Source organism: Triticum aestivum, chromosome 2A (assembly GCF_018294505.1).
Source record: "Triticum aestivum cultivar Chinese Spring chromosome 2A, IWGSC CS RefSeq v2.1, whole genome shotgun sequence".
Taxonomy (NCBI): Eukaryota; Viridiplantae; Streptophyta; class Magnoliopsida; order Poales; family Poaceae; genus Triticum; species Triticum aestivum.
The window spans coordinates 148,415,069-148,559,247 of record NC_057797.1 but is presented as its reverse complement, the minus strand read 5'-3'; the positions used below and the strand labels follow the sequence as shown (position 1 = coordinate 148,559,247).

At 45.3% G+C, this 144,179-nt stretch overlaps 1 pseudogene; it reads right to left on the bottom strand.

The window, feature by feature from the left end:
• Positions 1–66,720: 66,720 nt before the first annotated feature.
• Positions 66,721–67,290, bottom strand: LOC123191600 (uncharacterized; annotated as a pseudogene).
• Positions 67,291–144,179: the final 76,889 nt, after the last annotated feature.

The following is a 144,179-nucleotide window of genomic DNA, read 5'->3' as shown; positions in this document are numbered from 1 at the left end:
AAGCCCCAAACATCAAACGGTTCAATAACAAGTGAATAATTCATAGGCATTTCTTGACGTCTACTAATATTACCAATTCTTTGACATTCATCACAAGACAAGACAAACTTACGGGCATCCTTGAAGAGAGTAGGCCAATAAAAACCAGATTGCAATACCTTATGTGCAGTTCTATCTCCAGCGTGGTGTCCTCCATAAGACTCGGAATGACACTTGCGTAGGATCTGTTCCTGTTCATGCTCAGGTACACAACGTCTAATAACACCATCTACTCCTTCTTTATAAAGATGTGGGTCATCCCAAAAGTAATGTCTCAAGTCATAGAAAACCTTTTTCTTTTGCTGGTATGTGAAGCTAGGTGGTATAAACTTAGCAACAATATAATTAGCATAATCAGCATACCATGGAGTACTACGAGAAGTACTTATAACATTTAATTATTCATCAGGAAAGCTATCATTAATAGGTAGTGGGTCATCAAGAACATTCTCTAACCTAGACAAGTTGTCTGCAACGGGGTTCTCAGCTCCCTTTCTATCAACAATATGCAAATCAAATTCTTGTAGCAAGAGAACCCATCTAATAAGTCTAGGTTTAGCATCTTTCTTTTCCATAAGGTATTTAATAGCAGCATGATCAGTTTGAATAGTTACTTTAGAATCAACAATATAAGATCTGAACTTATCACAAGCAAATACAACTGCTAAAAGCTCTTTTTCAGTAGTAGCATAATTTCTTTGAGCATTGTCTAGAGTCTTACTAGCATAATGAATAACATTTAATTTCTTATCAACTCTTTGCCCTAGAACAGCACCTACAGCATAATCACTAGCATCACACATAATTTCAAAGGGTAAATTCCAATCAGGTGGCTGAACAATAGGTGCAGAGACTAATGCTTTCTTAAGTATTTCAAATGCTTCTACACAATCATCATCAAAGACAAATGGTATATCTTTTTGCAATAAATTAGTCAGAGGCCGAGAAATTTTTGAGAAGTCCTTAATGAACCTCCTGTAAAATCCAGCGTGACCAAGGAAACTTCTTATACCTTTGATGTCCTTGGGACATGGCATCTTTTCAATAGCATCAACCTTGGCTTTATCAACTTCAATACCTCTTTCAGAAACTTTGTGCCCCAAGACAATACCTTCATTAACCATAAAGTGGCACTTTTCCCAATTCAAGACAAGATTAGTTTCTTCACATCTCTGCAAAACTCGATCAAGATTGCTCAAGCAATCATCAAAAGAGGAACCATAGACGGAAAAATCGTCCATGAAAACCTCACAAATCTTTTCACAAAAGTCAGAGAATATAGCCATCATGCATCTTTGAAAGGTAGCAGGTGCATTACATAAACCAAAAGGCATACGTCTATAAGCAAAAGTACCAAAAGGGCATGTAAAAGTAGTCTTTGATTGATCTCTAGCCGACACAGGTATTTGAGAGAAACCAGAATAACCATCTAGAAAGCAATAGTGTGTATGTTTGCATAATCTTTCTAGCATTTGATCAATAAAAGGTAAGGGGTAATGATCTTTCTTAGTAGCTTTATTTAATTTGCGGAAATCAATTACCATCCTATAACCTGTGATAATTCTTTGTGGAATCAATTCATCTTTATCATTAGGAACAACAGTAATACCTCCCTTCTTAGGGACACAATGGACAGGACTTACCCACTCACTATCAGCAACGGGATAGATTATACCTGCCTCCAGAAGCTTTAGTATTTCTTTTCTTACCACTTCTTTCATTTTAGGATTCAGACGTCGTTGAGGATCACGAACTGGTTTGGCATCTGCTTCCAAATTTATTTTATGTTGACATAGAGTGGGACTAATGCCCTTAAGATCATCAAGAGTATATCCAATAGCAGCACGATGCTTCTTCAGAGTTTTCAATAATCTTTCTTCTTCATGCTCTGAAAGGTTAGCACTAATAATAACAGGATATATCTTCTTTTCATCAAGATAAGCATATTTAAGATTATCAGGCAAAGGTTTAAGCTCAAACACGGGATCACCCTTGGGTGGAGGTGGATCCCCTAAAATTTCAACAGGCAAATTGTGTTGCAGAATAGGTTCCTGTTTAAAGAATACTTCATCTATTTCCCTTCTTTCATTCATGAACATATCATTTTCATGGTCTAGCAAATAGTGTTCTAAAGGATCACTAGGAGGTACGGCAATAGAAGCAAGACCAATAATTTCATCCTTACTAGGTAATTCTTCCTCATGATGTTGTTTACTAAATTTAGAGAAATTAAACTCATGAACCATATCATCCAAGCCAATAGTAACAACATTCTTTGTGCAATCTATGGTAGCATTGACAGTATTTAAGAAGGGTCTACCAAATATAATGGGACAAAAGCTATCTTGTGGGGAACCAAGAACAAGAAAATCAGCAGGATATTTAGTTTTCCCACACAAGACTTCAACATCTCTAACAATTCCAATTGGTGAAATAGTATCTCTATTGGCAAGTTTAATTGTGACATCAATACCTTCTAACTCAGCAGGTGCAATTTCATTCTTAATTTCTTCGTATAAGTCATAGGTATAACACTAGCACTAGCACCCATATCACATAAGCCATGATAACAATGATCTCCTATTTTAACAGAAATAACAGGCACGCCTACCACAGGTCTATGTTTATCTTTATCACAAGGTTTAGCAATTCTAGCAGTTTCACCTTCGAACTGAATAACATGCCCATCAATATTATCAGACAAGAGATCTTTAACAATAGCAATATTAGGTTCTACTTTAACTTGCTCAGGAGGTGTATAAGTTCTAATATTGCTTTTACGAACAACAGTTGAAGCTTTAGCATGATCCTTTATTCTAACAGGGAAAGGTGGTTTCTCAATATAAGAAGTAGGAACAATAGGATCATTATAAGTGTCAGTCTTTTCTTCAACTTTAATAGGTGTAGCTACTTTTACTTCTATGGGAGGATGATATTTAGACCACTTCTCCTTAGGGAGATCAACATAAGTAGCAAAAGATTCACAGAAAGAAGCTACTATCTCAGAGTCAAGTCCATATTTAGTGCTAAACTTACGGAAAATATCGGTGTCCATAAAAGATTTAACACAATCAAACTTAGGTGTCATACCTGACTCCTTACCTTCGTCGAGGTCCCAATCTTCAGAGTTGCGTTTAATTCTATCCAATAAATTCCATCTGAATTCAATAGTCTTCATCATAAAAGAGCCAGCACAAGAAGTATCGAGCATGGTGCGATTGTTTTCAGAAAGTCGAGCATAAAATTTTGAATAATCATTTCTCTTGAGAGCTCATGATTGGGGCATGAATATAACATTGATTTAAGCCTCCCCCAAGCTTGAGCGATGCTTTCTCCTTCGCGAGGCCAGAAATTATATATATAATTGCGATCACGATGAACAAGATGCATAGGGTAATACTTTTGATGAAATTCCAACTTCAATCTTTTATAGTCCCATGATCTCATATCATCACATAGCCTATACCATATCAATGCGTCTCCCTTCAAAGATAAAGGGAAGACCTTCTTCTTAGCAACATCATCGGGTATACCTGCAAGCTTAAATAATCCACAAACTTCATCCACATATATTAAGTGCTCATCAGGATGCTTTGTTCCATCTCCTGTAAAAGGGTTAGCTAGCAGTTTTTCCATCATACCCGAAGGAAATTCAAAAGGAGTTTCATTTTCAATAGGTTCAGTAGGTTGAGGAGCAACTCTTTGCTCTACTGGACGGGGTGAAGATACCCCGAACAAGCCCCTCAGAGAATTACTTTCCATAGTAACAAGTGACAGTAAATTTCAGCACACTATATAAATTTTTCCTTACCAAATTCCACCTACCAAAGGCGCTACACTCCCCGGCAACGGCGCCAGAAAAGAGTCTTGATGACCCACAAGTATAGGGGATCTATCGTAGTCCTTTCGATAAGTAAGAGTGTCGAACCCAACGAGGAGCAGAAGGAAATGATAAGCGGTTTTCAGCAAGGTATTCTCTGCAAGTACTGAAATAAGTGGTAACAGATAGTTTTGTGATAGATAAATTGTAACGAGCAACAAGTAACAAAAGTAAATAAAGTGCAGCAAGGTGGCCCAATCCTTTTTGTAGCAAAGGACAAGCCGGAACAAACTCTTATAATAGGAAAAGCGCTCCCGAGGACACATGGGAATATCGTCAAGCTAGTTTTCATCACGTTCATATGATTCGCGTTCGATACTTTGATAATTTGATATGTGGGTGGACCGGTGCTTGGGTGCTGTTCTTACTTGAACAAGCATCCCACTTATGATTAACCTCTATTGCAAGCATCCGCAACTACAACAAAAGTATTAAGGTAAACCTAACCATAGCATGAAACATGTGGATCCAAATCAGCCCCTTACGAAGCAACGCATAAACTAGGGTTTAAGCTTCTGTCACTCTAGCAACCCATCATCTACTTATTACTTCCCAATGCCTTCCTCTAGGCCCAAATAATGGTGAAGTGTTATGTAGTCGACGTTCACATAACACCACTAGAGGCTAGACAACATACATCTTATCAAAATATCAAACGAATACCAAATTCACATGACTACTAATAGCAAGACTTCTCCCTTGTCCTCAGGAACGAACGTAATTACTCACAAAGCATATTCATGTTCATAATCAGAGGGGTAATAATATGCATATAGGATCTGAACATATGATCTTCCACCAAATAAACCAACTAGCATCAACTACAAGGAGTAATCAACACTACTAGCAACCTACTAGCACCAATCCCGGACTTTGAGACAAGAATTGGATACAAGAGATGAACTAGGGTTTGGAGATGAGATGGTGCTGGTGAAGATGTTGATGGAGATTGCCCTCTCCCGATGAGAGGAGCGTTGGTGATGACGATGGTGATGATTTCCCCCTCCCGGAGGGAAGTATCCCCGGCAGAACAGCTCTGCCGGAGCTCTAGATTGGATCCGCCAAGGTTCCGCCTCGTGGCGGCGGAGTCTCGTCCCGAAAAGTTCCTTCCTATTTTTTCTCATTGAAAGACTTCATATAGGAGAAGATGGACGCGGAGAGCCACCAGGGGGCCCACGAGGTAGGGGGCACGCCCTAGGGGGGGCGCCCCCACCCTCGTGAGCAGGGTGTGGGCCCCCTGGCCTTCATCTTTGGCGAGGATTTTTCTTCATTTATTTTAAGACGTTCCGTGGAGTTTCAGGAATTTTGGAGTTGCGCAGAATAGGTCTCTAATATTTGCTCCTTTTCCAGCCCAGAATTCCAGCTGCCGGCATTCTCCCTCCTTATGTAAACCTTGTAAAATAAGAGAGAATAGCCATAAGTATTGTGACATAAAGTGAAATAACATCCCATAATGCAATAAATATCGATATAAAAGCATGATGCAAAATGGACGTATAAACTGGCCCAAAAGAGGTGTATCGCGGCCTCTTCGCCCGACGTCGCCGAGGTGGCCGCTGAGGAAGCTGGCAACCATTATTGGCCGCAGGCACTCAATCAACTAGGTAGAGTAAGCGAGTATGTCGCGGAAGCCGGCTATGACATTGGGGTCGTCGACAGCGACGACTTGATGTGGGCTATGTCATAGGTTAAGTGGCCCACTAATCCCCTCGGGTTTAACCGTCGTCAATCTCATCCATGGCCCCGCCACTGATCTCCTCTAGCTCACTGTAAAGAATTTGCCATCCTACATCGCCATCGAGCCCCTTCTGTCATTTCTGAAGGACACATTCTGCGACGCTAGCTTGGGATCCACAACTTCCAAGTCAGACCTCATTGACGACAACCACGAGGAGGGCACTCTCTCCGACTCTTCCAAGGGGAAGAAGTCCGTCCGCGACATCAGGGAGGGCACCCCACAACCATGCTCTTCCAAGGGGAAGGAGCCCATCTGCGACAACATTGAGTGCACCCAGGGTCAGTGCTCTTCCCACGGGAACGAGCCCATCTATGACAAGTGAGGAAACCCATGATTTGTTTTGCCGTGCCTCTTCACAGGGGGAACCCATGATTTGTTTTGCCGAGTTCCTTTTGTAGTGTAGTGAGAATATGTGCAATTTTAAATGCTATCTTTGGTTGTTCATAGTATGCCTTGTTTATTTTAGTTGTTCACAATGTGATCCTCTATATGTGCAACTATTTACTGTGGAGTACATTTTATCAATACCAGTTTTAACATACCGATAGGAATGCATATATTTGCTTGTTGTTAAGCCTGTTATAGCTAGCATATGCCTCTTTCCAAGTTTTTTTGGTTGTTTGGTTGTTTGTAGTTAGCACATGTCCAGTTTCAAATGCTATCTTTGGTTTTTCGTAGTATGCCTTGTTTATGCCAGTTATTCATAACATCACTACAAAAAAAGACACATCCGTGACATTTTGGGCCAAACGAATTTTTTTCTGTCATACATATGACACTTCTATGACGATAATTGTGACAAAACCCGGTATCATCATAGATGTGGTGGGCTCCTACTTCTATGACAAAAAATCATTACAGAAAATGGGCTTTTCGTCCTGGGCGGGCCGGAGATGCAGCTGCATGACATTCTTTGGGCCGTCCATGACGGAAAAAACCGTGGTAGAAGTGAGGGGGAGGAAAATTTTAGGGAGTTCCCGGTTACGGTGGGAGGTCGGGGGCCGAGCGATGCGCGTTTCTCTCGTACATGTACGCGCGTGTGTGCGAGGCATTGGCTCTAACTGAACCTGAGCGAGGCGTTGGGCTCTAACTGAACCCGAGCGATTGCACTGTAGGCTACGCATTACTGAACCCGATCGATGATCGATGGCTGTTAACTGAACCCGATCGAGCGATTCCTTCGCTACTGCTGCTAACTGAAGCCGATTGATGGGATGAACAGGAAGCGTTGCGCGGGGGGGTGGGGGGGTTGGATGAACAGTGAGCGGTGGCGTTGCCTCTAGATGAACAGGACCCCGTGGTGTGGTGGAGGGCTGGATGAACAGTAGACGGTGGAGGGGTGCCCGTGGAGGGGTGGATGAACAGGACCCCGTGGTGTGGAGGGCTGGATGAACAGTAGACGGTGGAGGGGTGGTTGAACAGGACCCCGTGGTGTGGAGGGCTGGATGAATAGTAGATGGTGGAGGGGTGCCCATGGAGGGGTGGTTGAACAGGACCCCGTGGTGTGGAGGGCTGGATGAACAGTAGACAGTGGAGGGTGGTTGAACAGTAGCCGGTGGAGTAGCGCGCGGTGGAGGTTGGATGAACAGGAGCCCGTGGAGGCTGGATGAATAGGAGCCCGTGGAGGCTGGAGGAGGTCGACGGTGGAGATGAACAGTATCCCGTGGAGTCCCGTTTTGCAGTACGCCACACCCCTCCCGATGAACGGGACCCCCGTTTCGACCGTAGCGCTCAAACACAAGTCCGTTTCCTCCGTTTTGCGATACGCCACACCCCTCCCGATCAACAGGACCCCCGTTTCGACCGTAGGAGGTCCGTTTCCTCTGTTTTGCAGTACACCAGACCCCTCCCGATGAACAGGATCCCGTTTTGAATGTGGCCGGTCGAACACAAGGCCGTTTCCTTTGTTCTGCGGTACGCCAGGCCTTGTTTCCATCGCCTGTTCCGTCCAAGCCCTCCCGATGAACACGACGCATTCCGTTGCCTCCCCATGAACACGACGCATTCCGTTGCCTCCCCATGAACATGACGACGACGCTGTTTCTCCGTTCCGACCCAGCCATGTACATGAGCCCTGGCCGTATGTATGCGCGGGTAGGCGTTCGAGACCCCGCCCGTATGTACACATACGTGGCCGTATTTTCTTTCTTGCACCCTGGCCGCTGTACATACATGTAAATGCTACGTGCGCGCCTCTACTACGACACGTGCGCGCCTCTACTACGACACGTGCATGCCTCTACATCGACCAGTATGTACGTACACGTTCGCGACCAGAATGACAACACTATGTATGCTTCGACCAGGTGGGTCCCGACTGTCAGGCACTTCCTTGCCTGCGAAGATGTAGCTGGTCGGTCCCATCAGTCAGGGGGCGAATGGTTTTTTTGCCCGGATGCACTTCCTTGCGTGCGAAGATGTAGCTGGTGGGTCCCAGCAATCAGGGGGAAACGTTTTTTTCACGAAATACGGAGGCCCGTCTGGTGGGTCCCGCTGTCAGGTGGAGAATAATTATTTTGCACGTAATAAGGAGGCACTTCCTTGCTGCGGCCGTGGACCCAGCTGTTAGCCTCTCCACGTACAGTCCACGTCCGATGGAAGCCATTCCTTGACCACATTGACCACGCCGCGCTGAGAGCACCAGGGCGGTGGACGACGGCGAGGCCTAGGAAGGGGATGACGCGGAGCCGGGGAAGACGCGGCAGTGGATGCCCATGCATAGAGGAGTACGAGGGTTCACTGGTTCGCTGTGGTGTGAGGCTGCCGTCGCCGCAGAATAACAGGGGGTGTGGGTGAGTTGTGGGATGGCCTGGCCAGTGGTGGGAGTAGTAGGGGGCGGTGAGGCCTCCGCCGCATCGCAGCCGGCCACGGGAGGTAGGAGCACAAGGCACGACCGGCGCTGGTTTGGGCGGCTGGAGCAAGAAGACCAGAGGTTGAAGAAGCACTACGGCCGTTGGATGGACATCGTACGGTCACTAGAGCTAGAATCGTGCATATTGACTAAGTTGACAAAGCCCTCCGTCCCCGTCAACTTAGTGGGCCCACAAGTCAGCCTCCCACCAAGGTGGGTCCCAGCTAGCAGGGGGGTATTCATTTTTTGAGTGTAATAAGGAGGCACTTCCTTGCGTGCGAAGATATAGCTGGTGGGTCCGAGCTGTCAGTGGCGGTAACATTTTTTTTGCGAAATACAGAGGCCCTTTTGGTGGGTCCCTGATGTCAGGTGGAGGAATCATTATTTTGCGCGTAATAAGGAGGCATTTCCTTGCATGTGGTCGTGGACCCAACGTCGGCCTCTCCACGTACAGTCCACTTCATATGCATGTCGGTCGTTGACCACGTTGACCAGGCCGCGCTGAGAGCACCAGGGCGGTGGACGATGGCGAAGCCTAGGAAGGGAACGACACGGAGGCAGGGAAGACTCGGCAGTTGTTTCCCACGCGGAGGGGAGTACGACTGTATGAGGGTTTACTGGTTCGTCTGCCGTCGTCGGAGAATAACAGCAGGTGTGGGTGAGTAGAGGGGTGGCTAGGCCAGCGATGGGAGTACGATGGGGCGGTGAAGCCTGCACGGCAGCACAGCCGGCCGCGGGGAGGAGGGAGCAGGCAGTCCCGCCGGTGCCTGTTTGAACGGCTGGAGCAGGAAGAGCAGAGATTGAAGAAGCACGACGGCCGTTGGATGGCCATCCAACTGTCACTGCTTGTGCGTCAACCTTTTTTTTAGGAAAGCCTCTAATCTGTGGAAAACAACATACAACCCATCTGCCATTATTTCTAATAATTTACAGCCCATTTGCTAATTATTAATGTTTTTTGAGCCCATATTCTTTTTGTTAGCATTACAGCCCATATTGTGGCCACGGTTAAAAAATTATACGAAATTTTGCATATTTCGGTGCGGTCCGAACTATTTTTAATCCCGAAATTTCGACTCACGTTCAAACTGATTTTAAAAATAAATGTATATCAATATAAAATCCAACAAATTCTCCACGCATAAAAATTAATGTAATTTCAAATCTCGAAATGAAGAAAAGATATTTGAAACTAATTGCCGGTTTGATGTGTTTTAAAAATGTACAGCCCATTTCTCATTACTGATGGGCCATTTTCTCGGCCAGCCGAATAAAAGCTCTCCTCGTCTTGAAAGATTTGCAGCCCAACAAGCCTGACAAAGCGACTTACTTGGCAAATCACAAAAAAACTGGGATGTGGTCGTGGACCCAGCTGTCAGCCTCTCCATGTACAGTACTCTTCCGATGGAATGTCGTTGACCACGTTGACCACGCCACGCCGAGAGCACCAAGGCAGTGGACGACGGCGAGGCCTAGGAAGGGGACAACGCGGAGCCGGGGAAGATGCGGCAGTGGATGCCCACGCGGAGAGGAGTACGAGGGTTCAGTGGTTCGGCTGCGGTGTGAGGCTGCCATCGCCGCAGGGCCTGGCTAGCGGTGGGAGTAGTAGGGGGCGATGAGGCCTCATCGGCAGCACAGCTGGCCACTGGAGGCAGGAGCAGGCGGTCTCCCCGGCGCTGGTTTGGGCGGCTGGTGCAAGAAGAGCAGCGATTGAAGAAGCAGCAGGACCGTTCGATTCAAATCCAACGGTTACTGCTGCTAGAATCGTTTGTTGACTAAGTTGACAACCCCTATATACGCGTCAACTTATTAGGCCCACAGGTCAGCCTCCCAACCGGTGCGCCCCACATGTCAGTGGGAGGAATCATTTTTTTCGTGTAATAAGGAGGCAGTTGATTGCGTGGGGCCAGGCCAGCGGAGGGAGTAGGGTGGGCCGGGGAAGATTGCGCGCATCACAGTGGGCCACAAGAGGAGGGAGCAGGCAGTCCCGTCGGTGCTAGTTTAGGCGGCTAGAGTAGGAAGATTAGAGATTGAAGAAGCACGTCGGTCGTTGGATGGACATCCAACACTAACTGCTGCTAGAATCGTGTGTTCACTGACAAAGCCTTGCGTAAACAAGTCAGCCTTGAAATCTGTGGCATGTACAGCCCATTTACTATTATTCTTATATTTTTTACTCATTTTCTAATTCATATGGAATTTATTGCAGCCCGTTTTCCATTTTTAGAATTGCTGGCCATTTTCTGGTCAGTACCAGGGTCAAAAAATCAACTAAATATGTGGGAATTTTTGAAAATTCATAAATTTTTGCTGGGGAACGAAATATTCTTAATCCAAAAATTAATAGCCATACTAAAACAAATTTAAAAATAAATTAGTACTATGTCGTGTTAAATCCAATGAAATACGTATAAGATATCAGTGAAGAACAAAAACAAAAAAAGAAACTTATATCCCATTTGCTATAATTTTTTTGGAATTTTCAACCCCTTTTGATATTACTTTTAACAGACATTGACCATACTCTTAAGCCAGGCCAGAATGCATCCCTCCTCGTCTTGAAAGATTTGCAGCCCAGTAATTCGGAGAAAACAAATAGGCCTAGCTTGGGTATTCTTCAAAAAGAAATACTGGGCTACCTATTTTCCCAAAGAACTGGTGCATGAGCATTTAGCTCTATTTATTTATTTATTTACTTATTTATATTTAGGGGACCATGAGCATGTACCTAGGCCGGATTCATGTGAGAGCCTCCCTTCCAGTTAATTATGGGCTTCTCTATTGGGCCTTCATCAGTGGGCTGCATGTTATCAACAAGTGGAAAATGTGTTCCGAGTTTCAGAAAAATGTGTTCCGTACGATAAATAGTATGCGCTACGTACGGTACGGGGCACTAAAGGATCGAACCGTGCAACGACTTCCAAAACATTGTGTTTGTCGTTCTAACAACACATTTATTCAACCAACAGACGAAATATACTACTGATTGTACATTCAAAACAGCAGCAACAACAACCAGGGCTGGGGGTGCAACAGAAGTAGTAAGCAGGCCAGAAGAGTGAAGATGCAGCTCTCTCTTCCAAACCAAACATCAGCCATCATTACAAAAGGGCTACCAAAAAAGAACAAGTGTATGCATCAAACTAAATAAAGATCCTACTACACCAAGTGTACGCATCTAACTAACTGGCTCAATTAGACGTTACTATTTATTAAGCTGTGGAGATTGGCTGACGGCTTGAACCAGATGGGTGCCTGACGGGGGAAACTCCAGCCAGCAGGTCGAAGTCTGATACTTGCGACCCTCTCTCCTACTTTGGGCTGCAGAGCGTGGCGGCACATATCAGGGTATGGTGCATGGAGAGACGCATGGTACGCTGTGTACACACAGTTTTGCCTGATGAACGAAACCGTGCTGCCATCATGATCCTTGCCGTCGGTTATCTCCTGGTTAATCGGATAATTCAGTCTGACAAACAAAGAGCGTGTACAAAGGCTACTTACCAGCCTCCAGTCAAAAATTCCGGAAGGCCCAGAGAAACTGGGATCCTGCTCAAAGACCTTGCAGTGACTGTGATTGTATTCCGCGAAACAACACGTCCGGTACGTGCGAACGATCATCAATCTTTCGCCGTCGTCTGATTGAGCCAGGAACCACCTGCAACTTCCATGTCGCTTTTCTTTGAAAGGTTCTGGGATTAGGAAGGGAAGGGACACCAGGCGGCCTACAAAATCATATCAAGTTGGAGTCAAATAAAAAAGGGCTCTTGGTTTAGTCAATCTTAAGAAGAGCATGTTATGAGCATGAATATTTTTTCAGAAAATGTTGACAGTAATATAAGCAAGCCATCATGATATCATAGGAAAGTAACATACTGCAGTAACAGCCGTTTGTAGTGATGACTGGAGTAGGCCAGCAATACGTCCAACCATAGAAGGAGTCGACAGCATAAATGAAGCCCTTGTGTTCAATGGCATCAGAGAACCATGGAGGATGTATGATCCTGCCATGGACGTGCAGATTTATCCTCTTACCGTAGTGACCTGTCTGATAGGCGAGACCGCGGTTGAAGAACGCAATTAGCCTGAAGTCTTTATAATTCGCAGATCTTGTGGGCACTTGGCAGATTACAACCTTGAGCAAATCAAACTTGGTATCATGTTGGCTACTGTAAGATTCTGAGTATTTTGGGCCATGGTGCCAAAGCAGTGCAGTGTTAATCGAAGGAAGGGGGATCAATCGCCGGGTGTAGACCTCCACCAGCATCCAGCTGCCGCGACCGTTGACGAGCACCGTCCAAGACGTGTTCATGCCGACCCAGTACATACCGTTAATGTAGTTGAGGCTGACGGGGATCGGATCGCAGTCAAGGGGGTTGATGCTCGCCACCCTACGATCGTTATGCTGCGTGACGTGCCATTTCTGAAGAACAGGCAACATCAGCAAGCAAGGAGCTGGCTTAAAAAGCTCCGGCCTGAGGGCTTTGAGTAAACGGTACATCCCCGACAAGCACGCGGCGAGCGGCATGGTACTGAGATTGTCCACACGTGAAACAATGAGCTTGATTACCTCTATGGGGAGCGAATTCCAGCCACTCTTTCGGCGAACGATGCTCGGTTCTGCCATTGTTAGTGCTTGGGTTTCGAACGAGGGGGGGAGGCGCCTTACCGGGGATGGAAGATTGGACGAGATTATGTGCGGACAAAGATGGAGAAGCGAATATGTGCTACGGGAAGTGGATAGGTGATGATGAATACAACACACCGCTTGACTTACGAGACACATACCAGCAGCGTAGGGTCATGTCGATGCCAGACAAGTTGCTTGAGTGATCACAGTACTGGTACTCCCTACAATGCTATGCCCTAACTTGCTTGAGTAGAGTACTAGAGTAGGACTCTGCTCTACTACTAGCACCGGAGGAGTAGTATATTCTAATCTAAAATAGTTACAAACTTCAATGCCTGAGCGTGGAACGACTACGAACCATGCTCAAAGACCGTGTCTACGTGGTGTTTGGACATGGGCGACAACCTCAATGCCAACGGTGTAGCTCCCGTTGCACCGTATGTGTTTATGTCCTTCCTGTTCGGAATCGTGGTAAAATTCATGTTTCTACTCTGTATCCTACTACTATGCTAGTCCACAAGATTAGTTGCGAATGATGACTTCTTCCCTGACCTCGGCAACCTCATCCTCGACGACATGGGCGACAACGTCAACACCGGCAACCAGTGAGATACAGGGTGTAGGAAGTGGTTTGGGAATTTGCATGCCTTTCCAACCAGTGAGATACTCCGTACAAAGTACGACACAGAAATAACCACAGAGAAGGAAGCTAAAAGTAAACAATCAAACGAGCATTTTTGCTTTTGTTTTGCATTGAATCATTTCACAAGCTTGACTAGTGTTGTTTTTCTACTTTTACAAAAACCGCATTGTAATGTTAAAACGTGCATTTGCACGTACATAGGTAATAGTAGTACTCCCTCCGTCTAGGTGTATAAGTCTTCCCTCCTTCTTGGTCATGGTGCACAACCGAAGATGACTTTATTGACCTGGACGGAGGGAGTAGCACAGTCTGCAAGCATATATCGAGAGAGACATGTAGTGCGATAGTGGAAAAAAATTACTCGTATATGAGACCAGGTCTCTCGGTTAACAGGTGAGACCCGTCCTGATGGATGACACATGGCTTTTAAGTGGGGGTGGGGGATGCTTTGTGATTTGTGAATGCCACGTGTCATCCATCAGGATGGGTCTCGCGTGAGACCTGGTCTCATAGAAGTCTTTTCCTGCGATAGTATATAGTAAAGCCCTGTTCAAGAATTCATCCGATTAACCAGTTAACTTGCCGATTAATCCCTACTCATAGGGTCCCCGAGTAGCGCCTTAGCGGGGATGGAAGATTGGACGAGATTATGTGCGGACAAAGATGGAGAAGCGAATATGTGCTGCGGGAAGTGGATAGGTGATGATGACTATAGCACACCGCTTGACTTACGAGATACATACCAGCAGCGTAGGGTCATGTCGATGCCAGACAACTTGCTTGAGTGATCACAGTACTGGTACTCCCTACAATGCTATGCCCTAACTTGCTTGAGTAGAGTAGTAGAGTAGGACTCTGCTCTACTACTAGCACCGGAGGAGTAGTATATTCTAATCTAAAATAGTTACAAACTTCAATGCCTGAGCATGGAACGACTACGAACCGTGCTCAAAGACCGTGTCTACGTGGTGTTTGGACATGGGCGACAACCTCAATGCCAACAGGGTAGCTCCCGTTGCACCGTATGTGTTTATGTCCTTCCTGTTCGGAATTGTGGTAAAATTCATGTTTCTACTCTGTATCCTACTACTATGCTAGTCCACATGATTAGTTGCGAATGAAGACTTCTTCCCTGACCTCGGCAACCTCATCCTCGACGACATGGGCGATAACGTCAACATCGGCAACCAGTGAGATACAGGGTGTAGGAAGTGGTTTGGGAATTTGCATGCCTTTCCAACCTGTGAGATACTTCGTACAAAGTATGACACAGAAATAACCACAGATAAGGAAGCTAAAAGTAAACAATCAAACGAGCATTTTTGCTTTTGTTTTGCATTGAATCGTTTCACAAGCTTGACTAGTGTTGTTTTTCTACTTTTACAAAAACCGCATCGTAATGTTAAAACGTGCATTTGCACGTACATAAGTAATAGTAGTACTCCCTCCGTCTAGGTGTATAAGTCTTCCCTCCTTCTTGGTCACGGTGCACAACCGAAGATGACTTTATTGACCTGGACGGAGGGAGTAGCACAGTCTGCAAGCATATATCGAGAGAGACTGTAGTGCGATAGTGGAAAAAAATTACTCGTATATGAGACCAGGTCTCACGGTTAACAGGTGAGACCCGTCCTGATGGATGACACATGGCTTTTAAGTGGGGGTGGGGGATGCTTTGTGATTTGTGAATGCCACGTGTCATCCATCAGGATGGGTCTCGCGTGAGACCTGGTCTCATAGAAGTCTTTTCCTGCGATAGTATATAGTAAAGCCCTATTCAAGAATTCATCCGATTAACCAGTTAACTTGCCGATTAATCCCTACTCATAGGGTCCCCGAGTAGCTGATCACCCGATAAATCGTCCGATTAATTGATTAAATGGCCGATTAACTTGCCGATTAGCCTATTAATTCCTTACTCACCAGCCGACCGAGCAGCTACCAGTTAACGATTTCCTCAACAATGTAGTAAAGTTTGTGCTATATGCATGTACTTGCAAAATGTGTACGAATACACAAGGTTTCCAAACTTTCCCTTTTACATACTTAATTAAGGATGCTAAAAATTCCTGAACGTTCGGGATTTATCATTTGCGTCCCAAAACTAATGAGACCGCCTTACGAAACAAAAATTATACTCCTCCTAAAAGCCACGGCGCGCCACGAGTGCCCTGGTGCGCGGCCGTTTCCCAGCGCGCTGACACAACGCCTCTTCCTCAGCCTCGCAACTCGCGAGGTACTGATTGGCGGCTTGCCAGCGGGCGAGCGCGATCTCACCGGTGTGGTGATCTGGCGCCAACAGGTACTCCTCCTCGCTGGAAGCGTGCACCCGGTCCACGTACCGCCAAGCGTAGATGAGGCACTTGGTCCCGACTACACTCAGGGCGTCGGCACGGGCGTCCTCCGCCACCCTCACGGCCCTCGCATGAGCCCTCTGCCAAAGAGCCAATTGCCTGACTCTCTCGGACGCGACATGGGCCTCCCAGGCAGCTTGTTCTGCGGTGCGCTTCTCTTCCTCGGCCTTCTTCTCCGCCTCTATTTTGGCATGCTCTGCTGGAGGCAAAGCCTCCCACAAGGCGACATCCATTTATTTCCAAAGCTCCTCAAGGATGGGCGGCTCAGCGGGCGGTGCGGTGTTCTCCTCGTAGCGGGGAGCCGACGCGTCCTCCGGCGCGCGTGCTGGCGAGATTGGGAACGCCGATGCGTCCACCTCGACGCGTCGCGGCGAGGAGCGGAACACCGACGCGTCCTCCTCGACTAGTGGCGGCGAGGAACGGAACGGCGACGCATCGCATAGCGGCGAGGAGCGGAACACCGACGCATCCTCCTCGACTAGTGGCGGCGAGGAACGGAACGGCGACGCGTGACCGTCCGCGTGGTGCAGCGAGGGGCTTCTAGGGCTTGGGAGGGGTGATGCCATCGTGGTCGACGTGAGAGGGAGGGGAGGAGATAGCGATGAACGTGAACATGAGGGGGAGGAGATAGCAATGTCATGGGAGGCGCAGAATTTATAGCGAGCAATGGCACACCTACGTAAGATATGGACTGAGCTGCACTGAATTAACTGCCGGTCCAGTTGCGTCACTGACATGTGGGCCAGACCCCTGTTGGGCCCATATGTCAGTGACCGAATGCACCTGCAGTTAAGTAACAGCTACGTGGGCATATTTGTTGGAGTAAATTACGGGGGAGCGAAGGGGTGGAAATATTGCCGGTCACAATGGATTGGACGAGCGTGGGGGGAGGAGAGTCATGCATGCAGATTTTTTCACACGGGGTGGAGCGGTGGGACCGCCAGAGGGATAAGGAGAGTTTGGAAGGCATATTGTTGTTGGAAATATGCCCTAGAGGCAATAATAAATTAGTTATTATTAAATAATATTTCATTGTTCATGATAATCGTTTATTATCCATGCTAGAATTGTATTGATAGGATACTCGGATACATGTGTGGATGAATAGACAACACCATGTCCCTAGTAAGCCTCTAGTTGACTAGCTCGTTGATCAATAGATGGTTACGGTTTCCTGACCATGGACATTAGATGTTGTTGATAACGGGATCACATCATTAGGAGAATGATGTGATGGACAAGACCCAATCCTAAGCCTAGCACAAGATCGTGTAGTTCGTTTGCTAAAGCTTTTCGAATGTCAAGTATCGTTTCCTTAGACCATGAGATTGTGCAACTCCCGGATACCGTAGGAGTGCTTTGGGTGTGCCAAACATCACAACGTAACTGGGTGGCTATAAAGGTTCACTACAGGTATCTCCGAAAGTGTCTGTTGGGTTGGCACGAATCGACACTGGGATTTGTCACTCCGTGTAACGGAGAGGTATCTCTAGGCCCACTCGGTAGGACATCATCATAATGTGCACAATGTGACCAAGGAGTTGATCACGGGATGATTTTTTACGGAACGAGTAAAGAGACTTGTCGGTAACAAGATTGAACAAGGTATCGGGATACCGACGATCGAATCTCGGGCAAGTACAATACCGCTGGACAAAGGGAATTGAATACGGGATTGATTGAATCCTGGACATCGTGGTTCATCCGATGAGATCATCGTGGAACATGTGGGAGCCAACATGGGTATCCAGATCCCGCTGTTGGTTATTGGCCGGAGAGTTGTCTCGGTTATGTCTGCATGGTTCCCGAACCCGTAGGGTCTACACACTTAAGGTTCGATGACGCTAGGGTTATTAGGAAGACTTGTATGTGATTACCGAATGTTGTTCGGAGTCCCGTATGAGATCCCGGACGTCACGAGGAGTTCCGGAATGGTACGGAGGTAAAGATTTATATATGGAAAGTTGTTGTTCGGGTTCCGGGAAAAGTTCGGTTTTTTCCAGTATTGTACCGGGAAGCTTCCGGAAGGTTCCGGAGGATTCCGAAGGGGTCCGGAGGTCCGGAAAATGTTCCACCATGTCCAATACAGCAGCATGGGCTGTAAGGGGGTGCCCTAACCTTAATGGGCCAAGGGCACCAGCCCCCCCAAGGCCCATGCGCATGGGAGAGGGGAAACCCTAAGGGGGAGGGCCTCCACTTGACTTGGGAGGCACTCCTCCCCCCCTTGGCCGCCGCCCCCAACCCTAGATGGGATCTAGGGGGGCCGGCCCCCTCTCTCCCCACCTATAAATAGTGGAGGGGTGGGAGGGCGGCCACACCCTTGAACCTGGCGCAGCCCCTCCCCTCCAATACCTCTCCTCCTCCGCGTGAGCTTGGCGAAGCCCTGCTGGAGAACTGCCACTCCATCACCACCACGCCATCGTGCTGCTGTTGGACTCTCTTCCTCAACCTCTCCCTCCTCCTTGATGGATCAAGGCACGGGAGACGTCTCCGTTCCGTACGTATGTTGAACGCGGAGGTGCCGTCCGTTCGGCGCTAGGATCATCGGTGATTTGGGTCACGACGAGTACGACTCCATCAACCCCGTTCACTTGAACGCTTCCGCTTAGCGATCTACAAGGGTATGTAGATGCACTCTCCTTCCCCTCGTTGCTAGATTACTCCATAGATTGATCTTGGTGATGCGTAGAAAATTTTAAATTTTTGCTACGATCCCCAACAGTGGTATCAGAGCCAGGTCTATGCATAGTTTCTATGCATGAGTAGAACATAAAGCAGTTGTGGGCGTCGATATTGTCAATTTACTTGCCGTTACTAGTCTTATCTTGATTCGGCGGCATTGTGGGATGAAGCGGCCCGGACCGACCTTACACGTACTCTTACGTGAGACTGGTTCCACCGACTGACATGCACTAGTTGCATAAGGTGGCTAGCGGGTGTCTGTCTCTCCCACTTTAGTTGGATCGGATTCGATGAAAAGGGTCCTTATGAAGGATAAATAGAAATTGGCATATCACGTTGTGGTTTTGGCGTAGGTAAGAAACGTTCTTGCTAGAAACCTATAGCAGCCACGTAAAAATTTGCAACAACAATTAGAGGACGTCTAACTTGTTTTTGCAGCATATGCCGTGTGATGTGATATGGCCAAAAGGATGTGATGAATGATATACGTGATGTATGAGATTGATCATGTTCTTGTAATAGGAATCACGACTTGCATGTCGATGAGTATGACAACCGGCATGAGCCATAGGAGTTGTCTTAATTTATTTATGACCTGCGTGTCAACATAAACGTCATGTAATTACTTTACTTTATTGCTAAAGCTTTAGCCATAGTAGTAGAAGTAATAGATGACGAGACAACTTCAAGAAGACACGATCATGGAGATCATGGTGTCATGCCGGTGACAACGATGATCATGGAGCCCCGAAGATGGAGATCAAAAGGAGCAAAATGATATTGGCCATATCATGTCACTATTTGATTGCACGTGATGTTTATCATGTTTTACATCTTATTTTCTTAGAACAACGGTAGCTTAAATAAGATGATCCCTCACTAAAATTTCAAGAAAAGTGTTCCCCTAACTGTGCACCGTTGCGAAGGTTTGTTGTTTCGAAGCACCACGTGATGATCGGGTGTGATAGATTCTAACGTTCGAATACAACGGGTGTTGACAAGCCTAGCATGTACAGACATGGCCTCGGGACACATGCGAAACACTTAGGTTGACTTGACGAGCCTAGCATGTACAGACATGGCCTCGGAACACGAAAGACCGAAAGGTCGAACATGAGTCGTATAGAAGATACGATCAACATGAGATGTTCACCGTTGATGACTAGTCCGTCTCACGTGATGATCGGACATGGCCTACTCGATTCGGATCATGTTTCACTTAGATGACTAGAGGGATGTCTATCTGAGTGGGAGTTCATTAAATAATTTGATTAGATGAACTCAATTATCATGAACATAGTCTAAATTGTCTTTGCAAATATGTTGTAGATAAATAGCTCACGTTGTAGCTCCCTGTTTCAATACGTTCCTAGAGAAAGATTAAGTTGAAAGATATTGTAAGCAATGATGCGGACTGGGTCCGTAGTATGAGGAGTGTCCTCACTGCTACACAGATGGCTTACGTCGCACCGCTCGATGTGCAAACCCCTACAACGTCATCTGTGGATGTTGTAAATACCTAACAGACACATCCTGATGACTACTTGATAGTTTAGTGCACCATACTTTACGGCTTAGAATCAGGTTTCCAATGACGTTTTGAACACCATAGAACATATGAGATGTTCCAAGAGCTGAAATTGGGATTTCAGGCTCATGCCCGTGTTGAGAGGTGTGAGACCTCTGACAAGTTCTTTTGCCAACAATATGGAGGAGAATAGCTCAGCTAGTGAGCATGTGCTCAGAATATCTAGGTGCTACAATCACTTAAATCAAGTGGGAGTTAAACTTCCAGATAAGATAGTGATTGATAGAGTTCTCTAGCCACTATCACTAAGTTACTAGATCTTCGTGATGAACTATGACATGCAAGGGATGGAGTTGATCCCGGAGCTGTTTGCGGTGCTTAAGAACGCAAAAGGTAGAAATCAAGAAGGAGCATCAAGTATTGATGGTTTGACAAGACCACTGGTTTCAAGAAGGGCAAGGGATAGAAGGGAAACTTCATGGATGGCAAACCAGTTGCCGCTCCAGTGAAGGAACCCAAGGTTGAACCCAAACCCGAGACTAAATGCTTCTATAGTAAGGGGAACGGTCACTGGTAGAGGAATTACCCCAAATGCATGGTAGATAAGAAGGCTGGCAACTTCAAAGTATATACGTGTTATTAATGTGTACCTCACTAGTACTCCTGGTAGCACCTGGGTATTGGATACCGGTTCAGTTACTATTATTGGTGACTTGAAGCAAAAGCTACGGACTAAACGGAGACTGGCTAAGGGCGAGGTGACGATGTGTGTTGGAAGTGTTTCCAAAGTTGATGAGATCACCATCGCACGCTTCATCTGCCTTCGGGATTAGTATTGAACCTAGATAAATGTTATCAGGTGTCTACGTTGAGCATGAATATGATTAGATCATGTTCATTGCAATACGATCATTCATTTAAGTTAGAGAATAATGGTTATTCTGTTTACATGGATGATACCTTTCATGGTCATGCACGCAATTCGAATGGTTCATTGAATCTCGGTCGTGGTAATACACATGTTCACGCCAAAAGATGTAGAGTTAACAATGATAGTACCACTTTCTCGTGGCACTGCCGCTTAGGTCATATTGGTGTAAGATGCATGAAGAAACTCCATGTCGATGGATGTTTGGAGTCACTTGATTTTGAATCACTTGACACATGCGAGCCATGCCTCATGGGCAGGATGACTAAGACCCCGTTTTCAGGTACAATGAAACGGGCAAGTGACTTGTTGGAAATCATGCATGCTGATGCGTGTGATCCAATGAGAATTGAAGCGTGCGGTGGATATCGCTATTTTCTCATCTTCACTGACGATTTGGGTAGGTATAGGTATATCTACTTAATGAAGCACAAGTCTGAAACATTTGAAAAGTTCAAGCGATTTCATAGTGAAGTTAAGAATCATCATAACAATAAGATCATGTTCCTACGATCTGATCAAAAGGGGATTTTCTGAGTTATAAGTTTGGCAATCACTTAAGACATTGTGGAATTGTTTCATAGTTGAAGCCACCTGGAACACCACAAGGTAATGGTGTGTCCGGACGTCGTAATTGAACCCTATGAGATATGGTGCGATCTATGATGTCTCTTACCAATCTACCATTTTCATTTTGAGGTTATGCGTTAGAGACAGATGCATTCACTTTAGATAGGACACCATCTAAGTCTGTTGAGACGACATCATATGGACATTGGTTTGGCAATAAACCAAATTTGTTCTTAATGTTTGGGGATGCGATGCTTAGGGCTTCAGCCAGAGAAGCTTGAACCCAAAGCGGACAAACACATCTTCATAGGATACCCAAGGGTGACAGTTGGGTATACCTTCTATCTCAGATCCGAGATTGTTTGTCGCTAAGAACGGGTCCTTTCTCGAGAAGGAGTTCTCTCGAAAGAATTGAGTGGGAGGAAGATAGAACTTGATGAGGTTGTCGAACCTTTATTTCAACCAGAGAGTGATGCAACACAGAAAGATGTTTTCTGTGGCGCCTACGTCTATTGAAGAGGAAGTTAATGATAGTGATCATGAAGCTTTGGATCAAGTTGCTATCGAACCTCATAGGTCGACAAGGATATGTACTACTCCTGAGTGGTACGGTAATCCTGTCTCAGATATCATGTTGTTGGACAACAATGAACCTACGAGCTATGGAGAAGCGATGGTGGGCCCGTATTCCGACAAATGGTTAGAAGCCATGAAATCCGAGATAGGATCCATGTATCAGAACAAAGTATGGACTTTGGTGGACTTGCCTGATGGTCAGCAAGCCATTGAGATAAATGGATCTCTAAGAAGAAGACGGACGTGGGCGGTAATGTTACCGTCTATGAAAATCGACTTGTGGGAAAGAGTCTTTTCACAAGTTCAAGGAGTTGACTACGATGAGAATTTCTCACCCGTAGTGATGCTTAAGTCCGTCGGAATCATGTTAGCATTAGATATATTTTTCGATTATGAAATCTTATAGATGGATGTCAAAACAAGTTTTCTTACCAAGCTTTCGTAAGAAAAGTTGTATGTGATACAATAAAAGGTTTTGTCGATCCTAAGGATGCTAAAAGGTATGCTGGCTCCAGCAATCCTTCTATGGACTAGAGCAAGCATCTCGGAATCGGAATATATGTTTTGATGGAGTGATCAAAGCTTTTAGGTTTATACAATGTTTGCTAGAAACTTGTATTTACAAGAAAGTGAGTGGGAGCACTACAACATTTCTGATAAGTATATGTGGATGACATATTGTTGATTCAAAATGATGTAGAATTTCTGGAAAGCATAAACGGTTGTTTGAAGAGTGATTTTCAAAGGAAGACCTGGACAAAGCTGCTTACATATTGGGCATCAGGATCTATAGAAATAGATCAAGACGCCTGATGATACTTTCAAGGATGCACACCTTGACATGTTTTTGAAAGAGTTCAAAATAGATCAGTCAAAGAAGGGGTTCTTACCTGAGTTGTAAGGTATGAAGTTGAGTAAGACTCGAAGATTGACCACGGCAGAAGAAAGAGGAAGGACGAAGGTCGTCCCCTATGCTCTTGTCATAGGCTCTATACGGTATGCCATGCTGAGTACCGCACCTGATGTGTGCCTTGCCACATGTCTGGCAAGAGGGTACAAAGGTGATCTAGGACTGGATCACCAAATAGCGGTCAAAATTATCCTTAGAGGAATAAGGAAATGTTTCTCGGTTATGGAGATGATAAAGAGTTTGACGTAAAGAGTTACGTCGATGCAAGCTTAACACCTATCCAGATAGCTCTGAGTAGAGATACCGGATACGTGTAATGGAGCAACAATTTGGAATAGCTCCAAGTGGAACGTGGTAGCAACATCTACGATATGACATAAAGTTTTGCGAAATACATAGGGATCTGAATATGGAAAGACCCGTTGACTACAACCTCTCTCACAAGCATAACATGATCAAACCCAGAACTCTTTGAGTGTTTATCACATAGTGATGTGAACTAGATCATTGAGTCTAGTAGAGTCTTGGATGTTGGTCACATGGTGATGTGACCTGTGAGTGCTAATCACATGGCGATGTGAACTAGATTATTGACTCTAGTGCAAGTGGGAGACTGTTGGAAATGTGCCCTAGAGGCAATAACAAAATTAGTTATTATTAAATCATATTTCATTGTTCATGATAATCGTTTATTATCCATGCTAGAATTGTATTGATAGGAAACTCAGATACATGTGTGGATAAATAGACAACACCATGTCCCTAGTAAGCCTCTAGTTGACTAGCTCGTTGATCAATAGATGGTTACGGTTTCCTGACCATGGACATTGGATGTCATTGATAACGGGATCACATCATAAGGAGAATGATGTGATGGACAAGACCCAATCCTAAGCCTAGCACAAGATCATGTAGTTCGTTTGCCAAAGCTTTTCTAATGTCAAGTATCATTTCCTTAGACCATGAGATTGTACAACTCCCAGATACCGTAGGAGTGCTTTGGGTGTGCCAAACGTCACAGTAACTGGGTGGCTATAAAGGTTCACTACAGGTATCTCTGAAAGTGTCTGTTGGGTTGGCACGAATCGAGACTAGGATTTGTCACTCCATGTAACGGAGAGGTATCTCTGGGCCCACTCGGTAGGACATCATCATAATGTGCACAATGTGACCAAGGAGTTGATCACGGGATGATGTGTTACGGAACGAGTAAAGAGACTTGCCGGTAACGAGATTGAACAAGGTATCGGGATACCGATGATCGAATCTCGGGCAAGTACAATACCGCTGGACAAAGGGAATTGAATACGGGATTGATTGAATCCTCGACATCGTGGTTCATCCGATGAGATCATCGTGGAACATGTGGGAGCCAACATGGGTATCCAGATCCCGCTGTTGGTTATTGGCCGGAGAGTTGTCTCGGTTATGTCTGCATGGTTCCCGAACCCGTAGGGTCTACACACTTAAGGTTCGATGACGCTATGGTTATTAGGAAGACTTGGATGTGATTACCGAATGTTGTTCGGAGTCTCGAATGAGATCCCGGATGTCACGAGGAGTTCCAGAATGGTTTGGAGGTAAAGATTTATATATGGAAAGTTGTTGTTCGGGTTCTGGGAAAAGTTCGGTTTTTTCCGGTATTGTACCGGGAAACTTCCGGAAGGTTCCGGAGGATTCCGGAGGGGTCCGGAGGTCCAGAAAATGTTCCACCACGTCCAATACAGCAGCATGGGCTGTAAGGGGGCGCCCTAACCTTAATGGGCCAAGGGCACCAGCCCCCCCCCAAGGCCCATGCGCATGGGAGAGGGGAAACCCTAAGGGGGAGGGCCTCCACTTGACTTGGGAGGCACTCCTCCCCCCTTGTCCGCCTCCCCCAACCCTAGATGGGATCTAGGGGGGCCGGCCCCCTCTCTCCCCACCTATAAATAGTGGAGGGGTGGGAGGGCGGCCACACCCTTGAACCTGGCGCAGCCCCTCCCATCCAATACCTCTCCTCCTCCGCATGAGCTTGGCGAAGACCTGCCGGAGAACTGCCACTCCATCACCACCACGCCTTCATGCAGCTGTTGGACTCTCTTCCTCAACCTCTCCCTGCTCCTTGCTAGATCAAGGCGCGGGAGACGTCTCCGTTCCGTACGTGTGTTGAACGCGGAGGTGCCGTCCGTTTGGCACTAGGATCATCGGTGATTTGGATCACGACGAGTACGACTCCATCAACCCCGTTCACTTGAACGCTTCCGCTTAGCGATCTACAAGGGTATGTAGATGCACTCTCCTTCCTCTCGTTGCTATATTACTCCATAGATTGATCTTGGTGATGCGTAGAAAATTTTAAATTTCTGCTATGATCCCCAACAATTGTTTCACACATGGAGAGGAAAAAATTTGGAGACGAACGGGCTTCCTGCTGGTATGGGGAACGGTGCATAATAAGTCATCTTGCATGCCGGGCTAGGTATAGTCTCAAGTCATTAAAAACAAACACGCCCCACACATGTTCATATTTCAAGGTGCACTAAATTATTGCATGCGATGATTAAGGCAATCCATAATGGTGGTATCTTAGCTGGTATCATGCACACGGGAATAGCAAACATGCTGATGTGGCAAAGAATTAAAGAAGAGAGGGGGGTTAGAGTAACTAGAGTTCATGCATGCATTGGTAAACACATTTTTTGTGGAGAACGATAGCACTAGTTGAGTACTTTTGCAGACTTCAAAAACTATTCCACAATGTGTCAAAATTCACAGTGGCAAATCAATATTTTTACACTCATCATAAAACGTAGTTCTTATACTAGTACTAGTTGAGTACTCATTATAATCAGTACTCCCTCCGTCTAGGTGAGAAAGTCATCTTAGATTTTGCACTGTGACCAAGCAGGAGGGGAAAACGAGAGATCTTAATGTTTATAATCAGTACTCCCTCCGTCTAGGTGAGCAAGTCATCTTAGATTGTGCACTATGACCAAGGAGGAGGGGAAAACGAGAGCTCTTAATGTTTATTTGCTAATTAATAGCATTGCATGCAATGAACTAACCACTGCATGTCGTGTTTGGTAGTCTCAAGTCACTAAAAGCATGCACACCCACATATCTTATTGGTTGATATGTCAAGAAACAAGAAACGAGGTAGAAGTTAATGCACCGTGCCTAAGTGTTTTGGGAGTATTGTAGATATTGATATTTTTCGTATAAATTTGGTTGTGGGGTTTCATTGATGCCTGTCAAAGCGTTGACAGGTCTGCTATGCGTGATCTGAAGATGAAAGCGTTGAGCATCTCGAAGTTGATCAACAATCTTCAATTGTCAAAGATTAGCCGTTCGACCAATAAGGTGGCACACTTAATCTCTAAGTATAGCTTTGACAATAGATTATATGGTATTCTTGTAAATAACGTACTGCCCTGTGTGGTGAATATTGTATCGAATGAGTGTACTGGTGTGGCTGGTTAATTAATATAAGGTGGTGTTAAAAAAGTATAAATTTGGTCAAACACTTTGCAAACGGTTGACGGGAGTAATAAGGACCAGAGGGAGTATCATGCACGCGGAGTAGGCAAAAAAATTGCTTGTCTAAAAAAAGGCAAAAAAATTGCTCATTTAGATCCGGCCGAAGTCTCAAAGGGCGCGACCGCGTGAGGGAGGCGAAGGTCGTGGGAGGCGCGACATTTGACGGAATTAAGTGAAGTTACATTTACGCGCCGGCATGGCGTGCGAACAGGCATAAGCTATACCGTCAGGCCTACGATATGGGTCTAGTAGACATGACATCTAGTGGGTCCCGCATAGTTCTCGAGAACTCTTTGGGGGCTTGCAGCCATTTATCCACCAAGCAATCCAGCAACCCCATGCCGTCCGCACGCCCTACTCGTCCCCGTCTTCTACCTTACAATAGTTCGCTCCCAGTCATCCCGTCCTTTCACATTAGTTCGCTCCTAGTTTTTTTTTGCGGGGTACAACAGTTCAACTTCTCCTAAAGTGAAGGAAATATGCCCTAGAGGCAATAATGAAGTTATTATTTATTTCCTTATTTCATGATAAATGTTTATTATTCATGCTATAATTGTATTAACCGGAAACATAATACATGTGTGAGTACATAGACAAACAGAGTGTCACAAGTATGCCTCTACTTGACTAGCTCGTTAATCAAAGATGGTTATGTTTCCTAACCATGGACAAAGAGTTCTTATTTGATTAACGGGATCACATCATTAGGTGAATGATCTGATTGACTTGACCCATTCCGTTAGCTTAGCACTCGATCGTTTAGTATGTTGCTATTGCTTTCTTCATGACTTACACATGTTCCTATGACTATGAGATTACGCAACTCCCGTTTACCGGAGGAACACTTTGTGTGCTACCAAACGTCACAATGTAACTGGGTGATTATAAAGGAGCTCTACAGGTGTCTCCAAAGGTGAATGTTGGGTTGGCGTATTTCGAGATTAGGATTTGTCACTCCGATTGTCGGAGAGGTATCTCTGGGCCCTCTCGGTAATGCACATCACATAAGCCTTGCAAGCATTGCAACTAATGAGTTAGTTGCGAGATGATGTATTACAGAACGAGTAAAGAGACTTGCCGGTAACGAGATTGAACTGGGTATTGTGATACCGACGATCGAATCTCGGGCAAGTAACATACCAATGACAAAGGGAACAACGTATGTTGTTATGCGGTCTGACCGATAAAGATCTTCGTAGAATATGTAGGAGCCAATATGGGCATCCAGGTCCCGCTATTGGTTATTGACTAGAGAGGTGTCTCGGTCATGTCTACATAGTTCTTGAACCCGTAGGGTCTGCACGCTTAACGTTCGTTGACGATATAGTACTATGTGAGTTATGTATGTTGGTGACCGAATGTTGTTCGGAGTCCGGGATGAGATCACGGACATGACGAGGAACTCCGGAATGGTCCGGAGACAAAGTTTGATATATGGGATAATAGTGTTTGGTCACCGGAAGGGTTCCGGAAATCACCGAAAGGGGTTCCGGATGTTTCCCGAAATGTTTGGGTACAAGAACACTTTATTTGGGCCAAAGGGGAAAGCCCACAAGGTTTTTGGAAAGCACAAAAGGAAGTTTTGCAGAGTCCAGGGGCCAGACGCCAGGGTCCCTGGCATCTGGGTCCAGACGCCGGGAACCCTGGCGTCTGGCCCTGGAGTCTGAGAAGGACTCTTGCCTTTCAGGTGAAACCGACTTTGTGGAGGCTTTTACTCCAAGTTTCGACCCCAGGGCTCAACATATAAATAGAGGGGCAGGGCTAGCACCAAAGACACATCAAGAAACACCAAGCCGTGTGCCGGCAACCCCGTCCCCTCTAGTTTATCCTCCGTCATAGTTTTCGTAGTGCTTAGGCGAAGCCCTGCGGAGATTGTTCTTCACCAACACCGTCACCACGCCGTCGTGCTGCCGGAACTCATCTACTACTTCGCCCCTCTTGCTAGATCGAGAAGGCGAGGACGTCACCGAGCCGAACGTGTGCAGAACTCGGAGGTGCCGTGCTTTTGGTACTTCGATCGGTCGGAAGTGAAGACATACGACTACATCAACCGCGTTGATGTAACGCTTCCACGAACGGTCTACGAGGGTACGTAGACAACACTCTCCCCTCTCGTTGCTATGCATCATCATGATCTTGCGTGTGCGTAGGAAATTTTGAAAATACTACGTTCCCCAACAGTGGCATCCGAGCCTAGGTTTTATGGTTTGATGTTATATGCACGAGTAGAACACAAGTGAGTTGTGGGCGATATAAGTCATACTGCTTACCAGCATGTCATACTTTGGTTCGGCGGTATTGTTGGATGAAGCGGCCCGGACCGACATTACACGTACGCTTACGCGAGACTGGTTTTACCGCCGTGCTATGCACACAGGTGACTAGCGGGTGTCAGTTTCTCCAACTTTAGTTGAACCGAGTGTGGCTACGCCCGGTCCTTGCGATGGTTAAAACAGCACCAACTTGACAAACTATCGTTGTGGTTTTGATGCGTAGGTAAGATTGGTTCTTGCTTAAGCCCGTAGCAGCCACGTAAAACTTGCAACAAACAAAGTAGAGGACGTCTAACTTGTTTTTGCAGGGCATGTTGTGATGTGATATGGTCAAGGCATGATGCTAAATTTTTTTGTATGAGATGATCATGTTTTGTAACCGAGTTATCGACAACTGGCAGGAGCCATATGGTTGTCGCTTTATTGTATGCAATGCAATCGCCCTGTAATGCTTTACTTTATCACTAAGCGGTAGCGATAGTCGTAGAAGCATAAGATTGGCGAGACGACAACGATGCTACGATGGAGATCAAGGTGTCGCGCCGGTGACGATGGTGATCATGACGGTGCTTCGGAGATGGAGATCACAAGCACAAGATGATGATGGCCATATCATATCACTTATATTGATTGCATGTGATGTTTATCTTTTATGCATCTTATTTTGCTTATTTTGACGGTAGCTTTATAAGATGATCTCTCACTAAATTTCAAGATAAAAGTGTTCTCCCTGAGTATGCACCGTTGCCAAAGTTCGTCGTGCCCAGACACCACGTGATGATCGGGTGTGATAAGCTCTACGTCCATCTACAACGGGTGCAAGACAGTTTTGCACACGCGGAATACTCAGGTTAAACTTGACGAGCCTAGCATATGTAGATATGGCCTCGGAACACTGGAGACCAAAAGGTCGAGCGTGAATCATATAGTAGATATGATCAACATAGTGATGTTCACCATTGAAAACTACTCCATCTCACGTGATGATCAGACATGGTTTAGTATATCTATGTTGTAGATCAATAGCTCGCGTTGTTGCTTCCCTATGTTTGTTTTGATATGTTCCTAGAGAAAAACTATGTTGAAAGATGTTAGTAGCAATGATGCGGATTGGATCCGTGATATGAGGTTTATCCTCATTGCTGCACAGAAAAATTATGTCCTTGATGCACCGCTAGGTGACAGACCTATTGCAGGAGCAGATGCAGACGTTATGAACGTTTGGCTAGCTCAATATGATGACTACTTGATAGTTTAGTGCACCATGCTTAACGGCTTAGAATCGGGACTTCAAAGACGTTTTGAACGTCATGGACCATATGAGATGTTCCAGGAGTTGAAGTTAATATTTCAAGCAAATACCCGAGTTGAGAGATATGAAGTCTCCAACAAGTTCTATAGCTATAAGATGGAGGAGAATCGCTCAAGCAGTGAGCATGTACTCAGATTGTCTGGGTACTACAATCGCTTGAATCAAGTGGGAGTTAATCTTCCAGATAAGATAGTGATTGACAGAATTCTCTAGTCACCATCACCAAGTTAGTAGAACTTCGTGATGAACTATAGTATGCAAGGGATATCGGAAATGATTCCCAAGCTCTTCGTGATGCTAAAATCGACGAAGGTAGAAATCAAGAAAAACATCAAGTGTTGATGGTAGACAAGACCACTAGTTTCAAGAAAAGGGCAAAAGGAAGAAGGGGAACTTCAAGAAGAACGGCAAGCAAGTTGCTGCTCAAGTGAAGAAACCCAAGTCTGGCCATAAGCCTGAGACAAAGTGCTTCTACTGCAAAGTGCTTGGTCCTGGAAGCGGAACTACCCCAAGTATTTGGTGGATAAGTGAGGATGGCAAAGTGAACAAAGGTATATGTGATATACATGTTATTGATGTGTACCTTACTAATGCTCGCAGTAGCACCTGGGTATTTGATACTGGTTCTGTTGCTAACATTTGCAACTCGAAACAGGGGCTACGTATTAAGCGAAGATTGGCTAAGGACGAGGTGACGATGCAGGTGGGAAATGGTTCCAAAGTCGATATGATCGTGGTCGGCACGCTACCTCTACATCTACCTTCGGGATTAGTATTAGACCTAAATAATTATTATTTGGTGCCAGCATTGAGCATGAACATTATATCTGGATCTTGTTTGATGCGAGACAGTTACTCATTTAAATCAGAGAATAATGGTTGTTCTATTTATATGAGTAATATCTTTTATGGTCATGCACCCTTGAAGAGTGGTCTATTTTTGATGAATCTCGATAGTAGTGATACACATATTCATAATGTTGAAATCAAAAGATGCAGAGTTAATAATGATAGTGCAACTTATTTGTGGCACTGCCGTTTAGGTCATATCAGTGTAAAGCGCATGAAGAAACTCCATACTGATGGACTTTTGGAACCACTTGATTATGAATCGCTTGGTACTTGCGAACCGTGCCTCACGGGTAAGATGACTAAAACGCCGTTCTCCGGTACTATGGAGAGAGCAACAGATTTGTTGAAAATCATACATACAGATGTATATGGTCCAATGAATGTTGAGGCTCGTGGCGGATATCGTTATTTTCTCACCTTCACAGATGATTTAAGTAGATATGGGTATATCTACTTAATGAAACATAAGTCTGAAACATTTGAAAAGTTCAAAAAATTCCAGAGTGAAGTTGAAAATCATCGTAACAAGAAAATTAAGTCTCTACGATCTGATCGTGGAGGAGAATATTTGAGTTACGAGTTTGGTCTACATTTGAAACAATGCGGAATAGTTTCGCAGCTCACACCACCCGGAACACCACAGCGTAATGGTGTGTCCGACCGTCGTAATCGTACTTTATTAGATATGGTGTGATCTATGATGTCTCTTACTGATTTACCGTTATTGTTTTGGGGTTATGCTCTAGAGACGGCTGCATTCATGTTAAATAGGACACCATCGAAATCCGTTGAGACGACGCCTTATGAACTATGGTTTGGCAAGAAACCAAAGTTGTCGTTTCTGAAAGTTTGGGGCTGCGATGCTTATGTGAAAAAGCTTCGACCTGATAAGCTCGAACCCAAATCGGAGAAATGTGTCTTCATAGGATACCCAAAGGAGACTGTTGGTTACACCTTCTATCACAGATCCGAAGGCAAGACTTTTGTTGCTAAATTCGGAGTTTTTCTAGAGAAGGAGTTTCTCTCGAAAGAAGTGAGTGGGAGAAAAGTAGAACTTGATGAGGTAACTGTACCTACTCCCTTATTGGAAAGTAGTACATCACAGAAACCGGTTTCTGTGACACCTACACCAATTAGTGAGGAAGCTAATGATATTGATCATGAAATTTCAGATCAAGTTACTACCAAACCTCGTAGATCAACCAGAGTAAGATCCGCACCAGAGTGGTACGGTAATCCTGTTCTGGAAGTTATGCTACTAGATCATGATGAACCTACGAACTATGAAGAAGCGATGGTGAGCCCAGATTCTGCAAAATGGCTAGAAGCCATGAAATCTGAGATGGGATCCATGTATGAGAACAAAGTGTGGACTTTGGTTGACTTGCCTGTTGATCGGCAAGCAATTGAGAATAAATGGATCTTCAAGAAGAAGACGGACGTTGACGGTAATGTTATTGTCTATAAAGCTCGACTTGTTGCAAAAGGTTTTCGACAAGTTCAAGGGATTGACTACGATGAGACCTTCTCACCCGTAGCGATGCTTAAGTCTATCTGAATCATGTTAGCAATTGGCGCATTTTATGATTATGAAATTTGGCAAATGGATGTCAAAACTGCATTCCTGAATGGATTTCTGGAGAAGAGTTATATATGATGCAACCAGAAGGTTTTGTCGATACAAAGGGAGCTAACTAAATATGCAAGCTCCAGCGATCCATCTATGGACTGGTGCAAGCATCTCGGAGTTGGAATATACGCTTTGATAAGTTGATCAAAGCATATAGTTTATACAGATTTGCGGTGAAGCCTGTATTTACAAGAAAGTGAGTGGGAGCACTACATCATTTCTGATAAGTATATGTGAATGACATATTGTTGATCGGGAATAATGTAGAATTATTCTACAAAGCATAAAGGAGTGTTTGAAAGGCTTTTTTTCAAATAAAATCTCGGTGAAGCTGCTTACATATTGAGCATCAAGATCTATAGAGATAGACCAAGACGCTTGATAAGTTTTTTCAATGAGTACATACCTTGACAAGATTTTGAAGTAGTTCAAAATGGAACAGTCAAAGAAAGAGTTCTTGCCTATGTTACAAGGTGTGAAATTGAGTAAGACACAAAAGTCGACCACGGCAGAAGATAGAAAGAGAATGAAAGTCATTCCCTATGCCTCAGCCATAGGTTCTATAAAGTATGCCATGCTGTGTACCAGATCTATTATATACCCTACACTGATGTTGGCAAGGGAGTACAATAGTGATCTAGGAGTAGATCACTGGACAGCGGTCAAAATTATCCTTAGTGGAATAAGGATATGTTTCTCGATTATGGAGGTGACAAAAGGTTCGTCGTAAAGGGTTACGTCGATGCAAACTTTGACACTGATCTAGATGATTCTAAGTCTCAATCTGGATGCATATTGAAAGTGGGAGCAATTAGCTAGAGTAGCTCCGTGCAGAGCATTGTCGACATAGAAATTTGCAAAATACATACGGATCTGAATATGGCAGACCCGTTGACTAAACTTCTCTCACAGGCAAAACATGATCACACCTTATCACTCTTTGGGTCTTAATCACATAGCGATGTGAACTAGATTATTGACTCTAGTAAACCCTTTGGGTGTTGATCACATATCAACGTGAACTATGGGTGTTAATCACATGGTGATGTGAACTATTGATGTTAAATCACATGGCGATGTGATCTAGATTATTGACTCTAGTGCAAGTGGGAGACTGAAGGAAATATGCCCTAGAGGCAATAATAAAGTTATTATTTATTTCCTTATTTCATGATAAATGTTTATTATTCATGCTATAATTGTATTAACTGGAAACATAATACATGTGTGAATACATAGACAAACAGAGTGTCACTAGTATGCCTCTACTTGACTAGCTCGTTAATCAAAGATGGTTATGTTTCCTAACCATGGACAAAGAGTTGTTATTTGATTAATGGGATCACATCATTAGGTGAATGATCTGATTGACTTGACCCATTCTGTTAGCTTAGCACTCGATCGTTTAGTATGTTGCTATTGCTTTCTTCATGACTTATACATGTTCCTATGACTATGAGATTATGCAACTCCCGTTTACCGGAGGAACACTTTGTGTGCTACCAAACGTCACAACATAACTGGGTGATTATAAAGGAGCTCTATAGGTGTCTCCAAAGGTGAATGTTGGGTTGGCGTATTTCGAGATTAGGATTTGTCACTCCGATTGTCGGAGAGGTATCTCTGGGCCCTCTCGGTAATGCACATCACATAAGCCTTGCAAGCATTGCAACTAATGAGTTAGTTGTGAGATGATGTATTATGGAACGAGTAAAGAGACTTGCCGGTAACGAGATTGAACTAGGTATTGAGATACCGACGATCGAATCTCGGGCAAGTAACATACCGATGACAAAGGGAACAACGTATGTTGTTATGCGGTCTGACCGATAAAGATCTTCGTAGAATATGTAGGAGCCAATATGGGCATCCAGGTCCCGCTATTGGTTATTGACTAGAGAGGTGTCTCGGTCATGTCTACATAGTTCTCGAACCCATAGGGTCCGCACGCTTAAAGTTCGTTGACGATATAGTACTATGTGAGTTATGTATGTTGGTGACCGAATGTTGTTCGGAGTCCGAGATTAGATCACGGACATGACGAGGAACTCCGGAATGGTCCGGAGACAAAGTTTGATATATGCGATAATAGTGTTTGGTCACCGGAAGGGTTCCGGAAATCACCGAAAGGGGTTCCGGATGTTTCCCGAAATGTTTGGGTACGAGAACACTTTATTTGGGCCAAAGGGGAAAGCCCACAAGGTTTTTGGAAAGCGCAAAAGGAAGTTTTGCGGAGTCCAGGGGCCAGATGCCAGGGTCCCTCGTGTGTGGGTCCAGACGCCGGGAACCCTGGCGTCTGGGTCCAGCGCCGGGAACCCTGGCGTCTGGCCCTGGAGTCCGAGAAGGACTCTTGCCTTTCGGGTGAAACCGACATTGTGGAGGCTTTTACTCCAAGTTTCGACCCCAGGGCTCAACATATAAATAGAGGGGCAGGGCTAGCACCAAAGACACATCAAGAAACACCAAGCCGTGTGCCGGCAACCCCGTCCCCTCTAGTTTATCCTCCGTCATAGTTTTCGTAGTGCTTAGGCGAAGCCCTACGGAGATTGTTCTTCACCAACACCGTTACCACGCCATCGTGCTGCCGGAACTCATCTACTACTTCGCCCCTCTTGCTGGATCGAGAAGGCGAGGACGTCACCGAGCCGAACGTGTGCAGAACTCGGAGGTGTCGTGCTTTCGGTACTTGGATCGGTTGGACGTGAAGACGTACGACTACATCAACCGCGTTGATATAACATTTCCGCGAACGGTCTACGATGGTACGTAGACAACACTCTCCCCTCTCGTTGCTATGCATCATCATGATCTTGCGTGTGCGTAGGAAAATTTGAAATTACTACGTTCCCCAACATAAGCCTCCTCCAAAATCTATGTCCTCCCAAATCTCCATGGTCGCCGCTGAGTACCAGGTTAGAGCCATCACCGGCGATCAGTTCATCGTCATCTACACACGTGGATCCGAGACGGTGAAAGCATGGCTTGCTCGGTTCCTACGCATGTTCAACAGTTCAGCGGATGAGTGGGTTGCTGGGCTAGATGTTGAGTACACCACAGTCCTGGGATGAGAGAAGGATCTAAAGGACGAAGAGAGGAAGAAGCCCGCCGTGATCCAGGTTTGCGTACTTAACGTTTGCTTGGTCTACCACATATGCCATGCCGACGTTGGGTGCCCGGATTTTAAGAACTTCCTCAAGGACAAAAGAGTGAAATTCATTACTGTAGGCTTTAAGAATGACAGTGACGTCCTACGTCGGATAGGTCTCGTTGTAGGCCAGCCCTTCGATCTCCAGAAGGCAAGCCTGGTGTCCTCCTCTCAACCTTCAATGCTGACCCTAGCAGCAGCCATGATTGATCCTTCGTACGCTGAACTGAAGAAACCTCATCACAAGTTTCATCATGCATGGGAGTCGAAGACATTAGATGAAGATCACATCCTGCACGCAGCAATGGATGCCTACCTTTGTTTAAATATCTACAAGGGTTGGATGAAGAAGCAGAGCCCAGTGTCCGGTTCAAGCAAAGAAGCGTCGGCGAAGAGGAAGAGGAAGAGGGACGAGGACGAAGTCAAGGACGTGGACTCGGACTCCAAGTAGGTGGCAGTGCCGTCGCTCATGCTGGTTCTACTGCAGTGTCAAGCGGACTAGTTGCTTATTAGTTTATTTTCAAGGGTGTGTTGTGCTGAGGCCCCAGCAAAACTATGGGGCTGTTTGGATTGTGACTATCTTTGCCATATGTTGCCACATGATTTTTGCCACATTTGTCACACTTGCCTTACTTGAGTTGCTCAAATTGTTAGCCATACTTTGGCTTGCCTAAGGGAATTTTGCCACACTTTTTGTGTCTATGACATGTGGGGTTCACTGCTCATAAAAAATTCCTTGTCTCAAGTGTGGCTAGAAGCAAACACCTACCTAACTTGGTCAAACTTGCCTAAGGTTAGGTGTGGCAAAGTGTGGCAATGTGTGGCTAGGAACCAAACAGCCCCTATGTTTATGTTCTTTCTCGTTATTTGAACTCTTTAGTACGTACAGTAGTACTAGTACTATGTCCTACTATTGTTCTTCTTGCAGTTGGTACTATTGCTCGTATCTTCGTGTTCCTACTGTACTTAATACCTTCATACTAGTAGTATAATTTGGGTCAGTCGATTTGTGAAAGAAGTTCGACGGAGCGAAGGAAGAAGACGGCAGAAGAGGTGGAAGAATCCCTTCTAGCCATCCATGTTGCATCAAACGGCTCACATGAGTCGACTGACCCAAATTGCTCCTTAAGATTGCAGGATCCACTTGGCGTTCAAGGTCTCGAAGGTAGATTCTGCATCCGCACCCGATTTGCGGGCTCGACGCACGCGCGACCGGCTTCCGCCGCAACAGCCACCATGCGCGCCTCTTCCGCGCGGGCGGAGACGACAATGACACGCTAGTTCCTCCTCGTCGGTGTGCTAGAGCACGCGCTCGTCCTCCTCTTCATACGCTACGTGCATAGACGCGGCTCCACCAGCTGCTCGCGTTCTTGGCAGCGCGGCGGCATCATGAGGAGGGACTGCAGACGACGTGAGTAGGCGAGCCTTCGGCTTCATGGCACAGGGATGGCGGCGACACGGTGGTGATGGGCGAGAAATTGTTGGCCGGAGCAGGCGGGCGCCGGCATGCGCCACGACAGCGGCGGCATATTGATGAGTGCGTGTGTGGGAGCTTACTTTAGTTTTATATATAAGGTTGGTCAAACTTAAAAGAAAACCGTACTAGTACACGTAAACATTAGACTTAGGCAGCGCTTTTATTAGTTACTAGCTTATGTTCTTGCCCATTGTGACCAGCCTTAGTACCACGGCCACGATACGGAATCATGTGCAAGCGCGTGAACCGCGGCCGCGCGGTCGATCGAATGGTGCGTCACCGTGTCGCCCTCGAGGGACATCCACCGAACCTTTTTGTGTGTGTGAAAACAATCCTTGAATATTACTCAACTTTTTTTCCTGTGAAAGTTCTTGACGCTGCAATATTTCCATATATTTGAATTTAGCTCCACTTCGTGTTTATTTGGATTTGGACGTTTTAGGTGCGCCCTAGTTTGTTTTAATACTGATGTTGTGTGTGTGACTGAGAGAGAACGTGTGTATGTGTCCATATGTGTGTTGTGGCGGAAGGGCAATGTGGAGACGGTGTGCGTGTGATACAGACATAGAGAGGTCTGAATGTGCAAATGATCGTGCATGAGTGAGACATAGACAAATGCCGATATGTTGTGTATACATGAGAGAACGGTCTTCTAGTTTACTTGTGTGTGTGTGAGAGAGAGAGAGGGAGAGAGAGAGACAGAGAGAGGAGCATCCGTAACACAACAACCATCTCTCTCGATTCGTTCGTCCCTCGCACGGTCGCATGCAACACATGCATCAACGCGCACATTTTGACACCCTCACCCGGCCCCTGCCCACCTCAAGGCCCGCACAATCTCTTCGTGAATACCCATTTCTCTCCTTAGGTTTGTTTTCTCTCAATATCTGACACACACACGCACACACACAGAGAGAGAGAGAGAGAGAGAGACACACGCAGCACAACACACACACACACACTCCCCCGAGCACACAATTCATCCCCATCCAAGGTTATACGGCGACCACTCTAGCTTGTGCTTCTTTGCACCCCAACATGCACAACACCTTAATCTTCAAAGAGGGCAACGAGCAGATCGAAGACGGCGACCACACCGCGCTAGAGAATACGGGGTCATTTGGAAGCAGGGTGATGTGATGACGGCTGACTGACTCCCCCCCCCACCCTCTCTCTCTCTTGCACAAAATTACCAACCCCTCTCTCCCCCACACAAAATTGTCAATCCCTCAACCCACGAGATCCTTCTCCTCTCGTCCATGTTTTTCCTGCTCTCTCATCAAACATGTTGTCTCTTCTCCTTCCATGTATACAGAATCCAGATGCACACGCATCTCATGTATATTACATCTATGCATCTTTCTCACAGACCTAACTTTTTCCTCTCTATTTCTCTCTCTATCTCTCTCTCTCTCTATCTCGTTAGGTTTGTCTCCTACTCTCTCGTCCACATACATACAATCTTTCCCTCCCTATCTGCTCCATCTTCAAAAGCTCTCTCTGCACATTTCATTCACACATTGGGATATGTCAAAATGTTGCTTCTATAATGGCTGATGTAGAGTTATGGTTGTTCTTGTTGCATCCTACAAAGTAATAACTATGAAATGCATTTAGATTCTCATTTGACTGGGACTATGTGAGTTTGAGTATGTTGTGAAGTACTATAGACCTTGTATACATCTTGGGATTCGACAATGATTGTAACTATTGAATTGTATAGACCATTACATTCGAAGTCAATAGCCTAATATATTTATTTCACTATTTCAATGAATGATTAGTTCACTACACACTAAGAAAACAAATGTGTACTCCCTCCATTTTTATTTAAGCCCGCGTATTAGCATTGGTCAAAGTCAAGTTTTGTAAACTCACAGAAAGCTTATAACAAAAAATATTAACATATACAATAACAAATAAATACCATTAGATTCATTATTGAATGTACTTTCACATCATACATATTTGTTATGGTAAATGTTTATATTTTTCTATAAACTTGGTCAAACTTTAGGAAGTTTGACTTCGGTCAAACCTAATATGCAGAGTTTACTGCTACTACTCGCTAGTTGCTTAGCTGAATCACTCAGCACGCCACACGGGGAGTCCAGTGTCACAAAATTTTGAGGTCGGCAGGAAAATCTCCCGTGACCCTGATTCGAGCAGTGGGAAGTTACCATCATAGCCTTCGGAATAGGCCTACGAATGACGCTTGGTAGGGGGCTATTTTCGTAACTCCAGGTTCACCCTACCCAGCCAACCCACCCCGGCACCCAGAGTAGTACACCTGAATACTCCCCAATTTCTATCCCCACTGCAAAATAGACTTCTCCACGGCACCGTAGCCTTCGTGCTTCTCCCCTTTACATTGGCGCACTCGTCCACCGCAGCGCATCTGCCTAATCGACGACCTCGTATGCCGCACTAGAGCCGGTCCCCCGTCGTCATCGTACACGGAGCCTCTTCCCCGACATCGTCTTCCACAGTCTCGTATCTGCTTCCCGGAAGCCGACGCCAAGCACAGAAGTACCATCGTCGTGGACAATGAACTGACTCCCGTTGCCAACCATGACTCACAGAGGCCGCCGCGACCATCGTTCTCCTCCTCGATTGGTAATGTGTGTATTGAATCACTTAGCAATACATGTGCAGTTCCAATTTTGTTCATACCTACCCTTCAAATTTCCTGGGTGCTATTGTTCTCGTAAAAGTTATTGGTTATAGCCTCCATTGTCCAATGAAATATCAGCTTGTAATTCTGCGTCGCTCCTATATGGCGCTGTGCTTGGGTAGGTTTTTCATCTGCAACCAGTAGTGTGGCAAATGATGGAAAGGTTTTTAGAACTAGCAAAATGCCCATGCATTGCGCGCATCAAGATGCATTTGTATGAGTAGTTTATCTTGTTGGAGATGCTCTAACATGGCAAACGAGTGCTTTAATGTTGCCCACAAAATGCGCGAGTATTACTAGTAGTATATTTTTATTGCCATGTTGAGATTTTAAAACCACGAGTGCGAACATGCATAGGAGCAATGAAGATCAAACACGGGATATTCGGGACATCTTCAAGGAGCGTGACAAGTTCAAGAGGAGCTGCACCGAACCTGTAAAACGAGCTTTGGTAAGTACCCTTTCAATTACTTCCGTGTAGCCTCGTGTTCTTCGATGCGTATATGTGGTATTTTCTGTTTCTCTTAAGCGTGGTGTTCTTCGAGGTGTGATAAGAAGAGTCTTAATCGTCCTAATGCTTTCGTTTTTAGCTTGATGTAGGAAGTGCGTGTTCTCACCTTGTAGTCTGTTTTTATTTATTTATTCCTTTTGAATTCACTTCTCCGGGTTCTGTTTATCTGGCTTCTACTAAATGGATCTAGGTTGCTCTGAGTATTGATCTAAAAAAGAAGTAACTTCATGTCAGGATGCAATTCCTATGAGGAGGGAAGTATGGCCAACCTCGAGATCATGTTTCCAAAATGAGGCTGGATTACACACAAGGTGCCAGTTCCCTAATGATGCTGGATCAGACACAAGGTGCAAATTCCCAGATGATGCTGGATTACACACAAGCCAGTTGGAGTCGTCAGCTGTTCGTGTCCTCGTGGCATTAGTAAAGGCTGAAAGAAAGCATGCAACAGCCCTTGAGAATGTAGCTGAGTTCCTAAAGAAGCGAAAAGAACAATCAGATGCTCTCTTCACCCAAGACAAAGAAGAGATGGAAGAAGCCAGAAATAAGCTAGCAGAGGCAGAGCAGGCTAGGCGTCTCCTGCTATCTAAAACTGTTGTCAATACAAAATTTCCTTCATAATAGCTAGGTTCAAATGTTTATCTAGTCAGCATGCCTGTTGTGATGTCCGTGCATCTACTGATGTGGCACAAAATGTTTTTTTCGGGTCGTGTAATAACAACAATTACTTTCCAAACAATAATAGGCGAAGCATTGGACATGGTATAGTTCATGCGCAAGCCCGACATTCCAAATTCAACTTCCACATCAAACTCATGTTCACAGATATCTACACATTCACACATAATGTCCACAACCATGATTCACTTCAAAGCCAAAAAATGTGAGGAGAGTTATAAATAAAGAAAATCCTCTACTAGTTCCTGCCACCAGTGCGAGCACAACAAGTCAAGACCATGCATAAATTAATTATATTGTAGTCATTTTTTGTGTTCTAAAATGCCTGCCGGCTCGCGAAAGGACGTGTTGCCGGCACACGCGCGGATTCAATGAAGGCAGGCGGGGCAGTCTTAAGCTGGTTGCACGCGGCGAGGAGGCGTGCTCAGCCGGGCCTGCAGCGAGTGCGGCCCTCTTGGCCGGCGCGCTGGTTCAATGTCTGCGCTATGAGAGGCCGCGTCCGTGTCAGAGCAATCACTCCCTCTAGTCCTTTTTTGTTTGGGTATAACAAAATCTCGTTTTCCATTCACATTTTAGTGGTAGGAGTTGTGCGTGTGTGTCCATGAGAGAGAGAGAGGAGACGGTAGTCGGGGTTGTCTGATCGGTAAACAAATGAATAATGTCAGTCTGGAATGGAGACGAAAAGGAGACCGCAACAAATGTTGTGTCTACAGGAGAGAGAGAGAGAGTAATTTTTAGTGGTATGAGTCATATGTAGAGACATATAGGGTGTGTGAGAGAATCCCATAGAGAGAAAGACAAAGTGAAAGACGAGTGGAGACTGTGTGTTTGGCGGTGAAAAAGAAAGCTTAGGTACCGAGTGATACCAGAGAACAGTAGAGACGTGAGAGATAATGAAAACCGTGTAATTTATAATGATAGGGAGAGTGTGACACTTCTCAAGGGAGACGTCGAGAGACCATGTTTGCGAGGATAGGAGCAACATGAAGTGAGCGTGCAAGTGAGCTGGAGAAAAGAGAGTGATAGCTACCTGAAGGAGCATGCATGCGAGAGAGATGGGCATGAAAGGAGTGAACAAAAAAGGGATTCAAATATTTGAATTTGAGATGATGATACATGTAATCCATACTCGAACCAAAATTGATATATCAAACAAGCATACTCATATGAATTCACGCACATCTATGTTATTTAACATGTAGATATTACTGATCCATACATTTTAGTAGAACATAATTTGGTTAATTTTTTTTGAATTCAACCTTAAGATTTTGAGATCGTTGTATTTGTAGGTCATATTATACATATAAAGGAGCAGAATTCTTTGTTGTGCTTTTGAAAGTATATATAAAAAAATGATGTATATAGAATGTAATTCCAATTGAAAATGGATCACGCCCGAAAAAATAGAATACAAACGGGATTCGAATTGAGTTGGCACGGTAAACATGCACTCTGCAAAATTTGAACGAAGCGGGGAAAGTCGCAGTAACCGCCCGGAACCAAAATCTGCGAGATGGAAATCACTGCTGCCTATCCCTGCCACACAAAGCCTATATGCTGGATTTCTATAGGTTTCGATAGGGGTAGGTTTGTAATTTCACCCAAACGTGACGTAACCGCCTCTCACCCAGATTCATACACGGTGGGCGCCAAAACACAGTGTGTCCTCGGCCGAAATCAACTCCCTCCCCAATTCATATTCATACACGGTGGGCACCAAAAACAAACTCTCGTCGGCAAATATTCGGTGTATGCGAGATTACCGTCCTATCCCCAATCGACTAGTGTTGCTGTGATGTAGTAGAAATTTGAAACGGGGGCTAAGTTTGTAAATTTCCTCGCATTTGAGACAAGCGCGCCCTGAATACATGGTTCCCCCCTTCCTCTCTACCTCCCTTTTCCCCATTTGCACTCCGTGGGCGCCAAAACACCCTCTCCACCCCACCCTCCTCCGTCCGCCGCCGTCCGCCACCCCATCCACCGCCGTCCTCCTCCACCATGCCGGAGCTGATACCCCGACGCCGCCGTCCATTACAAGAGATCGACCTCTCTCATCCACGGCTTCGGACTGGGATCCATGCATCCCGTCCTCTCGCTTCATCCCCGCCGTCGTCCACCTTGCCGGCGCCGCTCCTATGACCGTCTCCTCCACTGCACCCCACCGCCACCGTCTACCCTCCTAGATTTGCTTCCACGCCGCCGACAACCATCGCTACCGTAGCACCGTCAAATTCTCAGCAGATGCGTACACGGCGCCACACCAGAGGCGGTACTCTTTCGTATCTACTCAACTTATTTATCGCAGCAAGAAAATAGATCACCACTGCTTTACTCTGATTTCTTGTCTTGGTTGCAAAGTTGCCTTTGTCCGGTTTGCACCTTTAGATCCGCCATGGCACTCTCAACACCATACTCGCAATGCTTATGGTTTTCCCCTTTTATATTCCACACTAGTTAAATCACAGTAGACTAAATTTCAAAATTGGGTCAGTCGATTTTTCAGAGCTCGCCGGAGTTCGCCGGTGTGATCGAAGGGGCTCGGGTGGTTGTGGGGCCTCGCCGTACGAAGAAAACTCGACGCAGGTGGGGGTTGGGGTGGGGGTGGTAGAGGAACACAGGCGGTGGGGGCCTGTGGTCCGGCCGGTGGCCCGTGCGGTGTTCTGTATGGGAAGAATCAGAGATGAGGAAGAAGAAGGGTTAGGAGACATAGGATCTTCATCCAACTGCCTGAAATGGTTGAGAGACAGCTAGGAGTTGCAGTCTTAATGCGCTCTGGTTCATCATGTGTGGGCACTGCGCAACCAACATTTTATTATCCAAAATTTTCTTGCTCTTCTTTACCATGTTCCTCTTCCGTTCTTCTTTAATATGTACTCTCTTCGTTCCTAAATACAAGTCTTTGTATAGATTCCACCATCGACTACATATGGAGCAAAATGAGTGAATCTACACTCTAAAATGTACCTGGATACATCTGTATGTGATCCATAGTGGAAATATCTACCAAGACTTATATTTTGGAACGGAGGGAGTATGATAGTAGTACAGTATGTTCCTTGTACTAAAGATGAGCAGGGACATTTGTAGTGTAGAGGTTTATACGGTCGGTTGTGATGGACACTTTGAGCCTCTTTGATTCGTAGGATCTTGTAAACATAGGAATAGGATTTGTAGTGGCCTGCCCACTTGAATCCTATAAGAATAGCAAGGAAATGCGGGGAGCTGTGTTGCCTTTGAGAGTTACATTGATATTAACAGTACCACACCTTCACTTGAAGAGAGCTGGTATCCGAAGCCTTTCTAGCCGTACCGGCAATACTAGCACATATATTCCAGCAAGTTCCACTTTGCTGATTTTACTCTGATGCTTAAGGTTTTCCCGTTATATCTACACTATGATCTGTGTAGCTGCTTTGTGTCGCACTAGCAGCAGTCCACTCTTGAAGCTAAACACTGCAATGACTTACAAAATTGGCACCAAGGCATTGAGTGCCATTCTGGATGCAATGAAACTCATACGCTCCCCACCTGTTGATTCTTGTTCAGAATATCATCCTAATGACTATTCTAACCTCGAGGAGTCAAAGGCAGATGGCCTGTCCTGTTCACCCATCAAGGTGCATGTTCTAATTTGGCAATGTTTTATTGATTGTGGGTATCTTGCATATGTTGTCTTGCATTTCTTCTACTTTGTTGCATCGCCATCTGCTTAATTTACTCATCATATATGTCGAGATGCCATGCCCATCCATTATCAATACATATTCCATCTGTCATCATACCATGTTTTTCCACTCAAATGCTGTTCTTGTGCATCAGACATCAAAAATTAAGAGGGTTATTTCTGAACCTAAAGGAGCACCAGCAAAGTCCCTGAAAAACATGGTGGTGCCGGAGAAATCAGACAGCACCCCACTTATATTGGTTGTACAACCAGTGACACAAAATGTAGGACCGACTCCAGCAGACTGTACCCATACTTCACTGGCCACACCACTAGCCCCACCACACAGGACCTGCACTCCAGCAAAAGGTATACCGATTTCATTTGCCATAGCACCAGTTGTACCACAGAAAAATCCCACTCCAGTAAAAAGTACAGCAAGTCCACCGGCCGAAGACCTATCCCAACTGCAGAGACGGCCAATTCCTGCAGATTGGAACCCCATTCCTTTTATTCCTAGTTTAAAAGACAATGCTTTCAATGTTGTTAGGGACTACGTGCATATATTCCCAACATGGAAAGATTATTGTGAAGACAAACACCATTTTCACATCTTCCTGTCCAACTTACGTGTAAGTGCTATTATTCATGGCTATTATTTTCCTGTTTTCTGCTGATTGAACACATCAATGATTTATATTACATTGTTGTAACTAGGCGAGGGTCAATCTGGATAGTCATGACGAGCAAAGCTTGCTTGTGCTTTTGAAGGAAGCATTGCAGCAGTATCGGTGTTACCTGAGGAAATCACACTTTGATGGCAAGTCTATAAACGAATTCCTCGTGAAGTCTCCTGTGCTAAATTTAGAAGACATTGAATGGAAAAACCTTGTTATGCACTGGTCTTGTTCCCAGGATGAGGTACTATCTATGAAATCACATGACAATTTGAACTTCTACTTTTCCGCATGTGCCTTACGGATCTTTTTTGCAGGAAATCTGCTCGAAGAAGAATTCCGGTTTGACAAGAACGACAGGATATGTCAAATATGCTGCCCGCTGCTTTGCTCTTGTTAGTACCTGTCGGTGTCAAAACCGGCAGATCTCGGGTAGGGGGTCCCGAACTGTGCGTCTAGGCCGGATGGTAACAGGAGGCGAGGGACACGAAGTTTTACCCAGGTTCGGGCCCTCTCGATGGAGGTAAAACCCTATGTCCTGCTTGATTAATATTGATGATATGGGTAGTACAAGAGTAGATCTACCACAAGATCGAAGAGGCTAAACCCTAGAAGCTAGCCTATGGTATGATTGTTGACGTGTATGTTGTCCTACGGACTAAAACCCTCCGGTTTATATAGACACCGGAGAGGGTTAGGGTTACACAAAGTCGGTTACAATGGTAGGAGATCTTCATATCCGTATCACCAAGCTTGTCTTCCACGCCAAGGAAAGTCCCTTCCGGACACGGGACGGAGTCTTCAATCTTGTATCTTCATAGTCCAGGAGTCTGGCTGAAGATATAGTCCGGCTATCCGAACACCCCCTAATCCAGGACTCCCTTAGTAGCCCCTGAACCAGGCTTCAATGATGACGAGTCCGGCGCGCAGATTGTCTTCGGCATTGCTAGGCGGGTTCCTCCTACAAGTACTTCATAGAAGATTTTGAACACAAAGATAGTGTCCGGCTCTGCAAAATAAGTTTCCACATATTGCCATAGGGAGAATAATATTTACACCAATCTAATTTGCCGACGTATTCCGTAGCGCATCACACCACGGCCAAGCCTTTATCCGAGTCGTTTCATTATCCCACCTCAGCGCGTTATGCGAGGCGGTTTCCTTGGCACGTCTTGTTAAAGCAGAGATCATTTCCCATTATTCCGGGATTCTCATCAATACGGGCGTGGGTAACCCAACCGCGCTATTGATCACGGCGCTTGGAGATAAGCGAGTTTTACCAGGCTGGTGGGGACATGTAGTTGCGTCCGCCCATATAAGGGGATAGGGATCCACCTTTTCACCTACGCCTTCTTCCTCCTTCGCCTATCCATTCTTGCGCACTCGAGCTCCAGCGCCCAAGTCCGCACTCCACACCTCAACCTTCTCCAACCATGTCCGGAGCGGGAGGCAAGTGGATGGTCTCCTCCATCACGGAGGGACATATCAAAAAGCTGAGGAAGGCCGGATACCTGTCTAATGACATCGCGTACGGCTCCCCAAAAAGGGGCAGCTCATTCCCACCCCTAGGCCCCATGAGAGGGTGGTGTTCCTCCCCCATTTCCTCCGCGGACTGGGATTCCCTCTCCACCCATTTGTCTGGGGGCTCATGTTCTACTACAGCCTGGATTTCCATGATCTGGCCCCGAACTTCGTCCTCAACATCTCGGCGTTTATCGTCGTGTGCGAGGCCTTCCTCCGCATCCGCCCCCAGTTCGGCCTATGGCTCAAGACTTTCAACGTCAAGCCGAAGGTGGTGCGCGGCAACCAGGCGGAGTGCGGAGGCGCCATGGTGGGCAGGATGGCCAACGTCCTATGGCTCGAGGGCTCCTTTGTGGAGACCCTGAAGGGGTGGCAATCGGGATGGTTTTACATCACCGAGCCACGCGACGCCGAATGGGTCGCACCCCCCGAGTTTCGATCCGGACCCCCCACGCGGCTCACCTCCTGGAAGGAGACGGGCCTGTCTTGGGGTAAAAAAGGAGAGCTGACCGGACATCAAACATGCATCCAAGCCCTGGCGGACAAGAAGCTCAAACTTGTCAACGTAGTCCAGGTTATGCTCATCCGCTTGATCCTCCCGTGTCAACAATGGGCTTTCAACCTGTGGGAGTTCGATCTGGCGCGGCACCAAACTCTAAGCAGGCTCTTCGACACGACGTACGAAGATGCCTGGAAGGTGCTTTTCAAAGGCGCCGAGGCTCCCGCATCCGCTACCCAGGATCACGGATTCAGTGCGCAGCATCACGCTCTCGCAGTAAGCTGCTTTTTTCCTTTTACAGGGTATCAGTTTTTCATAGTTTGACTCCATGCGGGATCTTAGCTCCCTTGCCTTTGACAGGATTGGCAGGTGACGTCCGGACAGATCAACTGTCCGGCTCCTTTGCCCGAAGGCCCAGCAGACGCTCACTTGGCGAAGCTGCTGGTTCCGGCACCCTATGTGGTGCCGGAGAAGAAGGTCGCGAAAAAGGCCGCGGGGACTCGAAAGAGTGCCCGACGCCAGGAAGCGTCGGATCCATCATCCGATGGTTCCGAGGCGCATTCCTCCCATGAAGACGAGGAGGAAGAAGAGGAGAACTCTCCCCCTCCAGCGGGAGGAGAGAAGAAAAGGAAGGCCGCCCTCTCTGGGGAGGCCGGAGGGTCCAAGAAGGGGAAAACCCTTCCTCCGGACTACTCTACCGACGCTGATGGCGGAGAGGAGTGGCAGCCCAGGGCCAAGCCCCTGGCAAAACCATAAGTATCCGGATACCAGAGTAATTCATAGTATTCATTTATTGCACAGCTTTCCCTTACGCCAAATATGTTTATGCAACCCACCCGAAGACCGGCTCGACGCGTCGTCGAGTGGCTCACTGGACTCGTTGGATGTGAACTCACTTCCGACGGCTTCCTTCCCCCGCCCTACGGACGACACCGAAGTGTTGTCCCAATAGGTTCAAAGCCGGGAGGAGGTGGTCCTGGAGGCGTCGCAAGGCGACCTCCCGGACTCCAGGAGTAAAGGGGATGAAACCCCCCAGGGCTCCAAGTCCGGCTCTAAGCCAGACACCACTCCGGAACCTTCAAAGGTTCCAGAGTCCGGCGGGGGACCTCCTTCCAAGAGGAGCAAGTCCACCGTGTCGGCGGCCCCCGTCCAACCGGAGGCGCCGGACAATATGTTGGAGGCGCTCCAAGGCGCCTCCATCGACGAGGGGCACCGCACTATTATGAGTGTGGTGGTCCAGAAGGTTCAGTCCGCCAAGAGCGGATTAACTGAAGCTTGTACTAGCCTTTTGACAGGCTTTGAGTTAAGTAAATAATGTGTAAATAATAGTATCGCATAGATAGTAGCCCCTGATGCTCTATTTGGCGTTCGGGAAGAAAAGCCGAATAGAGGATCAAATAGAATTCGCAGGAGTCTAACAAAAATGAGTCAATATGCCTATGCAGGCTTGCCTGCTTGCGTCCGCCGCACTGACTGCGAAAGTGGACACGCTAAAGCAGAACCTCGAGCGGTCCGAGCAAGAGCTCGGGCGTGCCAAGAAGCAGCTCGGGGACAATGATTATAAGAAATACCTTGTTTTTAAATATATATATAAAGGTGCAATTGCAAAGAATGACAGGATTATCGTGGCTATTGTAGGGGCCACGTCTGAAGTGGCGACCCTTAAGCAAGCGTTGGTCGAGGCCAAGAAGAGGGCGGCCTCGGAGCGCACCGAGCGGGAGAAGTATGAGGCCGAGGTTGGCAAGGTGCGGCAAGAGCTCCAGGCTCTCATGGAAAAACATGAGAGTTTGGAGCTTGACTCAAAGACGCGAGCGTCCGAGCTCGCGGTGGCTATAAAAAATGCCGAGTCTGCCAAGGCCGGATCCCAGAAGACCCTCCAGGAGTTGGATGAGGTGAAGAAGATAGCGGGGGGTAAGGCATTCTTTATGCAAAGCAAACATATAAACGTGATTTACTTGTTACTTACCCAAATCCGGAGCTCTCCAGGAGCGTTTGCAGATCTTCCCCAGAGTGTATCCGATGCCGCCGCATTCTATCGAGCCGCGGAGGGTAGCTCGACAGAGAAGGTGTTCTGCTCTCAGTACGCTGAGGCTGGACACCCCGTGCCCCTGAGCGACCAGCTGCAGCAACTGGTCGAGCTCAACAAGGCAACCGAACAGGCCATGAAGGGCCTCATAGTTCGGCTGTGGCCTGGAGAGGCTCTGCCTGGGAGCTATTTCGGGCTAGTGCGGCGACTGGTGGAGGCCTGTCCGAGGCTTGAAGACATCAAGCGCTCCGTCTGCATTGAAGGTGCCCGTAGGGCCCTTGCCCGTGCTAAGGTGCACTGGGGCAAGCTGGATGCTGAGAGGCTTGTGAAGGATGGGCCACCGCCGGGGAAAGAGCATCGCAAGCCCGAGAATTATTATAAGGATGTTCTGAAGGGTGCCTACCTTGTTGCGGATGAATGTACCAAGGATGTATTTTTTGAGTAAAATTCGCTCGTGTTATCCTATGCGCTGAAAACTTGTTCATATGCACTAAGCAATGCTGTTGGAATTTAAAATATTACCTTCTGTGCGGCTGTTTATCAATACTAAGAGATGGTGAGTCATCGGCTTCTGCCCCCGTGCCGCTAGTGCTGGGGTGTTCGCGGATGAACTTGGGCGCTCTTTTTCCCATGTTTGGGTCCTTCGAGGGAGGCGCTCAGCCCAACGGACAAGGCAATCAGACTATAATGCGTGAACACTCTCACTTAGCCATAGAATTCTATAATTTTAAATTTTAGCGAAGCCCCTAGTATTCGGAAGGCCGAGTTCGGGGCACTATGCACGCCTTGGCCGGATAGAGCCGGCTCCTCGCCCTAAGCGGCATAAGTCTTTAGGGACTCGAAAAACCTCTCGAACAGTGACCAGCTCTTGCTTCATCATGATAGTCAGTTTTAGCTTTCTCCACTGAGGTGCTCGACCCAGCTCAACTGGGGCACAATCGCAGTGGTTCTCCTAGTGCTACCTTAGCCGATATAGCGGAACGTAAGGCACCAAAACATAGGAGCCGGGCAAACCCAACTATTGACCCAAGACATGATTCGGAGCCGATGCATATAATGCTATAAGTTTGGGGTGCCGCACTTGTTAAAGTGTTCGGACTTCTCACACCATATTGAGGGGTACTAAAGCCCCTGGCGTATATTGGCCGTACCAACGTGTACAGGTGCACCATGTCGTTAAGGAAAATATATAAAGAAAAAAGGTAATGCAAAAATAGATGAAAGCTATGCATTGTTTATTAAAAAGGGCTGCAATCAAAGCAGAACGATACAAATAATGCGATAAGCAAAAGGTTGGACTATTTGACATGTCCGTTCCAGGGGCAGGCTGCGGAATGGTATGCGAAACAGGTATACTGCTCGTGATAGAGACCACCTGGGAGTTCCGTAATACGGCGTGGCTTGTCTGCTTCCCTGGTTCTTGCATCATTTGTACGGCAACTGAACCACCGAACAGGCCTTCCGAAGAATGGAGTCCTAAAATTAAGAGAAAATTAAAAAATCGGCAGCCCCTGGTACGGTTTAAGACATGCTCCGGGCGTGCCATGATGGTGCCCCTCCCCCTGTATCCATGGTATTTCTAGGGCGTAGTTATGTACGCGAAGTACTGGCGTCGCCTTTTTGCGAGGGTTGGGGTTGGGGCCGTATTGCTATGCCTACTCGGATCGTGCCAGGCAGTCTTGTTGTAGGTTACTCTGGGCGCGCTTGACGGTGTCCCGTCGTTTAGTGGCCGGACTGGAGAACTGCCTGGAGAGGCTGCTTTGTACTTCCGCTGCAAGGGCCACCGTGTGCTCCTCCGTTCGAAGGGAGCGTTCGGTGTTTCCATTGACCGTAATTACTCCTCGAGGGCCTGGCATCTTGAGCTTAAGGTATGCGTAGTGCGGTACCGCATTAAACTTAGCGAATGCGGTTCGCCCGAGCAGTGCGTGATAACCACTGCGAAACGGGACTATGTCGAAGATTAACTCCTCGCTTCGGAAATTGTCCGGAGATCCGAAGACCACTTCAAGTGTGACTGAGCCTGTACAGTTGGCCTCTACACCTGGTATTACGCCTTTAAAGGTCGTTTTGGTGGGCTTAATCCTCGAGGGATCTATGCCCATTTTTCGCACTGTATCCTGGTAAAGCACGTTCAGGCTGCTGCCGCCGTCCATAAGGACACTAGTGAGATGAAATTCGTCAATAATTGGGTCTAGAACCAATGCGGCGAATCTGCCATGACGGATGCTAGTGGGTCCCTTCGATCAAAGGTGATCGGGCAAGAGGATCATGGGTTGAACTTTGGGGCGACTGGCTCTACCGCGTATACGTCCCTTAACGCGCGCTTCCGCTCCCTTTTGGGGACATGGGTTGCGTATATCATGTTCACCATCCGCACTTGTGGGGGAAAACCCTTCTGTCCACTGTTGTCTGGCAGACGGGGCTCCTCGTCGTCATCGCTATGCAGCCCCTTGTCTTAATTTTCGGCGTTTAACTTGCCTGCCTGCTTGAACACCCAACAATCCCTGTTGGTGTGATTGGCTGGCTTTTCGGGGGTGCCATGTATCTGGCACGAGCGGTCGAGTATTCGGTCCAAACTGGACGGGCCCCTAGGATTCCTTTTGAATGGATTTTTCCGCTGACCGGATTTAGAGCCTCTGAATCCGGCATTAACTACCGTATCCTCAGCATTATCGCCGTTAATGTGGCGCTTCTGCTTGTTGCGACGCGACCTGCCACTACTATCCCTGGTGTCCGAATTACCAGGGTTTTTGGTCATATTGTTGCTACGAGCAAGCCAGCTGTCTTCTCCCGCGCAGAAGCGGGTCATGAGTGTCGTGAGTGCTGCCATAGATTTCGGCTTTTCCTGTCCAAGGTGCCGGGCCAGCCACTCGTCACGGATATTGTGTTTGAAGGCTGCTAGGGCCTCAGCGTCCGGACAGTCGACTATTTGATTTTTCTTTGTTAGGAACCGTGTCCAGAATTGCCTGGCCGATTCCTCTGGCTGCTGAATTATGTGACTTAGGTCATCGGCGTCTGGGGGTCGCACATAAGTGCCTTGGAAATTGTCGAGGAATGCGGCTTCCAGGTCCTCCCAACAACTGATTGATCCTGTTGGCAAATTGTTAAGCCAATGCCGAGCTGGTCCTTTAAGCTTGAGTGGGAGGTATTTGATGGCGTGGAAATCATCGCCGCGGGCCATGTGGATATGAAGGAGATAATGCTCGATCCATACCACAGGATCTGTTGTGCCATCATATGATTCGATGTTTACGGGTTTGAAACCCTCGGGGATTTGATGATCCATTATTTCATCTGTAAAGCAGAGTGGGAGTGCTGCGCCTCTGTGCTGGACGATATCATGACATAGCTCCAATGAGCTGTGTTCGGCCCTCCCAATTTGTGGCCGGCGTGATGGTTACCGTCTCGAGCCGTGGGGCACCCACGCGATCCGTAGATCGATTGTGTTTGCCTTGCCTTGTCCTCCAACATGTCCCGTAAGTCCGGTGCATATTCCCATGCCTTGGTACGGGGTGCGGCTTGAGTGGGGGGCCGGGAGGCCTCTCTGTCGCGGCCACGAGGTGCCGCATCAAGTGCTTCCTCCTCTAATCGGGGTAGCAACCTGCGCTTTGGGTATCTCTTGGAGGGGCGTTCAAGTTTATGCTCTTCGGCGGCAAGGACTTCAGTCCATCTGTCGACCAGCAAATCTTGATCAGTTCTAAGCTGTTGCTGTTTTTTCTTGAGGCTTCTTGCCATGGCCATAAGCCTGCGTTGAAAATTCTCTTGCTCGACAGGATCCTCTGGCACGACGAATTCGTCGTCATCGAGGCTTGCCTCGTCTTCGAAGGGAGGCACATAATTATCGTCCTCGACCTCTCTGTCTGCCGCTCTCTCATGAGGGCTGGTTTCTCCATCCTCCTGTGCTAAGTCTTGCTGGAGGGGGTTTTCTTCGGCACTTTCCGGAGTATTATTATCTCTCGTGCTGGAATCACCGTATTTGTTTTGGCGGGATTTTGAGCGGCGCCGCTGACGTCGGCGCTTAGGCTGTTTCTTGGAGGGGTCATCCTCCGCTATTCCGTCGCCATCTCCCTCTTTTGGGGTGTCCACCATGTATATGTCATATGACGAGGTGGCTTTCCAGGGCCTAGTAGGCGCTGGTTCTTCATCATCTCCTTCATCGGCGTCCATACCGTTGATGTCTTCGGAGTCGAAGTCGAGCATGTTGGTTAAGTCGTCGATAGTGGCTACAAAGTGGGTGGTGGGTGGGCTTTGAATTTCTTCATCGTCCGTACCCCAACCTTGCTGACCGTAGTTAGGCCAGGGCTCTCCTGATAAAGAGAGAGACTTCAGTGACTTCAGGATATCGCCGAAAGGCGAGTGCTGAAAGATGTCCGCGGCAGTGAACTCCATGATCGGCGCCCAATCGGATTCGATCGGCAGGGGCGTGGAGGGTTCGGAGTCCGGAGAGGAGTCCGGCTCCTTGGAGTCACGAGTCTCGCAGAGTATGGGGCTGGTGTTCGGCTCAATCACCGTTGGGGTCGCAGCCCCCGGGGTGGCGTCCAACAGCCCATCCTCGATCGGCGCAGTTGGCTCCGAATTAAGGGTCGGAGCCGATGCGGGTGCGGCCTCCAGGGCACTGTTCGGCGGCAGAGCTAGATCATGCTTGTCGTGACAGTGCGGCGCGCTCGGTAGTGGCTCGAATCCGTCGAAGATCAAGTCCCCGCGGATGTCAGCCGTGTAGTTTAAACTTCCAAATCTTACCTGACGGCCAGGGGCGTAGCTTTCGATCTGCTCTAGACAGCCAAGCGAATTGGCGCGCAGTGCGAAGCCGCCAAAGACGAAGATTTGTCCGGGGAGGAAGGTCTCACCCTGGACTGCATCGCTATTGATGATCGTAGGAGCCGTCGAGCCTGACGGCGACGACACAGAGGAACTCCCAATGAAAGCACCAATGTCGGTGTCAAAACCGGCGGATCTCGGGTAGGGGGTCCCGAACTGTGCGTCTAGGCCGGATGGTAACAGGAGGCGAGGGACACGAAGTTTTACCCAGGTTCGGGCCCTCTCGATGGAGGTAAAACCCTACGTCCTGCTTGATTAATATTGATGATATGGGTAGTACAAGAGTAGATCTACCACGAGATCGAAGAGGCTAAACCCTAGAAGCTAGCCTATGGTATGATTGTTGACGTGTATGTTGTCCTACAGACTAAAACCCTCCGGTTTATATAGACACCGGAGAGGGTTAGGGTTACACAAAGTCGGTTAAAATGGTAGGAGATCTTCATATCCGTATCGCCAAGCTTGCCTTCCACGCCAAGGAAAGTCCCTTCCGGACACGGGACGGAGTCTTCAATCTTGTATCTTCATAGTCCAAGAGTCCGGCTGAAGGTATAGTCCGGCTATCCGAACACCCCCTAATCCAGGACTCCCTCAGTACCTGTTGTCCTGTATCTCTGTACTTGCATACATACCTGGTTCATTATGTGATAGCAGTATGCATGATAGCTTGCTTATCAATTGTTCGCTCCAAATTATCTGATCTGTATGAATGGTTACATTAGTGTAGAATATATCCAATGCCAATGTTTTTTTAGCTCTGCATTGTTCTTGTAAGTACATGTTGTCCTTTATCAGTGTTCTTATAATGACAGGTAGTTGTTCATGTACCATCACTCGGCAGCTTATTTTGCTTTGCCCTCCATTTTGTACACATCAGATCTATATTTACTCTTACCATAAGGTTGGTACTGAAGAAGTTTAGCCGTGCATTGCTCTTGGCTGTACCTTTTGCCTGTATCGCTGCATTTACATTTATAGCTACTTGGTTATGTAGCATCACTCTTCATCTTATCTTAAATATTCTCCCTTTTTTGTATATTATCACATCTATATTTACTCTTAACAAAATGTAGAATAAAGGCAATGCTTTTGAAGAAGATTCTGTGGTAAACTTCTTGAATTGCCCCCCATCGGCATGGACAAGGCCTTTATAGAGCCTATCTTCACCAATAATGTAAGTTTATCCATCTCAAGCCTTCATACTTTGTTGTATATATTTGGTTAGGCATGACTGCAACAGCTGTTTGTTTTTGGTGTTTGCATCAAATTGCTTGTTTAAAGTTTATTATATGTAGTTCATAAACAAATGTTCGTCCTTTCTCAATTTAAGTTTTCAGTTGTACAACCAAGTTCCTTCTTCACACCATGTAAATTAAACTATATAGAGTAAGTGATCTTCTTTTGCACTGCATGTATGCTTCTGTTCTTCATCTGTAATCCAGTGGTGTGGTGAACCTACCCACTACAGCACAATGTCCTATTCTGCAATGTCTTAACTATGAAAGATGTCATATCATTCTACTATTATTTAAACCGTCTCTTTATTTGCCAATCTAAAATGGTATAAATTGACAGCACACTAACCATTGATACTTATGAGTTCTTGATCTGTAATCCAGTGGTGTCGTGATGCTGCCAACTCCTTCACAATGTCATTTCCTGCCATATCTTGACCCGAACAATACCATATTGTGTTAATGCAAATTTAAACTGTGTCACTTTATTCGTCAGTAAGAAATGTGATGAATTGTCAGCATTGATACTTTTATGTGCAAAACATGGCATCTGTCTGCTTGTTTATCTTTCAGAGTGACGAAGATATAAGTGTTGAACAAGCGCAGTCTCATCATCTTGCTCATCTGCTTACGCTGCAGCTCCCTAGCAGGGCTAACCTTTCTTGAACTCTATTGAAGTGCTGTCAGTTTTGTATATTATTTTGTCGGCGTATTTATTTGCACTAGTGGCAATCTTTGATGCCCAGTGTATGTAATCTGCTGTCTGCTTGTGCTTTATTATCATAGTGGCAAACTTTGATGCCCAGTGGATGTAATATGCCGTAATTTCTTTATTGTATAGTATAGGTTTTTTCTTATTCATGATGCTGCAGTTATTTTACTGTATATATATCCTGTCTTCGCAGTAAACCGGCCAAACCGTAAAATTACGGTACATAATCGGGCCGTCATGCAATCACGATGTAGGTTGGGCCTGAAACGTGTCGATCAGCTCACGGGCCGGCAGCAGCCCGAAATGAACCCCGGCCCATGATTGTGCGAATCAAATCATGGGCTTTTAACAGGCCGAAAAATTGTCTCGGTCCTTGTTTGGCCCAATCAGATATCGGCTGCGAGCAGGCCGGATGCAAACCGGGCCGTAGTTAGGCCCAACTATATGACGGACTTTTAACAGGGTGAAATTAATATAGGGCCGAAATATTAAACGGGCCCTTAATAGGCCAAAACTAATATCAGGCCAAATTACTAAGTGGGCCTTTAGCAAGTGAGCCCAAAAGCATAGTGTCCAGTTGACGGGCCGAATCTGATATGGGCCATAATTAGGCCCAAAACCTCTTAAAGGGTCGGACCTGATCTGGGCCGTAATTTGGCCCAGAACGTGGTAGGCTTTTAACGGGCCGGATCTCATATGGGCCACTATTAGGCCCGGAGCATGGCAGGCCATTAATAGACCGTATCAAATATGGGCCGGCATTTGGCCCAAAACATGGCAGCCAGTTAACGGGCCGGCCTACTAGGGTCCTCAAAATCTTGTGGGCATACAACTGGGCCAACCCATTAATGTCGGCGAAATCTCATGGGCCTTTAGCTGGGTCAGCCCATTATGATCCGCAAGAATTTTGTGGGCCTTTACCTGGGCCGGCCTATTATGGCACACAAAAATCTTATGGGCATGTACCTGGGCCGGCCCATTATGGCCCGCGCAATCTTGTGGGCCTTTAGCTAGGCCAGCCCATTATGGTCCGCAAAATCTCGTGGGCCTTTAGCTGGGCCGGCCCATTATGGTCCACAAAATCTTGTGGGCCTTTAGTTGGGCTGGCCCATTTAAACTTGTTGGGCCGTGCCACGTGCCGACGTATCATAGGCGCCTTCTGTCCAGTGAGTGGATGACATCTGTCCCGACGATGAGCCGACACGTGTTTCCTCTAGCCAATGATGATTTTACACGTGGAAAATCCCCATTGGTCGGGGCTGTTAACGGGTTATCGGATCCAAAACCCGACCCGATAGCTTAATGACGTTCCATCACGGTGGATGCCACGTGTCGGTCACCCTTGACAAAAGCACTTCTGTAACGCGCGATTTATCGTCATGGAAGTGGACACTTCCGTGATGATAATTTTGGTAATGTCATGGAACACTTCTACGACAGCACAGGTATGACTATTTTGATTCTATCATAAATTTGTCATGGATGTACATGCATGACAAAAAAGCGACCTACTGTGACAAACACGTATCATCACGGAAGTGTATTTTTTTGTAGTGCGGGATGTTCTATATGTGCAAGTATGATACGTGCAGTTCAATTTCATCAATACTAGTTTCAGCAATACCACTATGAATGACTACATTTGGTTGCTGCATTTTGTAGTTAACACGCCTTTCCATTTTTATTTAACAACAACCAGTGTACTTAGACCGACACAATACCAGTTTGAATGACTATGTTTGCTTGTTGTTAAATGTTAGGCCCGTTGCAGTTAACACACCTTTCCACTTGTTTTCCTTTACTAGCGTGCTTAACCTGCACACTGAAGCTATCTTTTGGAGATTATTTTGTTTGCCATGGAGATATTTGGTTGATGTTTAGCCTGTTGTGCTTAACATGCCTCTCGATGTCTTACACAGCACAATTTTGGGAACGACTACTGTTTTTCATCGAGGTTAGTTTCATCCCATGGCTTATATATACTCACTGTTCAGGATATTGGTAGATGGTACCATAGAGGCCGGGGGTTGATAAGGGACTAATCGGTGAATTAGACTTTTAACCGAATATATCTATAACCCATTTATCGTTATGTTAACTAGGGCCATATGTAATATATATGAGGCTACATAGCAACATGCACTGTACTGAATGTCTAAATATGCAATCCTAGGGTACATAGTAACAAGGAAGAGTGTTACCTTAATGTTCTGATGATGTCTAGATATACGTAGAAGAGAAGCAACAACAACAATGACACAACTAGGGATGAAAACGGAGCGATGACAGACGGAAGTGAGTGCTATCATATTTGTTTTCATATTTTTCTGTAGAAGCAGAAACAAATACAGAAACCCCGAAAATGAAAACGGAAACAGAAATGGAGTGAATATAGAGCGGACACGGAACATAAGTGGGCATTGGCTGGAACTTAAAAACCCCTTGAATCAAAGAGAAATGCACACAAAAACAAACAAATTTAATGAATTGGTAACATGGATAGAAAATAATATGAGTATGTTAGCAACTTAGCATAGTATTGTAGTAGTATTGGACAATTGCGTATGGATCTAGTTGAGTACGAGTGTGGTAGTAGAAGTTGGGATTCAAATGATCCATTCTGCACATTGTGTCATTGTATGTTGTTTAGTGGTTGGGCTACAAAGTAGCCATAAGCCTATAGTAAAAACAGAAATTCCATATTCACGAAAACGGAAAGTTTTGTTTCCATGTCTGTTCCACCGGAAAACATGGTTCCGTTTTTGTTTCTGTTTCCATATAAAAAATTCCAGTTCCACTTCCGTTTTGCAAATTTCCATTTCTATTTTCATATTTCCTCTCCGTTTTCATTTTTCTTCTAGAAAAGCGGAAAGTTTCCACTCCATTTTCATCCCTAGACACAACCCTGTTTGGATACTCTAACTTAGCTAGAGGTTAGAGTTAGTTTCTAGCTCATGACTGACCCTGAACTAACTCTAGCCAAAGAGGTGTTTGGATGACAGGGTTAGATTGACAATAAATGCACTAGGAGAACTAGCTCCAATTAGCACCTCTTGGGTTGGATAGTTTTTTGGGTTGGTGTAACACCCTCGATGCGACTATAGCTCCCACGTGTCGAGGCACGACTTAGAGACATAATCGCATTGAAGGCATATGTCGCAAGTTAGGCAATCTTCACAACATGCCATGTAATATAATAATGAAAGGGAAGATAACATAGTTGGCTTACACTCGCCACGTCAATCAAGTACATAAATAACATTACATCATCCAAACACTCATGGCCCGACTACGGCGCCAAAATAAAAGAGAACCCAACATGCGACAACGGTCCCGTTCACCCCCAACTGGGCACCACTACTGATCATCGGGAAAGGAGACATAGTATCGTTGAGAGTCTTCGTTGAACTCCCACTTGAGCTCATACGCGTCTCCTGGAGCGGAATCATCGGGCCCTGCATCTGGTGTAATAGTAATCTATGAGCCACAGGGACTCAGCAATCTCGCACCCTCGCGATCAAGACTATTTAAGCTTATAGGTATGGCAAGGTAAAATGTAAGTGGAGTTGCAGCAAGCGACTAGCAAGTATGGTGGCTAACTTATTCGCAAAAGAGAGCGAGAAGAGGAGGCAAAGCACGAGCGAGAAACTAGAGAGAAACCTGCACAAACATTACTCCAACACCGTGTTCACTTCCCGGACTCCGCCGAGAAGAGGCCATCACGGTAACACACTCAGTTGATTCATTTTAATTAAATTAAGGTTCAAATTGTCTACAATCGGACATTAACAAATTCCCATCCGCCCATAACCGCGGGAATGGCTTTCGAAAGTTCAATCCCTGCAGGGGAGTCCCAACTTAGCCCATGACAAGCTCTCACGGTCAACAAAGGAATAGACCTCCTCCCAAGATGTTCCGATCAGACTCGGTATCTCGGTAACTCAAGACAGTTCGACAGGTTAAAACAAGACCAGTAACACCGCCCGAATGTGCCGACAAATCCCGATAGGAGCTGCACATATCTCGTTATCAGGGCACACTCAGATGAGACTTGCTACGAGTAAAACCAACCCTCAAGTTTCCCCGAGGTGGCCCCGCAGGCAGCTCAGTTACGACCAACACTCAGAGGGAGCACTGGACCGGGGGGGGGTTTAAAATAAGATGACCCTTGGGCTCCGGTAACCCAAGGGAAAAAGAGGCTAGGTGGCGAATGGTAAAACCAAGGTTGGGCATTGCTGGAAAAGCTTTAATCAAGGCGAACTATCAAGGGGTTCCCATTATAACCCAACCGCGTAAGGAACGCAAAAATCCGGGAACATAACACCAATATGACGGAAACTAGGGCGGCAAGAGTGGAACAAAACACTAGGCGAGAGGCCGAGCCTTCCACCCTTTACCAAGTATATAGATGCATTAAGATAACAAGGCAATATAATGATATCCCAACAAGTAAATAAAAGATGTTCCAACAAGGAACGGCCTCCAATTTTCACCTCCAACTAGCAACGCTATAAGAGGGGCTGAGCAAAGCGGTAACATAGCCAATCAATGGTTTTCTAGGACAATGGTGGGTTAGAGGTTTGACATGGCAATTAGGGAGGCTTGCAAGCAAGTGGTAGGCATCATAGCAATGGCATAGCAAAAGAGCGAGCAAACTAGCATAGCAAAGATAGTAGTGATTTCGAGGGTATGATCATCTTGCCTGCACAGTTGTCAGAGTTGACTGGATCCTCGAAAGCAAACTCAACGGGCTCCTCGTTAGCGAACTCGTCTCCCGGCTCTACCCAAACAAGACAAACAAGCAACAAGGATTCAATCAACCACGTGCAAGACCAAGCAATATGATGAAATGATGATATGCTATGCGGGATGCGATGCGGGATGCAAAATGCAAGATATGACAGGAAATACATGAACCTGGCCTCAACTTGGAATTCCTAGTGTTCCACTGGAAAGATGAGATGAAATCGATTGAAAACGATATAAAGAACGCCGGAATCGGAGTTACGGTTTGGAAATGGCAAGCGATTCAAAAATGACACCGGTCTGCGATTTACAGCAAGTAGGCATCTAAATGCAATGAGATGAACATGCTACAGCACCCAAACATGATAAAAAAAATACATGGCAGGGAAGCACTCAAGATGCTTAACAAAAGTCTAGCACTGAGCCACGGCCAAATCATCCATTAACAGGTTCAAACAAGCATGGCAAAAATGCAAATGACAAACAAATCTCAGACTTAGTGAAATTAACACTTGTCTGGAATTTCAGATCATATAGCCCTCTTCGGAGCAACAAAACAACATGCTACAGGATCTGAACATGACAAAGAAAGACATGGCATGGAGCTACTCAACAAGCTTAACAAAAGTCCCTTAGTGACCTTGAGCCAAAAGGGATCACAAAATATACTAACAAGCACACGAACATAGCAAAAACATAATCAGTTTTCAGACTGTGAAAACTGGGACATGCTGAAACATAACTCACGAAGGCATGTTTACGAGCTCGATGCACTCACCACGGTGCAAGTCATGGCAAGACAAGCATTCATCCTTTAAGAAGGCACAAAATACAAGCTAGAAATGGCAAGAACAATGGCATAGCATGCACGGACCAACTACAATAACATAGGCAAAATCGCAAACAAGTTGACGACCTGCCCAGATTCACAAAGTAGCAAAAGTAGAGCTCGATTGACTCAAGCTAGGGTGATCCATAATTGCAAGCAAAGACATGGATGGATAGAGAACTACAATATTAACAAAACTCCCTTACTGATCATCCTCAAAAGAGGCACGGATCACTAGGAAACAACATGAACATATGGCATCGTGAGATAAACAATCCCAGGACTTAGTGAAATTACTAAGTCCCTGAAAATAGAATTAGCAAGTGCACCACTTTGCAAGCTTGCACAAGTCACCACACACATCCTAAAAATACATGGGTTGCACCTCTGGAAAGATGACAAAACACTTAACAAAACATATGAAGAACTCACGGGCATAGCATGCACACAATAATCATGGCAAAAATGACAAAAGTGCTAAACGGAGTAACAGATCTGACAATTAACTCAAGTAGCCCTCTTCTAACAGCATTTCAGGCATCAAGATGAGCTCAAACCAAAATGATGCAATGGAATGAAATGATGTACTCTCTGAGATGAACATTTTGATATGCTATATGCATGAATCGGAGCTATGGATGCAAAGTTACAGGGCCCCGAACAGAGCAACTTGGATCAGGAATTCTGGGACTTGGAGAAAAATTCGACCTCCTAGGGTTTACTGTAGCCCCGATCCAGATCTGGATCGCACGGAGCCCGAGGATTGACGGCCGGAGGAGTCGCCGGAGTTGGGCCGGCCGGAGTCGGGGACGAGGCCGGGGCGGCCGGTGGTGGCGGGCGGCGACCGCGGCGCCGGCGAGGTCGGTGGCGGCGGGCGGCGAAGTGGGCGGCGGCGGCCGGCTCACGGGCGGCGGCCGGCAGAGCGGGCGGCGGTGGCGCGGAGGAGATGGCGGCGGGGTGCGGGCGAGCCTCGGCCCGGGCGGGAGCGGCGGAGGGCCTGCCTTGGGCCTCCGCGGGCCGGCGGCGGGGACGGCGGGCGCAGCCAACGGGGCGGCGACACGTGGCGGCGGCGGGCGGTGGCGGGCACGTCCGGCCCGAATCGGACGTGTCCCTCGGCAGGAGGTGCAGATTTAGGGTTTCGGGGAGGAAGAAGATCCGAAAACGGAGGGGTGTATATATAGGCCTAGAGGGAGCTAGGAGAGTCCAAATGAGGTGCGGTTTTCGGCCACGCGATCGTGATCGAATGCTCTAGGACATGGAGCATAGTTTGGTGGGTTTTGGGCCAAATTGGAGGGGTGCTGGGCTGCAACACACATGAGGCCTTTTCGGTCCCTCGGTTAACCGTTGGAGTATCAAACGAAGTCCAAATGATACGAAACTTGACAGGCGGTCTACCGGTAGTAAACCAAGGCTGCTTGGCAAGTCTCGGTCCAATCCGGAAATGTTTAATCCCCACACACGAAAGAAAGCTAGAAATGGCCACTGGAGGAGAACGAAGCGCCGGAATGCAAAACGGACAACGGGGAAAATGCTCAAATGCATGAGACGAACACATATGCAAATGCAATGCACATGATGAGATGATATGAGATGCATGACAACGACCACAACACACGGAGACAAAGACCCGAACCCGAGAAAATAAATATAACTTAACGCCGGAAACGGCAAGAGTTGGAGTACAATTGGGAAAGTTACATCCGGGGTGTTACAGTAGGTTAAATGCAACTAGCTCAAACTAGCCCTCATGTTTGGATATACTTTAGGGCTATTTGAGCCCAAACTAGCTCAAACTAACTCTAACCAATGGATACAACAGTAGTTAGTCAGCCGATAATTTGTAAGAATGCAATAAACTCCCTGCGTCCCATAATATAAGATGTTAGTTCATCTAATATGTTACCGAGGGAGAGGGATATTGTACTACATCATTGTGCAATTGTTGTTTAGCTTCTCATATTAACTTGGTGCTTTTGGGTACATATGTCATTGGTAAAGATCCGCGCTTCGACCCTTTCTATGTATGGGGCAATGAGATATTGGTGAACCAGCATCAAGTGAGGAAGTTGATAAAGATTGTTAGTAAAATAGGTCAAAAGATGGCAATTAAACTATTTTTTACACTTTATCCAAGACAACAGCGAACTGCAGGATGGTAAGTAAGAATAAGAACCCTGCAACCTTCTTTTTACTGGCCATAATGAGTTGTGTTAAATCACAATGTCTGAATCTTTTTCCTTTGAAGTGGTTCCCAAAGCAATTTACTCAAGGTTACCTCTCAAACTACATGATTGGTGGGAGTATTTCTACCAGAACATGATAATTATCTAGATGTGTTCATGAAGACAGTGAAGGATGGGCGGTCAGCCATCACAAGGGGTTGGACTAGAGTCGTGCGCACCTTCTTCATGGAGGAGGGAACAATATGGGTGTTCTGCTTCACCTTGTTCAACAACCAGAATGTATTTCACCTCTTTATTTACCGTCTTTAATAGTACAAGTATACAACTGCGGTTCATCATTCTTTATTTGGTGCTTATGTAATTCTTGAACATATGTACCTGTGAATCAAATAATGCATTGGTTGTTTGAACCTGATGGATATGAATAAAGCTAGAGCATACTTTCAAATTCAAACCCGGTACAATTTGAAATAGAAGCAATTAAATTACGATGAAATTACGCTCCGCAGGTCGTTACGGTGCACATGATCGGTAAAAACACAAACATTTGTGATATAAACCATAATCCGACACGGTTCACAGAGCGGAAACGTGTGCGAGCATGCACACAATTGCCGTTTGCAAACCGTGTGTGATGTCATACAATATCACAAATGGTGCGAGGAAACTAAGCGTTTGTGATAGTTGCCTTATCGTACACGATTTGCAACAATGAACTGTTTCTGATGTGTTACGCATCGTAAATGTTGCACCATAGAATAGCGTGTGTGATAGTTATCATGTACGATGATGTTACGATGGTCCGACATTTCGTAATCCTATATGGCACTCATACAATGATTAGCTAATCTTCTTAATTAGTTATCGCACACAGTTTGGGAAAAGTGAATGTGTGTGATTATCTACTTATCATACACATTCTATAATAGTGAACCGTTTGTGATGGGCTGCGCATCTTAACGTAGCACCATAGAATACCGACTGCGATGGCAATGCAAGCACAAACGAGTAGGGACAACTATATGCATCAAGTCTCCATATCCCCGAGGGTTTCTGGGTCGTGTGGGAAGGACCCCTGTATCGCAGTCATTCACTTGGCGACGGTTCAAAACACCGTCGCAGAAAGGGTTAGAAAACCGTTTGTATAGCACCTCGCTGTACCAATGTGTTCATAATGTAGATTGATAATGCCGCTCCTTTATAGAACTCCAAGGGTAAGCAGGTCGTGTCAGCCGAAGATAAGGGCAAGGAGGCGATGGAGCTCCCCAGCGCCCCAAGCAGACGAGGAACTTCGGCCATTTCCATGAGGAGGCCAACCCACTTCTGCAAGGTCATCCTTGCACTAAAGCTGGAGTGCCTGCCGATGACACTGCACTTCGCCAAGCACTTCCTTCCCGTCCCTCAAGAATTTAAGCTCAAGATCGACACGGCTGCACCTAGAGGGTGATGGTCCTCGTGATCAACGATAGGGTCACCCTTGATCAGGGTTGGGCCTCCTTCACCACTATTCACTAGACCAATATTGGGCACCTCATCACTTTCAAGATGCTGACTACCGACACCCTCAAGGTGTCTATCTTGAACAAAGAAAACATTGAGGCGGTGGCAAAGTGTAAGAAGCACAACATGCGTCAGTGCTAAAACCAATAGATCTCGGGTAGGGTGTCCCAATCTTGATGATTACAGCCAGATGATAACAAGGAGCGTAGGGACATGATGTTTTACCCAGGTTCGAGCCCTCTTGATGAGGTAAAACCCGACGTCCTACTTCTTATATATTGATTGTGATGGGGGTACAAAGTACATATTGGTCTACCTCGAGATTGTATGAGTTTTGTCTAGGCTCTAAGGCTTGCTAAGGCGAATGCATCCGCCTCTACGGACTGAACCCCATGGATTATATAGACGTTGGGGGTACCTAGGGTTTACACATGATCGGTTACAATGTAGGGATAAACATGCCAACTATTGAAATACGCTTGAAGTGTATTCCAAGCCTCCAGGAGATCCTCGTCTTGATTACGCCGAGGGCCAGGGCCAGTGTGGCCAGCCCATCAATTTTAGGTGGGTCCTTGGCCCAACCCATGGTAGGCGGACTGACGTGGAAAACACCCCCTAATCCAGGACACCAACACTAGCCCCTTAACTAGTCTTCAAGCCGAGGATGTCAGATATCTTCTTTGGGGTGAATTTATAAGCTTGTGTCTTCGACTTCGTAGGCGAGTTCCATCCTTTGTGTCGGCTTCTGATTCCAAGGTCTCGCTCAGCTCCAAGGTCTTCTTGGCTTCCCTGATCGTGACCATGTGTTCCTATGTCTATCATAGAAATGAAGTACTAATACCGATTGCAGCTGTAACCGCTCAGTGCTTATTTTGCATTCCAAATACATCCATTTCTCTAATCGAGAACTTCACGAGACTCGGCGAATAATGTGGCCCGACGAAGTAACAGAGACATCACTTACGCAGAGCTGCTCATCGCGGCCAACGATGTCATAGAAGAAGGAGTATCAGGTGCAAAGGTGCTCTGGGAAGGAAATGTACTCCTCCTTCCTCTTGGACCCCCCCCCCATCACCTGCAGCACCAAACCAAAATAAATCGTCGTCAGACGACTGACCACAACATGAACACCGATGGGAACCGAAAGGTAAGGTGCGAGAGCAAAACAGGAAGAGCGAGCGACCGCTGGGCGCATCGGTGACGTGGCGGATGCCACCCTCGTCGAGGATCTTGTAGGCGGGCAGCATGTTCTTGCCAAACAGGTGGTCAAGGTTGCACACATGCCAGAACTGGTCAGGGGCTCAAGACGGCGAGGTGTGCATGAATAACAACCGAGTGAGACGGGTGGCGCCGCGGCGGTGCCGGGCCTGTTTGGATTCACTTACATGGACAGGTACTCGCCGGTGGCGTGCCCCGCAACCTTGATTTGCACCCACACGGCGTCGGCCACGGCAAGGGTGATGCCGGCAGCAACGGACATTTGGTCAGGGGCAGCGGCGGCGGCGGTTGTGGTGGATCACTGGACTGGTGGGTCACACGCGCAAGCCGTTTGATGTTTTGCTGTGGCGGGGAGGCTTAGACCGGAGAGTGCGAGTGAGACCCGTGGAGGCGAGGCTTCGTGGTACCACCTGCAGCATAGTCTAGAAGATTTCTTGACACAAAATTTAGTCCCACATAGAAATTTTTTTATTATCATCCATAAGCTTAATCCATGAGCGGATAATTTTTAATCATTAATTTCATTCTCTCCCAAGATTGTGCAACATGTTCTTTCTCAAGTTGCTTAAATTTCATGATTTGATTTCTAAGAGAAATAATCTTAGCGGGATGAACATACTTGGCAATAAAAGCATCCTTACATTTGTCCCATGAATCAATACTATTGCGAGGTAAGGATGAAAACCAAGTTTTAGCACAATCTCTTAGTGAGAAAGGAAATAATTTCAACTTAACAATATCATTATCCACAACTTTTTTCATTTGCATATCACATAATTCAACGAAGGTATTAAGATGGGATGCAACATCTTCATTAGGAGTTCCAGCAAATTGTTTTTTCATGATAAGATTTAGAAATGCAGCACTAATATCATAAGACTCCGCACTAGTGGCAAGAGGAGCAATTGGATTACTAATAAAATCATTATTATTAGTATTTGAGAAGTCACATAGCTTAGTATTTTCTTGAGATATAGTGGCAAAGCAAACAAGATAGCAAACTAGCAAAAATAAAAAAAATTGTTTTTTTCGAGGAGTGGATGGATATTAAAAAGCGAAGGTAAATAAAAGCAAATAAAAAGTAGAGAAAGTAAATGATAATGTAAATGTAGGAACCTATAGGTATTTGATGATGTCTCCCCGGCAACGACACCAAAAATTCTTTCTGCTACTTGTGAGCTGCATTGGGATTTTCACCAAAGAGGAAGGGTGAAGCAATATAGTAGTTGATGGTATTTCCCTCAGTAAGAACCAAGGTTGTCGAACCAATAGGAGAACCACTTAAATTCTTAGTAAGCAGTACCTACACACAAGAGCAAATACTTACAGCCAACATGGGCAAGAGGGTTGTCAATCCCCTTGAACTCGTTACTTGTAAGGATTAAATATGATAATGGTAGATAGATAAATTTAAAAGTAAAATAAAAGGTAATAGATTTTAGGAAGCTATTTGTGGTTTTTGTAATGTGATAAAAGTAGATCCGGGGGCCATAGTTTTCACTAGATGCTTCTCTCTCATAAAGATAGCATACAATGGGTAGACTAATTACTGTTGGGCAATTGATAGAAAAATGCATAGTTATGACGTTATTTATGGCAATGATCACATATATAGGCATTACGTCTGTGACAAGTAGACCAAAACAATTCTGCATCTACTACTATTACTCCACTTCGAGAGCACTTCTATGATTGCCTCTCTACGTATTAAGTTCATTGCAAACAGAGTAATGCAAGAAGTATGATGACATAATGTAGACAAAATAAAACCAAGCAATATGATTGAACCCCGTCGTTTTACCCTTAATGGCAAAAATACAAATATGTGCCTCGCTACCCCTTCTGTCATGACGTGAGGGCATTGCAAGATTGAACCCACTACAAAGCACCTCTCCCACTGAAGATAAATCAATCTAGTTGGCCAAACCAAATGGATAGATCAGAGAGAAATACGAAGTTATAAAAATCATGCATAATAAAGTTCAGCAAAGACTCAATTACTTTCAATGAATAATCTAGTCATAAACGATCAATTCATCGGATCCCAACAAATACACCACAAAACAAGATTACATCGAATAGATCTCAGAGGAGAATATTGTATGAAAATCAGAGAGAAAGAAGAAGCCGTCTAGCTAATCACTATGGACCCGTAGGTATGTGGTAGACTACTCACACATCATTGGTGGTGCAGCAAGGATGATGCAGAAGCCCTCCGTGATCGATTCCCACTCTGGCAGAGTACCGGAAAAGGCCTCCAGATGGGACCACGAAAGAATACAAGTTTGTGCGGTGGAAAAATTGTTTTGGGTGGCTCTCTGTTGGTTTGGCGATTTATGCAAATTTATAGAAGTGGAATTAGGTCAAACAAAGCTGCATGGGACGCACAAGCTCAGGTGGTGCCCCCTGGAGACCACCGTGTGAGCTTGTCGCTCTCCTGTAAGTCTTCTGGCCTCGTCCCGAACATTCTAGGGTCCCTTCTTGTCTAGAAAATATCATTGTAAATTTCATCGTGTTTGGACTTTGTTTGGTACTGATTTTCTGAAAAGTGAAAAAAACAAGCAAAAAACGACAACTGGCACCGGGCACTAGGTTAGTCCAAAAAATGATATAAAATTGCATGTAAGCATATAAGATTGGTAATATAATACAATGAAATAATAAAAAGTTATAGATACATTGGAGACGTATCATCCAACAGGTGGGTGTTCCTGAGAACTACGAGTTGGAACTAAAGGAGCCCCTCACAACGGACCTGACATGCCTCGTGTATCGTATATACTCCGAAGTGGGATTGGTTCTTTGCCATGACATCATCGTTCTTCTAGAGGGTTGTGGTTTTTACATGTTCGCCCTACTAGGCTTTGAGGAGAGCTATCCAGATCTTTTGCCCAATGAAGCATTGATCGCGGGGAGCTGGTCGAGAATGAGTTCCTCCAGGGATGTCGCTCCTTATTGCCAGTGGTTCTTTGTTTGAATTCTTGCTCGGCAATAAGGACCTTAGTCCATTTGTCATTTAGTCTATCTTGTTCGGCTCAAAGCTGCTCGGTCTTCTGCTTCATTCTTTTGGCGGTACTAATTACCACTGGCGGAAAACCTTTAACCAAGGGTTAGTAAGCGGCTCCTCGGGGTTATCAAAGTCATCGGGTCCAAGGCGTAAATCGTCCTTGGATTCCGGATAGTAATCATGATCGTCAGAGTCCTCCTTGTCGCTTGTACTGTCCAACATGCAGGCGTCCTGGGTGGAGGGAACCGCTTGGCTATTGGTCTCATCGGCCGCGATCGGCAATACATCCTGTGATGGATCGCTACGTACTTCGTCTGAATTGGTGCGATTTTCAGAGAAGTGGTCTGATATGTCGGTTAAATCTTCGACGGTAGTGACCTCGTGGGTGGCGGTTGGGACAAAATTTTCTGTTCCTTTAGATTCATCTTTGATCTTGTCGTAGATCAAGGTTGGACCATTTGAAAGGGTGAGATTTTGGATCCTGTCTAACATCTCGTTTAGAGCAGAGAGCTGGACTTGCCCAACTCTTGATGGTAGGAGCAGCCGACCTGTAGACCAGCCGAGGTGTGGTATAACACCGTGATACATATTCAACGTATCTATCATTTTTTATTGTTTCATGCTATTATATTACCAATCTTACATGCTTTATACATCATTTTATAACATTTTTTGGGACTAACCTTTTAACTCAGTGCCAAGTGCCAGTTGCTGTTTTCTAGAAAATCCATACCAAACAGAGTCCAAACACGATGAAACTTTTTGACGATTTTTTCTTTTTTTGAACTTTGAACAGTAGGAGAACCTCCTACTGTGAATTAAATTAAAGAATGAGTCAAAATTTATAGAAAGTTTTTACATCCCCATGAGGTGGGGTGGGAAAGAGGACTATACTATTGAGGCTAAGATAGAGGGGATGGAGTTTTTATGCTTCTCCTTCACCCTATGAGTGAGGAGGGAGAAATCTTCCTTGAATCTTCTAAGCCAGGATTCCTTTGATGGGACAATTTTCCTAAAGTGCTTGTTATTCCTCTCCTTTCAAATACTCCAAGCTGCCAGCAGAAAAGTTTCCATGAAGAGGGGTCGGTTCCAACTAAGTTTGGCCTCTGATATTCTTTGAAATGTTGTCGCTCCCCGTGTCCAGGAAATGTGGATGGTGTCCCAGCATTGAGTACTGAATTGGAAGTCAAAAAATAGATGTGTCAGTGTTTCCTCATCGGTTGAATCACACATAAGACACCCATGATCCTCTCTGATATTATAGTGCCTTCTTGTAAGCATGTTTCGGGTGTTTAATTAGTCAACTAGAAGAAGCCAGCCGAAGACTTTGATTTTCATAGTGGCCCTTGACTTCCAAATCCATGTGAACGAGTCATGGGCATGCATGTCTCTAAAGTAATAAGTGTAGAATTTGTGCAAAGAGTATTCTACAGAGCCCCATGTGTAACTCCACGTATCCACCGATTCATTTAATGTGGTGTTTGCCAATTCCAGTTGCATATCTTTCACCTCATTGAATGCTTGGATCGATAGAGGGAGATGGAATGTCTGATCAAGGGATGTTGTAGTTAGGAATCCTTGGACCGACAGGTCTTCATTTATGGCGTAGGAGAATGCATGCGGGAAGGATTCTGCCAGGATGTTACTCGTCCACTGATCCTTCCAGAACAAAATGCCAGACCCACTAGAGACTTGTGCACGAGCAATACCTCTATAAACAGGCATGAGCTTCATGACGTCTCTCCACCAGAAAGAGCCACAAGTTTCGGAGGCATGCGGAATTTTCGAGTTGTAGTATGTGGACCAGATCAGGTGAACCCATCACTAGTACAACGAGCCCCTAAACAAATGGTTTAAAACCCCTTTCCGCGACGGCATCTGGAACCGTCGCCAAGTGAGTGTGGGCGATAGGGGGGGTCCTTCCCACACGACCTAGAAACCGTCAGGGATATGCCCTCCCGGCACACATGTTCGGCAAAATGAGGTCGTGTGCGACCAACGAGCGCTCAAATATGGAAATACATACAGTAGAGCTAAAAAATACAATTATACGGTGAAATCTAAACGTTTCCGTTCATATGTACATCCCACATAGTCGCTCGAAGGAAAACGTTTCCGTTCGCAGGTACATCACACACAATTTTCCCGTTAAATCGCTTGCGTTGTTGAATTAATATATCACACACGGTCCATGGAAGAAACTGTGTGGCAAAGGCTGTCCATCACACACAGTTTTCATGTGGTAAATGTTTGCGCAAGGTGGCCTAATGCAAATAGTTTTCAAGAGAAAGTCGTGTGTGATTGTTCATTGATCCTACAAGGTTTATTCCTAGAAACTATGTGTGTTGCCTGAGGTCATCGCCCACGGTATTTTTTAACAACCGTTTGCAATAGCAAAATCCAATTAGCAAGCTAATTATCTGATTATTCATAATCCATTTATTAATCTAATTGAAAGTTCATATTAAGCACAAAATATATTTCATTTTCATAATTGAAATACATCAGAGTACAACATCATATAGCTTCAGCACTCAGCTACCCCATTACACAACTACGCCAGGACCAAGTTTCACATTCAACATCTATAACCTTTCAAAATTAGCATCATAGATGGTACATAGACAGATGTATCTCATCTGTAAAACTGCTAAAGCAGAAGGTGAATATTGAGCCTTCATTGATGTTGAAGGTCTTTGTAACTTTAGGCCAGTGCCTATGGATGATTGACCGTCCATCCTTCGTCCTCTTCAGGAACACTTCAATATTGAATTGTGGGTGTTGTATGAATACCTTCCTCGCCTCCTGACCATACAAGTGGTTTGAGAGGTAATCATCAGTGAACTGCTTTGGAAAGGTCTAAAAACAAGGATGTGCATAAATATCTTCTCCATATTGGAAATGGGGCAAAGGAATAAAAAAGGCAAGGTATAATAGTTAGTACCATCCTGTAGGGAACTGATGTCTTCCTCATTGTGCAGACAAAGATCTTGTTGTTTTTTGTCGCTAATTTCTTTGTCCTAACAATCTTTCTTAGTTTCTTGACTTGACTGATATTCATCGACAACTCATTTCCCCATATGCAAAAAGGATCGAATAGTGGGTCAAAACCTCTGATAGTAGGACCTACATGTGCAAGACCAAATTGTTAAAAACCTAAATATTAGAATGGTTCCTACAATTGCACAATAATGTGCTATTAGACAATGGACCATGCACGTGCTAACCTCGATTGTAAACCTCAGTGCTTCCCATTGTTTCCTTGCAACACATATAAGGTAATTAGTCATCAGGTTAAGTAAGGGTTCACATGCTATCAGTAAAATATGTTGATGAAAAATAAGCACATTGCAGATTCATCAGATTAATTCAAGCCACACGGAAAACTCACTTATCCAAACCAAGCATGATTAAGAACTAGGAAATATAGCACTTGTATATGTTTCTCATGTATTAAGTGCAGCTAAATTCGATTTATTCCTCACATGCACAACAATACAAAATTCTACCCACGACAATTGGACATCGCATTGTAGAATTGAATCAAGCAGTTAACTAAACACCACAACAAATGAACCAAACATTAACTGAGCACCACATTGCACAATATAACATTGAACCAAGCAGTTAACTAAACACCACAACAAATGAACCAAACATTAACTAAGCACCACAATGCACAATATAACATACTCCTAATAGAAGATCAGACACTTAACCAAACAGTTAACTACAACCAATTGTGGCGATTGTATTTGTTTCTCATGTATTTACTACAGCCAAATTCAATTTATTCCTCACATGGTATACAATAACAGAATGCACCCACAATTTTGTAAAGATAAATTCGATTTATTTCTCACATGGAAGACAATACAAAATTGCAGCCTGAAGAATTGAACATCACATTTGCAGAATTGAACCAAACAGTTAACTGAAGACAACAACTAATTAACAAAATAGTTAATAAGTGAGCACCACATTGCATGACATATAGAACATATACACTAGAGCAACAGATTGCATGGTAAAATTAGATAGCATAATGCACTAGAATTTGTGAAGGAAAGGCAGGAGCAGCACACGCAACTGGTAAACCGAGAATGCATAACCAGCATAGCTAGCAAATGGCATGGTGCTTCTTCAAGATCTGGGGGTCGGCACGAATGGCAGCCATCACGACCTCATCCGCGCGTCCGGACGTGATTTTCTTCTCCGCTGCCAAATGCTCCTTGAGGTCCTAGCTATAATGCGTGCACCATGGCTTAGGCCGACGCTTATTTGGTGGAGGGGCCGGTGACTTGGGTGGAAGGTGTCGCGCTCGCGCCAGCGGTAGGGGCATGTGGGATGTGGAAGGAGGAGGAGGATGGGGGTCGGGTGTGGATTACCTGTCTGGATAGGTGAGGCCGAGGAGCGTGAAGGAGGGTCACCAGCGAGGAGGCGGCGGCGCTGCAAGTAAGGAGTGAAGGTTTCAACTTGGAAAGGAAGGCGGAAGGAGGGGAAATGTGGCTTTTGGTAAGGGGGAGGGGGCGGGGAGGTAGATATTTCTGCGGAAGCCGAAAATTTGGAATCGCTTCAGCCAAAAAACTGGTGCGCAAAGTGTCATCGGACACGGTCCCTTATTCAGAACTGGTGCGTTGTGGACTATAGCCAACACACCTTCTCTTGTAAGCCATGGGCATAGTATACACCGACGGTGCTCCAAGATATTTTGTGCTGCATCTCACACAGTTGGTGCTAATAAACTGTGTGTGATCTACTTGATTTATTGTCTTGATCATTTGAATTACGTAATGGGGTCACAGCTACAAAGGATGGTGTTTGAATTGTTAAAACTTATATCTGCAGTTAACATGCAACTATAGGTGTGTCGTCAAAAAATTGGAATGATTCAGGGTTCGTTTGTACATTTTTATACATTAACTGGGTTTTCCAGGCATTTTATGCGCATAATTCAAATTTGAACTACATGCACATGCTCCAGTGCATATAAACTTATTGAAAAATCAAATATGTGTCCTCGGTTGCATGCTTAGGTCCCATGCAAGAAATGGGAATGAATTTCAAACACCCTGCAACCGTCACTCGGCCACAAACATTGACATGCCTCATTTTTAAATTCTAGTAAATCCAAAACTCGTCTGAAATTCATGAAACTTGGCATGCTATCATGTAGCGGCATCAACATGCCGTGTGATAACCCACAAGTATAGGGGATCACAACAGTTTTCGATAAGTAAGAGTGTCGAACCCAACGAGGAGCTAAAGGCAGAACAAATATTCCCTCAAGTTTTATCGACCATCGATACAACTCTACGCACTCTTGATGTTCGCTTTACCTAGAACAAGTATGAAACTAGAAGTACTTTGTAGGTGTTGTTGGATAGGTTTGCAAGATAATAAAGAGCAAGTAAATAAAAATTAGGGGCTTTTGTAAGTAAAGAAGCAATAAAGTAAATATAGCGAGTGGGAAAAAGTGGTGGTAGGAGTTGTGAAATTGCCCCTAAGCAATTGACTACTTTACTAGACACATAGCAAGTATTATGTGGGAGAGACCACTGTTGGAAATATGCCCTAGAGGCAATAATAAAATGGTTATTATTATATTTCCTTGTTCATGATAATTGTCTATTGTTCATGCTATAATTGTATTAACCGAAGACCGTAATACATGTGTGAATACGTAGACCACAATATGTCCCTAGTAAGCCTCTAGTTGAATAGCTCATTGATCAATAGATGGTTACGGTTTCCTGACCATGCACATTGGATGTCGTTGATAACGGGATCACATCATTAGGAGAATGATGTGATGGACAAGACCCAATCCTAAGCATAGCACAAGATCGTGTAGTTCGTCTGCTAATGCTTTTCTAATGTCAAGTATCATTTCCTTAGACCATGAGATTGTGCAACTCCCAGATACCGTAGGAATGCTTTGGGTGTGCCAAACGTCACAACGTAACTGGGCGGCTATAAAGGCACACTACGGGTATCTCCGAAAGTGTCTGTTGGGTTGGCACGAATCGAGACTGGGATTTGTCACTCCGTGTGATGGAGAGGTATCTCTGGGCCCACTCGGTAGGACATCATCATAATGAGCTCAATGTGACCAAAGAGTTGATCAAGGGATGATGTGTTTACAGAACGAGTAAAAGTGACTTGCCGGTGACGAGATTGAACGAGGTATTGGAATACCGACGATCGAATCTCGGGCAAGTAACGTACCGATTGACAAAGGGAATTGTATACAGGATTGATTGAATCCCCGACATCGTGGTTCATCCGATGAGATCATCGTGGAGCATGTGGGAGCCAACATGGGTATCCAGATCCCGCTATTGGTTATTGACTAGAGAGATGTCTCAATCATGTCTACATGCCTCCCGAACCCGTAGGGTCTACACACTTAAGGTTCGATGACGTTAGGGTTATAGGGAAAGTTTGTATGTGGTTACTGAATGTTGTTCGGAGTCTCGAATGAGATCCCAGACATCACGAGGAGTTCCAGAATGGTCCGGAGGTAAAGATTTATATATGGAAAGCTGTTGTTCGGGTTCCAGGAAAAGTTCGAGTTTTTCTGGTATTGTACCGGGAAGCTTCCGGAGGATTCCGGAGGGGTCCGGAGGTACGGAAAATGTTCCACCACGTCCAATACAGCAGCATGGGCTGTAGGGGAGCTCCCTAGCCTTAATGGGCCAGGGGCACCAGCCCCCCCCCCCAAGGCCCATGCGCATGGGAGAGGGGAAACCCTAAGTGGGAGGGCCTCCACTTGACTTGGGAGGCACTCCTCCCCCCCTTGGCCGCTGCCCCAACCCTAGATGGGATCTAGGGGGGCCGGCCCCCTCTCTCCCCACCTATAAATAGTGGAGGGGTGGGAGGGCAGCCATAACCCTTGCACCTGGCGCAGCCCCCTCCCCTCCAATACCTCCTCCTCCTTCTCGCAGTGCTTGGCGAAGCCCTGCTAGAGTGCCACGCTCCTCCTCCACCACTACGCCGTCGTGATGCTACTGGACGGAGTCTTCCCCAACCTCTCCCTCTCTCCTTGCTAGATCAAGGCGCGGGAGACGTCACCCGGCTGCACGTGTGTTGAAGGCAAGGCACCGTTGTTCGGTGCTTAGATTGGATTCGGCCGTGATCTGCATCGCTTCGTGTACGACTCCACCGACCGCGTTCTTGCAACGCTTCCGTATCGTGATCTTCAAGGGTATGAAGATGCACTCCCCTCTCTCTCGTTGCTAGTCTCTCCATAGATTGATCTTGGTGATGCGTAGGAAAATTTTGAATTTCTGCTACGTTCCGCAACAGTGCCATCATGAGCTAGGTCTATGCGTAGATTCTATGCACGAGTAGAACACAAGTTGTTGTGGTCGTCGATTTTGTCGATTTACTTGTCGTTACTAGTCTTATCTTTATTCGGCAGCGTCGTGGGATGAAGTGGCCCGGACCGACCTTACACGTACGCTTACGTGAGTCTGGTTCCACCGACTGACATGCACTAGTTGCATAAGGTGGCTAGCGGGTGTCTGTCTCTCCCACTTTAGTCGGATCGTATTCGATGAAAAGGGTCCTTATGAAGGGTAAATAGAAATTGGCATATCACGTTGTGGTTTTGGCGTAGGTGAGAAACGTTCTTGCTAGAAACCTATAGCAGCCATGTAAAAACTTGCAACAACAATTAGAGGACGTCTAACTTGTTTTTGCAGCATATGCCATGTGATGTGATATGGCCAAAAGGATGTGATGAATGATATATGTGATGTATGAGAATGATCATGTTCTTGTAATAGGAATCACGACTTGCATGTCGATGAGTATGACAACCGGCAGGAGCCATAGGAGTTGTCTTAATTTATTTATGACCTGCATGTCAATGAAAACGCCATGTAATTACTTTACTTTATTGCTAACCGTTGGCCATAGTAGTAGAAGTAATAGTTGGCGAGGCAACTTCATGAAGACACGGTGATGGAGATCATGATGATGGAGATCATGGTGTCATGCCGGTGACGATGGTGTTCATGCCGCGCCTCGAAGATGGAGATCAAAGGCGCAAGATGATATTGGCCATATCATATCACTTTATGATTTGCATGTGATGTTTGTCATGTTTTTACATCTTATTTGCTTAGAACGACGGTAGCAAAAATAAGATGATCCCTCATTAAAAGATCAATAATTGTGTTCCCCCTAACTGTGCACCGTTGCTAAGGTCCGTTGTTCCGAAGCACCACGTGATGATCGGGTGTGATAGGTTCTAACGTTCGCATACAACGGGTGTAAGCCAGATTTACACACGCAATACACTTAGGTTAACTTGACGAGCCTAGCATGTACAGACATGGCCTCGGAACACGAAAGACCGAAAGGTCGAACATGAGTCGTATAGTGGATACGATCAACATGAATATGTTCACCGATGATGACTAGTCCGTCTCACGTGATGATCGGACACGGCCTAGTTGACTCGGATCATGTATCACTTAGATGACTAGAGGGATGTCTATCTAAGTGGGAGTTCATTAAATAATTTGATGAACTTAATTATCATGAACATAGTCAAAAGGTCTTTGCAAATTGTGGCATAGCTCACGCTTTGGTTCTACTATTTTAGATATGTTCCTAGAGAAAATTTAGTTGAGAGTTGACAGTAGCAATTATGCGGACTGGGTCCGTAAACTGAGGATTGTCCTCATTGCTGCGCAGAAGGATTATGTCCTTAATGCACCGCTCAGTGTGCTGAACCTCGAGCGTCGTTTGTGGATGTTGTGAACATCTGACATGCACGTTTTGATTACTACGTGATAGTTCAGTGCGTAAAGTTAAATGGTTTAGAATTGAGGCACCGAAGACAATTTGAAACGTCGCAGAACATATGAGATGTTCCAAGAGCTGAAATTGGGATTTCAGGCTCGTGCCACGTCAAGAGGTATGAGACCTCCGACAAGTTTCTTAGCCTGCAAACTAAGGAGAAAATCTCAATCGTTGAGCATGTGCTCAGATTGTCTGAGTACTACAATCACTTGAATCGAGTGGGAGTTAATCTTCCATATGAGATAGTGTTGGTTCTCCAAAGTCACTGCCACCAAGCTACTGGAGCTTCGTGATGAACTATAACATATCAGGGATAGATATGATGATCCTTGAGCTATTTGTGACGTTTGACACCGCGAAAGTAGAAATCAAGTAGGAGCATCAACTGTTGATGGTAAGTAAAACCACTAGTTTTAAGAAGGGCAAGGGCAAGAAGGGATACTTCATGGAACGGCAAATCAGTTGCTGCTCTAGTAAAGAAACCCAAGGTTGAACCCAAACCTGAGACTAAGTACTTCTGAAATGAAGGGAACGGTCACTGAAGCAGAGCTACCCTAGATACTTTGTAAATAAGAAGGCTCGCAAGTTCGACACAAGTATATTGGATATACATTATATTAATGTGTACTTTACTAGTACTCCTAGTAGCACCAGGGTATTAGATACCGGTTTGGTTGCTAAGTGTTAGTAACTCGAAATAAAAGTTGTGGAATAAACCGAGACTAGATGGAGATGACGATATGTGTTGGAAGTGTTTCCAAGGTTGATGTGATCAAGCATCGCATTCTCCCTCTACCATCGAGATTGGTGTTAAACCTAAATAATTGCTATTTGGTGTTTGCGTTGAGCATAGACATGATTGGATTATGTTTATCGCAATACGGTTATTAATTTAAGGAGAATAATGGTTACTCTGTTTATTTGAATAATACCTTCAATGGCCTTGCACCTAAAATGAATGGTTCATTGAATCTCGATCGTAGTGATACACATGTTCATGCCAAAAGATATAAGATAGTAACGATAGTACCACCTACTTGTGGCACTGCCATTTGAGTCATATTGGTATAAAACGCATGAAGAAGCTCCATGTTGATGGATATTTTGGACTCACTCGTTTTTTGAAAAGTTTGAGACATGCGAACCATGTTTGTTCGTACGCATGAAGAAACTCCATGCAGATGGATCATTTGGACTCACTTATTTTGAATCACTTGAGACATGCAAATCATACCACATGGGCAAGATGACTGAAAAGCCTCGTTTTTCAGTGAGATGGAACAAAAGAGCAACTTGTTGGAAGTAATACATTTGATGTGTGCAATCCAATAAGTGCCGAGGCACGCAGTGAATATCATTATGCTCTTACTTCACAGATGATTTGAGTAGATTCTAAGTATATTTACTTGATGAAACACAAGTCTGAAATATTGAAAGGTTCAAGTAATTTCAGAGTGAAGTTGAAGATCATCGTGACAAGAGGATAAAATGTCTTTGATATGATCATAGAGATGAATATCTGAGTTACGAGTTTGGTACACAATTAAGACATTGTGGAAATTGTTTCACGACTAATACCGCCTGGAACACCATAGTGTGATGGTGTGTCCGAACATCATAGTTGCACCCTATTGGATATGGTGCAAACCATGATGTCTCTTATCGAATTACCACTATCATTTATGGGTTAGGCATTAGAGACAACCGCATTCACCTTAAATAGGGCACCACGTAATTCCGTTGAGATGACACCGTATGAACTATGGTTTAGAGAAACCTAAGCTGTCATTTCTTAAAAGTTTGGGGCTGCGACGCTTATGTGAAAAGGGTTTAGACTGATAAGCTCGAACCCAAAGCGGATAAATGCATCTTCACATGACACCCAAAACAGTTGGGTATGCCTCCTATTTCGGATCCGGAAGCAAAAGTGATTGTTTCTAGAGATGGGTTCTTTCTCGAGGAAAAGTTTCTCTCGAAAGAATTGGGTGGGAGGATGGTGGAGACTTGATGAGGTTAATTAACCATCACTTCGACCAGTGTGTATCAGGGCACAGGAAGTTGTTCCTGTAGTGCCTACACCAATTGAAGTGGAAGCTGATGATAGTGATCATGAAACTTCGGATCAAGTCACTACCAAACCTCGTAGGTCGACAAGGACATGTACTGCTTCAGAGTGGTACGGTAATCCTGTCTTGGAGGTTATGTTGCTAGACAACAATGAACCTACGAGCCGTGGAGAAGCAATGGTGGGCCCGGATTCCGACAAATGGCTCGAGGCCATAAAATCCGAGAGAGGATCCATGTATAAAACAAAGTATAGACTTTGGAAGAACTACTTGATGGTCGTAAGGCTATTGGGTACAGATGGATTTTAAAAGGAAGACGGACAATGATGGTAAGTATCACCATTAAGAAAGCTCGACTTGTCGTTAAGATGTTTTCCGACAAGTTCAAGGAGTTGACTACAGTGAGACTTTCTCACTCATAGAGATGCTAAGTGTCTGTTGGAATTGTATTAGCAGTTACTGCATTATTTATGAAATCTTGCAGATAGGATGTCAAAACATTGTTTCCTCGACAATTTTCTTGGGGAAAGGTTGTATGTGATACAACCAGAAGGTTTTGTCAATCCTAAAAGATGCTAACAAGTATGCAAAGCTCCAGCGATCCTACTAAGGACTGGAGTAAGCATCTTGGAGTTGGAATATGCACTTTGATGAGATGATCAAAGATTTTGGGTTTATACAAAGTTTATGAGAAACTTGTATTTCCAAAGAAGCGAGTGGGAGCACTATATCATTTCTGATGAGTATATGTTGTTGACATATTGCTGATCAGAAATGATGTAGAATTTCTGGAAAGCATATAGGGTTATTTCAAAAGTGTTTTTCAATGGAAAACCTAGATTAAGCTACTTAAACATTGAGCATCAGGATCTATAAGGATAGATCAAAAACTCTTAATAGTACTTTCAAATGAACACACACCGTGACAAGATTTTGAAGGAGTTCAAAAACAGATCGGCAAAGAAGGAGTTCTTGGCTGTGTTATAAGGTGTGAGTATTGAGTAAGACTCAAGACCTGACCACGGCAGAAGAGAGAGAGAGGACGAAGATCGTCCCCTATGCTTTAGATGTAGGCTCCAAAGTATGCTATGATGTGTACCGCACCTAAAGTGTGCCTTGCCATGAGTCAGTCAAGGGGTACAAGAGTGATCCAGGAATGGATCACATGACTGTGGTCAAACTTATCCTTAGTAACTAGTGGACTAAGGAATTTTCTCGATTATGGAGGTGGTAAAAGAGTTCGTCATAAAGGGTTACGTCGATGCAAACTTTGACACTAAACCGGATGACTCTGAGTAGTAAACTGGATTCGTATAGTAGAGCAGTTTTTTTGGAATAGCTCCAAGTAGCGCATGGTAGCTGCATCTACAAGATGACATAGAGATTTGTAAATCACACACAAATCTGAAAGGTTCAGACCCGTTGACTAATAACCTCCCTCACAAGCAAGATATGATCAAACCCCATGGGTGTTGGATTCATTACAATCACATAGTGATGTGAACTAGATTATTGACTCAAGTGCAAGTAGGAGACTGTTGCAAATATGCCCTAGAGGCAATAATAAAATGGTTATTATTATATTTCCTTGTTCATGATAATTGTCTATTGTTCATGCTATAATTGTATTAACCGGACACCGTAATACATGTGTGAATACGTAGACCACAATATGTCCCTAGTAAGCCTCTAGTTGAATAGCTCGTTGATCAATAGATGGTTACGGTTTCCTGACCATGGACATTGGATGTCGTTGATAACGGGATCACATCATTAGGAGAATGATGTGATGGATAAGACCCAATCCTAAGCATAGCACAAGATCGTGTAGTTCGTCTGCTAAAGCTTTTCTAATGTCAAGTATCATTTCCTTAGACCATGAGATTATGCAACTCCCGGATACCGTAGGAATGCTTTGGGTGTGCCAAACGTCACAACGTAACTGGGTGGCTATAAAGGCACACTACAGGTATCTCCGAAAGTGTCTGTTGGGTTGGCACGAATCGAGACTGAGATTTGTCACTCCGTGTGACGGAGAGGTATCTCTGGGCCCACTCGGTAGGACATCATCATAATGAGCTCAATGTGACCAAAGAGTTGATCACGGGATGATGTTTTTACGGCACGAGTAAAAGTGACTTGCCGGTGACGAGATTGAACGAGGTATTGGAATACCGACGATCGAATCTCGGGCAAGTAACGTACCGATTGAAAAAGGGAATTGTATACAGGATTGATTTTAATCCCCGACATCGTGGTTCATCCAATGAGATCATCGTGGAGCATCTGGGAGCCAACATGGGTATCCAGATCCCGCTGTTGGTTATTGACTGGAGAGATGTCTCGGTCATGTCTACATGCCTCCCGAAGTTGTAGGGTCTACACACTAAAGGTTCGATGATGCTAGGGTTATAGGGAAAGTTTGTACGTGGTTACGGAATGTTGTTCGGAGTCTCGGATGAGATCCCGGACGTCACGAGGAGTTCCAGAATGGTCCGCAGGTAAAGATTTATATATGGAAAGTTGTTGTTCGGGTTCCAGGAAAAGTTCGGTTTTTTCCGGTATTGTATCGGGAAGCTTCCAAAAGGTTCCGGAGGATTCTGGAGGGGTCCGGAGGTACGGAAAATGTTCCACCACGTCCAATACAGCAGCATGGGCTGTAGGGGGCTCCCTAGCCTTAATGGGCTAGGGGCACCAGCCCCCCCCCCAAGGCCCATGCGCATGAGAGAGGGGAAACCCTAAGGAGGAGGGCCCCCACTTGACTTGGGAGGCACTCCTCCCCCCCTTGGCTGCCGCCCCCAACCCTAGATGGGATCTAGGGGGGCCGGCCCCCTCTCTCCCCACCTATAAATAGTGGAGGGGTGGGAGGGCGGCCATACCACTTGCACCTGGCGTAGCCCCCTCCCCTCCAATACCTCCTCCTCCTTCTTGCAGTGCTTGGCGATGCCCTGCTAGAGTGCCACGCTCCTCCACCACCACCACGCTGTCGTGCTGCTGCTGGACGGAGTCTTCCCCAACCTCTCCCTCTCTCCTTGCTGGATCAAGGCACGGGAGACATCACCGGGCTGCACGTGTGTTGAATGCGGAGGCATCGTTGTTCGGTGCTTAGATCGGATTCGGCCGCGATCTAAATCGCTTCGTGTATGACTCCACCGACCACGTTCTTGCAACACTTCCGTATCGCGATCTTCAAGGGTATGAAGATGCACTCCCTCTCTCTCATTGCTAGTCTCTCCATAGATGGATCTTGATGATGCGTAGGAAAATTTTGAATTTTTGCTACGTTCCCCAACAACCACTGCTAGCATGTCATCCCTGGCTTGGAATTCTATGCACTCATGATTGGAACTATTAGCAAGCATCTGCAACTACTAATGTTCATTAAGGTAAAACCCAACCATAGCATTAAGATATATTGGTCCCCCTTCAATCCCGTATGCATCAATTTCTATGCTAGGCTGAAGCTTCTGTCACCCTTGCCCTCCAATACATAGTCCTATCAACATACAACTAACCCTATGGTGTGATCCATGCGTGCACTCATATGATGGGCACCAAAGGACAGCAACATAACCATAAGCAAATTAAATCAATCATAGCAATTCATCAACCACCGATAGGACAACGAAAATCTACTCAGACATCATAGGATGGCAACACATCATTGGATAATAATATGAAGCATAAAGGACCATGTTCAAGTAGAGGGTACAGCGGGTTGTGGGAGAGTGGACCGCTGTAGATAGAGGGGGGAAGGTGATGGAGATGTTGGTGAAGATGGCGGAGGTGTTGGAGTAGATCGCGATGATGATGATGATGATGATGATGATGGCCACGGCAGCGTTCCAGCGCCACCGGAAGAGAAGGGGAGAGGGGGCCCCTTCGTCTTCTTCTACCTTGACCTCCTCCCTAGATGGGAGAAGGGTTTCCCCTCTGGTCCTTGGACTCCATGGCATGGGAGGGGAGAGAGCCCCTCCGAGATTGGATCTGTCTCTATGTCTCTCTCTGTTTCTGCGTTCTCAGATTCTACCCTTTACCTGTTTCTTATATTCCCGGAGATCAGTAACTCCGATTGGGCTGAAATTTTAACACGATCTCTATCCGGATATTAGCTTTCTTGCGGCGAAAGAAGGGCATCAACCGCCTTACGGGGTGGCCACGAGGGTCAGGGGGGCGCCCCGTGCCTCGTGGCCCCCTCGGGCACCGTCTCGCGTGGATTTTTTTCCCAAAAATCATATATATTCCAAAAAAAATCTCCGTCAGTTTTTATCCCGTTTGGACTCCGTTTGATATGGATATTCTGCGAAACAAAAAACATGCAACAAACAAAAACTGGCACTGGGCATTGAATCAATATGTTAGTCCCAAAAATAGTATAAAAGTTGACAAAACTATATGAAAGTTGTAGAATATTGGCATGGAACAATCAAAAATTATAGATACGATGGAGACGTATCAGCATCCCCAAGCTTAATTCCTGCTCGTCCTCGATTAGGTAAATGATAAAAAAGATAATTTTTGATGTGGAATGCTACCTAGCATAATCTTGATCACATTTCTAATCATGGCATGAATATTAAGATACGAGTGATTCAAAGCAATAGTCTATCATTTGAGATAAAAACAATAATACTTCAAGACTACTAATAAAGTGATCATGTCTTTTCAAAATAACATGGCCAAAGAAAGTTATCCCTACAAAATCATATAGTCTGGCTATGCTCCATCTTCACCACACAAAATATTCACATCATGCACAACCCTGATGACAATCCAAGCAATTGTTTCATACTTTTGACGTTCTCAAACCTTTTCAACTTTCACGCAATACATGAGCGTGAGCCATGGACATAGCACTATAGGTGGAATAGAATGGTGGTTGTGGAGAAGACAAAAAGGAGAAGATAGTCTCACATCAACTAGGCGTATCAATGGGCTATGGAGATGCCCATCAATAGATATCAATGTGAGTGAGTAGGGATTGCCATGCAACGGGTGCACTAGAGCTATAAGTGTATGAAAGCTCAAACTGAAACTAAGTGGGTGTGCATCCAACTTGCTTGCTCATGAAGACCTCGGCCATTTGAGGAAGCCCATCATCGGAATATACAAGCCAAGTTCTATAATGAAAATTCCACCTAGTATATGAAAGTGATAACTCAAGAGACTCTCTATATGAAGAACATGGTGCTACTTTGAAGCACAAGTGTGGTAAATGGATAGTAACATTGCCCCTTCTCTCTTTTCCGCTCATTTTTTTATTTTTTATTTTTTGGGGCCTTCTCTTTTTTTGGCCTTTCTCTTTTTTTCGTCCGGAGTCTCATCCCAACTTGTGGGGGAATCATAGTCTCCATCATCCTTTCCTCACTGGGGCAATGCCCTAATAATGATGATCATCACCCTTTTATTTACTTACAACTCGATATTACAACTCGATACTAGAACAAAGATATGACTCTATATGAATGCCTCCGGCAGTGTACCGGGATGTGCAATGATCTAGCGTAGCAATGACATAAAAAACGGACAAGCCATGAAAACATCATGCTAGCTATCTTACGATCATGAAAATCAATATGACAATGAATGCTCAAGTCAGGTATATGATGATGATGGAAGTTGCATGGCAATATATCTCGGAATGGCTATGGAAATGCCATGATAGGTAGGTATGGTGGCTGTTTTGAGGAAGGTATATGGTGTGTTGATGGTACCGGCGAAAGTTGCGCGATACTAGAGAGGTTAGCAATGGTGGAAGGGTGAGAGTGCGTATAATCCATGGACTCAACATTAGTCATAAAGAACTCACATATCAACATTAGTCATAAAGAACTCACATACTTATTGCAAAAGTTTATTAGCTATCAAAACAAAGTACTATGCGCATGCTCCTAGGGGGATAGATTGGTAGGAAAAGACCATTGCTCGTCCCCGACCGCCACTCATAAGGAAGACAATCAATAAATAAATCATGCTCCGACTTCGTTACATAACGGTTCACCATACGTGCATGCTATGGGAATCACAAACCTCAACACAAGTATTTCTACTAATACACAACTACCCACTAGCATGACTCTAATATCACCATCTTTATATCGCAAAACTATTGCAAGGAATCAAACATATCATATTCAGTGATCTACAAGTTTTATGTAGGATTTTATGACTAACCATGTGAATGACCGGTTCCTGTCATCTCTCTAAATAGATATAAGTGAAGCAAGAGAGTTTAATTCTTTCTACAAAAGATATGCCCACGCTCTAACAAGTATAAGTGAAGCAAAATAGCATTCTACAAATGGCGGTTTTCTATGTAAAGAGAAACAAGCAATCCAAACTTCAAATGATATAAGTGAAGCACATGAAGCATTCTATAAAGCCATACTCAAAAGATATAAGTGAAGTGCAAAGAGCATTCTATAAATCAACCAAGGACTATCTCATACCAGCATGGTGCATAAAAGAAAAAGAAAAACTAAATGCAAAAGACGCTCCAAGATTGCACATATCGCATGAACGAAACGAATCCGAAAACATACCGAGGCTTGTTGAAGAAAGAGGGGATGACTTCCGGGGCATCCCCAAGCTTAGACGCTTGAGTCTCCTTGAATATTTACTTGGGGTGCCTCGGGCATCCCCAATCTTGAGCTCTTGCCTCTCTTCCTTCTTCTCACATCGAGACCTCCTCGATCATCGAACACTTCATCCACACAAAACTTCAACAGAAAACTCGGTAAGATCCGTTAGTATAATAAAGCAAATCACTACTCTAAGTACTGTTTCAAACCAATTCATATTTTGTTTTTTCATTGTGTCTACTGTAATATAACTTTTTCATGGCTTAATCCACTGATATAAATTTGATAGTTTCATCAAAACAAGCAAACTATGCATCAAAAACAGAATCTGTCTAAAACAGAACAGTCTGTAATAATCTGAACATTCACCATACTTCTGATACTTGAAAAATTCTTCCAAAATTAGGAAAAATAAAAAATTTGTATAGAAAGACAGTTCAAAAAGAATCAGAACCATTTGACGTTCCAGCTAAAAATGTAAAATCGCACACTACAGCCAAAGTTTCTGTCCTGCACCATACAGACCAACAAGCAAATGTAAACATCCTAAAGGCAAACCTTGGCACATTATTTTTATAATACAATGGAATTGTACAAGGGGAAAATTATTTTTGTTGAAATGTTTCTGTAATCGAGATTCACAAAGTTGCCATGAGCATGAACAAAGTTCAAGGAGCTCTCCCACTTCAACAATGCTTGTCTTTCTCACTTTCACTTTCCTTTTTGAAAAAGTTTTGGGTTCCCCTCTTTATTTTTGTTGTTTTAAAACTATATGAAAGCACTCAACAAAAATAAGTGACTCTCTAAAACTTCCGGGTTGTCTCCCTAGCAGCGCTTTCTTTAAAGTCATTAAGCTAGGCATATAGTGATCAAGTAATGGATCCACCCGGATCCCAAGGTATATCAAAGCCAATTTTAATTAACAATGATTTGTAATTTAGTAGTGAGCACAAAGTAACATATATAATGTAATGACGAAGTCTAACTCTCTTCCTATGCATCGGCATATCATAAAAGAACAATTCATGCACACATAGTAAAGGCCAATGCATAGTATAAACAGTTTCTTGCAATTCTATCATATTGGAAACATAGAGAGGTGGAGATATAGTTCCTCTCTCATAATAATTGCAAGTAGGAGCAGCAAGCACATGCATATTATATCTATCAAGATCATCATGTGTAATAGTAAAACGCAACCCATCAATGTAATCCTTAATAAGGGCAAACTTCTCCGATATAGTGTAGTTGGGAGAATTCAAAAAGATAATAGGACTATCATGTGTGGGTGCAATAGTAACAATTTCATGTTTAACATAAGGAACTATAGCAAGTTCATCTCCATAAGCATAATTCATATTGGCATGTTGGCCACAAGCATAGCAAGCATCATCAAAAAGGGATATTTCAAAAGAATCAACAGGATCATAGCAATTATCGTAGCATTCATCATCCTTCGGTAAGCATGAAGGGGAATTAAACAATGTATGAGTTGAAGAGTTACTCTCATTAGAAGGTGGGCACGGGTGATCAATCCGCCCTTCCTCCTTTTCTTCTTCGCTCTCCTCCTCATCTTTTTCATCCAATGAGCTCACAGTTTCATCAACTTCTTCTTCCATAGATTCCTGCAAAATATTAGTCTCTTCTTGGACAGCTGAGACTTTCTCAATAAGTGGATTAATATCGGAATTGTATTCATAATTCTCATAGCAATTTTTAAGGATAGCTAAATTTTCAGGTCTATAAACTGAAACATCAAAATCTTCAAACTCTTTAAACATAGATTCAATTTCGTAAGCACCCATAAAAGCAACAAATTCTTCTATTTGTTCCACATCATAGTAATCATATATACCATTAGCATAAGAAGCTAAGGATTTATTATCATTAAATTCGCATAAAAAGGGAAGGTGTGGAGCCTTCATCCTAGAGCAACAAGTATAATCATATCTCAAGCATAGTTTCCTAGCATACCACTTCAATATATGAATTTGATCCCATAATAGTTTCCCTTTTTGTGTCAAGCGGTAATCCCTAAAGTATTCACGTTTATCCAACATTACTCCCATTACATAATTGAATGGGGTTTTCTCGGGATTATTAAAGTAGTACATAATATCTTTCACATAACCAGCATCGAGGGTTTTAGGAGGTTCCTCATCTCCATGAGTAGCAAGTACACCTAATTTTTTTGGTATTTCGTGTTCCATATCCATAACTAAAGATAAAGAACAACTAAGAACAGCAAATAAAAATTACTTAGTGATAAAGCAAACAAGCACACACGAGAATATTCACCCCACACTATTGCTCCCTGGCAACGGCGCCAGAAAAAGGTCTTGATAACCCACAAGTATAGGGGATCGCAACAGTTTTCGATAAGTAAGAGTGTCGAACCCAACGAGGAGCTAAAGGCAAAACAAATATTCCCTCAAGTTCTATCGACCACCGATACAACTCTACGCATGCTTGATGTTTGCTTTACCTAGAACAAGTATGAAACTAGAAGTACTTTGTAGGTGTTGTTGGATAGGTTTGCAAGATAATAAAGAGCAAGTAAATAAAAAGTAGGGGTTGTTGTAAGTAAAGAAGCAATAAAGTAAATATAGAGAGTGTGGAAAAGTGGTGGTAGGAGTTGTGAAATTTCCCCTAAGCAATTGACTACTTTACTAGACCGGTAGCAAGTATTATGTGGGAGAGGCCACTGCTAGCATGTCATCCCTGACTTGGAATTCTATGCACTCATGATTGGAAGTATTAGCAAGCATCCGCAACTACTAGCGTTCATTAAGGTAAAACCCAACCATAGCATTAAGATATATATGTCCCCCTTCAATCCCATATGCATCAATTTATATGCTAGGCTGAAGCTTCTATCACTCTTGCCCTCCAATACATAGTCCTATCAACATACAACTAACCCTATGGTGTGATCCACGTGCGCGCTCATATCATGGGCACCAAAGGACATCAACATAACCAAAAGTAAATTAAATCAATCATAGAAATTCATCAACCACTGATAGGACAACGAAAATCTACTCAGACATTATAGGATGGCAACACATCATTGGATAATAATATGAAGCATAAAGCACCATGTTCAAGTAGAGGGTATAGTGGGTTGCGGGAGGGCGGACTGCTGTAGATAGAGGGGGGAAGGTGATGGAGATGTTGGTGAAGATGGCGGAGGTGTTGGAGTAGATCGCCGTGATGATGATGATGGCCACGGCAGCGTTCCAGCGCCACCGGAAGAGAAGGGGGGAGGGGGGGCCCTTCGTCTTATTCTTCCTTGACCTCCTCCCTAGATGGGAGAAGGGTTTCCCCTCTGGTCCTTGGCCTCCGTGGCATGGGAGGGGCGAGAGCCACTCCGAGATTGGATCTATCTCTATGTCTCTCTCTGATTCTGCGTTCTCAGATTCTACCCTTTCACTGTTTCTTATATTCCCATAGATCCGTAACTCCGATTGGGCTGAAATTTTAACACGATCTCTATCCGGATATTAGCTTTCTTGCGGCGAAAGAAGGGCATCAACTGCCTTACGGGGTGGCCATGAGGGTCAAGAGCGCGCCCCCTGCCTCGTGGCCCCCTCGGGCACCATCTCACATGGATTTTTCTTCCCAAAATCATATTTTTTCCAAAAAACAGCTCCATCAGTTTTTATCCCGTTTGGACTGCGTTTGATATGGATATTTTGTGAAACAAAAAACATGCAACAAACAGGAACTGGCACTGGGCACTGGATCAATATGTTAGTCCCAAAAATAGTATAAAAAGTTGCCAAAAGTATATGAAAGTTGTAGAATATTGGGATGGAACAATCAAAAATTATAGATACGACGGAGACGTATCACCGTGGTACAAATTTTGTCCCATTTGGGGCAGGTCTTGGTATAAGCTTCTCACAAACCAGAGCTTCTCACGACAAGCATGATGGTTTCGGTAGCGAACGTGCCACCTTTGGGGACGAAACGATATCCATTGCCTCTTATTGCTTTCAAAAAAATTCGAGTGTCAACATAGAACAATAGGAGTGTTGTGCGAATTTTTGTGATTTTTCGGGGTTCGTTTGGGCATTTTTATGCATTAACTGAGTTTTCAATGCATTTATGTGCATAATTCAAATTTGAACTACATGCACATGCTCCAGTGCATATAAATTGGTTGAAAAATCAAATATGTGTCCTTGTGTGCATGCTTAGGTCCTGTCGGTGTCAAAACCGGCGGATCTCGGGTAGGGGGTCCCGAACTATGTGTCTACGGTCGATGGTAACAGGAGACAGGGCAAAAGATGTTTACCCAGGTTCGGGCCCTCTCTATGGAGGTAATACCCTACATACTGTTTGATTGATATTGATGAATACGAGTATTACAAGAGTTGATCTACCACGAGATCGTAATGGCTAAACCCTAGAGGTCTAGCTTGTATGGCTATGATAACGAATATCTCCCCCCTTCGGACTAAGTCCTCCGGTTTATATAAATACCGGGGAGGATCTAGGGTTACACAAGGTCGGTTACAAAGAAAGGAATCTACATGTTTGGTCGCCAAGCTTTCCCTTCATGCCAAGGAGAGTCCCATCCGGACACGGGGCAGTCTTCGGCCTTCATGTTCTTCACAGCCCATCAGTCCGGCCCATGGCTAACAGGCCAGACGCCCGAGGACCCCTTAGTCCAGGACTTCCTCAGTAGCCCCTGAACCTGGCTTCAATGACAAGGTATCCGGCGCGTAGATCTGTATTCGGCATTGGAAGGCGGGTTCCTCCTTCCGAACTGCTAGATAGTCTTCGGATGAAACAATCGTGTCCGGATCTGCAACATACAGCTGTAGAGAGTATAATACTTCACGAGTCCAATCTGCTGACCACTTTAGTAACGTGACGTCACGTCAATCCGGCCATAATTTTGAACCGTTTTTCGTCTGCCACTCCGCGTTTTGAGACGCGGTTGCCATTGGCACGTCTTGTCAAAGTAGAGATCGTGTCCCCTTATTACGGGATTTTCATCAATTCGGGCGTGGGTAACCCAACTGTTCTTGTTAACACAGCCCTTGGGAATAGGCGAGGTTTAAGGCAAGTGGGGAGGCGTGCAATATTCACTACCCTTATAAGGAGATAAGAATCTCCTTTCTTCTCCCACGCCTTCTCTCTTCCTCTACCCTTCCACTCTCGAGCTCCAGCACCCAACTTCTCATCTTTTTCCCACTCGAGCAAGCACTCAACCAAGTCCGGATCCGGAGGTCAAGGCAAGTGGATGGTCTCCTCCGTCAAGGAGGAAGACATTACTGAGCTTCGGGCGGCCGGGTACCTGGCGAAGGAGATCGCCCACCGTCTTCCAGCCCAGGGGCAAGTCATCCCCACACTGAAGCCCGATGAGAGGGTGGTATTCATCCCTCATTTCCTTCGCGGGCTAGGGTTTCCACTCCACCCTTTCGTCCGCGGGGTGATGTACTATTACGGGATAGACTTCCATGATCTATCCCCGAACTCCTTCCTTAACATCTCGACGTTCATCGTCATGTGTGAGGCCTTCCTCCGCTTCCAACCCCACTTCAAGCTATGGCTCACGGTCTTCAATGTGAAGCCAAAGGTGGTGGATGGCTAGCACGCGGAGTGCGGAGGCGCCATGGTGAGCAAGCTGACTAATGTCTCCTAGCCTAAAGGAACTTTCATGGAGACCATCAAGGAATGGCAGAAACAGTGGTTCTACATCACAGAACCCCACGGCACAAACTGGGCCGCTGCCACCGAATTCAACTCCGGCGCTCCAATGCGGCTCACCTCCTGGGTTGAGAAGATCCCGAATTGGTCATCATCAGATGAGCTGATAGCGCTACAGATGCGCGTTCAAAGTATGGTGGACAAAGATATCAAGCTTGTCGATATAATCCAGGTGATGCTAGTTCACCGGATTCTCCCGTGCCAAAGCCGAAGCCGCCCTCTATGGGAGTTTCATCCGAAGAAGCCCCATACCCTGAAGAGGCTCTTCGAAACTTCTCACGAAGACGCTTGGAAGTTGCTCTTCAAGGGCAACGAGACACCGCCGGCCATGGATTCAGACCGCGGGCACGACATCAATCACCTCGCCAATGAGGTATGTTATTTTTAACGCATCCCCTACTTGCTTTTTTCAAGGATGATATCTAAGCTATTATTATTGTTGCTTCTTCAGGACTGGATGGAGAGGGTGAAGCAGATCCGGTGTCCGGCTCCGCTGCCTGAAGAACCAGTCATTCCGCGTTTAGCTAAGATGCTGGTGCCGGCGCCCTATACGACGCCGGTGAAGAAGTCCAAGGGGGTCTGGAGTGGCCCCCGCCGCAAGGGTGCTTCGGACGCGACGTCCGAAGACAAGACCCGTTCCTCCGTCGCCGAAGACGACGACGATTAGGAGGAGAAGAGCGACTCTCCCTCTGATGGAGGGAGGAAGAAGAGGGCGGCCTCCACAATTCTGGAGGCGGAGGCGCCCAAGAAGGGGAAAGGCCCGCTCGTGGGCAGCTCTGCATGGGACGCCAGCAGCAGTCCGAAGCGACACCCCCGTACCAAGCCTCAGGCCACATCGTAACACTACAAAAAAAAGACACATCCATGACATTTTGGGCCGAACGAAATTTTTTTTGTCATACATATGACACTTCTATGACGATAATTGTGACAAAACCCAGTATCATCATAGATGTGGTGGGCTCTTACTTCTATGACAAAAAATCATGATAGAAAATGGGCTTTTCGTCCTGGGCGGGCTGGAGACGCAACTGCATGACATTCTTTGGGCCGCCCATGACGGAAAAAACCATGGTAGAAGCGAGGGCGAGGAAAATTTCAGGGAGTTCCTGGTTACGGTGGGAGGTCGGGAGCCGAGCGATGCGCGTTTCTCTCGTACACGTACGCGCGTGTGTGTGAGCTGTTGGCTCTAACTGAACCCGAGTGAGGCGTTGGGATCTAACTGAACCCGAGCGATTGCACTGCAGGATACGTGTTACTGAACCCGAGCGATCGATCGATGGCTGTTAACTGAACCCGATTGAGCGATTCCTTTGCTATTGCTGCTAACTGAAGCCGATCGATGCTGCCTCTGGATGAACAGTGAGCGTTGGGGGGGGGGGTTGGATGAACAGTTCCCGGTGGGGTGGATGAACAGGACCACGTGGTGTTGCCTCTGGATGAACAGGACCCCGATCGATCGAGCCAGTTGGGGCTGGATGAACAGGACCCCGTGGAGGGCTGGATGAACAGTAGACGGTGGAGGGCAGGATGAACAGTAGCCCATGGAGGGGTGGTTGAACAGGAGCCCATCGAGAGGGCTCGTTGAACAGTAGCCGGTGGAGTAGCGCGCGGTGGAGGCTGGATGAACAGGAGCCCGTGGATGAACAGTCGCACGTGGAGGCTGGAGATGGTCGACGGTGGATGAACAATAGCTCGTGGAGGCTGGAGGGGGTCGACGGTGGAGATGAACAGTATCCCGTGGAGTCCCGTTTTGCGGTACGCCACACCCCTCCCGATGAACAGGACCCCCGTTTCGACCGTAGTGCTCCAACACAAGTCTGTTTCGTCCGTTTTGTGGTACGCCACACCCCCGATCAACAAGACCCCCATTTCGACCGTAGGAGGTCCGTTTCCTCTGTTTTGCGGTACGCCAGACCCCTCCCGATCAACAAGACCCCGTTCCGAATGTAGGAGGTCCATTTCCTCCGTTGTGCGGTACGCTAGGCCTCGTTTCCATCGCCTGTTCCATCCAAGCCCTCCCGATGAACATGACCACGCATTCCGTTCCGACCCAGCCGGTTGGCTCCCAGCGTTCTGTTGCCTCCCCATGAACACGACGCATTCCGTTACCTCCCAATGAACATGATGATGACGCTATTTCTCCGTTCCGACCCAGCCATGTACATGAGCCCTGGCCGTACGTATGCGTGAGTAGGCGTTCGAGACCCCGCCCGTATGTACACATACGTGGTCATATTTTCTTTCTTGCACCCTGGCCGATGTACGTACGTGTACTTGCTACGTGCGCGCCTCTACTAAGACACGTGCGCGCCTCTACATCGACCAGTATGTACATACACGTTTGCGACCAGAATGACAACGCTACGTATGCTTCGACCAGGTGGGTCCTGACTGTCAGGCACTTCCTTGCCTGCGAAGATGTAGCTGGTGGGTCCCAGCAGTCAGGGGGCGAATCGTTTTTTTTGCTCGGACGCACTTCCTTGCGTGCGAAGATGTAGCTGGTGGGTCCCAGTAGTCAGGGGGAAACGTTTTTTTCACGAAATACGATGGCCTATCTGATGGGTCCTGCTGTCAGGTGGAGGAATAATTATTTTGCACGTAATAAGGAGGCACTTCCTTGCTGCGGCCGTGGACCCAGCTGTTAGCCTCTCCACGTACAGTCCACGTCCGATGGAAGCTGTTCCTTGACCATGTTGACCACGCCGCGCTGAGAGCACCAGGGCAGTGGACGACGGCGAGGCCTAGGAAGGGGACGACACGGAGTCGGGGAAGACGCGGCAGTGGATGCCCACACATAGAGGAGTACGAGGGTTCACTGGTTCGCTGCGGTGTGAGGTTGTCGTCGCCGCAGAATAACAGGAGGTGTGGGTGAGTAGAGGGATGGCCTGGCCAGCGGTGGGAGTAGTAGGGGGCAGTGAGGCCTCCGCTGCATCGCAGTCGGCCACGGGAGGCAGGAGCACGAGGCACGACCGGCGCTGGTTTGGGCGGCTGGAGCAAGAAGACCAGAGGTTGAAGAAGCACTATGACTGTTGGATGGACATCGTACGGTCACTGGAGCTAGAATCGTGCATATTGACTAAGTTGACAAAGCCCCCCGTCCCCGTCAACTTAGTAGGCCCACAAGTCAGCCTGCCACTATACTGGGTCCCAGCTAACAGGGGGAGTATTCATTTTTTTGTGCGTAATAAGGAGGCACTTCCTTGCGTGTGAAGATATAGCTGGTGGGTCCGAGCTATCAGCGGCGGTAACGTTTTTTTCGCGAAATACAGAGGCCCTTTCGGTGGGTCCCTAATGTCAGGTGGAGGAATCATTATTTTGCGCGTAATAAGGAGGCATTTCCTTGCGTGCGGCCGTGGACCCAGCTGTCGGCCTCTCCATGTAAAGTCCACTTCAGATGCATGTCGGTCATTGACCACGTTGACCAGGCCGCGCCGAGAGCACCAGGGCGGTGGACGATGGCGAGGCCTAGGAAGGGAACGACATGGAGGCAGGGAAGACTCGGCTGTTGTTTCCCACGTGGTGGGGAGTATGACTGTACGAGGGTTTACTGGTTCGACTGCCGTCGCCGGAGAATAACAGCAGGTGTGGGTGAGTAGAGGGATGGCTAGGCCAGCGATGGGAGTACGGTGGGGCGGTGAGGCCTGCGCAGCAGCAGAGCCGGCTGCGGGGAGGAGGGAGCAGGCAGTCCCGCTGGCGCCTGTTTGAGCGGCTGGAGCAGGAAGAGCAGAGATTGAAGAAGCACGACGGCCGTTGGATTGCCATCCAACAGTCATTGCTTGTGCGTCAACCTTTTTTTAGGAAAGCCTCAAATCTATGGAAAACAGCATACAACCCATCTGCCATTATTTCTAATAATTTACAGCCCATTTGCTAATTATTAAGGTTTTTTTGGAGCCCATATTCTTTTTGTTAGCATTACAGCCCATATTGTGGCCACGGTTAAAAAATTATACAAAATTTTGCATATTTCGGTGCGGTCTGGACTGTTTTTAATCCCGAAATTTTGGCTCACATTCAAACTGATTTTAAAAATAAATGTATATCAATATAAAATCCAAAAAATTCTTCACGCATAAAAATTAATGTAATTTCAAATCTCAAAATGAAAAAAAGATATTTGAAACTAATTGCCGGTTTGATGTGTTTTAAAAATGTACATCCCATTTCTTATTACTGATGGGCCATTTTCTCGGCCAGCCGAATGAAAGCTCTCCTCGTCTTGAAAGATTTGCAGCCCAACAGGCCTGACAAAGCGACTTACTTGGCAAATCATAAAAAAACAGGGCTGTGGCCGTGGACCCAGCTGTCAGCCTCTCCACGTACAGTACTCTTTCGATGGAATGTCGTTGACCACGCCGCGCTGAGAGCACCAAGGCGGTGGACGACGGTGAGGCCTAGGAAGGGGACGACGCGGAGCCGGGGAAGACGCGGCAGTGGATGCCCACGCGGAGAGGAGTATGAGGGTTCACTGGTTCGGCTGTGGTGTGAGGCTGCCGTCGCAGCAGGGCCTGGCTAGCGGTGGGAGTAGTAGGGGGCGATGAGGCCTCATCGGCAGCACAACCGGCCACTGGAGGCAGGGGCAAGCGGCCTCCCCGGCGCTGGTTTGGGCGGCTAGTGCAAGAAGAGCATCGATTGAAGAAGCAGTAGGACCGTTTGATTCAAATCCAACGGTTACTGCTGCTAGAATCGTTTGTTGACTAAGTTGACAAGCCCTGTGTACGCGTGAACTTAGTAGGCCCACAGGTCAGCCTCCCAATCGGTGCACCCCAGATGTCGGTGGGAGGAATCAATTTTTTTTCACATAATAAGGAGGTAGTTGATTTCGTGCGGCCAGGCCGGCGGAGGGAGTAGGGTGGGCTAGGGAAGCCTGCACGGCATCACAGCGGGCCATGAGAGGAGGGAGCAGGCAGTCCCGTCGGTGCTAGTTTAGGCGGCTGGAGCAGGAAGATCAGAGATTAAAGAAGCACGTCGGACGTTGGATGGACATCCAACACTAACTGCTGCTAGAATCGTGTGTTCACTGACAAAGCCTTGCGTAAACAAGTCAGCCTCGAAATTTGTGGCGTGTACAGACCATTTGCTATTATTTTTATAATTTTTACTCATTTTCTAATTCATATGGAATTTATTGCAGCCCGTTTTTCCATTTTTTAGAATTGCTGGCCATTTTCTGGTCAGTACTAGGGTCAAAAAATTAACTAAATATGTGGGAAATTTTGAAAATTCGCAAATTTTTGCTGGGGAACGAAATATTCTTAATCCAAAAATTAATAGCCATAATAAAACAAATTTAAAAATAAATTAGTACTATGTCATGTTAAATCCAATGAAATACGTATAAGATATCAGTGAAGAACAAAAACAAAAAAAGAAACTTATATCCCATTTGCTATAAATTTTTTGGAATTTTTAACCCCTTTTGATATTACTTTTAATAGACATTGACCATACTCTTAAGCCAGGTCGGAATGCATCCCTCCTCGTCTTGAAAACAAATAGGCCTAGCTTGGGTATTCTTCAAAAAGAAATACTGGGCTACCTATTTTCCCAAAGAACTGGTGCATGAGCATTTAGCTTTATTTATTTATTTATTTACTTATTTATGTTTAGGGGACCATGAGCATGTACCTGGGCCGGATTCATGTGAGAGCCTCCCTTCTAGTTAATTATGGGCTTCTCTATTGGGCCTTCATCAGTGGGCTGCATGTTATCAACAAGTGGAAAATGTGTTCCGAGTTTCAAAAAAAATGTGTTCCGTATGATAAATAGTATGCGCTACGTACGTACGGGGCACTAAAGGATTGAACCGTGCAACGAATTCCAAAACATTGTGTTTGTCGTTCTAACAACACATTTATTCAACCAACAGACGAAATATACTAGTGATTGTACATTGAAAACAGCAGCATCAGCAGCAACCAGGGCTGGGGGTGCAACAGAAGCAGTAAGCAGGCCAGAAGAGTGAAGACGCGGCTCTCTCTTCCAAACCAAACATCAGCCATCATTACAAAAGGGCTACCAAAAAAGAACAAGTGTATACATCAAACTAAATAAAGATCCTACTACACCAAGTGTATGCATCTAACTAACTGGCTCAGTTAGGTGTTACTATTTATTAAGCTGTGGAGATTGGCTACTGGCTTGAACCAGATGGGTGCCTGACTGGGGAAACTCCAGCCAGCAGGTCAAAGTCTGATACTTACGACCCTCTCTCCTACTTTGGGCTGCAGAGCGTGGCGGCACATATCAGGGTATGGTGCATGCAGAGACGCATGGTACGTTGTGTACACACAGTTTTGCCTGATGAATGAAACCGCGCTGCCATCATGATCCTTGTCGTCGGTTATCTCCTGGTTAATCGGATAATTCAGTCCAACAAGAAGAGAGCGTGTACCAAGGCTACTTACCAGCCTCCAGTCAAAAATTCCTGAAGGTCCAGAGAAGCTGGGTTCATGCTCAAAGACCTTGCAGTGACTGTGATTGTATTCCACTTAACAACACGTCTGGTACGTGCGAACGATCATCAATCTTTCGCTGTTGTATGATCGAGCCAGGAACCACCTGCAACTTCCATGCCGCTTTTCTTTGAAAGGTTCTTGGATTAGGAAGGGTAGGGACACCAGGAGGCCTACAACATCATATCAAGTTGGAGTCAAATAAAAAAGGGCTCTTGGTTTAGTCAATCTTAAGAACAGCATGTTATGAGCTTGAATATTTTTTCAGCAAATGTTGACAGTAATATAAGCAAGCCATCATGATATCATAGGAAAGTAACATACTACTGTAACAGCTGTTTGTAGCGATGACTGGAGTAGGCCAGCAATACGTCCACCCATAGAAGGAGTCGACAGCGTAAATGAAGCCCTTGTGTTCAATGGCATCAGAGAACCATGGAGGATGTATGATCCTGCGATGGACGTGTAGATTTATCCACTTACCGCAGTGACCTGTCAGATAGGCGAGACCGCGGTTGAAGAACGCAATTAGCCTGAAGTCTTTATAATTCGCAGATCTTGTGGGCACTTGGCAGATTACAACCTTGAGCAAATCAAACTTGGTATCATGTTGGCTACTGTAAGATTCCGAGTATTCTGGGCCGCGATGCCAAAGCAGTGCAGTGTTAATCGAAGGAAAGGGGATCAATCGACGGGTGTAAACCTCCACGAGCATCCAGCTGCCACGACCGTCGACGAGCACCATCCAAGACGTGTTCATGCTGACCCAGTACATACCATTAATGTAGTTGAGGCTGACGAGGATCGGATCGCAGTCAAGGGGGTTGATGCTCGCCACCCTACGATCATTATGATGCGTGACACGCCGTTTCTGAAGATCAGGCGGCATCAGCAAGCAAGGAGCTGGCTTAAAAAGCTCCGGCCTGAGGGCTTTGAGTAAACGGTACAGCCCCAACGAGCACGCGGCGAGTGGCATGGTACTGAGATTGTCCACACGCGAAACAATGAGCTTGATTTCCTCTGTGGGGAGCGAATTCCAACCACTCTTTCGGCGGACACTGCTCGGTTCTGCCATTGTTAGTGCTTGGGTTTCGGACGAGGGGGGGAGGCGCCTTAGCGGGGATGGAAGATTGGACGAGATTATGTGCGGACAAAGATGGAGAAGCGAATATGTGCTGCGGGAAGTGGACAGGTGATGATGACTACAGCATGCCGCTTGACTTACGAGACACATACCAGCAGCGTAGGGTCATGTCGATGCCAGACAACTTGCTTGAGTGATCATAGTACTGGTACTCCCTACAATGCTATGCCCTAACTTGCTTGAGTAGAGTAGTAGAGTAGGGCTCTGCTCTACTACTAGCACCGGAGGAGTAGTATATTCTAATCTAAAATAGTTACAAACTTCAATGCCCGAGCATGGAACGACTACGAACCATGCTCAAAGATCGTGTCTACGTGGTGTTTGGACATGGGCGACAACCTCAACGCCAACGGTGCTGCTCCCGTTGCACCATATGTGTTTCTGTCCTTCCTGTTCGAAATCGTGGTAGAATTCATGTTTCTACTATGTATCCTACTACTATGCTAGTCCACATGATTAGTTGCGAACGATGACTTCTTCCTCGACCTCGGCAACCTCATCCTCGACGACATGGGCGACAACGTCAACGCCGGCAACCAGTGAGATACAGGGTGTAGGAAGCGGTTTGGGAATTTGCATGCCTTTCCAACCAATGAGATACTCCATACAAAGTACGACAGAGAAATAACCACAGAGAAGGAAGCTAAAAGTAAACAATCAAACGAGCATTTTTGCATTTGTTTTGCATTGAATCGTTTCACAAGCTTGACTAGTGTTGTTTTTCTACTTTTACAAAAACCGCATCGTAATGTTAAAACATGCATTTGCACGTACATAAGTAATAGTAGTACTCCATCCGTCTAGGTGTATAAGTCTTCCCTCCTTGGTCACGGTGCACAACCGAAGATGACTTATTGACCTGGACGGAGGGAGTAGCACAGTCTGCAAGCATATATCGAGAGAGACGTGTAGTGCGATAGTATATAGTAAAGTTTGTGCTATATGCACATACTTGAAAAATGTGTACGAATACAAAAGGTTTCCAAACTTTCCCTTTTACATACTCCCTCCGTTCCTAAATATAGGGTGTATAGTTTTTGGCACGGAAATTAAAGAACACACATTGAGGGAAAATTTCACAAGTTTTGGGCGAGATTACACCTGATTAATTGACATGACAAAACAGAGGAGCTTGCCCTATATAAAGAAATGTGATCAAATCCCTTAAAAAATTATCCAAACGAGTGGTGCAATGCAATACACCTTATATTTCGGACTTTTTCTCAAAAATCTATACACCTTATATCAAGGAACGGAGGGAGTACTTAATTAAGGACGCTAAAAATTCCTAAACGTTCGGGATTTATCATTTGCGTCCCAAAACTAATGAGATCGCCTTACGAAACAAAAATTATACTCCTCCTAAAAGCCACGGCGCTCGCAGGAGTGCTTGCGGCGCACCACGAGTGTCCTGGTGCGCGGCCGTTTCCTAGCGCGCCGACACAACGCCTCTTCCTCAGCCTCGCAACTCGCGAGGTGCTAATTGGCGGCTTGCCGGCGGGCAAGTGCGATCTCACCGTGTGGTGATCCGGCGCCAACATGTACTCCTCGTTGGAAGCGTGCACCCGGTCCACGTACCGCCAAGCGTAGATGAGGCGCTTGGGCCCGACTGCACTCAGGGCATTGGCACGGGCGTCCTCCGCCACCCTCACGGCCCTCGCACGAGCCTTCTGCCAAAGAGCCAATTGCCTGACTCTCTCGGACGCGACATAGGCCTCCCAGGCAGCTTGTTCCGCGGTGCGCTTCTCTTCCTCGGCCTTCTTCTCCGCCTCTATTTTGGCGCGCTCTGCTGGAGGCAAAGCCTCCCACAAGGCAACATCCATTTCTTTCCAAAGCTCCTCAAGGCTGGGGGGTCGGCGGGCGGCGCGGCGTTCTCCTCGTAGCGGGGAGCTGACTCGTTCTTCGGCACGTGTGCTGGCGAGATTGGGAACGCCGACGCGTCCACCTCGACGCGTCGCGGCGAGGAGCGGAACGCCGACGCGTCCTCCTCGACTAGTGGCGGTGAGGAACGGAACAGCGTCGCGTCGCGTAGCAGCAAGGAGCGGAACACCGACGCGTCCTCCTCGACTAGTGGCGGCGAGGAACAGAACGGCGACGCGTCGCGTAGCGGCGAGGGGCGGAACACCGACGCGTCCTCCTCGACTAGTGGCGGCGAGGAACGGAACGGCGACGCGTGAACGTCCGTGCAGTGCAGCGAGGGGCTCCTAGGGCTTAGGAGGGGCGATGCCATGGTGGTCGACATGAGAGGGAGGGGGAGGAGATAGCGATGAACGTGAATGTGAGGGGGAGGAGATAGCGATGTCGTGGGAGGTGCAGTATTTATAGTGAGCAATGGCACACCTACGTAAGACATGGACTCAGCTGCACTGACTTAACTGCCGGTCCAGTTGCGTCACCGACATGTGGGCCAGACCCCTATTTTTTTTAATATTGGGCCAGACCCCTGTTGGGCCCATATGTCAGTGACCGAATGCACCTGCAGTTAAGTAACAGCTACGTGGGCATATTTGTTGGAGTAAATTATGGGGGAGCGAAGGGGTGGAAATATTGCTGGTCACAACGGATTGGACGAGCATGGGGGGAGGAGAGTCATGCATGCAGATTTTTTCACACGGGGTGGAGTGGTGGGACCGCCGGAGGGAGAAGAAGAGTTTGGCAGGCATATTGTTTCCACACATGGAGAGGAAAAAAATTGGAGACGAACGGGCTTCCTGTAGGTATGGGGAATGGTGCATAATAAGTCATCTTGCATGCTGGGCTAGGTATAGTCTCAAGTCAATAAAAACAAACACGCCCCACACATGTTCATATTTCAAGGTGCACTAAATTATTGCATGCGATGATTAAGGCTGGCCATAATGGTGGTATCTTAGCTGGTATCATGCACACAGGAATAGCAAACATGCTGATGTGGCAAAGAATTAAAGAAGAGAGGGGGGTTAGAGTAACTAGAGTTCATGCATGCATTGGTAAACACATTTTTTTGTGGAGAACGACAGCACTAGTTGAGTACTTTTGCAGACTTCAAAAACTATTCCACAATGTGTCAACATTCACAATGTCAAATCAATATTTTACACTCATTATAAAACATAGTTCTTATACTCCCTCCTTCCATCTATATAGGGCCTAATGCATTTTTCGAGGCTAACTTTGACCAAATGTTAGAGCAATAATATATGACATGCAATTTACACAAAGCACATCATCAAATTCGTATGTGAAAGGAGCTTTCAATGATATAATTTTCACATTATGCATGTCATGTAGTATTAATTTTATCAATAGTCAAAGGCGGTCTTGAAAAATGCATTAGGCACTATATAGATGGAAGGAGGGAGTACTCATTATAATCAGTACTCCCTCCGTCTAGGTGAGCAAGTCATCTTAGATTGTGCACTGTGACCAAGGAGGTGGGGAAAACGAGAGATCTTAATGTTTATTTGCTAATTAATAGCATTGCATGCAATGAACTAACCACTGCATGTCATGTTTGGTAGTCTCAAGTCATTAAAAGCATGCACACCCACATCTCCTATTGGTTGATATGTCAAGAAACAAGAAACAAGATAGAAGTTAATGCACCGCGCCTAAGTGTTTTGGGAGTATTGTAGATATTGATATTTTTCGTATAAATTTGGTCGTGGGATTTCATTGATGCCTGTCAAAGCATTGATAGGTCTGCTATGCGTGACCTGAAGATGAAAGTGTTGAGCATCTCGAAGTTGATCAACAATCTTCAATTGTCAAAGATTAGCCGTTCGGCCAATAAGGTGGCACAACAAGTCAAGACCATGCTACCAGTGCGAGCACAACAAGTCAAGACCATGCGTAAATTAATTATATTTTAGTCATTTTTGTGTTCTAAAATGCCTGCCGGCTCGTAGAAGGACGTGTTGCCGGCACAAGCACAGATTCAATGAAGGCATGCGGGGGCAGTCTTAAGCTGGTTGCACGTGGCGAGGAGGCATGCTCAGTCGGGCCTGCAGCGAGTGCGTCCCTCTTGGCCGGTGCGTCGGTTCAATGCCTGCACTATGAGAGGTCGCGTCCGTGTCAGAGCAATCACTCCCTCTAGTCCTTTTTTGTTTGCGTATAATAAAATCTCGTTTTCCATTCACATTTTACAAGTAAAGTTCGTGGACAAACTTTGACCCAAAGTACGATGGGGACTAGTAAACCAGAATGGAGGTAGTAGTTTTTTTAATCGAAGAAGGGTTTCCCCTTCCGATTTTCATTAAAGAAAACCAGCATCTAAATCTAAACCATAGTATTTGCCCTAGAACTACCAGGTTCAACATCTCGCAACATAAACCCATACAACCTCCATCGCAAAAAAACAAACCATACAACCATACGCCAAGGAGGTACGTAGTACTATGAATTCCATTTTCGCTCCATACCAATCGTTCTAAAAACTACTTACTACTTATAACGCGCCATTGACAATCAGAACTCTTAACCCCGCTAAAAATGATATTTTAAACATGGTTACTCGGTCTGTGGCAACTGGCGAGCCACCACGCTCCAAGTCGTTCACCTGTGGTCCCGACCATCAACTCCTACAGATCAAATTATCACGCGAGCTGACTATTCCTACAAAGGTGCTCCACCATGTATCCGGTCCCCGCGAATGCAGCAATCATGCCCCTAGGGTTTTAGGGTTTATTTGTTAACGTCTCCTTTACGTAACACTCATGTGTGCGAGACAGCGAGAGGCCGACTACGTGCGTGCACCTCTTCTCTTCGTATATGTACTCCACTGTTTGTCTGGTGTCCAAAAAATTATAATAACTACTAGCATGTGCCAATGCGTTGCCACACGATCAAAGTAGATTAATACAATGGCGGAGCTAGATGCAGACTACGCCTGGGGCTGTGCTATGTTGAGTGATAAACTTCTATGATTTTCTATGCTTTGCATGAAGAAATTACAAAGGAAGTTGTTTCTAGGCCTGGGGCTATAGCCCTAGCTGCCCCAGGCCTGTCTCCGCCACTGGATTAATACATATTCACCGATTTGATAGAAAAAAAGTCTAGCTTTGAAATACGTATATCACTAAAAATATGTTATGTTTCACTCAAAATATATTCCTTTGGCGGTTTTGATGAGATAAGGGAGGAATGTTGTTGGTTTCAAGATTCGAGAAGTGGTATATGTCTAATTTCTACTCTTACTAGCAAGATGCCCATGCATTGCACGGAACATCAAGATCTTGTGGGAGAAAAGGATGAACGAGGGAAGGCCTTATCTGCAAATGTGGTGAAGAGTGCGGGTAAATTGCCATATTTTCCTTCCTATCCGTCAGATATAAATCAGACGACCTACATTGCAGGATGGCAGGCCCACCATCATCACCAACTCTATTTTTATCCCTACTCTTATAATAAGAATTGTCGGTGATGATCGTGTGCCTGCCATCCTGCAATATAGGCCGTCCGATCTATATCTGATGGATAGGAAGGAAACTATGGCAATTTTGCAAAAAGATACCCACACCCCTCTCCACATTTGCAAATAAGGCCTTCCCTCGTTCATCCTTTTCCCCCACAAGATAAACTACTCATACAAATGCATCTTGATGTTCCGTGCAACGCATGGGCATCTTGCTAGTTGTTGCAAAAAGCCCATGTGTGTGTGAGAGAGAGGGCGAGTGGAGGAGGATGGAGTGCATGTGTGACAAAGACACAAGGAGTGTGTGTGCGATAGGTATCAGCTTAAAATGAGGCGATAGTGTGTGTGTGCACGATCGAGAGGGCGTGTCTCAAGAAGGGAAGAAAAATCTACATAGATACAAGGAGCGGGAGAGAGACATGTATGCGATGGTGGAAGCACGAGTGTGCGGGTGTATAAACCTATCTAGAGGCTAGCTAGTCGATAAATGTTTGTGAGAGAAATACGAGTCGGGGTGCGAAAGCGAGAGTTTTGTGTGTGAGAGAGAGACGGTAGTCGGGAAGGGGAGTGGAAGCAGGAGTTGTGCATGCGTGTGTGTGAGAGAGAGAGAGAGGAGACGGTAGTCGGGGTTGTCTGATCGGTAAACAAATGAATAATGTCAGTCTGGGATGGAGACAAAAAGGAGACCGCAACAAATGTTGTGTCTACAGGAGAGATAGAGAGAGTAATTTTAGTGGTATGAGTCATATGTAGAGACATATAGGGTGTGTGAGAGAATCCCATAGAGAGAAAGACAAAGTGAAAGACGAGTGGAGACTGTGTGTTTGGCAGTGAAAAAGAAAGCTTAGCTACCGAGAGATACCAGAGAACTAGTAGAGACGTGAGAGATAATGAAAACCGTGTAATTTATAATGATAGGGAGAGTGTGACACTTCTCAAGGGAGACGTCGAGAGACCATGTTTGCGAGGATAGGAGCAACATGAAGTGAGCGTGCGGGTGAGCTGGAGAAAAGAGAGTGATAGCTACCTGAAGGAGCATGCATGCGAGAGAGATGGGCGTGAAAGGAGTGAACAAAAAAGGGATTCAAATATTTGAATTCGAGATGATGATACATGTAATCCATACTCGAACCAAAATTGATCTATCAAACATGCATACTCATATGAATTCACGCACATCTATGTTATTTAATATGTAGATATTACTGATCCATACATTTTAGTAGAACATAATTTGGTTAAATTTTTTCGAATTCAACCTTAAGATTTCAAGATCGTTGTATTTGTAAATCATATTATACATATAAAGGAGCAGAATTCTTTGTTGTGCTTTTGAAAGTATATATAAAAAATGATGTATATAGAATGTAATTCCAATTGAAAATGGATCCCGCCCGAAAAAAATAGAATACAAACGGGATTCGAATTGAGTTGGCACGGTAAACGTGCACTCTGCAAAATTTGAACGAAGCGGGGAAAGTCGCAGTAACCGCCCGAAACCAAAATCTGCGAGATGGAAATCACTACTGCCTATCCCTGCCACGCAAAGCCTATATGCTGGATTTCTATAGGTTTCGATAGGGGTAGGTTTGTAATTTCACCCAAACGTGACGTAACCGCCTCTCACCCGGATTCATACACGGTGGGCGCCAAAACACAGTGTGTCCTCGGCCGAAATCGACTCCCTCCCCGATTCATATTCATACACGGTGGGCGCCAAAAACAAACTCTCGTCGGCAAATATTCGGTGTATGCGAGATTACCGTCCTATCCCCAACCGACTAGTGTTGCTATGATGTAGTAGAAATTTGAAACGGGGGCTAAGTTTGTAAATTTCCTCGCATTTGAGACAAGCGCGCCCTGAATACATGGTTCCCCCCTTCCTCTCTACCTCCCTTTTCCCCATTCATACTCCGTGGGTGCCAAAACACCCTCTCCACCCCACCCTCCTCCGTCCGCCGCCGTCCGCCACACCATCCACCACCGTCCTCCTCCACCATGCCCAAGCTGATACCCCGACGACACCATCAATTACAAGAGATCGACCTCTCTCATCCACGGCTTCGGACCGGGATCCTTGCATCCCGTCCTCTCGCTTCATCCCCGCCGTCGTCCACCTTGCTGGCGCCGCTCCTACGACCGTCTCGTCCACCGCGCCCCGCCGCCACCGTCTACCCTCCTAGATCTACTTCCATGCCGCCGACAGCCATCGCTACCGCAGCACCGTCAAATTCTCAGCAGATGCGTACACGGCGCTGCACCAGAGGCGGTACTCTTTCGTATCTGCTCAACTTATTTATCATGACAAGAAAATAGATCGCCACTGCTTTACTCTGATTTCTTGTCTTGGTTGTGAAGTTGCCTTTGTCCGGTTTGCACCTTCAGATCCGCCATGGCACGCTCAACACCATACTCGCAATGCTTATGGTTTTCCCCTTTTATATTCCACACTAGTTAAATCACAGTAGACTAAATTTCAAAATTGGGCCAGTCGATTTTTCAGAGCTCGCCGGAGTTCGCCGGTGCGATCGAAGGGGCTCGGGTGGGGACGGTGGTTGTGGGGCGGTGGTGGGGCCTTGTCGAACGAAGAAAACTCGACGCGGGTGGGGGCGGGGGTGGGGGTGGCGGAGGAACACAGGCGGTGGGGCCGGTGGTTCGGCCGGCGGCCCGTGCGGTGTTCTGTATGGGAAGCACAGTATGTTCCTTGTCAGGAAGGGGAGCAGGGACATCTGCAGTCAACAGCTGATAGAGCTGGCCTGTACGTGATCGATAGGCTTTCAATTACTAGCGGCAATACAACACCGTAATTTCCAGCCAGTTCCACTTTCCCGATTTATATATCCTGGTTATGGTGTACCCCTGTTATGTACACTATGATCTGCCTAGTTGCTGTGTGCTCTTGTTATCATGGTTTGGCAATAAACTCTCTATACAGTATATTATGAACCTATCATCTGCCAGCTATCCTTACTTTTGGAGCCTATTTTTTGTGTACTTGTGCCAGATTATATAAATGCACGCACCATATTACAGCACACATGAGCTCTCTCATCAGAATCCAGTGATAGCACACAAGTGTTTACAGGGGCGCCCCTATATTAGAATATCATCTGCATTACAAAGATAATCTCACAACTATTTATGTTTTCATGGTTCTCAGATATTATACGCAATTACAGTGAATATCAGAATCCGCGCATCAGAAGAATATTGTGGAACACTGCAATGACTTACAAAATTGGCAGCAAGGCATTGAGTGCCATTCTGGAAGCAATGAAACTCGTACGCTCCCCACCTGTTGATTCTTGTTCAGAATATCATCCTAATGACTATTCTAACCTTGAGGAGTCAAAGGCAGATGGCCTGTCCTGTTCACCCATCAAGGTGCATGTTCTAATTTGGCAAGGTTTTATTGATTGCGCGTATCTTGCATATGTTGTCTTGCATTTCTTCTACTTTGTTGCACCGCCATCTGCTTAGTTTACTCATCATATATGTCGAGATGCCATGCCCATCCATTATCAATACATATTCCATCTGTCATCATACCATGTTTTTCCACTCAAATGATGTTCTTGTGCATCAGACATCAAAAAGGAAGAGGGTGATTGCCGAACCTGAAGGATCACCAGCAAAGTCCTTGAAAAACGTGGTGGTGCCGGAGAAATCAGACAGCACCCCACTTATATTGGCTGTACAACCAGTGACACAAAACGTAGGACCGACTCCAGCAGACTGTACCCATACTTCACTGGCCACACCACTAGCCCCACCACACAGGACCTGCACTCCAGCAAAAGGTATACCGATTTCATTTGCCATAGCACCAGCTGTACCATAGAAAAATCCCACTCCAGCAAAAAGTACAGCAAGTCCACCGGCCGAAGACCTATCCCAACTGCAGAGACGGCCAATTCCTGCAGATTGGAACCCCATTCCATTTATTCCCAGTTTAAAAGACAATGCTTTCAATGTTGTTAGGGACTACGTGCATATATTCCCATCATGGGAAGATTATTGTGAAGACAAACACCATTTTCACATCTTCCTGTCCAACTTACGTGTAAGTGCTATTATTCATGGTTATTATTTTCCTGTTTTCTGCTGATTGAACACATCAATGATTTACATTACATTGTTGTAACTAGGCGAGGGTCAATCTGGATAGTCATGACGAGCAAAGCTTGCTTGTGCTTTTCAAGGAAGCATTGCAGCAGTATCGGTGTTACCTGAGGAAATCACACTTTGATGGCAAGTCTATAAACGAATTTCCGGTGAAGTCTCCTGTGCTAAATTTAGAAGACATTGAATGGAAAAACCTTGTTATGCACTGGTCTCGTTCCCAGGATGAGGTATTGTCTATGAAATCACATGACAATTTGAACTTCTACTTTTCCGCATGTGCCTTACGGATCTTTTTTGCAGGAAATCTGCTCGAAGAAGAATTCCGGTTTGACAAGAACGACAGGATATCGCAAATATGCTGCCCGCTGCTTTGCTCTTGTTAGTACCTGTTGTCCTGTATCACTGTACTTGCATACATACCTGGTTCATTATGTGACAGCAGTATGCATGATAGCTTGCTTATCAATTGTTCGCTCCAAATTATCTGATCTGTATGAATGGTTACATTAGTGTAGAATATATCCAATGCCAATGTTTTTTAGCTCTGCATTGTTCTTGTAAGTACATGCTGTCCTTTATCAGTGTACTTATAATGACAGGTAGTTGTTCATGTACCATCACTCTGCAGCTTATTTTCCTTTGCCCTCCATTTTCTACACATCAGATCTATATTTACTCTTACCATAAGGTTGGTACTGAAGAAGTTTAGCTGTGCATTGCTCTTGGCTGTACCTTTTGCCTGTATCGCTGCACTTACATTTATAGCTACTTGGTTATGTAGCATCACTCTTCATCTTATCTTAAATATTCTCCATTTTTTCGTATATTATCACATCTATATTTACTCTTAACAAAATGTAGAATAAAGGCAATGCTTTTGAAGAAGATTCTGTGGTAAACTTCTTGAATTGCCCCCCCCCATCAGCATGGACAAGGCCTTTATAGAGCCTGTCTTCACCAATAATGTAAGTTTGTCCATCTCAAGCCTTCAAACTTTGTTGTATATATTTGGTTAGGCATGACTGCAACAGCTGTTTATTTTTGGTGTTTGCATCAAATTGCTTGTTTAAAGTTTATTATATGTAGTTCATAAACAAAAGTTCGTCCTTTCTCAATTTAAGTTTTCAGTTGTACAACCAAGTTCCTTCTTCATACCATGTAAATTAAACTATACAGAGCAAGTGATCTTCTTTTGCACTGCATGTATGCTTCTGTTCTTCATCTGTAATCCAGTGGTGTGGTGAACCTACCCACTACAGCACAATGTCATATTCTGCAATGTCTTAACTATGAAAAATGTCATATCATTCTACTATTATTTAAACCGTCTCTTTATTTGCCAATCTGAAATGGTATAAATTGACAGCACACTAACCATTGATACTTATGAGTTCTTGATCTGTAATCCAGTGGTGTCGTGAAGCTGCCAACTCCTTCACAATGTCATTTCCTGCCATGTCTTGACCTGAACAATACCATATTGTGTTAATGCAAATTTAAACTGTGTCACTTTATTCGTCAGTAAGAAATGTGATGAATTGTCAGCACTGATACTTTTATGTGCAAAACCTGTCATCTGTCTGCTTGTTTATCTTTCAGAGTGAGGAAGATATAAGTGTTGAACAAGCGCAGTCTCATCATCTTGCTCAGCTGCTTGCGCTGCAGCTCCCCAGCAGGGCTAACCTTTCTTGAACTCTATTGAAGTGCTGTCGGTTTTGTATATTATTTTGTCGGCGTGTTTATTTGCACTGGTGGCGATCTTTGATGCCCAGTGTATGTAATCTGCTGTCTGCTTGTGCTTTATTATCATAGTGGCGAACTTTGATGCCCAGTGGATGTAATATGCCGTAATTTCTTTATTGTATAGTATAGGTTTTTTCTTATTCACGATGCTGCAGTTATTTTACTGTATATATATCCTGTCTTCGCAGTAAACCGGCCAAACCGTAAAATTACGGTACATAATCGGGCCGTCATGCAATCACGATGTAGGTTGGGCCTGAAACGTGCCGATCAGCTCACGGGCCGGCAGCAGCCCGAAATGAACCCCGGCCCATGATTGTGCGAATCAAATCACGGGCTTTTAACAGGCCGAAAAATTGTCTCGGTCCTTGTTTGGCCCAATCAGATATCGGCTGCGAGCAGGCCGGATGCAAACCGGGCCGTAGTTAGGCCCAACTATATGACGGGCTTTTAACAGGCTGAAATTAATATAGGGCCGAAATGTTAAACGGGCCCTTAACAGGCCAAAACTAATATCAGGCCGAATTACTAAGTGGGCCTTTAGCAAGTGGGCCCAAAAGCATAGTGTCCAGTTGACGGGCCGAATCTGATATGGGCCATAATTAGGCCCAAAACCTCTTAAAGGGCGGACCTGATCTGGGCCGTAATTTGGCCCAGAACGTGGTAGGCTTTTAACGGGCCGGATCTCATATGGGCCACTATTAGGCCCGGAGCGTGGCAGGCCATTAATAGACCGGATCAAATATGGGCCGGCATTTGGCCCAAAACATGGCAGCCAGTTAACGGGCCGGCCTACTAGGGTCCTCAAAATCTTGTGGGCCTACAGCTGGGCCGGCCCATTAATGTCGGCGAAATCTCGTGGGCCTTTAGCTGGGCCGGCCCATTATGATCCGCAAGAATTTTGTGGGCCTTTACCTGGGCCGGCCTATTATGGCACACAAAAATCTTGTGGGCCTTTACCTGGGCCGGCCCATTATGGCCCGCGAAATCTTGTGGGCCTTTAGCTGGGCCAGCCCATTATGGTCCGCAAAATCTCGTGGGCCTTTAGCTGGGCCGGCCCATTATGGTCCGCAAAATCTTGTGGGCCTTTAGTTGGGCCGGCCCATTTAAACTTGTTGGGCCGTGCCACGTGTCGACGTATCATAGGCGCCTTCTGTCCAGTGAGTGGATGACATCTGTCCCGACGATGAGCCGACACGTGTTTCCTCTAGCCAATGATGATTTTACACGTGGAAAATCCCCATTGGTCGGGGCTGTTAACGGGTTATCGGATCCAAAACCCGACCCGATAGCTTAACGGCGTTCCGTTACGGTGGATGCCACGTGTCGGTCACCCTTGACGAAAGCACTTCTGTGACGCGCGATTTATCGTCATGGAAGTGGACACTTCCGTGATGATAATTTTGGTAATGTCATGGAACACTTCTACGACAGCACAGGTATGACTATCTTGATTCTGTCATAAATTTGTCGTGGATGTACATGCATGATAAAAAAGCGACCTACTGTGACAAACACGTATCATCACGGAAGTGTATTTTTTTGTAGTGTAAGTGCTAAGACTCGTATATGCCCATAAATCTAACTTCTCCTCTTTGTCGTATTGACATGATTAATTTTGCTATTGCAGTCCGGCCCATGACAGCTCCCAGCGATCCTCATCAAGAGGCTCGTTGGACTCAAAGGAGATGGCCAGTGAGACACCGCTGGCCGCTTACTCTCCCAAGGCCAAGGGAGACGACGAGGTGCTCTCCAAACAGACCTTCCCAGGCCAGTGAGAGGCTCAGGAGGAGCCAGAAGGCGAAGCCTCCATCGCCGAACACCAGGGGGGCCAATCCCCATGGAGACTGGGGTGAGGGTCGTATTCAGTTCGGTCCTCAACGGGACTCGATTCCGGAGACTGATACGGCTCCGGAATCCGGCATGCAACCTCCTTCGAAAGAAGGGGGTATGCCTATTCCACTGGTGACCCCAGTCCAACCAAGGGCACCAGCTAATCTACTGGAAGCGCTGCGAGGTGCTTCCATTGTGGATGAGCACCGTGTTCTTATGGGCATGGTGATTGAGAGGGTTCAGTCCGCCAAGACCAGACTAACTGAAGCCTGCAGCAGCCTACTGACAGGTTTTGAGGTAAGCGACGCAAAAAGAGAAAATCCCAATATAGATAGTAGCCCCTAAGACATTGTCCGGTGTTCAGAAAGAAAAGCCGGACAGAGGATCAATCCTTTATTATAGGAGACTAACTAAATTGTCTGTAATGAATACCAAGGCATCGCTGTTGGCCGCCGCCTCACATACTGTCGAGGTCTCCAAATTGAAGTGGAGACTGGAGGAGGCCGAGGAGGAGCTCCGCCAGGTGAGGAGGCAGCTTCAAGAAAAACAAGGTATGTGATAACCCGTTATGTATTTGGAAAAAATATGCATTTGACCGAAGTGCCATGATATGTACAGAAGCGACGACCGAGGTCAAGGCCCTGAGAGAGGCCCTGGTCGAAGCCGAGGGGAAGGCTGTCAAGGAGCAGGCCGCCCGTAAGAAGCTCAAGGCCTGGGTCAACGAAGTCCAACATGAGCTCCATGACGTGGTGAGGAAGTGCGAGACCTTGGATCATAATGCGTCGACTTAAGAGGCCGAACTCGCCAAGGCTCGTAAGACTACAGAGACGGCCCGGAGTGAAGCCCAGGGCGCCCTCCAGGAGATCCAGGAGGCCAGGAAGATCACGGCGGGTAAGGCATTCAATATGCAAAGCAAGAATGTACAGAGGAAATCTCTTTTACTGACCCGGATTCGGAGTTCTCCAGGGGCTTTTGTTGATCTGCCACGCAGTGTGACCGACGCCATGGAGTTCTTCCGAGCTGAAGAAGGGGATCTATGGAGAAGATGTTCTGGTCGCAATATCTTGCGCCAGAACATATGGTGCCCTTCAGCGATTAGCTAAAATAGCTGGTCGTGCTGCACAGGGTGGTCGAACTGGCCATGAAGAATTTAATAATCCGGTTGTGGCCAGCCGAAGCTATACCCAGCATTTACTTCGGCCTCGTGAAGAGGCTAGTTGATGCCTGTCCTCGGCTGGACGTTATCAAGCGGTCCGTCTGCATCGAAGGCGCGCGTCTGGCCTTCTCCTATGTCAAGGTCTGGTGGGCGAAGATGGATGCCGTCAAGTAGGCGACCGAGGGGCCACCTGAGGGCAAGGAGCACCCCACACCCGAGCGATACTTTGACGATGTCTTGGAGGGGTCCCGCATTGTTGCGGATCAATGTGCAAAAATATATTCAAGTTCCTTCTGCCTTATATGGTAGAACAAAGTGGGTTTGCAATATAATGCTTGTTATGTTTTTAAATTTTTACTTCCTGTGCGGCCGTGTTGTATGAAATCTGACGGTTAACCAGTCTTCAGCTTCTGCCCCCACGTAGGTAGTACGGGGGTGTTCGGGATGGAATCTAAACAATCTTGATCCAATTAGATGGTCCTTGAAGGAGTTGTTTAGCGCAGCGAACCAGGCAACCAGACTATGCGTCTTTAACACACTCACTTAGCCATAGGAGTTCGACAATAAAAACATGGGCGCAGCCCCTAGTATCCGAACTAGAGTGCTATAAGCGTCTAATTGGGAAGTACCAATCCTTCGCGTAATGCGGAAGAAATCTCCAACGATTTGCAATCTCCGAACAGCTGACCGGCTCTCGCTGCATCATGACAGTCAGTTTTCGGCTTTCTCTACTGAGGTGCTCCTTAGGATAAACCAGGGCACAATCGCAGTAGTTCTCCCTTTACTACCTTAGCCGATATAGAGGAATGTAAGGTAGCAAGCACAGGAGCCGGGCAACCCAACTATTGACCAAATACATGATTCGGAGCCAATGCATATAATGCTAAATTTAGGGTGCCGAACTATACTTATAAAATGTGTTCGGACTTTTGTTGCCATAGTGTGGGGTGCTATGAAGCCCCTGGCAAACATCAAACGTACCGAAGTGTACGGGTGCTACCTGATAAAGTTACCATAGAAGACAAAACAGGAAGAAAAAGAAGAACAAGTGATAAGCTAGGGCCGTAAAATTTGAGCCGCAAACTGTTCTTATTATAATTTCATTGGTGCATTAAAGCGCGTTTATACAAGTAATACAATAAGCGGGAGGCTAGTTACTATGCCTTAACCAAGGGAGAGCTGCACGTGGGTCCTGGAAAACAGGTAGAGTGATCGCGAACGAAGGCACCTATAGAAGTCCCCCATATGCATGTGCTTCTTACCGCCTTGGTGTGTTTGTCCTTCAAGAGGACCGATGACCAGACCACCAGATGGGGCCTGCGGGATTGAAACCTGAAAAGGAAATGAATAAAAGTGAAAGTATGTGTGTATTAGATGTCGGTTAAGCCATACGGTGGATCAAAAGCTAGCTATGCCTCTGTCGATGCCCATGGAATTTTGAGTGCGTAGTTATGTACATGCCTTGTGAATGCCACCACTTGATTAGGACTGAGACGGAGGCCGGATTGTTAGTCGAGCTCCTGACGAGCCGAGTTGTCCTGCTACAGGGTAGTTAGGATCCTCTTGACGGTGTCTGTGGGCTCGGCAGCCGAATGAAGGTTCTACTTGAGAAGGCCGCTCTATACTTCTGCTGCTAAGGCAGTTGTGTGCTCTTCTGTATGGAGGGAGTGTTCTATATTTCCATTGACTGTTATGACGCCACGTGGGTTGGGCATCTTGAGCTTGAGATAAGCATAGTGTGGCACTGCGTTAAATCGGGCGTATACGGTTCGTCCGAGCAGCGCATGATAGCCGCTGCGAAAGGGGACGATATCGAAGATTAACTCCTCGCTTTGGAAGTTGTCCGGAGATCCGACGACAACCTCTAGTGTGATTGAGCCCGTGCAGCGGGCCTCTACGCCCGATATGACTCCTTTGAAGGTAGACTTTGTGGGTTTGATCCATGATGGATGAATGCCCATTTTGTGCACTGTATCCTGATAAAGCAAGTTGAGGCTACTGCCACCGTCCATCAGGACTCATGTCAGGTGGAACCCATCAATTATTGGGTCAAGGACCAGTGCGGCTGAACCACCGTGACGGATGCTGGTCGGATGATCCCGGCAATCAAAACTGATCGGGCATGACGACCATGGATTGAATTTTGGGGCGACTGGCTCTATCGCGTAGACGTCCCTGAGTGCGCACTTGCGCTCCCTCTTGGGGATGTGTGTAGCATATATCATGTTCACCGTTTTGACCTGAGGGGGAAACTTCTTCTGTTGTACGGTCCCTGATTGTTTCTCTTGTACGATTTCTTCCGCTGGCTGGACTTGGAGCCGCTGAATCCGGCATTGACTGTAGTGTCGTCGGTATTATTACCATTGCTTCGGTGCTTGTGTCTATTACGTTGGAGCTTGCCGTTGTTGTTTTTGGCCTCAAAGGGGCATGTGTCGCTGGCCATATTTTTACTATGAGCCAGCCAGCTGTCCTCACCCACATAAAAGCGGGTCATAACTGCCGTGAGGGCTGCCATAGATTTTGGCTTTTCTTGGCCAAGGTGGCGGGCGAGCCATTCATCACGGATGCTATGTTTAAAGGCCGCTAGAGCTTCGGCATCCGGACAGTCGACGATCTGGTTCTTTTTGGTTAGGAACCTAGTCCAAAATTTCTTGGCTGACTCTCCAGGTTGTTGGACTATGTGGCTTAAATCATCGGCGTCTAGTGGCCGGACATATGTGCCTTGGAAGTTGTCGAGGAAGGCTTCTTCCAAGTCCTCCCAGCTGCTGATAGAATTTCGAGGCAGGCTATTTAACTAGTGCCGAGCTGGCCCTTTGAGCTTTAGTGGGAGGTATTTGATAGCATGGAGGTCATCTCCGCGGGCCATGTGGATATGGAGAATAAAATCCTCGATCCATACCGCGGGGTCGGTTGTTCCGTCGTATGATTCAATGTTAACGGGTTTGAACCCTTCGGGGAATTCATGATCCATTACTTCATCAGTGAAGCAAAGGGGGTGTGCGGCGCCTCTATATCGGGCCGCGTCGCGACGTAGCTCCGATGGAGTCCGTCTACGGTTGTCGGCTTGGGTGTGCCTAGGTTTGTCACGTCCGAATAGGTAACCATCATCACGTGTCGAGGAACGTCTTCGTGATCCGTAAATCGATCGGATAGATCCTGCTTTATTGTTCAAGTCATGTCGAAGGTCATATGTATGACCGTGAGCTGATTTACCTCTACCTTTGAGACGAGGCGGGGCGGGCTGGTGTTCGGCTTGAGTTGCCGCTTTGTCCTGTCCGCGTGGTGGTTGGTCAGCTGCATTGCGCGATGGTGGTATGTGTTCTGGCGCCTCGTCGTCGAACTGAGGTAGTAATTTGCGCTTCGGGTAGCTTTTGGCCGGGCGCTTGAGGCCGTATTCTTCGGCTGCTAGGACGTCGGTCCATTTATCATTGAGCAGATCTTGGTCAGCTTGAAGCTGTTGTTGCTTCTTTTTCAGGCTCCTTGCAGTGGCTATTAGCTGGTGCTTGAAGCGCTCCTGCTCAATAGGTTCCTCAGGCACGATGAAATCCTCGGTGCCGAGGCTCGCCTCATCCTTGGAGAGCGGAAGATAGTTACTGTCCTCCGAGTCCTCGTGCGTGGACTGTCTACCAGGGCTAAACTGCCCATCTTCCCGTTCATCCCATTCAGTAGCTGCGTCAACAGGGTCTTTGTTGTCTTCGGCACCTTTCGGAGTGTTATCTTCTCCTCTGCTGGTGTTGCTATCTTTACGGTGGCGTGACTTACAGCGGCGCCGCTGATGCTGGCGTTTCGATTGTATCTCAGGAGGTTTATCCTCAACTGGGTCTTCTTTGTCATCGCCACTATTCTCCTTTGGCGCATCCACCATGTACACATCGTACGAGGAAGTGGCCATCCAGCGTCCAGTGAACGGCGGGTGCTAGGCCTCTTCTTCTCCGGCATCATCGTCCATACCGTCGATGTCATCGGAGCCATAATCGAGCATGTCGGTTAAGTCTTTGATAGTGGCTATAAAGTGGGTGGCGGGTGGGGAGCAAAATTCCCTATCATCAGCTTCTAGTTCGAACCAGATATAGTTCGGCTGTGAGTCCCCCGCCAAGGACAGGTTCTTTAATGAGCTTAGCATGTCGCCCAAGGGTGAGTGCTGGAAGATGTCTGCAGCGCTGAACTCAAAGATCGACAAACGATCAAGTTCGGCATCCGCAGACTCACATGGTTCGGAACTTACACCCAGAGATGAGTCCGGAGTTCCGGTGACACATTGTGTGAGGTTAAGTTCATGTGTCCTACCCTCCCGTGGCAGCGGGGTCCTTACGGAAACTAAGGGATATTAAGGCCTCCTTTTAATAGAGTACCGGAACAAAGCATTAGCACATAGTGAATACATGAACTCCTCAAACTATGGTCATCACCGGTAACTATCCCGATTATTGTCACTTCGGGGTTAACGGATCATAACACATAATGGGTGACTATAGACTTGCAAGATAGGATCAAGAACTCTCATATATTGATGAAAACATAATAGGTTCAGATCTGAAATCATGGCACTCGGGCCCTAGTGACAAGCATTAAGCATAGCAAAGTCATAGCAACATCAATCTCAGAACATAGTGGATACTAGGGATCAAACCCTAACAAAACTAACTCGATTACATGATAAATCTCATCCAACCCATCACTATCCAGCAAGCCTACAATGGAATTACTCACGCACGGTGGTGAGCGTCATGAAATTGGTGATGGAGGATGGTTGATGATGACGATGGCGACGGATTCCCCTCTCCGGAGGCCTGAACGAGCTCCAGATCATCCCTCCCGAGAGGTTTTAGGGCTTGGCGGCGGCTCCGTATCGTAAAACGCGATGAATTCTTCTCTCTGATTTTTTTCTCCCCAAAACACAATATATAGAGTTGGAGTCAGAGGAGCACCAGGGGGCCCACGAGGTAGGGGCGCGCCCTAGGGGGGCAGGCGCGCCCCCACCCTCGTGGACAGGTGGTGGTCCCCCTGGCCTTCATCTTTTGCAGGTATTTTTTATATTTTCCAAAAAGTTGCTCCATGAAGTTTCAGGTCATTCCGAGAACGTTTGTTTCTGCACATAAATAACACCATGGTAATTCTACTGGAAACAACGTCAGGTTAGTTCCATACAAATCATGCAAGTTAGAGTCCAAAACAAGGGAAAAAGTGTTTGGAAAAGTAGATACGATGGAGACGTATCAACTCCCCCAAGCTTAAACCTTTGCTTGTCCTCAAGCAATTCAGTTGATAAACTGAAAGTCATAAAGAAAAACTTTTACAAACTCTGTTTGCTCTTGTTGTTGTAAATATGTAGAGCCAGCATTCAAGTTTTCAGCAAAGATTATAACTAACCACATTCACAATAACACATAGGTCTCAAATTTACTCATGTCATGGCATAATCAACTAGGGAGCCATAATAATAAATCTCAGATGACAACACTTTCTCAAAACAATCATAATATGATATAACAAGATGGTATCTCGCTAGCCCTTTCTGAGACTGCAAAACATAAATGCAGAGCACCTTTAAAGATCAAGAACTGACTAGACATTGTAATTCATGGTAAAAGAGATCTAGTCAAGTCATACCCAATATAAACTAACAATAATGAATGCAAATGACAGTGGTGCTCTCCAACTGGTGCTTTTTCATTAGAGGGTGATGACTCAGCATAAAAGTAAATAGATAGGCCCTTCACAGCAGGAAGCAGGGATTTGTAGAGGTGCCAGAGCTCGGTTTTGAAACAGTGGTGAATAATATTTTGAGCGGTATACTTTCATTGCCAACATAACAACCAAGAGATGGCAATATCTTCCATGCTACACACATTATAGGCGGTTCCCAAACAGAATGGTAAAGTTTATACTCCCCCTTCCACCAACAAGCATCAATCCATGGCTTGCTCGAAACAACGAGTTCCTCCAACTAACAAGAGTCCCAGGGGGAGCTTTGTTTGCAATTATTTTGATTTAGTTTGCATAAAGCATGGGACTGGGCATCCCGGTGACCAGCCATTTATCTCGTGAGTGAGGAGCGGAGTCCACTCCTCTTGAGAATAACCCGCCTAACATGGAAGATACAGACAGCCCTAGTTGATACATGAGCTATTCGAGCATACAAAACATGATATTTATTTGAAGGTTTAGAGTTTGGCACATACAAATTTACTTGGAATGACAGGTAGATACCGTATAAAGGTAGGTATAGTGGACTCATTTGGAATAACTTTGGGGTTTATGGAGTTGGATGCATAAGCAGTATTCCCGCTTAGTACAGGTGAAGGCTAGCAAAAGACTGGGAAGCAACCAGCTAGAGAGCGACAACAGTCATTAACATGCATTAAAATTAATCAACACCGAATGCAAGCATGAGTAGGATATAATCCACCATGAACATAAATATCATGAAGGCTATATTGATTTTGTTTCAACTACATGCGTAAACATGTGCCAAGTCAAGTCACTTAAATCATTCAGAGGAGGATACCACCCTATCATACCACATCATAACCATTTTAATAGCATGTTGGCATGCAAGGTAAACCATTATAACTCATAGCTAGTCAAGCATGGCATAAGCACTATGATCTCTAGTTGTCATTGCAAACATGTTTATTCATAATAGGCTGAATCAGGAACGATGAACTAATCATATTTACAAAAACAAAAGAGGTCGGTCGAGTTCATACCAGTCTTTCTCATCTCAGTCAGTCCATCATATATCATCATAATTGCCTTTCACTTGCATGATCGAACGATGTGAATAATAATAATAGTGCACGTGCATTGGACTGAGCTGGAATCTGCAAGCATTCAATAAATAGGAGAAGACAAGGCAATATGGACTCTTTTGTCAGATCAACAATAATGCATATAAGAGCCACTTCAACAATTTAATTATGGTCTTCTCCTATCGACCCCCAAAGAAAAGAAATAAAACTATTTACACGGGAAAGCTCCCAACAAGCAAAAGAAGAACATGAAATCTTTTTGGATTTTCTTTTTAATTACTACTACAAGCATGGAAAGTAAACTAATTAAAAGCTACAAGTAATTTTTTTTGTTTTTCTTAAGGTTAATCAAACACACAAGAAGAACGCATAAAAAGAAAATAAACTAGCATGGATGATACAATGAAAAAGTATGAGCACCGACATCTAGCAGTGAGTGTGTGAACATGAATGTAATGTCGGTGGGAAATACGTACTCCCCCAAGCTTAGGCTTTTGGCCTAAGTTGGTCTATGGCCACTGCTAGCCTGGCGGATATCCATAATAGTAGTTGGGGTCGTACTGAGAAGAAGAAGAAGAAGACTCCGATTGCCACTGGTTTGCAATCATCTCCGGATCCCACTGGTAATTAGACTGTCGTGAAGGATCAACTTGTGGTTCCGGCTCTGGCTCCATGGCTGGTGCAGAGTTCCGGTAGGCGTGAATAGCCTCTAACGGAACAAGGTACTGGCCTGCAGATAAATCAAACAAAGAAGGAGCAGGCAGGGTAATAGTCTCAGGATGATGTTTATCAAAGAACAATTTGTATTTAAGCTCTCCTTCCCTATTCTTAACAATAAAATCATGTGCCACCATACTTTTATAGTCTAAATAAACACGAGGCAGTACTTTTTCTTCCTTCTCATAATGCCTAATAGGTACGTTAAAATGTGCAGCTAGGCGTGAAGCATAGATGCCTCCAAAGATGGGCCCCTTTGTACGGTTCAGACTTAACGGTTTAGCAATAATGTTGCCCGTACTAACAGAGTTATCACCGTATAAACCGTGGAGCAAAATAATAATATCAGGAACACTAAGGTTTCCACAGTTTCCGCAACCAATTAAACAACGACTAGCAAATAATGCAAAATAGCATAAAACCGGAAAATGTATGCTAGTGATTCGTGCATCGGAAACCTTCCTTGTTTCCCCCACAGTGATAGTATCAATAAACCCATCCACATCCTCGCGATGTGGTTCCTCTGTCTTGCCCTCGAAAGGGACTAAATAAACCCGACAAAAATCATAAAGTGACATCTCCTTATGCTCATCATATAAATGAAACTCCATCGTAGGTGGTGAGTTCCTAGAATGGAAATGAAAGTTTTGCACAAAGATATTTGTGAGTAAGAGATACTAATCGTGTTGGTCGTGGAGGAAAGCGGTGAGGCCTACATTCTTAGCCATTTCATAAAAATCTTCATAAATCCCGGCTGCTCTCAAGAAATCATCGGAAGGCCATTCACACGACCGAACCTCCGTGGTGCGAGGCAGATTATACTTAGGCTTCGGTGCCTTTTCCTTCGAGCTTCGGCTTGATGAGCCCCTCAAAAGTCTCCTCATCATTTTCTGAAAAATTCTGAAATTTTTAGTAACTTCAAAATAAAAGTGACCAAACTCAATAATATTGATAGCAACTACTCCTACAAGTGCCTAGAGCCTATATCGTGCATCAAAATTACTTTTGACCATATAAATTTGACATGCAAGCTCAAGAACAGGGTCACCTAAGCAGCAAAAATTTGCAATAAATAAAGCACTAGAACAAAAACTAATTGGACCAATGGAGGAGTCACATACCAAGGAACAATCTCCCTAAGCGGTTTTGTGTGAGGTGCTTTGAGCAAGGAGATCGAAAATGGCAGCAAAACGAGCTTGGACTCGGGTTTGAGCTGGTTATTCGTGTTTGGGGGAGGAAGAAGAAGTGTATGGCTGAAAGGATAAGTGGAGGAGGGCCACCGTGGGCCCACGAGGCAGGGGGGTGCCTAGGGGGTAGGGCGCGCCCTCCACCCTCGTGGACAGGTGGTTGCCCCCCTGCTGTGTTCTCAGTGCCAAATATTCTCAAATATTCTGGAAAAAATCATATTTAAATTGCAGGGCATTTGGAGAACTTTTATTTTTGGGGTATTTTTATATTGCACGAATAATCAGATAACGGACATAAAAATATTTGTTTTTATTTTATTTGATATAAATAACATAAAGTAAAAGTGGGTTACAGAAGGTTGTGCCTTCTAGTTTCATCCATCTCATGATCATCAAAAAGGAATCCACTAACAAGGTTGATCAAGTCTTGTTAATGAACTCATTCCGAATAACATGGAACTGGACAAATTTCGAATAACACTATGTTATCTCAACGGGGATATGCACATCCCCAATAATAAGAATATCATATTTCTTCTTGATAGTAGGAAGAGGAAATTCAAAACCTCCAAATATAATCGATGGAATTTTTCCAATAGAGTTGATACTATGAACTTGAGGTTGTTTCGTCGGAAATTGTACCGTATGCTCATTACCATTAACATGAAAAGTGACATTGCCTTTAGTGCAATCAATAACAACCCCTGCAGTATTCAAAAAGGGTCTTCCAAGAATAATAGACATACTATCGTCCTCAAAAATATCAAGAATAACAAAGTCCGTTAAAATAGTAATGTTTGCAACTACAACAGGCACATCCTCACAAATACCGACAGGTATAGAAGTTGATTTATCATCCATTTGCAAAGATATTTCAGTAGGTGTCAACTTATTCAAATCAATTCTACGATATAAAGAGAGAGGCATAACACTAACACCGGCTTCAAGATCACATAAAGCAGTTTTAACATAGTTTCTTTTAATGGAGCATGGTATAGTGGGTACTCCTGGATCTCCAAGTTTCTTTGGTATTCCACCCTTAAAAGTATAATTAGCAAGGATGGTGGAAATTTCAGCATCCAGTATCTTTCTTTTATTTGTAACAATTTCTTTCATGTACTTAGCATAAGAATTCATTTTGAGCATATCAGTTAATCGCATACGCAAAAAGATAGGTCTAATCATTTCAGCAAAGCGCTCAAAATCCTCATCATCCTTTTTCTTGGATGGCTTGGGAGGAAAAGGAATGGGTTTCTGAACCCAAGGCTCTCTTTCTTTACCATGTTTCCTAGCAACAAAGTCTTTCTTATCATAATGTTGATTCTTTGATTGCGGGTTATCAAGATCAACTGCAGGTTCAATTTCTATATCATTATCATTACTAGATTGATCATCATCATGAACATTATCATTAACATTATCACTAGTTTCAGGTTCATTACCAGATTGTGTTTCAGCATCAGAAATAGAAATATCATTTGGATTCTCAGGTGTTTCAGCAATAGGTTCACTAGAAGCATGCAAAAGTCCTATCATTTTTCTTTTTATTCTTTTTAGACGAACTAGGTGCATCTATATTATTTCTCTGAGAATCTTGCTCAATTCTTTTAGGATGGCCTTCAGGATACAAAGGTTCCTGAGTCATTCTACCACCTCTAGTCATAACTCTAACAGCATTATCATTATCCTTACTATTCAATTCATTGAGCAAATCATTTTGAGCCTTAAGTACTTGTTCTACTTGAGTGGTAACCATAGAAGCATGTTTACTAATAAGTTTAAGTTCACCTTTAACATTAGCCATATAATCACCCAAGTGTTCAAGCATATTTGAATTGTATTTCAATTGTCTACCAAAATAAGCATTAAAATCTTCTTGCTTAGCCATAAATCTATCAAACTCATCTAAACATGGGCTAGCAAATTTAGTAAATGGGATTTCAGCTTTATCATATCTATAGAGAGAATTTACCTTTACTACCTGTGTCGGGTTATCAAGATCATGAGTTTCTTCAATAGGTAAAGGATTAAGATCATATGCTTCTTCAACAGGCGGTGAATTAAGACCATGTATTTCTTCAATAGGAGGTAAATTTTAAACATCTTTAGCTTTAATACCTTTTTCTTTCATAGATTTCTTTGCCTCTTGCATATCTTCAGGACTGAGAAATAGAATACCCCTCTTCTTCGGAGTTGGTTTAGGAATAGGCTCAGGAACTGGCTCCGGAGGTGTCCGATTATTTTCATTTGCCAACATATTATTCAATAGAATTTTAGCTTCATCGGGTGTTCTTTCCCTAAAAACAGAACCAGCACAACTATCCAGATAATCTCTGGAGGCATCAGTTAGTCCATTATAAAAGATATCAAGTATTTCATTTTTCTTAGAGGATGATCAGGCAAAGCATTAAGTAATTGGAGAAGCCTCCCCCAAGCTTGTGGGAGACTCTCTTCTTCAATTTGCACAAAATTATATATATCCCTTAAGGCAGCTTGTTTCTTATGAGCAGGGAAATATTTAGCAGAGAAGTAATAAATCATATCCTGGGGACTACGCACACAACCAGGATCAAGAGAATTAAACCATATCTTAGCATCACCCTTTAATGAGAACGGAAATATTTTAAGGATATAAAAGTAACGAGTTCTCTCATCTTTAGTGAACAGGGTGGCTATATCATTCAGTTTAGTAAGATGTGCCACAACAGTTTCAGATTCATAACCATGAAAAGGATCAAATTCAACCAAAGTAATTATATCAGGATCAATAGAGAATTCATAATCCCTATCAGTAACACAGATAGGTGAAGTAGCAAAAGCAGGGTCAGGTTTCATTCTAGCATTTAGAGATTGCTTATTCCATTTAGATAATAACCTTTTGAGTTCATATCTATCTTTGCAGGCTAAAATAGCTAAAGAAGCTTCTTGATCAAAAACATAACCCTTAGGAATAACAAGTGATTCTTCATCATCACTTTCATCAGTATTATCAGATTCAATATATTCAATCTCTCTAGCCCTAGCAAGTTGTTCATCAAGAAATTCACCAAGTGGCACAGTAGTATCAAGCATAGAAGTAGTTTCATCATAAGTATCATGTATAGCAGAAGTGGCATCATCGATAACATGCGACATATCAGAACGAATAGCAGAAGCAGATTTAGGTGTCGCAAGCTTACTCAAAATAGAAGGTGAATCAAGTGCAGAGCTAGATGGCAGTTCCTTACCTCCCCTCGTAGTTGAGGGATAGATCTTGGTTTTTGGATCTCTCAAGTTCTTCATAATGATGGGCAGATATAAATCCCAAGTGACTCAAAGAATAGAGCTATGCTGCCCGGCAACGGCGCCAGAAAATAGTCTTGATAACCCACAAGTATAGGGGATCGCAACAGTTTTCAAGGGTAGAGTATTCAACCCAAATTTATTGATTCGACACAAGGGGGGCCAAAGAATATTCTCAAGTATTAGCAGCTGAGTTGTCAATTCAACCACACCTGGAAACTTAATATCTCCAGCAAAGTGTTTAGTAGCAAAGTATATGATAGTAGTGGTAACGGTAGCAAAAGGTAACAGTAGTAAAAGTAGTGTTTTTGGTATTTTGTAGTGATGATAGCAATAGCAACGGAAAAGTAAATAAGCGAAGAACAATATATGGAAAGCTCGTAGGCAATGGATCGGTGATAGAGAATTATTCTGGATGCAGTTCATCATGTAACAGTCATAACCTAGGGTGACAAAGAACTAGCTCCAGTTCATCAATGTAATGTAGGCATGTATTCCGAATATAGTCATACGTGCTTATGGAAAAGAAATTGCATGACGTGTTTTGTCCTACCCTCCCGTGGCAGCGGGGTCCTTATGGAAACTAAGGGATATTAAGGCCTCCTTTTAATAGAGTACCAGAACAAAGCATTAGCACATAGTGAATACATGAACTCCTCAAACTATGGTCATCACCGGTAAGTATCCCGATTATTGTCACTTCGGGGTTAACGGATCAAAACACATAATACACTAGAAGAAATATGTTAACTAGTGACCTTCTGGCAGTGACCCTGGAAGAATTGTTCATAGATCTAAGACCATTTGAGACCAATTGGTCAAAAGCTGTTCGGGGGGCTCCAAACCCTAAACCATTGCGACCATTTTGGTCAGAAAGGTCATAATTTCCTTACATGAAATGGTTATAAAGCAAACAGCGCTAGTCCGCTGCCTTATTTCTAGTTGTTAACGACCAATATAGATGGTCATAGCCTTGTAAATTGTGGTGGGTTCCTATGACTAGGCGCCACCTCATCAGTTTTTCCTATGTGTCGTGTCCATGTGGCAGTTTTTGCCCTAGGTTGTGACGCAACCTATATTTCAGTCATTCCCAAAATTCCCAAAAAAATCTCATAATATCTTTAGGTCATATCTTCATCAAATATGTAAAAACCTTCCTTGCCTAGTTCAAAAATAATTCAAAAATATTCATTTTCCTATTCTGTTCAAAACAACAGTTTGTGAAGGAAGTACCACTTTGGCATGTCCAAATAGTATCCATTTTCTACAGTGCTTTCCTATGCCCAAATAACCATCCTCCACCAAATGCTAGCTCAATCCATTCATTATTTTGAGCCGAGCTTCAACATTCGTAGTTATGTCCAGTGTGGTAGTTTGCAAAGAAAGTACCACCTAGGCTCCTCCTTTTGAGCTGAAAATTTGTGAAGACGGTCTTCTTAGTAACTGATCATCCTCAGCCAAAACTCACGCCCATTAGCCATGTACATTTCCCGTACTGCTAATCAAACACTTGGCTGCTAATTCATGTTTGAGCATCGATCAGTCTCCTCGTGAGAATCTTATGTTGTAATTTTCTTCCTAGCACCTACTTGGGGAGTGCCCAACCCTCTATGCATGCCTAGGCTGCTCAGAACACATGGCAACGCCACGGTCACGCGGTGACCACGCGGCGAGCATGCGAGTTTACGCGCTCTAGAGTTGGGGGCCTCGGCCACCGCCCAAACCTCGACGTATCGCCACCAAACCATGTATTTATGATTAAATAGGTGCTTATGTAATTATAAATGATTTTTGGAAAAAATAAATAGTAAACTATGAGGCAGCTGCAGTTCAAATTTGACCCGCTTTCAACTGAATCGGCGGAAATTTGTCTTTTTCACAAGAGGTGGATCAAAACTTTTTACACCCAACCATTTTGTCAATTGTGCATTAAATATGTCCTAGTATTTTATAAAATTGATTTGGTCCAATTTTGCAACAATTATTTGGGAGGTCCTTCACAAAAACACCTCCTTTTGGGCACTCAAAAAATGGAAAATGGTTTTTTCGTCCAAAGAAAATGAAAACTTCCTTAGGCAACATTGTTTGCCATTCCAATATACACCCTTGTGCACAATATGAGATCATTTGAACAAACTATGCCATGAATGTGGCCATAAGATTGATCATTTGGCTAGAAAGCCATGAATCTTCACGCATGATAGCTCATTTCTGAGAACACTTTTTTAAAATAATTACCGTATTACAAGTTTATTATTTTTCTTGGAAACTTGGTCACATATAATGACACAATGCGAAGGTTTTCCATTTTTTTATTTTTTTTGAATTTTTTATGCCTGTTTCAAAATGCGGTCAAAACGGCGGGCTTGACCGTTCCTAGCTAGTGGTTGAATCTTGGAATTTTTTTTGGTGTTTCTCTGATTAAATAGATACTTATGTACCTAGAAATGATTTTTGGAAAAAATAAAATGCAAACTATAAGGCATCTACAGTTCAAATTTGACCCGCTTCCAACTGAATCAGCGGGAATTTGTCTTTTTCACCAGAGGTGGATCAAAACTTTTCACACCCAACCATTTTGTCAATTGTGCATTAAATATGTCCTAGTATTTTATAAAATTGATTTGGTCCAATTTTGCAACAGTTATTTGGGAGGTCCTTCACAAAAACACCTCCTTTTGGGCACTCAAAAAATGGAAAATGGTTTTTTCGTCCAAAGAAAATGAAAACTTCCTTAGGCAACATTGTTTGCCATTCCAATATACACCCTTGTGCACAATATGAGATCATTTGAACAAACTATGCCATGAATGTGGCCATAAGATTGATCATTTGGCTTGAAAGCCATGAATCTTCACACATGATAGCTCATTTCTGAGAATACTTTTTTAAAATAATTGCCGTATTACAACTTTATTATTTTTCCTGGAAACTTGGTCACATATAATGACACAATGCAAAGGTTTTCCATTTTTTGATTCTTTTTGATTTTTTTATGCTTGTTTCAAAATGCGGTCAAAACGGCGGGCTCGACCGTTCCTAGCTAGTGGTTGAATCTTGGAATTTTTCGGTGTTTATCTGATTAAATAGATACTTATGTACCTAGAAATGATTTTTGGAAAAAATAAAATGCAAACTATAAGGCATCTACAGTTCAAATTTGACCCGCTTCCAACTGAATCGGCGGGAATTTGTCTTTTTCACCAGAGGTGGATCAAAACCTTTCACACCCAACCATTTTGTCAATTGTGCATTAAATATGTCCTAGTAATTTATAAAATTGATTAGGTCCAATTTTGCAACAAATATATGGTAGATCCTTCACAAAAAACTCATTTCAGGCACTCGGAAAATGGAAAATGAATTTTCCGTGAAAAGAAAATGAAAACTCCCTTAGGCAACATTGTTTGGAATTCCAAGATGCCCCCTTGTGCACGATATGAGATCGTTTGAACAAACGATGCCATGAATGTGGCCATAAGATTGATCATTTGGCTAGAAAGCCATGAATCTTCACGCATGATAGCTCATTTCTGAGAACACTTTTTTAAAATAATTACCGTATTACAAGTTTATTATTTTTCTTGGAAACTTGGTCACATATAATGACACAATGCGAAGGTTTTCCATTTTTTTATTTTTTTTGAATTTTTTATGCCTGTTTCAAAATGCGGTCAAAACGGCGGGCTTGACCGTTCCTAGCTAGTGGTTGAATCTTGGAATTTTTTTTGGTGTTTCTCTGATTAAATAGATACTTATGTACCTAGAAAAGATTTTTGGAAAAAATAAAATGCAAACTATAAGGCATCTACAGTTCAAATTTGACCCGCTTCCAACTGAATCAGCGGGAATTTGTCTTTTTCACCAGAGGTGGATCAAAACTTTTCACACCCAACCATTTTGTCAATTGTGCATTAAATATGTCCTAGTATTTTATAAAATTGATTTGGTCCAATTTTGCAACAATTATTTGGGAGGTCCTTCACAAAAACACCTCCTTTTGGGCACTCAAAAAATGGAAAATGGTTTTTTCGTCCAAAGAAAATGAAAACTTCCTTAGGCAACATTGTTTGCCATTCCAATATACACCCTTGTGCACAATATGAGATCATTTGAACAAACTATGCCATGAATGTGGCCATAAGATTGATCATTTGGCTTGAAAGCCATGAATCTTCACACATGATAGCTCATTTCTGAGAATACTTTTTTAAAATAATTGCCGTATTACAACTTTATTATTTTTCCTGGAAACTTGGTCACATATAATGACACAATGCGAAGGTTTTCCGTTTTTTGATTCTTTTTGAATTTGTTATGCTTGTTTCAAAATGCGGTCAAAACGGCGGGCTCGACCGTTCCTAGCTAGTGGTTGAATCTTGGAATTTCTTGGTGTTTATCTGATTAAATAGATACTTATGTACCTAGAAATGATTTTTGGAAAAAATAAAATGCAAACTATAAGGCATCTACAGTTCAAATTTGACCCGCTTCCAACTGAATCGGCGGGAATTTGTCTTTTTCACCAGAGGTGGATCAAAACTTTTCACACCCAACCATTTTGTCAATTGTGCATTAAATATGTCCTAGTATTTTATAAAATTTATTAGGTCCAATTTTGCAACAAATATATGGTAGATCCTTCACACAAAAAAACTCATTTCAGGCACTCGGGAAGTGGAAAATGAATTTTCCGTGAAAAGAAAATTAAAACTCCCTTAGGCAACATTGTTTGGAATTCCAAGATGCCCCCTTGTGCACGATATGAGATCGTTTGAACAACTATGCCATGAATGTGGCCATAAGATTGATCATTCGGCTAGAAAGCCATGAATCTTCACGCATGATAGCTCATTTCTGAGAACACTTTTTTTAAAATAATTACCGTATTACAAGTTTATTATTTTTCCTAGAAACTTGGTCACATATAATGACACAATGCGAAGGTTTTCCATTTTTTTGATTTTTTTTAATTTTTTATGCCTATTTCAAAATACGGTCAAAACGACGGGCTTGACCGTTCCTAGCTAGCGGTTGAATCTTGGAATTTTTTTGGTGTTTCTCTGATCAAATAGATACTTATGTACCTAGAAATGATTTTTGGAAAAAACAAAAATCAAACCATAAGGCATCTACAGTTCAAATTTGACCCGCTTCCAGCTGAATTGGCAGGAATTTGTCTTTTTCACCATAGGTGGATCAAAACTTTTGACACCGAACCATTTTGTCAATTGTGCATTAAATATGTCCTAGTATTTTATAAAATTGATTAGGTCCAGTTTTGCAACAAATATATGGTAGATCCTTCACAAAAAAACTCATTTCAGGCACTCGGAAAATGGAAAATTGATTATGACCATTTTAGATGGTCATAGCATCATCAAAGCCTGCACTTCATTCTGATTGGTCAATGGGCATGTCACGCGGATCAAGCATTAGAGACCATCGGATCCTGCTAGATCCAACGGCCCACACCCCTCACCCTCTCCCCACCCACACCCACCCGAAAGCAGCTCCACTCACCTACACCACATGTCGTTGAGGACACTGACATGTGGGCCTAATTCCTCGCGGGCCCACCTTTCATTGGCAAAATGCCACCACTCACCCACTCCTCCCCCCTTGCGGGCACACCACTCCTCCCCCCTCTCCTCCTCTCCCCCGCACACCACTCCTCTCCCCGCAGCCCAAACCCTGACCCCTCTCCCCTTTCCCTCCATTGGACCGCCACTGCCACCTTCGTGGACGACCACCTGCTCCCGCCGTTCGCGCCCGCGCGCCTGCTCCTCATCGCCTCGCTCCCCCTCGACCACCCACCCCACTCCTTTCCCCGTCGACCATCGCTCCGCCGCCGCCCCGTCCTCCCCTTCCTTCCGCCGCCCACCTCTCCCCTTGTCTGCACCCTCCCCTTCCCCCCCTCCACTCCTCCCTCGCCTCCGGCCAGAACCATCGCTCCCGATCTAGATCCCTCCCCTCGCCGCCATCCATCCCTCCCTCCCCACCTCAAATCCTTGCCGCCGCCACCCACCTCTCCCTTCCCCACCTCAGATCTCTCCCCTCGCCACCACCCACCCCTTCACTAGCCGTCATGGACATGGTCACCACCACCGACCGCGAGCGCGTCCGAGTCCCATCCATGTCCGCGCCGGCTCCGTCTCTGTCTCCTTTTGTGGGAGGTGACCCGCACCCGGCCCCGCGGCGGGGGAGGGGCGGCGGCGGCCTCGCACTCCTCCCAGATCCGGTGCTCGCGTGCTCCAGCGGCCACGCGCGACCGTCTCCCGTGGATAGGGTTTGGTCCACCGCGTCGTCGGCGTGTCTCCGGCGACTAAGGTTGGTCCCCTCTCTTCCTCACCTCGTCTCCTATCCCTACCAGATCCTCTCTTCCTCACCTTGTCTCCCCTCACTACCAGATCCATCCAGCACGTCGTCGTCGCTCGCGCTCCGGGCCGCCATGGCATGGACGGGAAGGCTGCCCCGACGTCGACGCCATGGAGAATCCCGACGGTCAGCCCCCTCTCCTCTCCTCTCCTTTTCGATTTCTTCTTCCATTGCATTCCCTTCCATCCTCTTCCCTGACATGATGCGGTTTCCGTCCATGAGCAGCAGCGTCAGGGGCGGTGAAGGCCAGCAGCAGAAGCATCCATCTCCGGCGCCACCAGGGGCAGGTAAAATTCTAGTTGATTTGCATATATGGTCGCTATTGACTCTGCTTGTCTCTATATGAAAGTAGTGGTAGCCGTAGTGCATGTGTTGAGTGATTGCCAATGCTTTGTTGGCTGGTTGGATGTAAGAACTGAACGCGTTGCTTTTGCAAACTGATTATCTATCTAGAAAATGTTGCAGTTGTGGTACTACATGATCTTACTAATGCTGTGTTTTTTACTCTTGTAAACCGAGCCCTTGCGTTGCGTCTGCAAGAAGTAGTGCTACTGCTTGTTCATAATGGTTGATTGCTTGTTGAATCTTGTTTTGCAAACTGAGAAGATTTAGAATGATGCATTTCCGCTGCTAGTGATTTCTTCAGTCCGACCTGATTAGTAAGTGCTTGTACTAATCTCTGCCATGTGTTTGTAACAATGCAAGTTTGGCTTCCAGATGAGATCTGGCTTTCAGATTCTTCTGAAACTGAACGCATCTGTGTCTGGCCATTTGTACTGCATCTTTCTGAACCGAACACTACCATGTTTGGCAAACTGATGATACGTGTATCTTTGTTGAACTCTGGTTATCTGCAAGTAGTAGTGCTCTTCCTGGATTGGAGTGGAAATTGCTACATGGTGCTGCAACTTGCGCAAACTGATGATATGGGATTAAGAATAATGATGCATTTCTGTTGTTAGCGATTTCTTCTGTGAAACTTCATATATGTATTTACATTCATTGAAAGCATATAATCAATATCTGGTCTGATGATTTATGTACTGTTATCTCAAATAAAAAAGCATATAACAGCAGCAGTAGCACAAATTTAACTGAATTCAATTAAAATTTCCATGATGTGCTTCAATTAAAATTCAACCATGTGACGATCTTTCAGCATGCATGATGTGCTTCAATGGTTTCTATATACTGTCATGGTATGATCATTTGACCACCCTGTCATCTCCAATTTGCTTCAATTAAACTGTTGGGTGCTTCTACAGACGACTCCTTGCATCTCTAATTTGCTCTGACCCTCAATTACCTTGTTAAGTATTTGCCTTGCCTGCTAATCTTGCCCTTCCAGTTTAGATCATGCTTGGCTACTTGAAAAGGTATTCTGGTCTGTAGATGCATCTTATTCCTGTTGAGAATCGTTTGGATGCATCTTATTCTGGTCTGTTTTTTTGTTATTGACCTGCTGTTGTTGTCAATCTACTGTTGTCATTAACCTGCTGTTGCTGCTGTTGTACGAGAAGAAGGAGCACACCCAGGAGAAGAAGGAGCAAGCCCGGAGAAAAACAACGAGCAAGAGAAGAAGGCCCTGGATTGCTGTTGCTGGAGTGTTTACAGAAACATGATCTTCTCCCATGTACAGTGCAGTCACATTTCATGTCACAGAGCAGGATATGACGGACATGCTGATCGATATGCTATAAGTTGCCGCAAACTCCCTCTTTTTCTTCCATTTGCATGAATGATGCTATATCGATCTGTTTGCTTGAGATCATAAGTGTATGCTATGAGAGATATCCAGAAGGTCCCCTGCTCTGCTCTGCCTGCCTCATTTACTGCCTTTCCATCGTAGTAGATGTTCTTTTTTCTTCTGTAATTTACCATCAATGATCTGTTGTAACCTAATTTCTACGAACTAGTATGATTTGTTCACATATTTGGCCAGCTCCAGACTAGTTAGTGCTCCTCTTTTGGTTTCCTTAGTTGCTTTATGCATAAGAATAAGCTAATAAGAACAGAACATTGATACTTTGCATGCTATTAGCTGAACGGATGGTTGTGGTAGTAGAATGGTATTGTTGTTTAGGTGCAATTTGGTGTAGTGAAGTTTTTTGCACGACTCGCACTTGTGCAATACATATTCATATTTTTCTCTGTTTTCTTGTATGAATGAGTATCTCATTTTAACTAGCTGGAGAACAAAAATCATGGTACTAGCTGAATTTGTGTCGTCATTCTAATATAAATAGCTGTTATTTTTTGAATGGTCTCTTCTTGCTATATTGGCTCCAGTTTTCCTAATTCTTCTCTGTTGATTCATGTATCAGGGTGATCGTGGAAGGCATATCACCGTTTGTGCCCAGTCCTGACAGGAGTAGGTGCCTATTTTGTGATTGTTATCGAAGGAGCTCCATGCTGAAGAACATAGCTTGTAACTATATCACATGTGGAGCTTGTAACTGTGATTGCCATACTTGTAGAGCTTCTGGAGAATGTTTGGAGTATCACGTGTAGAGCTTGTATATGTTAGAGCTTATTATGTGTAGAGCTTGTAAAGTATATGTTATTTGTACAATAGGAGCTCTGTACTGAATCTGGCTGATAATATTTGGAGTATTATGTGTGTTTTTTGTTTGTGGCAATTTAAATACTGGTTATTTATTTACTGTTAAATTGAAATATGAAGAATATGAACTTGCTAGCTGGGACCCACGTACCTGAACCTGACATCTGGGACCCACGTACCTGAACCTGACATCTGGGACCCATTTGAAAAAAACTAAAACTTTCTAGCAGAAAAGGCCACAGCCCCAAAATGAGAAGGCTTAATTGTTGGGCTTGGCCCATCTACCTAGCCAAAATTAATATGAGAAAAAAAACACAAATAGGCCGAATTGTTGGGCTCGGCCCATGTAGAAAATCAAATTGGACCGGGCTGATTCTTGTGCCACATCAGATTGCCATGTCGGATGCCTACGTGGCCTGGGGAGGCTGCTAGTGACCAAAACGCCACAGTAGACATATTTTGGTCATAAACGTCTACGACCTTCTCACAGAGAAGGTCGTTAATTTCAGTTTATGACCGCCAGCTTTTAACCTTCTGTCTTTGGTCAAAAAAAGGTCGCAAATGAAAAACAATGAACTTTCAGTGACCAATAGTTAAGGTCACAAGTTGACATACTTATTGTAGTGATAGGTGACTATAGACTTGCAAGATAGGATCAAGAACTCTCATATATTGATGAAAACATAATAGGTTCAGATCTAAAATCATGGCACTCGGGCCCTAGTGACAAGCATTAAGCATAGCAAAGTCATAGCAACATCAATCTCAGAACATAGTGGATACTAGGGATCAAACCCTAACAAAACTAACTCGATTACATGATAAATCTCATCCAACCCATCATCGTCCAGCAAGCCTACGATGGAATTACTCACGCACGGCGGTGAGCATCATGAAATTGGTGATGAAGGATGGTTGATGATGACGATGGCGACGGATTCCCCTCTCCGGAGCCCCGAACGGACTCCAGATCAGCCCTCCCAAGAGGTTTTAGGGCTGGGCGGCGGCTCCGTATCGTAAAACGCGATGAATTTTTCTCTCTGGTTTTTTCCTCCCCGAAACACAATATATAGAGTTGGAGTTGGAGTCGGAGGAGCACCAGGGGGCCCACGAGGTAGGGGGCCGCGACCTAGGGCGGCAGGCGCGCCCCCACCCTCATGGACAGGTGGTGGGCCCCCTGGCCTTCATCTTTTGCAAGTATTTTTTATATTTTCCAAAAAGTTGCTCCGTGAAGTTTCAGGTCATTCCAAGAACGTTTGTTTCTGCACATAAATAACACCATGGTAATTTTGCCGAAAATAGCGTCAGTCCGGGTTAGTTCCATTCAAATCATGCAAGTTAGAGTCCAAAACAAGGGCAAAAGTGTTTGGAAAAGTAGATACGACGAAGACGTATCAATGTGCGGCCCCAACGCCAGAGAATCTGTGGCCTCCATTGTGGGGTTGAGCCTCCAATCCTTGGATGCCGCGGTGTGCTCCGGTTCTAAGGCCGGAGTGGTTACAGGAACTATCTCCCGGATGCGGTCTGACGACAGATTTAGGTCATGTTCGTCAAGGTGACCAGGAGCGGTCGCCGCAGTCTCGAATCCGGCAAAGATCAAATCTCCACGAATGTCCGCAACGTAATTCAAGCTCCCAAACATGACATGATGGCCAAGGGCGTAGCTCTCGATCTGCTCCAAGTGGTCAAACAAGTTGGCACGCAGTGCGAAGCCGCCGAACACGAAAATCTGTCAGTGAGGAAGGTTTCTCCTTGGGCAACGTCATTCTAGACGATTGAAGGGGCCATCGAACCTTTTGAGAATGGCACAGTGGAACTCTCAGTGAAAGCACCAATGTCGGTCTCAAAACCGACGGATCTCGGGTAGGGGGTCCTGAACTATGTGTCTATGGTCGATGGTAATAGGAGACAGGGGACATGATGTTTACCCAGGTTCGGGCCCTCTCTATGGAGGTAATACCCTACGTCCTGCTTGATTGATATTGATAAATACGAGTATTACAAGAGTTGATCTACCACGAGATCGTAATGGCTAAACCCTAGAGGTCTAGCTTGTATGGCTATGATAATGAGTATCACCCCCTCCAGACTAAGTCCTCTGGTTTATATAAACACCGGGGAGGATCTAGGGTTACACAAGGTCGGTTACAAAGAAAGGAATCTACATGTTTGGTCGCCAAGCTTGCCCTTCACGCCAAGGAGAGTCCCATTCGGACACGGGGCAGTCTTCGGTCTTCATGTTCTTCACAGCCCTTCAGTCCGTCCCATGGCTAACAGGCCGGACGCCCGAGAACCACTTAGTCCAGGACTCCCTCAGGTCCCATGCAAGAAATGGGAATGAATTTGAGACACTAGGGCACCATTGATTGCAGCCAAAACAATGAGATGCCTGGTTTTTAAATTCTAGTAAATCCAAAACTCATCTGAAATTCATGAAACTTGGCATGCTATCATGTAGCGGCATCAACATGCCGTGGTACAAATTTTGTCCCATTTGGGGCAGGTTTGGGTATATGCTTCTCACAAACCGGAGCTTCTGACAACAAGCATGATGGTTTTCGGTAGGGACGTCCCACCTTTGGGGACGAAATGATATCCATTGCCTCTTATTGCTTTCAATTTTTTTCTCGTGTCAACATAGAACAACAGGAGTGTTGTGTGAATTTTTGTGATTTTTTGGGGTTCATTTGGACATTTTTATGCATTAACTAAGTTTTCAATGCATTTTATGTGCATAATTCGAATTTGAACTACATGCACATGCTCCAGTGCATATAAATTGGTTAAAAAATCATATATGTGTCCTTGAGTGCATGCTTAGGTCCCATGCAAGAAATGGGAATGCATTTCAAACACCGAGGCACCGTCGATTGCCGCCAAAACATTGAGATGCCTGGTTTTTAAATTCTAGTAAATCCAAAACTCGTCTGAAATTCATGAAACTTGGCATGCTATCATGGAGAGTCATCAACATGTCGTGGTACAAATTTTGTCCCATTTGGGGCAGGTTTGGGTATATGCTTCTCACAAACCGGAGCTTCTCACAACAAGCATGATGGTTTTCGGTAGGGAACGTCCCACCTTTGGGGACGAAACGATATCCATTGCCTCTTATTGCTTTCAATTTTTTTCTCGTGTCTACATAGAATAACAGGAGTGTTGTGCAAATTTTTGTGATTTTTCGGGGTTCCTTTGGATATTTTTATGCATTAACTGAGTTTTCAATGCATTTTATATGCACAATTCAAATATGAACTACATCTGCATGCTCCAGTGCATATAAATTGGTTAAAAATCAAATATGTGTCCTTGGGTGCATGCTTAGGTCCCATGCAAGAAATGGGAATGAATTTCAAACACCGGGGCACTGTTGATTGCCGCCAAAACATTGAGATGCCTGGTTTTTAAATTCTAGTAAATCCAAAACTCGTCTGAAATTCATGAAACTTGGCATGCTATCATGGAGCGGCATCAACATGTCGCAGTACAAATTTTGTCCCATTTGGGGCAGGTTTGGGTATATGCTTCTCACAAACCGGAGCTTCTCACAACAAGCATGATGGTTTTTGGTAGGGAACGTCCCACCTTTGGGGACGAAACGATATCCATTGCCTCTTATTGCTTTCAAATTTTTTTTCTCGTGTCAACATAGAACAACAGGAGTGTTGTGTGAATTTTTGTGATTTTTCGGGGTTCGTTTGGACATTTTTATGCATTAACTGAGTTTTCAATGCATTTTATGTGCATAATTCAAATATGAACTACATGCGCATGCTTCAGTGCATATAAATTGGTTGAAAATAAGATATGTGTCCTTGGGTCCATGCTTAGGTCCCATGCAAGAAATGGGAATGAATTTCAAACACCGGGGCATCGTTGGTTGCCGGCAAAACATTGAGATGCCTGGTTTTTAAATTTTAGTAAATCCAAAACTCGTCTGAAACTCATGAAACTTGGCATGCTATCATAGAGCGGCATCAACATGTCGTGCTACAAATTTTGTCCCATTTGGGGCTGGTTTGGGTATATGCTTCTCACAACAAGCATGATGGTTTTCAGTAGGGAACATCCCACCTTTGGGGACGAAACGATATCCATTGCCTCTTGTTGCTTTCAAATTTTTTTCTCGTGTCTACAGAGAACAACAGGAGTATTGTGCGAATTTTTGTGATTTTTCGGAGTTCATATGGACATTTTTATGCATTAACTAAGTTTTCAATGCATTTTATGTGCATAATTCAAATTTGAACTACATGCGCATGCTCCAGTGAATATAAATTGGTTGAAAAATTGAATTTGTGTCCTTGGGTGCATGCTTAGGTCTCATGCAAGAAATGGGAATGACTTTCAAACACCGGGACACCGTTGATTGCCGACAAAACATTGAGATGCCTAGTTTTTAAATTCTAGTAAATCAAAAACTCGTCTAAAATTCATGAAACTTGGCGTGCTATCATGGAGAGGCATCAACATGTCGTGGTACATATTTTATCCCATTTGGGGCAGGTTTGGGTATATGCTTCTCACAAACCGGAGCTTCTCAGAACAAGCATGATGGTTTTCGGTAGGGAACGTCCCACCTTTGCGGACGAAACGATATCCATTGCCTCGTATTGCTTTCAAATATTTTTTCTCGTGTCAACGTAGAACAACAGGAGTGCTGTGCGAATTTTTGTGATTTTTTGGGGTTCGTTTGGACATTTTTATGCATTAACTGAGTTTTCAATGCATTTTATGTGCATAATTAAAATTTGAACTACATGTACATGCTCCATTGCATATTAATTGGTTGAAAAATCAAATATGTGTCCTTGGGTGCATGCTTAGGTCCCATGCAATAAATGGGAATGCATTTCAAACACCGGGGCACCGTTGATTGCCGCCAAAACATTGAGATGCCTGGTTTTTAAATTCTAGTGAATCCAAAACTCGTCTTAAATTCATGAAACTCGGCATGATGTCATGGAGCGGCATCAACATGCTGTGGTACAAAATTTTCCCATTTGGGGGCAGGTTTGCGTATTTGCTTCTCACAAACCGGAGCTTCTCACAACAAGCATGATGGTTTTCGGTAAGGAACGTCTCACCTTTGGGGACGAAACGATATCCATTGCCTCTTATTGCTTTGAAATTTTTTTCTCATGTCAAAATAGAACAACAGGAGTGTTGTGTGATTTTTTTTGATTTTTCGGGGTTTGTTTGGACATTTTTATGCATTAACTGAGTTTTCAATGCATTTTATGTGCATAATTGAAATTTGAACTACATGCACATGCTCCTGTGCATATAAATTGGTTGAAAAATCAAATCTGTGTCCTTGGGTGCATGATTAGGTCCCATGCAAGAAATGGGCATGAATTTCAAACACCGGGGCACCATTGATTGCAGGCAAAACATTGAGATGCCTGGTTTTTAAATTCTAGTAAATTCAAAATTTTGTTAACCATTCATGTGACGCCACATGTCTTGGTTTTAATGGCTGTAGGAGGTGCCGTGCGGACAGCTGCTTGACCTTGACTAAACAGGAGGCGTGCGAGCGTAGTCCTGTGCGCAGGCTGACCGAGAGGCATGCAACCTGTCCTCGAGTGTGCACGCTCATCGGGAAGCGTGCGACCTGTACGCTGCGCAGACTCACTGGGAAGTGAGCCCTTTGATTTCCATGGCCACCCGCCTTGCTCGCGTCCTCTCCATTAATGGCGCCCAAGCCACAGTTTAATTCGCTTTTTAAATATAAAACACTTATCGCAAATGTTTTGGTTAGAACACCTGTATACAAACTGACAGCTTCCGCAGGAAGCCAAGAGAAAATGTGCCGAGCAGGATTTCTGCCGCTCTTGATCGCAAACGATTTAGATAGAACACCCGTATGCAAAGTGAGAGCAGCACAGGATTTGTGCATCCCTTCAACGCAAACGGTTTTTCTGGATGATCGTGTGCAACCATGTACAAACAATTTGGTAAGATTTGCATCTGTCATATTGGGTATGTTGCCATTTGTCAAACTGGAAAGATTTACATTTGTTGATCTAGTATCATTGCCATTTGTCAATCCTTGTAACACTGTGATTTATCAAAATATGCTGCTAGAAATCATTAGCACTATGTAATTTTTGCAACTAAAAATCAGTAATTAAGCATAGATTTCATGCATACATTAAGCAGTCGTTCTTAATTTCTACAAACAGTTCAACTCGACAGCTGAACCAACCAAACTTCTCCCCAATTGTTGCCAACCACGTACTGAAATAGCTAGTTCAACTATATATACTAGCTACTTTTAAGTACGTTGTATAGTTCGACCACACATCTATAGTCAGATGAACTGAACAAAATAGCCCCTAAATACTACTAGTACCATGGAGGGGCTTTGTGCTACTTCTGGCAGCCTCTCCTCTATCGAGCATGCTCAGTAAGAGGTAGAGGAGGAGGAGGAGGAGGAGGAGCCTACCGACAAGCTGGACAAATGCAATACGGTGACTGCCATTGTTGCATGTTCAGCGACGCTCGCCAGCTCGAACACCCATTGCCGCTCCAGACGATCCCTCTTGATGCGGCCGGATTGCTCGTAGATCTCCTGATTCCTCGCCTCTGCATCGGCGTGTGTTGCGGCCATGGCTGCGGTAAGGCTCTTTGCGTGCTCAACGAGGCGCTCCTCCTCTTCCCACAGGAACTCGATGTAGTGCGCAAGGTCGCTGACGCACGTGTGGGCCTCCACCTCCGCCCCCCTCCTTCGGGTGGCAGTGGCGGAGTTGGTGAAGATCCTGGCGGTGGATGGTGGGCTGGCGGCCACGGCGGCCGACAATGGGGTGGCGTCCACGACCACCACCTCCCGCCTTCAGGCCGCAGTGGCGGAGCGGGTGATGGCCGCGGTGGCCGGCAGTGGGGTGGCAGCCACGACAACCACCTCCCACCTTCGGGCCGCGGCAGCAGAGCGGGAGATGGCCCTGGCTTTCGACGGTGGTGTGGCGGCAACGGCGGCCGGCAACAGCTGCCGACGGGCAGCGGCGGCGGAGCGTGTGGTTGGTGTTCCGCACACACCCAACAGGGACGCCACGCGCACTACACTACACCAGGGACTGCGCCGCCACCGCGGTGTAGCCTCCCAGCTGGAGCTGTCCTCTGATGATGGCGGAGTGGCTGAGCGACGACGACAGACCGGTGCCATTGGCGATTGTGGAAGAAGCAGACGAGATAAGCTACATGGAGGGAGGGGAAAATGCGACGCAGGACTCGCCGGCCGTGAGGGTTTTTATAACAGACTGATAAGCATTGGGATTTTGGGGGATTTCACCGAGTCGGGCGGGAAGCTTGCGCAGAAACATGCGAGGTTGCGTGGGAACGGGCTCACCGACGATTCATTGGCGCTACCATTTGGCCAAAAGAACGCCCACGCGTGCTACGCAAGCTTGCGCTGTAAGCCGTCTGCGGCAGCGGGGTGACAAGACATGCGTGGGGAGGACGAGAGGACACGTACACATACAGTTAATAAAAAACGTTTGCGATTTACTTACCTACTATACCCCCGTCCTGGTTTATAAGTAGGATTTATTAACTAATAAAATATGAATGCATGTCGCCATAAATTATGTCGTTGGAGCCGTATTTGAACATAGTTTCCGGCTATACAATTTTTGTAACATGCATTAACACTTTTTTGGTTAAATTTAAGGTTATACACCAGCAAGCGTTTGCCCGCAACACACGCGGCTTATTCCATCACAAACAACTCTGATGGATCAACTGTCTGCCACGTATCGCACACGCAACTCTAATCTGATTCGTGCTTGATGTCTCTGACATCGCTCGCATAGTTCGTCTTATTTGCCACGTATCACTGTGCCGTTGTCTGCTCGCGTCCCTCGGCAAGATCTGCTCGTCGTTAGGCGCCACGGCGCGCTCCGTCGCGTCTGTTGGCGCGCTCAGCTTGTGGACAGCTTTTCCTTGAGGCGACCGCAGAGTGCTCTGCTCGCGTCCCTCCATGCGCGCTCTGCCATCGGTTGGGCGTGCGCACGATCACGGGGGGGCCCATATGCATGCGGTTGCGCCGCACGCGTTGCCATGCGATGAAGTTACATGCGGCACGATGGAGTTACGTGCTGCAAATTGGAACTGCCATTAGGGCCTGTCGATATTCCCGGTCGTCCGGCTTCCCCTTTAATTCCCGCGGCCATTATAACCTTAGTCTCTTCAACCTTTCGATCGCGCCCCACAACACAACAAGCTAACCCACGA